The sequence below is a fragment of the Geotrypetes seraphini genome, chromosome 1, assembly GCF_902459505.1.
Source record: "Geotrypetes seraphini chromosome 1, aGeoSer1.1, whole genome shotgun sequence".
NCBI classification, from domain to species: domain Eukaryota; kingdom Metazoa; phylum Chordata; class Amphibia; order Gymnophiona; family Dermophiidae; genus Geotrypetes; species Geotrypetes seraphini.
The window spans coordinates 116989172-117133350 of NC_047084.1; the positions used below are offsets into that span (position 1 = coordinate 116989172).

General features: G+C 41.5%; 1 protein-coding gene and 1 long non-coding RNA gene across 3 annotated transcripts; both read left to right on the top strand.

The window, feature by feature from the left end:
- Positions 1-24639: 24639 nt before the first annotated feature.
- LOC117352670 (B-cell differentiation antigen CD72-like) lies at positions 24640-74539 on the top strand. 2 transcript variants are annotated; one of them, XR_004537755.1, is made up of 10 exons: positions 24640-24759; positions 24832-24969; positions 26219-26311; positions 32719-33070; positions 38823-38874; positions 48887-49130; positions 58214-58359; positions 64606-64704; positions 71402-71500; positions 74190-74539. XR_004537755.1 is itself a non-coding variant. In XM_033929248.1 (6 exons), exons 1-5 carry the CDS (start codon positions 24675-24677, stop codon positions 38863-38865), a joined length of 711 nt encoding a protein of 236 aa, XP_033785139.1. In that variant the 5' UTR covers positions 24640-24674; the 3' UTR covers positions 38866-38874; positions 48887-49296. The 2 variants fall into 2 exon arrangements, 1 of the variants encoding a protein (XP_033785139.1); XM_033929248.1 differs by lacking the exons at positions 58214-58359; positions 64606-64704; positions 71402-71500; positions 74190-74539 and having other exon boundaries at positions 48887-49296.
- Positions 74540-84942: 10403 nt separating this feature from the next.
- On the top strand, positions 84943-96079 carry LOC117355111. Its single transcript, XR_004538295.1, has 3 exons — positions 84943-85025; positions 87575-87750; positions 95283-96079. It is a non-coding gene; the product is annotated as an uncharacterized LOC117355111 (long non-coding RNA).
- The last annotated feature ends 48100 nt before the right edge of the window (positions 96080-144179 follow it).

Here is a 144179-nt window from a genome sequence, read left to right on the forward strand (position 1 = left end):
CTCCCACTTCATAGGGATAGAAGTAGGGCTTGAGAGATCGTCGCTGGTGATGTCACTGAATACGTAATTCACATTCCTATGGGTTGAGGCTGTGGGGATTTTTTTAGCACACACGAAAAGTGTGAAGATACTACAAGCTCTACAAAGATCATTCTTCCTCCCATCTTATTGTTTGTGTAGCTCCAGAGGGATCCGGTGGCGTAGTAAGGGTGAGCAGTACCCCTCCCCCACCTCTGCCGCGCCTGTGCTCCCTTCCTTTTCCCTGTCCCTTTTTAACTGCTCCAGCATGATCAGCATGCCCACGTCGGTGTTGGCTCGCCCTAGGTGCAGGTCTTATAAGTGACATCAGAGAGAGGGCCGATGCAGGCAAGTGTGCGTCAGGGAAGTTAAAAAAGGTATGGGGGAGGCAAGGGGCTTGTGTGGCAAGGAGAGGAGTGTGGGATGCCACACCCTTTGCATGACGACGCCTGGGGCGGACCGGCCCCTCCCCCCTTACTATGCCACTGGAGGGATCCAACATCTGGGTCCCTACACAGACTGAGTAGAGCTTAGCAGGAGTGGGCAACCCCGGTCCTCGAGGGCCAGAATCCAGTCAGGTTTTCAGGATTTCCCCAATGAATATGCATGAGATCTATGTGCATGCACTGCTTCAATGCATATTCATTGGGGAAATCCTGAAAACCTGACTGGATTCTGGCCCTCGAGGACCGGAGTAGCCCACCCCTGAGTTAGAGGCTTCTTGAGAGAAATGAGAGAATTTAGGTTTGGTGCAACCCAAACTGTGTAGATCAGGGGTCTCCAAAGTCCCTCCTTGAGGGCCGAATCCAGTCGGGTTTTCAGGATTTCCCCAATGAATATGCATGAGATCTATGTGCATGCACTGCTTCAATGCATAGTCATTGGGGAAATCCTGAAAATCCGACTGGATTCGGCCCTCACGGAGGGACTTTGGAGACCCCTGGAGATGTACAGAAGCTTTTGGGATGGTCATGTTCAACTGACTTGTGTGAGAGCATGAGTAGTGACCTGAAATGACTGGGACAGTAGGCATGCCACTTCCTCCCCAAGTCAGAATGAGCAGTGGATGGGTTTGTGTAGAGTTACCATATTTTCAGAGACAAAAGAGAGGACCCCCCCAAAATTAAAATGGTTGTTGCCGTCACTAAAGAAATACTTAATCGTAATAAATACGTATGTGGCTTTTACTTAATGAAACAAAGAATAAGGAGGAACTGGAGAAAAAATACAATAAGAAAAAACTAAAAACCTCCAGTGTAAACGCTGTAGCAAATTCTCAGAATTTAACCACATTAGCCTAAGTCTGCCGATACCTGGACCGAACTCTTGCTTTCCAAGCAGGTCAACAGAACGATTGGCTGGGTAACATCATTAAACACTCCTCATCCTATCTGAGTTTTAGAAAACTAGTAAAAACAAACTTGTTTAACCAATTTGTAACCTAAGAACTCTTAAACCCTTAGCTCTGTATTCTGCTCACATGCATTCGACGACTTTTCATTGTAATTATTTTGCTGATTGTCAACTGCCTCGAACTACTATGGCTTTGGCGGTATATAGGAATAAAATTATTATTATTATTCTGTCTTATGCACCCAGTTCAATTCATTTCAGTAAGTATGCACTTGCTGGGGACGCTGCAATCACTGCTCTGGAGCTTAAATCACTCATTAGCTTAAACGGGAGAGCAATTCATAAATAACCACTTAGCTTTGCTTAGTAGCATACAGGTTTGACTGTGTGATGCAAGCACCATAAAAACTTCCTCTCAGAATTGCCGACGAAGGCCAACGTTTCATGATTTAAAAATCATTTCCTCAGGGCTCTGCAGTGTGCTGACGCTGAGAGTCTTACAGAGTGAAAAGAGAAAATGGCGCCTGTATGCTACTAAGCAAAGCTAAGTGGTTATTTATTAATTGCTCTACCGCTTAAGCTAATGAGTGATTTAAGCTCCAGAGCAGTGATTGCAACGTCCCCAGCAAGTGCATACTTACTGAAATGAATTGAACTGAGTGCCTAGGACATGAAGTGATTAAATTCTGAGCATTTGCTACAGCGTTTACACTGGAGGTTATTAGTTTTTTGTTATTGCATTTTTGCTTAATGAACAGACATCACAGAGACTGACTTATAATACAGAAATACTGTCTACTTTTCAAAAACTTCCAGATTTCAGTCTGACTGAGTTTGAGCCCAAGCAAACTTATCAGAAGAGTGGATATCCCTCAACAGCTTAAGCTGGCTTATGAGATACCTGTGAAAGTCTTTAAAGTTGTGCTACATGAGCAAAATTCCTTTGACAAATTCAATCAGCAGGGAAACGGATCTACCATGCCGTTCGCTCTCTTTAGCGCCCCCATGTGTCCAGATTGACTAATAGGCCAGATCTGGTTTCTCTCATAAAAATTAAAAAACCTGGAGGACAAATCTGAAAGTCCAAAACAAGGACATATCCTCTTAAAAGAGGATGTATGGTGAAGGGACAGACCTGGAAACCCCTCAACCAGGAAAGAGGGGCGTCATCCAAAGGGGTTTGAGGATCCTTCAGAGAGGGAAGAATATCCCCAAAGTAACCCACAGAATGAAACACTGCGATTAAAACCAAAATATGAAAACTGTAAGCAGAAATACTTGGCCAAGTCATTCAGTCAAACTTTCCAAAGTTTCCATAGTTCCATTTTCAGTGAGCTTGCACCTCCAGTCTAACCATACATGTTGTGTCGGTTCCCTGACGCAGATTCGAAACGTGGCACGTCGGAACCAGCTACTTTTTCAAAGTTAAGTGAAGACTCCTTTGATATTTTGCTATCGCTATTAAAATTAAGCATAGCCTTAGCAGCTAGCAACACAACAGTTAAAATCTAAGCCTGGAGCAATTTGTATTGAACACTGCAATGATTGGTTGGTGAGGCGGAATATTATGCCTTCATGTCTCTGAGCAGAGTTCATTGTATAAGAGTATGTATAAAGGTTCATGATTATATTTCATGAAGTGATTTTTTCAAGCAGCGACTTTTTTCATATTCAAATATCTTCCTTCAGACACTCTACTGTATTTACCTAGTGGTTGAGTAAGTTACTCTTCAGTATTTTTTATTTCTTTTAAAAATAAGCAGAGGGACCAGCCACCAATATCGGGAGCCCATCGACCCGTTCCTGCCGGGTGTCTGAGCTCCGCCCCCCCCCTGCAGTCCGCTAGAAGAAAGAACTGCCTGCTTTTCATTCCAAGCAGCGGGATCAGCCATCGCCACTACAGGGAGCCCATCGACTTGATCCTGGGATTAAGAACTGCCCGCCTGCATATGTAATTGCTAGGCATGTGTTACCATTAGAGACATATAGATGGAGCTGCATTAGAGACATATAGATGGAGCTGCCCCGGCAGCTGCATTGGTTGCCGATGGAGGCACGCGTAAAGTTCAAATTCGCCTGTTTCTGCTTTAAAGCATTACACGGACTTGCCCCTAAATACATGACTGACCTTTTCTCCTTCTCTGCCAATAGACACAAGAGAAGCTCACATTCCAACTTCGTTTCTCCCCCAGTGAGAGGTTGCAAACTGAAAAAACACCATGAACACCTTCTCTCACACCAAGCAGCATCAGCAAAGAACTAGAACAATTACTTTCGCCCACTACTTATGAGGAATTTAGGAAACGTCTAAAAACACACCTTTTCCTAAAGCATCTAGACAACTGATCCACTCTTCTCTCTCCCCTCAATAGCGATTAACTTGTCCTATTGTTATTAACTTTCTCCTTAAGAATGAATTTCATATCCTATTTCTCTCTTTCTTCTACCCTATTAAAAAGTCAGTCAATTTGTACCTTTACTTAATCTTTTGTAAACCACATAGAACTTCACGTACTGCGGTATATAAGCTGTTGTTATTATTATTATTATTTAGGGAACCTGAATGTCACCAGCAATTGACAACACAATATCATCGTACTGCAAATGGAGGACTCTCGCTCAGCTTAGAGGGAACAGTTGTGGGCTTGTGGATCTCATGCTGCTTCCTACAGAAATGACTACAGTAGTCCTACATGGATGAAACGGGGAACTAGATTTGGTTCCTTTTCAGTAACTCAGTTGACACACATTTCTCTGCTCGGCCAGTGGAACCATAGTCAGCCTTATTTTAGATAAGAGCACTTCTTCAATTCTTTGTATGGAAGCATTTTTTTATTACACATTCTTTTTTAGGCTCTTATGTACTGCATTTATGTGGCAGATTTTTAAAAATATATAGGGCTTCTTTTACTAAACCAAGGAAGAACTTCTCACCGCAGGCCAGCAAGGTAAATGCTCCGACGTACAGTCAATTCCTAAGAGTGTCGGAGCATTTACCTCACCAACCTGTGGTAAGAAGCTTTTCTGCAGTTTGGTAAAACTCAGTGATAGCCCGTTTTATCTTTAGCTTTCATATGCAGTGACGTCTATTATTCATTTTGATGTCAACATGTAAATTTTCCCGCTTTTATTTGAGAAACCAAAGTTCAGTTGGTTTGATTCTATGGGAACACTACGTTTTGTGAATGACTGTAGAAGTTACTAGGGCAAAGTTTTTGGATTTATTCAATATTTATTCAGTGTTATTTCTTATTAAAAGGGGGAGTTAATTAAGCGGTATATTGGTACCAATAACACTGGACACCAAATTTTTCCAAAAGTTTTGCTTCCTTAAAACAAACTGGTGATTATGATAGACTCCGTCAAAATAAACACAAATATAATTTCCCACTTACTGTATCACATAGGAATTTTGGGAAACACAATGGTATCTTTAAGAACATAAGAATTGCAGCTGCTGGGTCAGTCCATTGGTCCATCGTGTCCACAGTCCGCTCACGCGGCGGCCCTCAGGTCAAAGACCAGTGCCCTAACTGAGACTAATCCTACCTGTGTACTTTCCAGTTTAGCAGGAACTTGTCCAACTTTGTCTTGAATCACTGGATGGTGTTTTCCTCTATAACAGCCTCCGGAAGAGCGTTCCAGTTTTCTACCACTCTCTGAGTGAAGAAGAACTTCCTTACATTTGTATGGAATCCATCCCCTTCAACTTTAGAGAGTGCCCTCTCGTTCTCTCTACCTTGGAGAGGGTGAACAACCTGTCTTTATCTACTAAGTCTATTCCCTTCGTTATCTTGAATGTTTCGATCAAGTCCCCTCTCATTCTCCTCTTTTCAAGGACTATAACATGTTTTAATGTGCAAAGTTTTTGATGGGCTGTGATAGTTTGCCATGGCTAAAAGTATTTTCCTGTGATTTTCGTTTTTACTCAGTGTCCGCTACATCCCGTTGCAGTGTCCAACAATAGCCAGTATTGATGGATTCCAATTGCACTGATATCTTTTTTCCATAGTGGCAATGTCCTGGTGAAACCTTTCGCCATGTTCTTCGCTAACTGCACCAAGATTTATGGGGAAGAAGTCCAAGTGTGAATGTAGAAAGCGCATCATCAATTCCATGTTGCACTTCATGGTTCTGTACGCTCTAAGAAGTTTGTCAACCAGTTGAATATAGTTTGGTACTCTGTAACTGCCAAGAAAATTCTCAACGACATCCTTGAATGCTTTACAGACGATTTTCTCTGGCCGGACTAACAGATCTTCAAATCTCTCGTCATTGATGACGTGTCTGATAGTTACATAAGAACATAAGAGTAGTATAATGGGTACACCTCATGTCAAAATGATTGACAGCTGTCAGAGATAAGGATCGACCAATCAGTGTTCACTTCCGAGTTAAGCCCTGCCCACTCTCTGCCCACTTTTACCCAAACCCCACCTATGCCCTGCCCACCACACCCACTTTTCCTTAGTCCCGCCCAGGCCCCGCCCATACCACATCCCCTCCCATCCATGCTCCGCCCACTCTCTGCCTATGCCCTGCCCCCTCCTATAAGACTGAATGTTGATGGCCCCACCCATGGCCCCACCCCATGCCCCACCCCATGCCAACGGAAATGCACTTTCTGATGACATCACCGGAAATGGGAGTGCCTGCCCTACCGGAAGTGCACATTCTGATGACGTAGGCAGAAATAGGGTAAATGAAGCGCCGGAAATGCGCTTTTCTAACCACGTAGGCGGAAATAGGGTAAATGAAGAGCCGGAAATGCACTTTTCTGATGAGAGGGAAATGCATTTATCTGATGATGTTACTGGAAACAGACTTACTCAAAACCCCTGGAAATGATGTGGTCAGAAAAAAGAAGTGTCTTTATTTTAACAGTTTTTTTAAGTTAAAAGACAGGTTTTAATAGCTCATGGTAAGAGCAATGCACAGGCAGATCACAAAACAAAAGACATTTACAAATTCTTTCCTGTTTTGTTTTGTTTTTTAAAAAAAACAGACCAGTGCAGAAACAACTTAGAAAAGGCTTCCATTACTCGATTATTGTAAGTCAGATCTTTGACATTTCTCTCTTTCTTAATAAACTGGTACTACCATGTTTGTCACTTTTGATTATATCTCCTATTTCATGGTCTTAATCATGTCACCTACTACACTACTACTATCGTTTCAATGCACTACCCCTATCATTCTTAGTGGTTACATGCACCTTATTACTAAATTAACTATGTATAAGCAATGTTTTACTGCCTATCCTTTCTCCTTTCTCGACAGGTACTTTCCAATACTCTTCCTACTGTCTGCTGATGCCAGATTACCAATATGCCTTTTATTATGATGCACTTCACATATATTAATGTATATTTTTATTCTGCGTTCTCCTTTAGGAACACTTATATTGTTGGTCTTGTCTTTGTATTTCTTAAAATCAATAAAAACTTATTGAACTAAAAAAAAAAAAAGAAAAGGCTGCATTTTTTTTTCTTTCCTGGTTTTAACACACTTTCAGTAGGAATTCTGAATTAATGGTTAATGGGCAGCATCCCGGTTGTCATGGTAACAGCTGATAAGCCCCTTGCAGCCCCCTGATAAAGCCAAGGGGGAGAGGGGGAGGTGTGTTTAAACATGTCTGAACATGTCCCAGCCCCCTGGTGTTGTCTTTAACAATCTCAAAAAAAAAACCAACAACTGTTAAAAGACAGAGTTTTAAGACCTTTTTTTTTTTATTTAGAGCTAAGCTGTCAGAGCTGAATGGAACATGAAAGAATCTTTATTGAAGCAAATTTATTATGATCCATATGCGGCAGGAAGCTATGGAGGCATTAACCCTCTACTTCAAGCGGCTAAAAAGAGCGATATTACAGTCCAGAGAAAAGACGTAGTGGACTGGGTCACCGGTCAAAACACATACAATTTACACAGACCGGCTAGAATCCATTTTAAAAGAAATAAAACAATTGTGTCGGAAGTTGACAGACAGTGGCAAAGTGACTTAGTCGACATGTCAGCCTTTGCCCGTTATAACAACGGTTACAAATACATCTTAACGGTAATAGATATCCTGTCAAAATATGCATGGGTCGTTTCTTTAAAAACAAAAAATGGTCATGAAGTCACCGAAGCCTTTGAAACAATATTTAATTTAGGGCGTACACCTGAAAAACTTCAAACAGACAAGGGTAAAGAATTTTTAAATAAGTCTCTGAAGAATTTATTAAAACAAAAAGGTGTTAGCCATTTTGTGACCCATAATGATGTTAAAGCAGCTGTGGTGGAAAGATTTAACAGGACTTTAAAATCCAAAATGTGGAGATATTTTACAGCCCATAATACCTTTACTTACCAAGACGTCCTACAGGCTATAGTGCACAGCTATATAGTTTTCACAGAACGATACATGCGAGGCCTGTAGATGTGACACCCTCAAACTCTTTGCAGATTTGGAAAACAGTCTACGGCAGTAACATCAAATGCGATCCCACCAAGGATCTCTTAATGAAAGGAGACCATGTAAGGCTATCAAAAGTTAAAGAAAAAATTGAGAAAGGTTACGAGCAAACATGGACGGATGAGATATTTATAATAAAAGATGTTTTAAACAGGGGTTAGAGAACAATATACAAGATACAGGATTACGATAGCGAAGCTATACAAGGTTCTTTTTATCCTTGGGGAGGTTATTGGAAACCATGAATCATGACATTAGAAGTGTCTATGAGTCTGAGAGACCGCCGAGAATCATATATGACCCCAATACGCGAAGAATTCATGTAAAATCAGAGGATAAGTCTGTTATTTCTGCAGGGGGTGATTTGGCAACCATTTGGGGGGTAAAGGCTAACGTTAATACAAGGCATTCTCATTTCCCAGCAAATATCGAGGCTGGCTTTAATACCCTCTACGTGTACACTGATATTGTAGAGCACCAGTTAGTAGGTGACCATTTTGTACAACTGTTGCGCTGTGTTCCAGCTCTAGGGTCAGCGGATAGGTTTATCACCCTCACATATGATAAACCGCACTATGTACCTGTGAACAAGCAGCACATCGTGTTCCCTCTAAGCTGAGCAGGAGTCCTCCACCCACAGTCTCACCAATAGAGGGTGCTGTTTTACTGTCACATTTTTCAATTGTGAGGGACAGGCAAGTTCTGCAGGACTCCAGGGAACATACCTGTCCTTAGCGACTGAAAATATTCCACCCCCTAGTGGTAGCAATGCAGCTGGAGGACACCTGCTCAGCTTAGAGGGAACAAATTTTTTATTTTATTCGACACCATCACATTTGAAATAAAGACGGATCAGAACAGGAACGTCTCATTTCGTTACGGGAAGGTGATCCTTAAGCTTCACCTGCGACCCAGGAAGATTGTTGTGTTTTAAAATGTTGGTGTCTAAAGATTACGGAGACCCCCAAAGCATACAAAAATTATTACACAGCACAAGCCGATTATGGACTTTCAGGATATCACGGAGCCCCTGTCATGTACAGTGCCGGTGTAGGTGGCGTTTTTCATAGTCTCTTTAGAAAAGCAATACCGCTTTTGAGAAGGGGTTTTGAAATTATTAAACCACATGTGAAAGGAGCTGCAAAAAAACATAGCTAAAGATGTCATGGACCATGTCGCAACAACCGTTCTAAATAAAATAAACCATTCCGCAGAGCAGGCGGGGTCGGGACTGGCTGTGGTTAGACGGGCTGTTAAAAGAAAGAGGACCCACCCTCAAGAGATTCTGCAAGGACCTCCAAAACCTTTTAAAAGAAAGAAACCCCAAGGTAACAAATCACAGAAGCTATCCGGAGGATCCAAGAAGAGAAGGACCCGTTCTACGAAACGTGATACATTCTAAAAAACCATGGCTTTTGTACACAACGGCTCTGAAGAATGCGTTAAATCAGAACTAGATCTGTTTGCGCTATCCCTGACCCAAACCAGTATCGATAAAAGCATCTATGTGGAAATACCACCATTATCAGCATTATCGGAAACAGCACCTTTGGACTTCTACATAGCGGGGCACGGTGAAGACTACATTGATTTAAACAACACTCTCCTGCATCTGACCTGTAAAATTGTGAAAGAAGACGGTTCAGACATTGACGCAGCCGCCAAAGTAGCCCTGGTAAACTATCCAATTGCATCTATTTTTAGCCAATTGGATGTTACTCTGGGAGACCAGTTGATTAGTCAGAGTAATAACTGTTACCCCTACAGATCCCTCGTAGAGCTGATCCTCAATTACAGTTAAGGAGCCCTCAAATCACAATTCACAAGCAGCCTGTTTTATAAGGATACAGCCAAACATCACGACGTTAGAGATATAGGTGCACTTAATGTAGGTTTTACCGAAAGGACTCACTTTACAGCATCTAGCCACAAGGTGGAGCTGTTGGGACATTTACACAGCGATCTATTTTTTCAAGAAAAGCTACTCATCAACGGCGTAGATCTTAAAATAAAACTGTCTCGTAATAAAAACTCTTTCTGTTTAATGAGCGGTGATGCTGACCAAAATTATAAACTCCTTATCCTAAACGCTGGCCTCTTTGTACAGAGAGTTAAAGTGGCCCCTGGAGTGCGCTTGGGACATGCTGAAGCTCTACTGAAAGCTAACGCCAAGTATGCGATAGACCGTGTGGGGTTGAAGGTGTTTAGCATACCGGCCGGCGCCCATGTGACTAATCAGGAATATCTCTTTTTGGGGCAGTTACCAAAGCTCATCGTGTTGGGCATTGTGGATAACGACGCTTTCAGTGGTAATTATGCTAAAAACCCTTTCAATTTTAAACATTACAATATTAATTTTGCAGCTCTGTATGTGGATGGTGAACAAGTACCCAGAAAACCTCTACAACCCGACTTATTCAAGCGACCGGTAAACACCTGAAAGACAATGCTCTTCTGGTTTTACAAAGGTTATATGCTACTAGCCTTTGACCTATCGCTGAACCAGGAGTGCGCTGACCACTACTCGCTGATCAAAACCGGTAACCTGCGGGCTGAAATACGTTTTGACAGAGCTTTACCTCACACTGTGAACATGATTGCATATGGGGTTTTCGACAACGTGATAGAAGTTAATCATAGAAGGAATGTTCTTTTTGACCATTTTTGAACATGAACACCGTACAGATCTTCCGTGTTTTAAAGAAGGACTCTTGTGTTGCAGAATCTTTTTTAGATGTACTGCCCAGTGACTGGTTAACAGGATTAGAAATACCAAGGAAACCCGTGGGAATTGTCATGAACACATACCCACACAACCTACCGGGTGAACACTGGTTGGCCCTCTATGTGACCGGGGACCGGACAGGAGAATTTTTTGATTCTTACGGACAACCACCGGATAGTTTATTCTTTCCTAACAGCATTATGAACTTTTTCAATAAACACTGTAAGGCCGTATTATATTATAACAGACAGTTACAGCACCCGCTGTCTGAGGCCTGTGGCTATCACTGTGTGTGGTTTTTTTTTTACATCATCGCTGTAAAGGGCAATCTTTTGAAAATATTTTAGAAATGTATTCTGAAGATTTAATGCAAAATGATGAAATGGTACTGAAATTTGTAAAAACCCATTTCATACTCCCCAGGGTTGTATGTCCTACCATGAATGTCATGCTGCTTCTAAATAAAAAAGTAAACCTTAAAATCAGAATGCCTGCAGTCTTTTATTATCATTTTTAAAAAGCATTATTTTATTGGAGATATGTTTTTATACACTCAGCCACCGGTAACTGGGTAATAATTTACGTCTTTTATGAGGCAGGAGTTCTTTGGTCTTGGTAGGTTTCGTATATAGTTCAGGAACCTTCATAGCTGGGCTCTCCTTGAGGCGTAACAGTACCTCTCTGTTGGCTGCGTTACCCACAACCGAGGAAGGCATATTTAATTGAGCTAAGGTTTGCATGAACTCCCCCCAGCCTAGGGGCCTTCTTTGCTCTGAAAGAGCATGGGTCTGCGTAACACTGCGAATGAGGTCGAGCAGGTTAGAACCACTGATAGGTTTTCCTTGGTATACAAATGTACCATTTCCCTCCCAGGATGCAACACTTTTGTTTTTTGACAGTTTGTTAAGCAGGACTTCGGCATTATTCCTATAATAATAATAATAATAATAACTTTATTTTTCTATACCGCCATAGTCAGGCGACTTCTAGGCGGTTAACATAGTAAGAAGGCTGGACATTCAGCAAATTACAAGAGGTCTTAATGCAATACAATAATTCTTCATACAATACAATACAATGAGTCTGAATACAGTACAATACAATACAGTACGATGAGTCTAAATACAATACAATACAATGAGTCTAAATATTTTACAATAATCTAAATGGGAAACTTACGTTCTAATTGGAGTTCTATGGGTTAAGAATACCTGAATACTTTAGTACTAACATATTAATTGGAGCTCTATGGGTAGAGAATACCTAATACGTGAAAGGAACTTCTTGAGAGAAAGAAAGGTGATTACAGGGGGGAAGTTCTAGTGAGGGAGGGGACTGTTTTAGTCAATGAATTTGGCGAAAAGGGCGGTTTTGATAGCGCATGTTGATGCTGTTTAAAACTTCTTGAACCACAGAGTCGGGTGGTATACTATTTTCTGGAGCGGGGGTTGTTGAAGCATCAACCGGTCCCTGTAGATACACATTTAGCTTTTCTTTTTCCATATCCCTTTGTCTGCTCAACACGAGATAGCGTTGTAACACTTCTGAGTAACATTTAACTTTTTCATGGTCGGACATACCAGGGCTCTGCAGTATGTTTTTCATTTCCTTGTCTAACCTAAGTATGGTTGAGGTTCTAATATTTTCTTCCTGGTCTACGGGGTTTCTCAAGCGCTCGAGTTGTTGACTAGGGACCAGGTACATTTTTTCAGCGGTTTGTCAGAAGACCCGTTATCAACGGTAAAGCAAAACTTAACAAGGGCCCTATAAATCCGCCCGATTGTTTCACCAACTGCTTCTTTTTTTTCTTAAGGGTTAATCTTTTATCACACAGTCTTTTTATGGCGTGACGCTTCCCTTTTAAAACCTTTATCTGGTTTTGTGAAAGCGGGATGTTACCTTTCAGGGTGTTGAGAGCGATTTCAGCTATAGCAGCCACCAAATCATCAGAGGCTGTATTAAGGATGGCTTTTCTGTGCTGCGGCGAGGCTTGGACTAAAAGTTTTAAAAGGGGCAGGTTTCTCTTTACATGGCTAGACATGTTACCTGAGACACGCCCCAACATATATGAAGGGATCTGGTTATGTATTCACAGCCTTTTACGGGTTGATTGTGGTTTTACACAATATACCGTTGTCCAGTCTGGCGGGAAAATATCCGTTCTCAATCTGTAAGCCTCAGGCGTTGTGGTATTTAAGCCCACACAGAGATAGCCATATGGCTTTCTGGTGGCATCCTCGAAGGCCTCTAAAAAGAATTGTGATTTTCCAGGGTACATCTGCCTAGCCAGAATGGCTACCTGTAACTTATCTCTAGGATTCTTAAAGAGAACCATGTATTTAGTGTTTAAAGTTATAGTCCGGCTTGTTTTACCCTGGCAGAAAACATTCTGAACTATATATATGATGCTCAGGTTTCTGTGATGTACGTACTTAGTAAAGGCATTCTCTATTTCGCCGCTTTTACAGGCAGAATCCATTAGATCAGGGGTGCCCTATACGTCGATCGCGATTGACCAGTAGCTGAGGAAGGCAACGTGAGTCGATCACGGAGCCCATCCCGGGCTCCATGATAGACTCGTGTTGCCGTCCTGATCTACGGGCCGATCAACCTTCCTCTCCAGTGTTCTCCCTAGGGCCTTTTAGCTGGGCGGTCTGCCCTGCTGTCATCTGCCGCTGTTGAACATTTAAAAATAACCCAAAAAACCGGCTTGGAGATTTCAGCCCATAGCGAACTTATGCTCTGGGCTCTAAAGTGTGCGTACCGACTTCTCTTCTCTTCCCTCCGAAACTGGAAGTTATGTCCGGGGGGAGGGGGGGGGGGAGAATGGAAGCCGGCACACACATGTTGAGAGCCCTGAAGCAAGCGTTCGCTACGGGCTAATGCGGGAGACAGACTAGTGAAGCATTTGTTCTTCTTCCTGCCGAGTCCTGCCTACTTTCTGTTTCCGCGAAGGCAGGACCCGGCAGCATTTCCCCCAATAGGTTGATCACGATCTTGGGCTGATCAGCCTTCCTCTTCCCGACGGCAGAATTGACGTCGGGGAGAGGAATGCTGGTTGGCCGAAGCAGGGAGAGCTTGGGGCCTGCTATTGGGGGCGTTTGGGGCCTGGTCCCCGATGGCAATGGCAGTGGCAATGGCTTGGGGGAGGGCAGAGAGAAAGAAAGAAAAAGGGCAGGCAGGGAGACAGAAGGAAAGAAGAGAAACAGAAAAAAGAAAGGGGGCATGAAGAGAGAAAGAAAGAAAGGTCAGGGAGAGAGGAAGAAAAAGTTGGGGGAGGGAATGAGGTGTGGAGGAGCCTACAGGCTGAAAGAAAGATTGGATGCACAGTCAGAAGAAGAAAGTGTAACCAGAGACTTATGAAATCACCAGACAAGGTAGGAAAAATGATTTTATTTTAAATTTAGTGATCAAAATGTGTCTGAATTTATATCTGCTGTCTATATTTTATACTGTGGTCCCCTTTTACTAAACCGCAACAGAGGTTTTTAGCGCAGGGAGCCTATGAGTGTCGAGAGCAGCGCTGGGCATTCAGCGCAGCTCCCTGCGCTAAAAACTGCTATCGTGGTTTAGTAAAAAGGGAGGGGGGTATATTTGTCTATTTTTGTATGGTTGTTACTGAGGTGATAGTGCATAGAGTCATCTGCTTTGACCTCTTTGAAAAACCCTGGAATAGGAATGATAATTAACATTTTCTCAGCGTACAGTGTGCTTTGTGGGGTTTTTTAAATTTTATTGTTGATAGATCATTTTGACTTGGTCATTTTAAAAGTAGCTCACAAGCCCATAAAGTGTGGGCACCCCTGCATTAGATCATCTGTAATAACCATGTTTACTTTATGGGTTGGAAACATTCGGTCATCGTTAAAAGTATCAGGCAAAATGTCCGTAAAAGTAATAAAAGGGTATTTATTTAACATTTCTTTATACAAAGGCTGCCAACAACTATAACACCAAACAATATTGTCAGGCATGACAGACAATACAGGGCCAGCGTGTTCTAACAGTTTTTTAACAAAGAAGCTCTTGCCTGAATTGGATGGTCCTGCTAATATACAAGAGAAAGGGTGCGACCAGCGGGCATCCACCGTTCTAGTATGTAATGTAATGTAATGTAATGTAATTTATTTCTTATATACCGCTACATCCGTTAGGTTCTAAGCGGTTTACAGAAAATATACATTAAGATTAGAAATAAGAAAGGTACTTGAAAAATCCCCTTACTGTCCCGAAGGCTCACAATCTAACTAAAGTACCTGGAGGGTAATAGAGAAGTGAAAAGTAGAGTTAGAGGAAAAATAAAAATAAAATAAAAAATTCTGGAGAAATTTAAATGATAGAAATAGAACAAAACAAAGACAAAACAATAGATAAGATTAAAGATAAATCATAAGCTGGAAAGAAAAATAAAATAAAACTTTGTCTTCAATCCACGGTTTCAGCGTCAGTGATGAAGTGGAGCAAGTAAGTTTAGGAGGAGCGATTGACGTTTCCAGAAAGGGCTTCTTCAGGGAAGAGATTTGGCAGACAGTCCCAGGATGCCTATGTCTCCTCCCCTGCGATGTTCTCCCATCCATGCATTCCCTCCCAGACACACTGCCCGTGCCCCAGCCGCTCCAAGGAGGCTGCCCCAGATGAGTATCCGTAGGGTAGTGTGCTGAACCCATCCTCGTCCTTCACTCTTTTGTCATACACAACTTGCTGTGTTTTTTTAATCACACCGGTCTCTATAGCCCACCTCTTTTTGTTTCTTATAATACCGGTTTGTTGCACCCCTATCTTTTTCTGGGGTAAACCCTCTGCACCCGGTTTGTAGTCAAAAACTAGATCTTTTAAACTAGTAAAATTGATTTTCTGGCTGTTTTCTACATTTAACGTTATCCCTTTCACTTTCATACAGGTCTTTCCACTTGTCAGTTTGTAACCGTATGTTTTAGGCCCCGCTGATACATACTCAGTTATATGTTCATCTGCAGGTATCTCACTGGTGAGCTCCCCTAAATAATCGCCCAGAGGGGGGTTCCAGTCACCTTCGCGGCTCACAAATATCACAGAATCTGTATCGTGGTACAGACAACGTTCTTGTAGATTGTCTAGAAGTTTGTACAACTCTAAACGCGCATAGGGTGTTGTAAAACAGGCTATGAAAACATTAGTGTTACCGGGCAAAGTAGTGCGGTCTTTTGAGTGCTTCCAAGACACGCAGGCTGTTTCATCATCGATAAAGTCACACGATGAAAACCTCAAATTCAGGGGAAAACAGATATTTAAAGAGATCATCAGGCTCTCTGACAATGCTAACGGTAGGCAGGTTTGTCCTTTGACCAAATTTCCCCCACTGAGAATTTAAGAAAAGTTTTGCTATTTGGCGTTTAGCACGCAAAAGTACACCTTCTTTTCTATAGAAATCAGAGATGTACATGTTTTGTTTTTCTCTATCATTGCACCACCGGGGGTAGTCAGAAGCCTCTTGTTTTTGACGGAGGTGTATTTTGATGTATTCAGAAAAGAGACTGTCAGATTTTTGCTCGAAATGCCAGATTTCATAGATTTCAACAACCACATAACCTTTTGCAATGGCAACATCCATCTCCACCGTGCACCAAGTCCCCACGAAAGCTCTCTCCTCATCCGTAGGGGCACACGTTTCTGGTTGCCGTGCGTACGGCACAAAGGAAACATAAGCTTACCCCCCACCCTGACGGGTAACACCGGGAAAAAGAGCTTTCTTGGAGGATATACTTTTGCTTTTATAAAACCAAAGTAATTTGTGGGTGGACCAAAGTTGTCATAAATGATTTGCGGATGGCCTGTTGGATATTCCTTTGTTTTATTGACAAATGGGTATAGGCTGGTAAAATCGTAATAGTGTATTTTTTCCTCAGGTTTTGTTTTATAGTACAGAGAAACAGCATTTGTTCTACCCCCAAAAAGGGCATCTCGTGGGGCCAAGGATTGCGGTAATGCAGCGCTAGCCAGGAAGTCTGCACAGCCCCTATCATTTTCTTTGACCATCCGCTTCCACTCATGCTCCCACAGACTTACGACCTTGAAGCCCAGGCTTTCCAGGTAGGCTGTCTTTAGCTGCTTTTTGTAATAAAAAGAGCCATAGGTCGTGGCTGCTACAGGATTCTGGTCTTTATCATTATAACAGACCGGACAGCCGTGATAAAAGCAACCATCAAATTCAAAAGCTGTTTCTACCCCATCAATGACAGCGTAACCGTCAAGAAAATAAGACCCCACCTTTCTTTCACCCCCATTCAGAGCATGCATGATCTGTATACAGTGGTGCCTCACACAACGAACTTAATTCGTTCCAGGAGCAAGTTTGTTATGCGAAAAGTTCGTTATGTGAAACGCGTTTTCCCATAACAATACATGTTAAAAAAAATAATTCGTTCTGCAGCATAAAATATGCTAAGATGACATAAAAAAAGATAAATTTGTCAAAATGGTGAAAATGGTAGTCTTGCTGAGGCCAAACTCTTTGACGAGGTCACACTGTTTTACCCCACATTCACTCCTTCTAATTATTTCCTGTTTCATTTCAACAGAAATCACCTTCCTGCTTTTTTTAGAAGCCATGATATACAGTATATAAAAAATATTGAGTTTATCTTAAAAGGACGACTGTATACAGTGAGAGAGGGCAGAGTCTCAGCGGCAAAAACTGGGACTTAACTTTTCTTTTTTTTTTTTTTCTAGCATCGGGGAAGCGGCGAGAGTAGCTCCGCCCCCCCCCCCAACGCATCAGCAGTAGGCGCCGGGCCCCTCCATAAAAGGAGGCGAGCCGACGGTCCGCCACTGCACAGGGAGCCAGGCGAAGGGCTGTGAGAGAGGGCAGTTAAGCGCAGTGAGTAACGCAGCTCGGGCGACTTCGTTGTGTGAAACGAAGTTCGTTGTATGAATCAAGACATGAAGTTCGTTGTGTGAAGCGTTCGCTGTGCGAGGCGTTCGTTATGCGAGGCACCACTGTATTTTGTGCAGCCTCTTGATACAGCAACCATTGAATAGAGGGGGATGAATATCTCTTTTTGTGTCTGTGATAGTTATCCGGGGGGATGAGCGCCACGGTCTTGGGTTCTAAAAACATAAATCTGAACATGGCCATACATACAGAGGCTAGGGTTATATATTGGAAAGGGTCTAAACAATTCATTAGAATTTCTGAAGTACCCTCACGTTCTACAACCACATCTTTCTGTGTCATTTTCATGATTTCTGCTCTGTAGAGAACACATGCCTGTCGCAAAATAGCCACATCCTGTTGACAGCTCTTTTTGCAAATCAAACGTCTTGTGCTGGTTGTCCTTGTACCATTTTAAAAATTCCTCTTTTTCTTCAGGCATCATGTTTCTCACACCATAATGCTCCATATCTGGCATACGCTCCACATAGTCTTGATTTTCCTGAGTATTAAAAAAATGCGGGAAATAACCCTTACAGCCTGGAAAACCTAAGGCCTTTGGAAGTTTGCTAAGTTTCATAGGTAGGAAATTTAGAGAGTCTATGAAACGAATAGCTAAAGGTTTTACTGTGATTTGTAAAAGCTTGCCACCTTGAACCAGCAGATCTGTGTCCATCTTTTCCTTTAACAGTTGGCTAAGAACAAAATACCCGTCATAGCCTTTGGCATTATGGGCTATGAAGGTATAGTCTTTAAATTTTTTGTCACAAAAAACCTGTATAAAAGCAAAAATACACTCAAGACCCTTGAATTCCCATTTTCTTGTTTCGTACAAGTCCTCGGCATATATGTAATTAGGAATGTGCCAGCCTGTTTCCTGCATACATTCGCAATCGTAAATAATATACTTTTCAGATGTTTTGAGTTTATCGATGGGTGTCATAAAACATAAGTGTATGTCATCACCGCTAAGGGTTCACGGCATAGCTTACACATCCTACCCTTACATTTATGTTTTTTCGTTCACATAGGACTCACATTTCAGACACAGTGTTTTAGATAAACACTCCACTTCTTTTTTCTGCGCCATCTGCATATGTCTATCTAAACCAGCGGTCTCAAACACGCGGCCCACGGGCCACATGTGGCTCTCCAGGTTTTATTTGCGGTCCGCAGTCTGGACGCGATCAACAGCATTTCTCTTCCCCTTCCCCTTCCTTTTGGAGCAGCAGCGTGTCTGGCCGGCTCGTTCCGTTCAAAGCCGCGGGTTGGCGGCTCCTCACACTATCCACTCCTGCATCGGAATCCTCTCTGACGTCACAACATCAGAGAGGCTTCAGACGCAGGTGCAGATCTCGCAACGAGCCGCCTCCCGCGGCTTTGAATGGAACGAGCTGGCCAGACACGCTGCTGCTCCACAAGGAAGAGAACGGAAGGGGAGGGGAAAGAGAAATGCTTCTGCTACATAGGAAAGGGGGACCCTAGGGAAATGCTGCTGCTGCTGTACAGGGAAAGGGAGAGGGAGGGAAAGGGGAAGAGAAATGGCTCTCCTGCACAGGAAAGGGGGAAGGGAAATGCTGCTTCTGTTGCTGCTGCACCCAATTGGGGAAAGAGAGGGAAGGAAGGAGAAGGGAGAGGAGAGGAACAAGAGAAGAAGCCAAGTTCATGGGAGGGAGGGAAGGAAAGGAGATATCAGACCATAGAGGGGGAGGGAGAGATGCCAGGGCATGGGGGAATGGAAGGAGACAGATGACAGACCACGGGAAAGGAAGGAAGGAGGGAGGGAGAGAAAGGAAGGAAAGAGATGCTAGACCATGGAAATAGGACGGAAGAAGAGAGAGATAGGAAAGGAAGGTAAGACATGGAAACGTAGATTTTGCAAAGAAAGCAGAAAAATTGAACATTAAGTTAATGCCAAAGATGGATGCAAGGCAGAAAGTGAAGACGGAGAGAAAAACAGTCAAAGGACAAGAAGACCCTGGAAACATAGTTGAAAGCACAGAAAAATAAAGTCACCAGACAACAAAGGTAGGGAAAGTGATTTTATTTTCAATATAGTGATTGAAATGTGCCAGTTTTGAGAAAGAAAAGATATTAAACTTTAAATGTGAGGGCTGCAGAAAAAATAGAGTACTTGGAGGGCCACAGAAAAAATAGTTAATGTCTTATTAAAGAAATTACAATTTTGCACGAGGTAAAACTCTTTATAGTTTATATATCTTTCCTTTTAACTGTTAAAGGAAAGTTTTATAAACTATAAAGAGTTTTACCTCATGCAAAATTGTAATTTCTTTAATATAGAAACATAGAAACATAGAAGATGAGGGCAGAAAAGGGCTACAGCCCATCAAGTCTGCCCACTCTGCTTACCCACCCCCTGTCTATGCCCTAATGACCCAATTTCCTTATCTTGACCCTCGTAGGGATCCCACATGGGTATCCCATTTATTCTTAAAGTCTGGCACGCTGTCTGCCTCGATCACCTGCACTGGAAGCTTGTTCCAATGATCAACCACTCTCTCTGTGAAGAAATACTTTCTGGTGTTGCCATGAAATTTTCCGCCCCTGAGTTTGAGAGGGTGCCCTCTTGTGGCCGAGGGTCCCTTGAGAAAGAAAATATCATCTTCCACTTCGACACATCCCGTGAGGTACTTAAATGTTTCGATCATGTCTCCCCTCTCCCTACATTCCTCAAGAGCGTAGAGCTGCAATTTGTTCAGTCTCTCTTCATACAAGAGACCCTTGAGCACTGAGATCATCCTGGTGGCCGTCCGCTGAACCGATTCAATTCTGCGCACATCTTTACTGTAATGTGGCCTCCAGAATTGCACACAGTACTCCAGATGAGATCTCATCATGGCCCTGTACAACGGCATTATGACTTCAGGCTTTCGGCTGACGAAATTTCTATTGATACAACCCAATATCTGCCTTGCTTTAGATGAAGCCTTCTCTACTTGATTGGCAGTTTTCATGTCTGCACTGATGATTACTCCTAAATCTCATTCTGTTGAAATCCTAGTTAAAATTTCTCCATTCAAGAAGTACGTCCTGCATAGATTTCTGCTTCCGAGGTGCATGACCTTACATTTCTTAGCATTGAAGCCTAGCTGCCAGGTTGAGGACCAACTTTCCAATGTAAGCAGGTCCTGTGCCATATAATTCTGTAAACTGCATTCACTTACTATATTACATAGTTTGGCGTCATCGGTGAATAGTGTTATTTTACCTTGAAGCCCTTGATCAGATCCCCTATGAATATGTTGAAAAGGAGTGGACCCAGGACCGAGCCCTGCGGCACTCCACTGGTCACCTCCGATGTTTTAGAGAGGGTACCATTAACCAGCACCCTCTGAAGTCTGCCACTCAGCCAATCATTGACCCATGCAGTTAGTGTCTCTCCTAACCCCATCGATTCCATCTTGCTTAGCAGCCTGCGGTGTGGGACACTGTCAAAAGCTTTACTGAAGTCCAGGTACACGACGTCCAAAGACTCTCCCAAGTCCAACTTTCTTGTTACCCAGTCAAAGAAGCTGATGAGATTGGATTGGCAGGACCTACCCTTGGTGAATCCATGCTGATTGGGATCCCAAAGATTCCCTTCATTCAAGATCGTGTCCAATTTGCTTTTAATTAGTGTTTCCATGAGTTTGCACACTATTGATGTGAGACTCACCGGTCTATAATTCGCAGCCTCTGCCCTGCAACCCTTTTTATGCAGAGGAACGACATTAGCTAATTTCCAGTCCAGGGGAACTTTCCCCTTACTTAGGGAGAGATTGAATAGCTCAGCCAACGGTTTCGCCAGGACATCGCTCAATTCTCTGAGCACTCTTGGGTGCAAATTGTCTGGTCCCATGGCTTTGTACACCTTGAGTCTTGCGAGTTCACTGTAAACTTCACCTGGTGTGAACTCAAAATTCTGAAACGGGTCTTCTGTGCTTTGTGTTGCCTTCAACTGCGGACCGTGTCCCGGTGCCTCACAGGTGAAGACTGAGCAGAAGTATTCATTCAGTAGTTCAGCTTTATCGGAATCTGCTTCCACGTAAGTTCCGTATAATAAGACATTAACTATTTTTTCTGCGGCCCTCCAAGTACCTACAAATCCAAAATGTGGCCCCGCAAAGGGTTTGAGTTTGAGACCACTGATCTAAACATTCTTTAGAGCGACAACACATCTTGTATTTAGGACACCTCTGCTGTATACCGTCATTGTTCAAACACGTCTGTGTCGAACAAAGACGACACCATAATGTACAGGAGTGGTCGTGACTATAGGGCTTCTGGCAAAAAGTACAGAAATTACGCTCCCCATAGAATTTTTTGACATCGGTTATGCCGTAGAAATGATCGTCATGTAGCAATAAGAAAACCGTTTTTGGATAAACGGGTTGATCTGATGTTTTAAAGCAACACCACGAGTTTGCATAAAACACAACTCTTATATTTATCTTTAAATGTTGTTCTATGGTTGCTACATCATCGAGCATGATTTGTTTATGTACCGACCACCCCAAATCATTAGCTTTTCAGCACCTGTTAACAGTTCAGCATCTGTGAGTTTTACGGGGGACATAAGTGCTGTAAGGCTACCAGCAAAACACAGGTTATTGCCTGTGTTATTCAAATCTATTAAATACATCCTTTTTTCTGCAAAATCTGGCTAAACAGTATAGATTTTAACACCCTACGACCCCCACCACCCTTGTTTCTTATTACAAGTACAACAACACGGAATAAATCACAGACCTGTATTTCTCTGTGACTTTGAAGGAGTTTTGCAACCTGGTCTAAGTGGGCGTGAAGTGGCAGGGCATAGGCGGGGTTTGGGTGGAGAGTGGGTGTGGTATGGGTGGAGAGTGGGTGGGGCTTAACCCAGAAGTGAATGCTGATTGGTCGATTCTTATCTCTGACAGCTGTCAATCATTTTGACGAGGTGTACCCATTATACTACTCATAAGAATTGCCGCTGCTGGGTCAGACCAGTGGTCCATCATGCCCAGCAGTCCACTCACGTGGCGGCCCTTAAGTCAAAGACCAGCACCCTAACTGAAACTAACCCTAACTGCGTACGTTCTGGTTCAGCAGGAACTTGTCTAACTTTGTCTTGAATCCCTGGAGGATGTTTTCCCCTATGACAGACTCGGGAAGAGCATTCCAGTTTTCTACCACTCTCTGGGTGAAAAAGAACTTCCTTACGTTTGTGCAGAATCTATCCCCTTTTAACTTTAGAGACCTGAAGACCGACAAAAATGCCTTCCTTAATCTTGGTGTCATTTATTAATTATTAATTACATTAGGCTGAAGTTATAACAAGAAATTGTAACAATATACTTTTTTGTTAAAACAGTACATGATATGTAATTTTAAATGTGATTTTCATGATCAGCAGCCAAAAATCTGTGAAATACACCCGAAAGTGTTAAAGAAGCAAAAACATTTTTGGCCAGTGCTATTACTGTAATTATATTACATTACATTATGTTCGTATTTATGGATCGCTAATATACCCCAGAAGGAGTTCAATGCGATTTACAATTTAGAAGAGCCTGGCTATGTCCAGGATTGACATTATTTCATTAAAGTTCATGACATTTGGGCTAGAGGGGGGTCTGGGGCTTCCGAACTTTCGGTTCTAAAATGTTGCTTGCTTGATGTGATATCTCGGGGAATGGCTTTCGGATCGCCAGGACTTCACCCCTAAGGCCTTCGAGAAGGCATTTTATGCCCCATGGCATCTCTTATCTTTAGTGCAAGCCCCTCGATCTGCTTTGCCTGCCCTACTTAGGGGTAGCCTATTGTTGTCCTTTTGTCTTGAAACTCTGGACTGGTACACCTTCGGTACTTACCTATTCAGGGTAATTTACAATTTTGCCCGGGTGTGGAGAATGCTAGTTTTTGTAAATTGGCATCATGGGAGACTGGGCTAGATGGATCATTGGTCTGACCCAGTAAGGCTTTATTATGCTCTTATGTCCCCACTCCTAGTGATGTGGGAGTTAGGAGTCCTGAGCCAGCAACTGTACCCAGCTACTTCTGTATGGCAGTACACAGTGTGACAAGGCAGTGGCTGCTGCCAGGAGGATTCTGGGCTGTATAAAGAGAGGCGTAGTCAGTAGAAGGAAGAAGGTGTTGATGCCCCTGTACAGGTCATTGGTGAGGCCCCACTTGGAGTATTGTGTTCAGTTTTGGAGACCGTATCTGGCGAAAGACGTAAGAAGACTTGAGGCGGTCCAGAGGAGGGCGACGAAAATGATAGGAGGCTTGCACCAGAAGACATATGAGGAGAGACTGGAAGCCCTGAATATGTATACCCTAGAGGAAAGGAGAGACAGGGGAGATATGATTCAGACGTTCAAATACTTAAAGGGTAGAACAAAATCTTTTCCAGAGAAAGGAAAATGGTAAAACCAGAGGACATAATTTGAGGTTGAGGGGTGGTAGATTCAGGGGCAATGTTAGGAAATTCTACTTTACGGAGAGGGTGGTGGATGCCTGGAATGCGCTCCCGAGAGAGGTGGTGGAGAGTAAAACTGTGACTGAGTTCAAAGAAGCGTGGGATGAACACAGAAGATTTAGAATCAGAAAATAATATTAAATATTGAACTAGGCCAGTTACTGGGCAGACTTGTACGGTCTGCGTCTATGTATGGCCGTTTGGAGGAGGATGGGCAGGGGAGGGCTTCAATGTCTGGGAGGGTGTAGATGGGCTGGAGTAAGTCTTAACAGAGATTTCGGCAGGTGGAACCCAAGCACAGTACCGGGTAAAGCTTTGGATTCTTGCCCAGAAATAGCTAAGAAGAAAAAAAAAAAATTTAAATTGAATCAGGTTGGGCAGACTAGATGGACCATGCGGGTCTTTATCTGCCGTCATCTACTATGTTACTATGTTACAACCCAGCCACTTAGCTACCGTCTTGGCTTGACAATGATTTAATAGGACCCCCCCCCCCCCAGCCTGCAAATTACAGCCTTTCACAAAGACTAGGTAACTTAGGTGTGCCATGGGTTCAGTTTCCTTTCACCTTCCTGAGACTCTAACAGCCCTACGTTAATGTGGTTTAAAGATTTATGAGCCTGTTTCCTGTTTATTTCATTTCTTTATGCTAATATCCTTGTGACACCAGGCGTTTACTGCTTTTCAGACGACCGAAATTCCCACAGTGGGTACAAGGCAGTGCTGCAGGCCGGTTATATCTGGATTTAGGTCTATTATGGCCAGGGCAGTGATTTATGCCGACCTGAAATTCTTGAAGAAGTCTCTAAGTCGAAAGAAGCCCCCCAGGTCTAACAGAGAAGGTAAAAGATCCTTTGACCCTACACTTAGGGTAATGGATAGATGCTTCTAACACGGGCACTGCTGTCTTCCAGGTTCCACCGCTGCTTCCTCGGAGGTGGGTGAAGAGGGCGATGGAGATGTCACATATGAAAACATACAAATCCCTCAAATTCCAGAGGAAACAGTCAGCCCTGAACCCGCTCAAAGGGATACGAATGAGCAAAAGACAGGTGAGTTTAGTTCTTTGTTAGGATTCTGGTGCTCTGTGTGCGACTATAATTTGTCACACAGCAGAAGTGTTTTGGCATTTTAATACTCTAGAGAGACACAGATCTGACTTATAAATCCTTATGTTACTATCTGAACCTGGGTGAAGCTGAGATCCAGTTCTGGTTTGAAGCTAATGCATTTTGGGGCTTTTCCTGTTAGTTGTCTTCCGAGTCAAGATATCATTTTGGGATTATTTTCTGTGTAGCAGGTTCTATATATACCGTAAATGATGTACAGTAGACTCTCAGGGCAGATAGCGTAGCTGGTTTTAAGAAAGGTTTGGACAATTTCCTGGAGGAAAAGTCCATAGTCTGTTATTGAGAAAGACAGGGGGGAAGCCACTGCTTGCCCTTGATCAGTAGCATGGAATGTTTGGGATTCCAGAATCTTGCTATTCTTTGAGATTCTGTATGGAATGTTGCCACTCCTTGGGGTTCCGGAATCTTTTGTTACTCTTTGGGATTCCAGAATCTTGCTATTCTTTAGGATTCTAAATGGAATTTTACTACTCTCTGGGGTTCCGGAATCTTTTGTTACTGTTTGGGATTCTGGAATCTTGTTACTCACTGGGATTCCAGAATCTTGCTATTCTTTGAGATTCTGTATGGAATGTTGCCACTCCTTGGGGTTCCAGAATCTTTTGTTACTCTTTGGGATTCCAGAATCTTGCTATTCTTTAGGATTCTAAATGGAATTTTGCTACTCTCTGGGGTTCCGGAATCTTTTGTTACTCTTTGGGATTCCAGAATCTTGCTATTCTTTAGGATTATAAATGGAATTTTGCTACTCTCTGGGGTTCCGGAATCTTTTGTTACTGTTTGGGATTCTGGAATCTTGCTTCCTCTTTGAGATTTTGGAATGTTGTACTTTTGTACTTTTAACATCCCCCCACATTTTGAGCTAATCATGGCCTTCGAGAGATGGAAGATGCAGCTTCCTTCCTGCCATTTTCTCATCCGAAGGCATAGGGGGATCTGGGGATGTGGGAGGGGGCCCAGGAATGTTGGGGTGGGGAGGAGGGGCAGAGATGTCAGGGGATGTTGGGAGAGGTCCGGGATGTCAGGGGAAGTCCGTGGATGTCAGGGGGTGTAGGGCTCTGCAGCTCAGCGTATCCTGGCAGGGGCAGTGAGCTCGTGGTCAGGCCTTCCGTGGAACAGAATCTGTGGATTTACTGTCAATACAATGATCTCTTTTTTTCAATATTTTTAGATCTCAAGACCAAATGGATTTCACATGTTACCATCATCCTACTGATTCCTTCTCTCATTTTGCTGTCTTCAACAATAACACTCAGTGTAAAATGTAAGTTGCAGTCCTAGGCCTTTTAACTTCCCTTTTTTTTTAGGATGTTCACAGAACATTTTTTGGTTCATTTTGGTTTATTTATGAACATCCCTTTTTTTTTTTTTTGTTCTCTTCATAAATTTCTTTTATTAAAAATAGGACTTGAGATTCTGCTTTTTCTATGTCTAATCAAACACCAATTAGATAAGATCCTGGATGAGGAGAATCTACGGGATCCCCGACAACATGGATTTACTAAGGGGAGATCCTACCAATCCAACCTGATCAGCTTCTTTGACTGGGTAACGGGGAAGCTGGATATTGGGGAGTCCCTGGACATCGTGTACCTGGATTTTAGCAAAGCATTCGATAGCGTACCACACCGCAGGTTACTGAGCAAGATGAGTTCTATAGGATTAGGTAACACATTGACGAAATGGGTTGGGAGCTGGCTTGGAGGTAGGCTCCAAAGGGTGGTAGTGAACGGCACCCCCTCCAAAATGACGGAGGTGATTAGTGGAGTACCACAGGGCTCAGTCTTGGGCCCAATCCTATTCAACATCTTTATAAGAGACTTGGCAGAAGGGCTTCGAGGTAAAATAACATTATTCGCTGATGACGCCAAACTTAGTAATGTAGTGGGCAAATGCACAACAGACGAAGATTCAGTGCCCGACAACATGATGCACGACCTACTCCTACTGGAGCGATGGTCTAGGACACAGGTGTCAAAGTCGGTCCTCGAGGGCCAGAATCCAGTCGGGTTTTCAGGATTTCCCCAATGAATCTGCATGAGATCTATTTGCATGCACTGCTTTCAATGCATATTCATTGGGGAAATCCAGAAAACCCGACTGGATTCCGGCCCTCGAGGAGGGACTTTGACACCCCTGGTCTAGGACATGGCAACTCAACTTCAATGCCAAAAAATGCAAAGTTATGCACCTGGGCAGCCAGAATCCATGCAAGTCTTATACCCTTAATGGCGAGATCCTAGCAAAAACGGTAGCAGAACGAGACTTGGGGGTAATCGTCAGTGAGGACATGAAGTCTGCCAATCAAGTGGAGCAGGCTTCGTCCAAGGCAAGACAATTCATGGGCTGCATACGAAGGGGTTTCGTCAGTCGTAAGGTGGAAGTCATTATGCCATTGTATAGATCCATGGTGAGGCCCCACCTGGAATACTGTGTGCAATTCTGGAGGCCGCATTATCGCAAGGATGTGCTGAGACTGGAGTCGGTGCAAAGAATGGCCACCCGGATGGTCTCGGGACTCAAGGATCTACCATACGAAAAACGGCTTGACAAATTACAGCTATACTCGCTCGAGGAGCGCAGAGAGAGGGGGGACATGATCGAGACGTTCAAGTATCTTACGGGCCGCATCGAGGCGGAGGAAGATATCTTCTTTTTCAAGGGTCCCACGACAACAAGAGGGCATCCGTTGAAAATCAGGGGCGGGAAACTACGAGGTGACACCAGGAAATTATTTTTCACTGAAAGAGTGGTTGATCGCTGGAATAGTCTTCCACTACAGGTGATTGAGGCCAGCAGCGTGCCTGATTTTAAGGCCAAATGGGATCGGCACATGGGATCTATTCACAGGGCAAAGGTAGGGGAGGGACATTAAGGTGGGCAGACTAGATGGGCCGTGGGCCCTTATCTGCCGTCTATTTCTATGTTTCTATGTTTATGTCATTCAATCAAAGCAGTTCACAAACTCACAGACTCTGGATACTGAGACAGCTGCTCTAACCACTTGGCCCAGGGTTGCCAGATTTCCACTGTAAAAAAAGGAGGACTCCTAGTACTGCCCTGGCTCCGCCCCCAGCCGAACCTCCTGTTTCCCCGAGGTCTGGAGATCCTCTGCACATGCACCAACATCGACGTGATGACATGCACGCATACATATGATGACATTGCGTTGACGCATGCGCAGAGGACCTCCAGACATGGCCCCGAGCTCAGGGGACATCCGAAATCCAAACAAACAGCCAGGTGTTGGAAATCCCTTCGGGCACCCGGACAGTCCTCTAAAAAGAGGACATGTCTGGGGTTTCCTAGGTGGCTGGTAACCCTAACTTGACCACTCCTCTCATATGTTAAAAAGACCTATCTAGCCCAGCAACTGGTTTCAAAGAGTAATAAGAATCATCATAAGTTTATTTTGATATCCCGCAATACCACAAACAGTTCAGAGTGGTTTACAGAGGAAGAGACTGCAAACAGACAGCGATATGACAGAAAAAAGTTTCGAGATTACATTAGCATGTTAAGGTTAATCAGATTTATCTGGAAGTGTTTTAAAAATACATCAAGGCAGACTTGGAGTCAGAGAAATTTATCAAAGAGAGAAGTTTTAATTGACTTCCTAAAAGGTTGGTAAGAAAGAGCGTTTGAGATAAAGTTGGTTAAACATTTATTCCATTTGCCTGCTTGGAATGATAGTGTTCTATTGAGGAATCTCTTGTAGATACAGCCCTTCAAGGATGGGATAGCGAACAAGTAGGCACTACGTCTATAAGTTGTGTCTGGAAAGTCGAAATGATGAGACAGATAGATTGGGGATGAACCTGTTATGGTTTTGAAGCAAAGGCAAGAAAACTTAAAAATGACCTTTGCTTCCACTGTCACCAATGAATGCACATCCCTACTTTCTTTTATCCTTGTGGAAGTAGAAGAAAGTCTGGTTGGCTATGGAGCTTATTTTCAAAAAAGAAGAATGTCTAAGAAGTGGCAGAAAGGAGCAGATGGAGGTTTTTCTCACCAAATCCTTCCAATTCGCTATTTTCTAGACAGATTTCTAGACTCTTCATCCACAGTTTGTCTAAATCTCAAGGGAGCGCGCTAAAGGCTTAGTTTGGGTGGGACTAGGGCAGGCTTATGACCTGGATGTTTTACACAAACTAATAGGGAGAAAACTACTTATATTCTGTGATGAGAAAAATACAAATCACTAATTTATCACAGCTCTCAATTAAATCTATAAATAAACTTAATATGAAGTGCTCAGACCAACTACTCTTTGATTCAGTGATCTCACCGAACTGGGGTATATATAGGGACCATCATACCACTTCATTTTCCCTATCCCGCTCCCCGCCAAAAATGCATTTATATAAAAATGTAAATGTCACTTATCTCATTAAGTTGACTGGATGGCAGGGGCGGTCAAAACGTAGAACCCCAGCGGTGTTGAAGTAAAGTGCAAACTGGTGCAAACTGGTGCATAAATGAATACTATTGCAATGCCTTGCTCCCCGACTTGAGTTTCATACTCTTCATCAGGAAAGCAGGGAAGGGAAAAGTACTACTGGACAGGGGGGAATTAAAAGTAAGGGACAAAGGCTACTGCTGGACAGGGGGGGGGCAGAAAAAGGAAGAGAGGCCTCCTGCTGGACAGGGGGAGCAGGAAAGAGGTGCTGCTGGACAGGGGGGGAGTTAAAACAAAGGGAGAAGGGCTGCTGCTGGATAAGGGGACCAGTGAAGGGGTGGTGGTGGACACAGGGGAAGAAAAAGGAAGGGAGAATGGACAGGGGGAGCAGGCAAGGGGTGGTGGTGGACAACTGAGAAAAAAGAAAGACAGAAAGAAAGAAATACAGAAACAGGCTAAGGAGAGAAAGAGAAATAAATAAATATAGACACACAAACACATATTCTAGCACCCGTTAATGTAACGGGCTTAAACATAGACTAGTAACCAATATTTATTAGATACACTTTTAGTTAAAACTTTAAAGACTAATATAGGAAATTGTATCTGAAGAATAGAAGTCCTTCACACACATAGCAAAGTATAAACAGCAGCTTGCAGAGTACATATTTTTCCTTCAAAGAACAAAATATTTTGGTTTAATGTATGGAACAAGACGTTGGGGTCATAACGATGGTTCCATGAAAGTGGGCTAAAAGTCACACTAACACATTTGCTTTTCTTCCAGTAGTTGTTTAGATCAGTGGTTCCCAACCCTGTCCTGGAGGACCACCAGGCCAATCGGGTTTTCAGGCTAGCCCTAATGAATATGCATGGAGCAGATTTGCATGCCTGTCACTTCCATTTTATGCAAATCTCTCTCATGCATATTCATTAGGGCTAGCCTGAAAACCCGAATGGCCTAGTGGTCCTCCAGGACAGGGTTGGGAATCACTGGTTTAGATGGTTTAGAGAGAAAAACACATCTGTTTATAAGAATGAGATACAGTATTTGCAATAGAATAAAACATGTCTGCACGGTCAGCGTGACCTCAGTAAACCAATAGCATGTTGTCCACTTCCTTCTATTACTGACAAGAGGTGAGACAAATAACATGTCACTGTAGCTAAGGAAATTACTAACAAAATAAAATTAAGAGCAGACCATGTGATTTCAACGGAAACCAATAGAATATTGTTGAAATCTGCAATTTGTTGATGGATTGTAATTGGACAATGCACCAACTACGTATGTTTAATAATGAATTAATTCCTGTCATCATTTCCAATAAAATGATGAGACTCTTGACTGTGAGCTTACCAATTTTAGTAAGCAAATTCTCCTCAAAGCTTTGACTATTTGTAAACCACCCTTGTGTGAGATTTCTTTCTCTGGTCTCCCCTGAAATAGAACTAAGAACTGAGGACTATATAGAAGTATTAGGAGGTAGGTAGGTATCCTGTGTATATGGCTATTTCAACCAAACAGCTGGATCGTTGGTCTGACTCAGTAACGCTATTCTTATGTTCTCATGTTTTTATCACTGTGATGATGTCATACTCACGTGTGCATGTGTGTGACCACATTGTGTCAAAGTCCGTGCATGCGCAAAGGCTTCCACGTGCGAGCTTCAAGCTCAGGGAGGTTTATGTGGGAGCGTGGCTGGGGGAATGAATTGGGCGGAGCCAGAGGCGAAATGGGGCGGGGCTGGCGAGTATCACATTGCACAGTTTCTTTTGTTGAGGGTACAGATAGCGATGCTCCTTTGCAGGACCTCAGAGGTCTCAATGGTGCATAAAAGGCTAGCTTGTTCTTTAAGTATTCTGGCCCATTTTGTCTGAACACCTTGAAAATCAGAGTTTTAAATTTAGCTCTGGAAGGTGCAGTTTTGTGCAGGAAGGGTGTGATGTGGTCACGCCTCTTGCAGAACAGTCTGATAACATAGATATGACGCCTGACTGGCAAAGAAAATATGGATTTTAAGTTCCTGACTCTGATTGGGTGGTAGATAGTGCAAAGAAGGTGCTGTTTTGTCTACAGCTAGGTAGTGCTGGAAAATACTGAGAACACGGGTGGCTGTTCAATGACGAGCACAGTGAAGGCAGAGGAGAGGAGTGAAAGAGAAAACGGAAGAGGGAACATCTGTGCAGCAATCATTTTTGGACTGTTATACTTAGAACCTAACTTTGCAACCCGTGGCTCGACCTAAGGTCCTCCAGACATAATCCACTTGTTCTGTGCCTAAGATGTCCTTGGTAGGAGAATTGTCTAAGGAATGATCTCTCAAGGGAGATAACATTTCCCCATCACTGTCCCTGGAAGACCAAGCTGCAGCCGTTAGAAATCCCTAGTTTTGTGATGTTGCTTATTTGTTGCATTTTAATATCACTATCCACTTAATATCATGCGCTGTCACGCAAATCTCCAATGCACTCTTACAACACAGTTCTTAGAGATTTAACCAGGATCTCAAGTGCTCACAGCCATAGTATTGAAATAATTTTCAAAATCAATGGCCGATACTGTGAGCTATCATTGATCCCCTTTTTTTATATGATTATTTATGTCTGTATTACGTGCATTTTACTTATCTATTGGCTTATTTTAATATTTCTCATAAATTAAGTATAAATATATGAATATAAAAATTTTTTCTTTTTTGCTAATCCATATAGTGTAAATTCACTTAGAGAAGAAAAATGGAGGAAAATAAAATAAAATAAAAAGTGAGGATAAAATATTGAGGAGAAACAAACGACAGGCGAAAGAAAAAAAGAATAAAGAGAAAGAACAAAACAAAAAAGCTAAGTGAATTTACACTATATGGATTAGCAAAAAAGAAAAAATTTTTATATTCATATATTTATACTTAATTTATGAGAAATATTAAAATAAGTCAATAGATAAGTAAAATGCACGTAATACAGACATAAATAATAATATAAAAAAAGGGGATCAATGATAGCTCACGGTATCGGCCATTGATTTTGAAAATTATTTCAATACTATGGCTGTGAGCACTTGAGATCCTGGTTAAATCTCTAAGAACTGTATTGTAAGAGTGCATTGGAGATTTGCGTGACAGCGCATGATATTAAGTGGATAGTGAGTTTCACAATAGTTATTTGAGTGGAGAAGCATTTTAATATCAAACAACCAAGACTAAAAGATTGTCTGTATTGACTGTCTCATTCCTCTGGATATAGAGCTCACCATGTCCCATGACTTGTAGACTTGCAGGTATCTCAACATCTGATGAATTCAACGAAACGCCTGTGGCTGTCATCTCAGGAACATGAGGCCCTGGTCAACAACTTCAGCCTGACCCTCAACACACAGGAGGAAACGCTGGTGAACATCTCGGAGAAACTGAAGGAAACGGAGCTGCAATTACAGCAAGCCAGAAGTGCACAAAAAACAGTGCAGGAAGAGTTAAACGACAAAACCAAATCCCTGGAGACTATGGGACAAAGGCTGAAAAACTATGAAAGCGAGAGGGAAAAATGGCAGAAAACAGAATCCGATCTAAGAGCTGCTGTTGTAAGATGGAATCAAACAAAGACGTGTGTGTTGAATGCATGCAGGTAATGTTCACTTTTAAAAAGACAAGTCAGAAAATGTGGGCGTGTTGCATCAGTGAGGATATCACATGTTAATTCTAAGATGGACATAAAAATGGGATAAATTAAGAGTAGTTGTAGAGATTTTTCACATGTGATACTATATATTTCATTATTGTACTTGAACCTTTGGCACTTCAGAGGTCCCGTCTTAAAAAGGCTCTAGAGCATCTTTGTATAATTTCTTGTAGCATAGTAGATGACAGCAAATAAAGACCTGAATGGTCCTTCCAGGCTACCCAACAGTCATATAAGACTTGCCGCTGCTGGGTCATCGTGCCCAGCAGTCCGCTCATGTGGCAGCCCTTAGGTCAAAGACCATTGCCCTATTCTAGTCTAGCCTTATCTGCATATATTCTGTTCCAGCAGGAACTTATCCAACCTTTTCTTGAATCCCTGAAGGGTGTTTTCCCCTATAACAGCCTTCAGAAGAGCGTTCCAGTTTTCTACCACTCTCTGGGTGAAGAAGAACTTCCTTACATTTGTACGGAATCTATTCATTTTTAACTTTAGCAAGTGACCTCTGGTTCTTTCCACCTTGGAGAGGATAAACAATCTGTCTTTCTCTACTAAGTCTACTCCCTTCAATATCTTGAATGTTTCAATCATGTCCCCTCTCAGTCTCCTCTTTTCAAGGGAGAAGAGGCCCAGTTTCTTTAGCTTCTCAATGTATGGCAACTCCTCCAGTCTCTTAACCATTTTTGTTGCTCTTCTCTGGACCATTTTGAGTAGTATTATGTCCTTTTTCATGTACGGCGACCAGTGTTGAACACAGTATTCCAGATGGGAGCGTACCATGGCCCAGTTTAATGGCATGATAACCTTTTCAGATCAGTTTGTGATCCCCTTCTTAATCATTCCTAGCATTGTTTGCCCTTTCTGCTGCCGCCATACATTGCGCAGACAGTTTCACTGACTTGTCTACAAGTACTCCCAAGTCTCTTTCCTGGGGGCTCTCTCCGAGTATAGCACTGGACATCCTGTATTTGTGCATACGATTTTTGTTACTAACATGCATCACCTTACACTTATCCACATTGAACCTCATTTGCCTTTTCGCGGCCCATTCCTCCAGTGTGTTTATGTCTCATTGTAGGTCTTCACAATCCTTCTGTGCCCTCACTACTCTGAATAACTTTGTATCATCCGCATATTTAATCACTTCACTCGTCGTGCCAATTTCTAGATCATTTATAAATATGTTGAAGAGCACAGGCCCGAGCACCGAACCCTGCAGCACTCTACTCGTGATGCTTTTCCAGTCCGAATATGGTCCATTTATCCCCACTCTCTGTCTCCTATCCGCCAACCAGTTTTTAATCCATATGAGTATATCACTCTCAATTCCATGGCTCGCAATTTTTCAAAGTAGACGTTCATATGGTACCTTGTCGAACGCCTTCTGAAAGTCTAGATATACAATGTCAACCAGGTCACCCTTGTCTATCTGTCCATTTACTCCCTTGAAGAAGTGCAGCAAGTTCGTCAAGCAAGTTCTGGTTTTTATACCCTCCATTTTCTAAGTTGGGATTCTCTGGATTTATCCCATATAGTTTTGAATGTGGTCAACATTTCAGGAGGCCATTCCATACATCAACCACCTTCCCTGTGAAAAAGAATTTCCTCACATTACTCCCAAGTCTATCACCCCAGGGCCTCAATTCATGTCCATTGGAGCAGGGACTGTCAAAATTTTTGGCGTGCATATTAGTAACATAGAATTCCTGCTCCTAGCACTGCATAGGTCTGCTGGCTTGCTAAGGGGCTAGGGGCAGGAATTCTACATTACCAATGTGCACGCCAAAAATTTTGATGTAGGCTAGAATTTGTCCCTGAATGTTGTTTTGGTTGGTCCTCATACTCGGAGTCATTTGTGGGTTTATCTCATTCATCTCCATTGAAGTCTATGGAACAAGCAGTAATGCGAATGTTGGATTTGACATCCATCTTCTATGAAATCTGCCTAAACTGAACAAAAAAGGTACAAAGGGGCTGATTCTGGTAATGGCGCTATAAGTTAGGTGGCAGAAGGTGTCCTACTGCCGCCTAACTTAATTGGTTTAATTGGCTTTATCTGTGAGATAATTGACTGTTGTCTAAAACCAATTATAACTTTGCCTACAAAAAGAGCACTGGAATAACATCTACGGAGGCAACTAATAGTGCCTATGGTCAAAGTAAGTGTGGTTTTGACTGGAAATGACCATGAGTGACGCTAGGCGCCTCTGTAGATGAGATTCGTGTCAAACATAGGTGCCTTCAAAACCGTGGCCTACGTTACTGGCACCTATATATGACAGTAGTCGTGGTTATGGAAGTGGTGCCTCTCCGTGATTGACATGTGGATGGCACTGTTTTTGTAGACAGGCGCCAATGTGGGTGCTGTTTCCAGAATCCATCCCAAAGTGTAGTATGTAATAGTAATACAATTAAATCTATTGAGGACAACTGTGTTTTCATATTTAAAAACTTGTCTCCTTTCTGTCAAATATTTAAAATAATTTCTCCGGATTAGCACCTGTTATCCGAATTAATGCTGATAACCTGGGCCAAGCACTGATTCGGTGGCTTTATCTGGATAATGCTTCACCCTGGTACTATCTGGATACAGAGCCAACATTAGGGGATGACAAACAGGGCAGCTGCCTTGGGCCCCACAGCAACAGGAGGCCCCACGGTCTGAATTTATGTCCATCTCCCTCGCTTCCCCGCACCTTCCTGATATTCTTTCCACATCTAAATGTTGCTTTTCAGAGGGGCTCTGACGTGGCAGCCATTCTCACAAGCTACCTGTGGCTGCCCCAAAGCTTTCGCTCTGCCGCAATCTTCCCTGCTGGAAACAGGAAGTTGTGTCAGAGGCAGCAGATTGCGGCAGAGGGAAAGCTTTAGGGCAGCCACTGGCACCTTGTGAGAATGGCTACCATGTCGGGGACCCTCTAGTTGAAAGAAGATTGGGAAGGTGAGTGGAAGTGAGGGTGATGGACTGAAGGGAAAGAAATGTCTGGGCCTTCTGGCGTCTGGGCCTCCTGGAGCTATTTTAAGTTACCCCATGGGTGGGGAGGGATAAGCGAGATGGGAAAACACAGGCCAGAGGTGGGGGTGGGGAGGGACTAGAAAGACAAATTTTGAAAGGGTGGGAGAGAGAGAGGGAGAGATGTATGATGGACAATGGGAGGAAGGGATTACAAGAGCTTAGACAGCTCTCATATTTAGAGCAGGGTGTGGACTGTGGGGGTCAACACATTCCTCCTCTACCCCCCTTCCAGCAGGTGGTAGATGCATTTTTTTTCTCTCCCATCTCCTGTTTCTCTTCTTTCCACCTCCCCACTGTCTGGCGTATCTTTCCCTTTCTGCATGGTCTGATGTTGTGTAGATAGAAAGCTTCCAGGTTGGCAAGAGAAGAAGCCATACCATGGGGAGAATGAGGGAGGGAGGGGGGCTGGAAAGAACAGCAGGAGCAATGTTGGACCATGAGGGGGAGGGAAGAAAGAGGAGGTGTGATGATGGATCATAGGGGGAAGGACAGGAGGGAAGAGAGATGGGATAGGAAGATAGTGAAGGAAAAAGGGCAGGGAGATGTCAGGCCATGAGAGAGAGAGAGAGGGAGAGGAGATGCTGAGCTACAAGAATGGAGGGAGGGGATATACTGGAAATTGTGGAATCATGTGGGAAAGATCAAGGGGTGGAGGTGGGAAGGAGATGAATGAGAGGAGGAGAGTGAGTACAGAAGTAGAAATGTGGTAATGAGGAGTAGATGAAAGATAGATGGTTATAAGAGACTGGGGAAGGTGTGAGATGGGAAATGGGAGAACTACAGCATGAGAAATGGAGATAGGATGTTGGTTGGTAGCTGAAAAGTAAAAGGAAGGAACGGGTGACATTTGAGTGGATGGAAATGTAGAACAGAAAAAAGAGAAGAGCAAACAAGGAAAGATAATATATTAAAGACAGGTGTAGTGAGGGAATGAAAGAAGACAGGAGAGGAGGAAAGACATATGGACAGCAGCCACTGGAAAGGGAATAATCAGAAGACACAGGAAAGCAGAAGAGAGAAAAATAAAATGTCCAGACAACAAAGCTAGAAAAAAGTGTTTTATTTTAAATTTATTACCTGGAATATGTTATCTTTGGGATATAAGACATGGGGGAAGCCTCTGCCTGGATCGGTAGCATGGAATGTTGCTATTCTTTGGGTTTTGGCTGGGTACTGGTGACCTGGATTGGCCACCGTGGGAACAGGCTGCTGGTTCCTCCCCATATTGGCTAAGGCTCTTAACATTTGCATCTCCTCTTCCTATAGGCTAAGGCTCTTTACACCTGCATTGTGAAGTCATAGAGCTTTCTTTTCATAGAAACACGAGGGCAGATAAAGGCCAAATGGCCCATCCGCAGCATCCACTATCTCCTCCTCTCCCTATTGGCTAAGGCTCTTAATATTTGCATCTCTTCTTCCTATTGGCTAAGGCTCTTTACACCTGCATTGTGAGGTCATAGAACTTTATGGTTATAGGAACATGATGGCAGATAAAGGCCAAATGGCCCATCCAGAGCATCCACTATCTCCTCCTCTCCCTATTGGCTAAGGCTCTTAACATTTGCATCTCCTCTTCCTATAGGCTAAGGCTCTTTACACCTGCATTGTGAGGTCATAGAGCTTTATGGTTATAGAAACATGATGGCAGATAAAGGCCAAATGGCCCATCCAGAGCATCCACTATCTCCTCCTCTCCCTATTGGCTAAGGCTCTTAACATTTGCATCTCCTCTTCCTATAGGCTAAGGCTCTTTACACCTGCATTATGAGGTCATAGAAACATAGAACATGATGGCAGATAAAGAGCAAATGGCCCATCCGCAGCATCCACTATCTCCTCCTCTCCATATTGGCTAAGGCTCCTAACATTTGCATCTCCTCTTCCTATAGGCTAAGGCTCTTTACACCTGCATTGTGAGGTCATAGAGTTTTATGGTTATAGAAATAGAAACATGATGGCAGATAAAGGCCAAATGGCCCATCCACAGCATCCACTATCTCCTCCTCTCCCGATTGGCTAAGGCTCTTAACATTTGCATCTCCTCTTCCTATAGGCTAAGGCTCTTTACACCTGCATTGTGAGGTCATAGAGTTTTATGGTTATAGAAATAGAAACATGATGGCAGATAAAGGCCAAATGGCCCATCCACAGCATCCACTATCTCCTCCTCTCCCGATTGGCTAAGGCTCTTAACATTTGCATCTCCTCTTCCTATAGGCTAAGGCTCTTTACACCTGCATTGTGAGGTCATAGAGCTTTATGGTTATAGAAATAGAAACATGATGGCAGATAAAGGCCAAATGGCCCATCCACAGCATCCACTATCTCCTCCTCTCCCGATTGGCTAAGGCTCTTAACATTTGCATCTCCTCTTCCTATAGACTAAGGCTTTCCACATACATTGTGAGGTCATAGAGCTTTATGGTTATAGAAATAGAAACATGGTTGCAGATAAAGGCCAAATGGCCCATCTAGAGCATCCACTATCTCCTCCTCTCCCTAACACTTCCTTATGTTGGTGAATTTAGTGACAATGTCCTGTTTTTAAATGTTTTTCTTTCACTGTCAAACCTAACTTTTAATGATTCTCTTTTATTACCAAAGGTTTATTTTGCCTCTGCTGTATACGGCATAATATTTAATAAAAATAATTGACACATAAATGTGTTTTTCTTTCCGTAGTAAAATGATAAGTTGGTTTGGCGCTTGTAAATGTGTTCCATGAGAGATTTAGGTAAGTCCACCATCTTAAGCTTATACTGAGTGTCACATATGTCTGGGTTCAGAGGCATTAAGAAAAAAAAGTGCTTCAGATTGTCAGATAATTTTAACAACGACAAAGATATAGACGTAAGAGTGCGGGTTGGATTTTATAACGGGACGATGACACTTATCTGTATCTGTTGCATACATAAATGTCGATGCTCCCCCTAAACTCTAATCATAAGGGGGGAGGGGAAGGGGTGTTGACATGGGCAGTGCATGGCAGGGCATGTGCCAGGTTGCACCTGAGCATTCACTTTACAGAATACTGTAAGTTACCCACGTTCTTAACATAAGAACATAAGAATTGTCGCTGCTGGGTCAGACCAGTGGTCCATCATGCCCAGCAGTCCGCTCATGCGGTGGCCCTCTGGTCAAAGACCAGCACCCTAACCGAGACTATCCCTACCAGCTCACGTTCTGGTTCAGCAGGAACTTGTCTAACTTTGTCTTGAATCCCTGGAGGGTGTTTTCCCCTATAACAGCCTCCAGAAGAGCGTTCAGCTTTCTACCACTCTCTGGGTGAAGAAGATCTTCCTTACATTCCCCTTTCAACTTTAGAGAGTGCCCTCTCGTTCTCCCTACCTTGGAGAGGGTGAACAATCTGTCTTTATCTACTAAGTCTATCCCCCTTCAGTACCTTGAATGTTTCTATCATGTCCCCTCTCAATCTCCTCTGTTCGAGGGAGAAGAGGCCCAGTTTCTCTAATCTTTCGCTGTACGGCAGCTCCTCCAACCCCTTAACCATCTTAGTCGCTCTTCTCTGGACCCTTTTGAGTAGTACCGTGTCCTTCTTCATTTACGGTGACAAGTGCTGGACGCAATACTCCAGGTGAGGATGCCTTCTGAAAATTCAGATATACAATGCCCACCAGATCGCCCTTGTCTATCTGTGTGTTTACTCCCTCAAAGAAGTGCAGCAAGTTCGTCAAACACGATGTGCCTTTGTTAAAAACCTGCTGACTGGGCCTCATCAGCCCGTGTCCGTCAAGGTGATCAATGATGCTATCCTTTATCAGTGACTCTAACATCTTTCCCGTTACCGAGGTCAGACTCACAGGTCTTTAGTTTCCCGGATCTCCCCTCGAACCTTTCTTGAAGACCGGCGTAACATTCGCCACCTTCCAGTCTTCCGGAATCTTTCCCAATTTGATCGACAGATTGGCTATTAGTTGAAGTAGTTCAGCTATGGTCCCTTTCAGTTCCTTGATGACCCTTGGATGGATGCCATCCGGTCCCGGGGATTTATCGCTCTTAAGCCTATCAATCTGCCTAAACACCTCCTTTAGACTGACCGTCAATCCTGTCAGCTTTCCGTCTTCATTTCCAGCATATAGCCTGATGGGTTCCGGTATCCTGTGTACATCTTCATTAAATAGAGAAGCAAAAAATGTGTTCAGTTTGTCGGCAATTGCTTTGTCCTCTTTTAGCGCTCCCTTTATTCCATGGTCATCCAATGGTCCCACCACTTCCTACGCAGGTCGTTTCCCCTTAATATATTGAAAGAACGGCTTGAAGTTCTTCGCCTCCTTGGCTATTTTTTCCTCGTCTCTTTTGGCCCCTTTTACCACCTTATGGCACCTGCGTTGATGTTGTTTGTGCTTGTTCCAGTTTTCGTCCGTTTTTGACCTTTCCATTTCATAAATGAAGTTTTCTTGTCTCTGATCGCTTCCTTCACCTCTACAATGAGCCGTGCTGGTTCTTTGTGCTTTTTCCTTTTAAATCCCTTGTTGATACGCAGTATATATATAGATTTTGCGCCTCGGTGACTGTGTCCTTAAAAAGGGACCAAGCTTGCTCTAGCATTTTTACAGTGTTTATCCTCTTCTTAATCTTCTTCCCTACCATGAGTCTCATCCCTTCGTAATTCCCTTTTCGGAAGTTCAGTGCCGTGGTTGTCGTTTTGGATCGATGTTTCTCCCCTGGGTCTAGATCAAAGCAGATCATATTGTGATCGCTGCTTCCCAGCGTCCCTTCTACTTCTACATCTTGTGCCGGTCCTCGCAGGCCATTTAGAATTAAATCCAGAATTGCATTTCCTCTCATATTTTCCTTGACAAGTTGTTCTAGGAAGCAATCGCTTACAGCATCCAAGAACTTGGTCTCCCTAACACAGCCGGAGGTGCCTAGGTTCCAGTCTATTCCCATATAGTTGAAGTCACCCATGATAACTGTGTTGCCTCCCTTGCAGTTGTGTTTAATCTCGTCTGTCATTTCTCCGTCAATTTCTTTGGACTGTCCTGTGGGTCGATAGTAGATGCCGATCTTCGTTTCCAGGCCATTTGTTCCTGGAATTTTGACCCATAGAGATTGTAAATTATCCATCAGTTGTGGTGTGTTCTCTCCAGTAGATTCAATTTCCTCTTTGACGTATATGGCAATGCCCCCACCTTTTTGAGCCACTCTGTCTCTGCGGTATAGTTTGTACTCCGGTAGCAGTGTCCCAGACATTTTCCTCAGTCCACCATGTTTCCGTGATGCCTATGATGTCAATGTTATCTTTTTGTGCCATGGCAACTAATTCACCCATCTTATTTCTAAGGCTCCTTGCGTTCGTGTACATACACTTGAGTTTGCGGCCTGTTCCTTTCTTGCATTTCCTTCCCTCTTGTGTCCTTTTCGATCTGTCTTGCCTGTAATCCGGTGAGTCTTTCCCTCTATCTTCTTGCACGGTATCCTCCTGGTATACTGGTTCCCGAACCATCGACTCTCTCTCTCGGTCAACTGTCGGCTTTCCCCTTCTTCCTAGTTTAAAAACTTGTCCACTTCTCTCTTGATGTTGCTTGCAAGTAGCCTCATTCCATCTCTGCTGAGGTGGAGTCCATCCTTCTTGTAGAGCTTGCTCTTCTCCCAGAACGTCATCCAGTTGCGCACAAAGTGGAATCCTTCTTCCTCACACCAGCGCCGCATCCATGCGTTGTCTGCTTGCAGCTCCATCTGCCTCTTCTCATCTGCCCTGGGTACCGGCAGGATCTCCGAGAATGCTATCTTCTGTGTTCTGGTCTTCAGCTTCCTTCCTAGCATCCAGAACTGGTCCTTCAGTACTTCCTTGTTGTAGTTCCTGTTGCTTTTCGGTGCTCACAGTTAGACCTATGGCTGTATAAATGGGGGCTCTTAGATACTGGATTACACGAATATTCTCCAACAAACGCTATTATGGAATAGGTTCACCAAGTAGCAGGTTGTGTAAAAGGGAAGTGCCCACTTATAGAATTAATGCCTAAAGACCAAATCCTATTTATGGCTCAAAAAACAAGCATGTACTAAGCGGCTGATTGTATAAGAACATAAGAATTGCCGCTACTGGGTCAGACCAGTGGTACATCATGCCCAGAAGTCTGCTCACATGGCAGCCCTTAGGTCAAAGACCAGTGCCCTGAGTCTAGCCTTACCTGCGTACGTTCTGGTTCAGCAGAAACTTGTCTAACTTTGTCTTGAATCCCTGGAGAGTGTTTATCCTATAATAGCCTCCAGAAGAGCATTCCAGTTTTCCACCACTCTCTGGGTGAAGAAGAACTTCCTTACGTTTGTACGGAATCTATCCCCCTTCAACTTTAGAGAGTGCCCTCTCATTCTCCCTACCTTGGAGAGGGTGAACAACCTGTCTTTATCTACTAAGTCTATTCCCTTCACTATCTTGAATGTTTTGATCATGTCCCCTCTCAATCTCCTCTTTTCGAGGGAGAAGAGGCCCAGTTTCTCTAATCTCTCACTGTACAGCAACTCCTCCAGCCCCTTAACCATTTTAGTCATTCTTCTCTGGACCCTTTCGAGTAGTACCTTGTCCTTCTTCATGTACGGTGACCAGTGCTGGATGCGGTATTCCAGGTGAGGGCATACCATGGCCCGGTACAGCGGCATGATAACCCTCTCTGATCTGTTCGTGATCCCCTTCTTAATCATTCCTAGCATTCTGTTCGCCCTTTTCGCCACCACCATGCATTGCGCGGATGGCTTCATCGACTTCTCGACCAGTACTCCCAAGTCTCTTTCCTGGGGGGGGTCTCCAAGTACCGCCCCGGACATCATGTATTTGTGTATAAGATTTTTGTTACCGACATGCATCACCTTTATTAATTTCCAGGTACTTTAGTTAGATTGTGAGCCTTCGGGACAGTAAGGGAATTTTTTAAGTACCTTCTTACTTCTCATTTATAATCTTAATGTATATTTTCTTCAAACCGCTTAGAACCTAACGGATGTAGCGGTATATAAGAAATAAATTACATTACATTACATTACATTATATTACCTTACACTTATCCATGTTGAACTTCATTTGTCATGTCGGGGCCCATTTCTCGAGCGTGTTTATATCATGTTGCAGATCTTCGCAATCCTCCTGCATCTTCACTACTCTGAATAACTTAGTATCATCTGCAAATTTAATCACCTCACTCGTCGTACCAATTTCCAGATATTTTATAAATATGTTGAAGAGCACGGGTCCAAGCACCGAACCCTGCGGCACTCCACTGGTGACGCTCTTCCAGTCCGAGTATTGTCCATTTATCCCACTCTGTTTCCTATCCGCCAGCTTGTTTCTAATCCACGTGAGTATTTCACCCTCGATTCCATGGCTCACAATTTTTCAAAGTTGTTGTTCATGCGGAACCTTGTCGAACGCCTTCTGATAATCCAGATATACAATGTCAACCGGGTCACCCTTGTCTATCTGGCTGTTTACTCCCTCTAAGAAGTGTAGCAAGTTCGTCAAGCAAGATATTCCTTTGCTGAAGCCATGCTGGCTGTTCCTCATCAGATCATGTTCTTCAAGGTGCTCAATGATGCAGTCCTTTATCAGTGCCTCTACCATCTTTCCCGGTACCGAGGTCTGACTCACCGGCCTGTAGTTTCCTGGATCACCACTCGAACCTTTCTTGAAGATCGGCGTAACATTCACCACCTTCCAGTCTTCCAGAATCCTTCCCGATTTGATCGACAGGTTGCCTATTAGTTGAAGCAGTTCCACTATAGCCCCTTTAAGTTCTTTGATTACCCTCGGATGGATGCCATCCGGTCCCGCGGATTTATCATTTTTAAGCCTATCAATATGCCTACATACCTCTTCTAGATTGACTATCAACCCTGTCAGTTTCCCATCTTCGTTTCCCGCGTATAACCTGTCGGCTTCCGGTATGTTGTGTATATCCTCTTCGGTGAACATAGACACAAAAAATGTATTCAGTTTGTCTGCGATGGCTTTGTCCTCCTTTGTTCCATGGTCATCCAATGGCCCCACTGTTTCCTTCGCGGGTCGTTTTCTCTTAGTATATCAAAAGAACGACTTGCAGTTTTTTGCCTCCTTGGCTATTTTTTCTTCGTAGTCCCTTTTGGCCCCTCTCACCACCTTATGGCACCTGCTTTGATGCTGTTTGTGCTTTTCCCAGTTTTTGTCTGTTTTTGACCTTTTCCATTCCTTAAACAAAGTCTTCTTGTCTCTGATTGCTTCCTTCACCGCTACAGTGAGCCATGCCGGTTCCTTGTTCTTTTTCCTCTTGGATCCCTTGTTGACACGTGGTATATATAGATTTTGCGCATCGGTGACTGTGTCCTTAAAAAGGGACCAAGCTTGCTCTAGTGTTTTTACAGTACTTATCCTCTTCTTAATCTTCTTCCCCACCATGAGTCTCATCCCTTCATAATTTCCTTTTTGGAAGTTCAGCACTGTAGCCATCGTTCTGGATTGATGTTTTGCCCCTGTGTCCAGGTTGAAGCGGATCATATTGTGATCACTGGTACCCAGCGTCCCTTCTACTTCTACACTCTGCGCTGGTCCTCATAGTCCATTTAGAATTAAGTCCAGAATTGCATTTCCTCTCATATTTTCCTTGACAAGTTGTTCCAGGAAGCAATCGCCTACAGCATCCAAGAACTTGGTCTCCCTACCGCAGCCGAAGGTTCCTAGGTTCCAGTCTATCCCCGGATAGTTGAAGTTGCCCATGATAAGTGCATTGCCTCCCTTGCAGTTGCGTTGAACCTCTTCCGTCATTTGTCCATTAATTTCTTCGGACTGCCCTGGAGGTTGGTAGTAGATGCCGATCTTCGTTTCTGCTCCATTTGTTCCCGGCATTTGCATTAGGCATCTAAGTCAGCCAGCACCTAAATAAGTTTTTGGAGAATTGTGGTTAGTGTCGCCTAAGTCGCACTCTGCCCATAGGAACGCCCATACATGCCATGCAATAGGTGCCTATCGCCCAGTTTTTTCTTTGTTTTTAGCAATTATTGAGCCTATTTTGACAATTAAGTTAGGCACCCTTTAAAGACACAGACCCTAAGTGCTAAACAATGCTCTGAATTGAGTGTCATTTATAAAATAGCGCTTAGCCTAACTTTTTAGGCATGAGGATTTGCGCCAATTGAACCCTGGTGTAAATCCCAGGCATATTATGTAACCGTGTATGCAAATTGCTGGAACACTCACGACCTGCGCATTTCCCTCCCGTGACCTCACCCCCTTTTCAAATCTTTGCACTAGAATTTATGGGTGCATCTTTATAGAATGGGCTGTACAGGAGGAGTGCGTAAATTGTAATTGCCAATTAGAGGTCTGTTAAAGTGATAATTGCATGATAAAAAAAACAATTAAAAATGAAGTGCTGCTAGGCACCCTCCGGTACTGGCACCTGAGTCCATAGCATCTAGTAGCCATGCTGAAGCCTGGAAGTGGGCGTATCTAGGGGCGGTGCTAGATACGATTCTACGCCCCCATGTCATGCCCCGCCTCCCCTCAACCTGTTCTCGTCCTTGGGACTGCATCGGAAGGGCATCTGCGCATGCGTGGATGCCCTCCCGAGGTGGAAGCTTTTCAAAACATGGACAAAGTGCAGTTTTGAAAAGCCATCCCGACGCCTGGACATGTCCTTAAAAGACAGGACATTTCCGGGAAAATTGGAGCGCCTGGTGCCAGAAAGGTAGACCAGTAAAGCCTTGGCCTACATTGGCAGCACCTAAGCTCTATGCTAGCTGTCATTCCGTATACGGCGCCTTCCATGATTGACACGTGGCAACTGCTGATTTCCTAGGCGCCTGCCGTGCCAGGCACCGCTTAGAGAATCAACCCCAAAAAATCCAACAGTAAAAAAGAAAATAAGAAAAATAAACCTACGAAGAGTGGGTGATCGTTAGACCAGATGTTTCCATGAATGGATGTGTTTTCTCTCCTTCAGTCATCAGCATTGACCACCAGTTATATGTAAAACCAAGAATCCTCCATTCATTGCTCTCATATGCTATATAATTAACAGGAACAAGCACCGTGTCAGCACTTTTGTGATGGCCCATATCATAGCTAGGGTTACCAGATGTATGGGAAAACCAGGACATGTCCTCTTTTTAGGGGATTGCCCAGGCTCCCGGATGGACTTTCCAAAACCCGGCATTTGTCTTGGTTATGGAAAGCCTCAACGAGCTCCGGCCATATCTGGAGGGCCTCCGAGCATGCGCCGGTTGACGTCACACATCCACGCACCCCAGGCCCTCCATACGCTGCTGGAGCTCGTCCGGAAGAAGAGAGGAGGCTTTGTGGGGGGTGGAGCTGGATGTGGAAAGGGGCGGGGTCATGTGTCTGGGGTTTCCCGGAGAAAAATATGGTAACCCTAATCATAGTGGCATATCAGATTTTAAATATACAATATCTGTCTGTTCTACTCCAGTCCATATTTTATGGGGAAGATATCCTAGACTTCTATAAAATGCTAACTGCAGTGGAAAGGGTAGGTGTGAACCACTTGTTCACTCTTTCCAAAAATACTAGCACTAGTGAGCATGTGGTAGAGCTACTAAGTAGTGGCTTTAAAACAAACCAGAGAAAATATTTTTCACACAACGTGTAATTAAACTCTGGAATTTGTTGCCGGAGAATGTGGTGAAATCAGTTAGCTTAGCGGGATTTAAAAAAGGTTTGGATCATTTCCTAAAAGAGAAGTCCATAGGCCATTCTTGAGAAGGCTTGGGGAAATCCATTGCTTGTTCATAGGATAAGCAGCATAAATTCTGTTTTATGATTTGGGATCTACCTAGTTATTTGGGACATGGGTTGGCCACTATTAGACCTTCGGTCTACCCCAGTAGGCAACTCTTATGTTCTTATGACATTTAGTGATACAGTATGTGCAGACATCTGCTAGCACTTTTGTTTTCTTGAAACCTGCACACATGCTAACTGCCTTTGATCTAGAACCTGATTCATACACATGCTATAACTATATCCTGCCCTATCCCTGCGTTCAGGTTTAGAGTGGGTTACATAAAACAAGGGTGGTTTGAAAGATTTGGTAAAAAAAAAAAAAAGCAAGTTACACAACGTAGTTTCCATCGAGGGCTATACAATTAGTCAAAGAGTTTCCGGTTTTTATTGTATTGTAGGAAAAATAGCTTGTGGGAAAAACCTGGAAACTCACAGGCCTACGTGTACAGCCCTCGACGGAGACTACGTCGATTAACTGGCTTTTTTTTACCAACTTTTTCAAACCAGCCTTGTATAGGTGAGAATAAGTACATCCTAATAGATCTAGACAAATTAATTTAGTTTTAGAAAGTCATCACAAAGCCACGTGTTCAGTTTCTTTTGAAAGATTTCATATGTTGAATTCTGACATATTTTTCGTTTCAGAGTCAGACTTCGTCACAGTAACGCTTTTATTGATGGAAAGGATAATAATAATCTTTTGTGATTATGATTTCTAATCTGCCTACCTAATAACCTAATCAAATCAGGAAACACCCCCAAAACCTACTCTACCCACCTGCCAATAGCCCTTATGGCTGCAGGTGGCACCTCTATGGCAGTAGGGTAGGGTTTTGGTTTTTTTTGGAGCGCTCACATTTTCCACCATAAATGTAGTGGTTAGAGTGGCTTATGGGCCTGGGACCTCCTCTCTATGGTTCACTAGCCCACCCCCAGGCTACTTAAGCCACCTTGTATGCAGCTCTATTTTCCTATACATTACATTACATTTGTGATTTCTATTTCGCCTGTGCCTTGCGGTTCAGGTGCTGATGTTCTGGAGATAAGTATGTACATTTGTATTCTGATCTTTCTGGATGTGAGGAAGTCCATGAGTGTGTGTGTGTGTGTGGGGGGGTCTTACCTCATGGCACAGGCAGGAGCGAAGGAAGCTCGCTCCTGCTGTGGTTCACCGCTGGACTATCAAAAATTCTAAAGATATGCAGGGGAGACAGGAAGGAGTTAAAAATTCTTAGAATCAGCTGTGACAGGAGGCGGGAGGGATCCCTGGTGTCCTGGCCCACCATGGATTTAAAAGGTACACCGGGGAGGGGGAAGGAGGTAAAAGTTATTAGAGTTGGCTGGGACAGAAGATGTCTCTTGTCCCGGCCCATCACTGGACCATCAGGTCTCACGGCAGGCCCGGTAGAGGCCTACGATTGGTTCACAAGGGGACGGGGCCCAAAAATCTCAGTTTATATTCGAGTATATACAGTACTTCAGATTTTAACCATATCTTATTTACATGACATAGAACATATTCAGATTTGTGGAGGCATGTTCTGATAAGGTTGAATTGTTACCCTAGTCTTTATAGACCACCTCATTCCCCTCCCCCCCCAGCGGATTACTCAATGGCTGAAGGACCCGAATCCAAGTTGAAACTAATCGAAGAATCTATGACTGTCCATAAACTTTGTAATTGTTTAAGGGCAATCATCTCAAAGACTTTTGCCAAGAAAGACAAAGAAGAAGTCGGTCTAAAATGATCTGTATTCGAACGATCCAGAGAGGGCACTTTCAATAAGGCTGAACTATAGTTTGCTTTAAAGGGATAGGAACAACAGTTCTTTGAAATGATTTATTCCCAAAGATAGACATAACAGGGACAATATCATTACTAATGGATTCCATTACAGAAGATGAACAATAATTTAACACATTAGTAGAATTATTCTCTTACTTGCAATGGGATCATATGCTTATAATTAAATCATCCTTAGCCTTGATAGATTTGTGTATCTTCTCTTTACAGCTTTAACAGATGACAGCTTCAGTTTTGCCGAGGTGCCATGCCGTAGCGTAGAAGAACTCCCAATGATGGACGTTGTCCATTGGTTGTTAATGAAGACCACAGGATAAGTCACGCAATGTCACCAGTCTATATGAAGGATCTCCACATTTATTATCAACGCTTGAACTGGAAGCGGCATGTGTCAGAGTATGATGGGAGCCAGCTTTAAACTGAAAGACTCCCAGAGGAACCTGAAATGCGAAAGGTGTGCTGCTTACGCACCATCTGTATTCAGGTTATCCCAAATAAATAAATAAATATCTACCTATCTTCTCTCAAACATTCTGGAGGACCAGGTGGTACCTAATATCTACCTAATTTCAGGACTTATGCAGTAAAGCAGACCATGCTGCATGACCCACATGTATTAGCACTGGTAATAATAATAATAACAGCTTATATAGAAACATAGAAGATGACGGCAGAAAAGGGCTCCAGCCCATCAAGTCTGCCCACTCTGCTTACCCACCCCCTGTCTATGCCCTAATGACCCAATTTCCTTATCTTGACCCTCGTAGGGATCCCACATGGGCATCCCATTTATTCTTAAAGTCTGGCACGCTGTCTGCCTCGATCACCTGCACTGGAAGCTTGTTCCAATGATCAACCACTCTCTCTGTGAAGAAATACTTTCTGGTGTCGCCATGAAATTTTCCGCCCCTGAGTTTGAGCGGGTGCCCTCTTGTGGCCGAGGGTATACCGCAATACCATGAAGTTCTATGCGGTTTACAGAAGATTAAGCAAAGGTAACAAATCGAATTGACTTTAAGAGGAGAGGAAGAAAGAGAATTAATAGGACAGGAAATTCATTGTTGAGGAGAGAGAGATCAAAAGGACAAGTTAATCGCTCTAGAGGGGAGAGAGAAGAGAGGATCAGTTGTCTAGATACTTTAGGAACAGGTGGGTTTTCAGACGTTTCCTAAATTCCTCATAAGTAGTGGGCGAAAGCAATTGTTCTAGGTCTTTACCCCATGATGCTGCTTGGTGCGAGAGAAGATGTTCCTGGTGTTTTTTCAGTTTACAACCTCGAACTAGGGGGGGGGGGAAACGATCTTAGCACCCCAAAGGTGGCATTCATTTATAGCGTGGCTATTTAAATTCAGTATGCAAGTTCATTTAAAGGGAGCATGCTACTTATTACAAAAGGATGGTAAATTTAGTATCAAGAAAGGAAAGGAAAATGCTACAATGCTCTATGGTATGGCTGCACCTTGAATACTGTGTGTAATTCTGGTAGCTGTATCTCAAAAGAGATAGAGCGGAATTAGAAACGGTACAGAGAAGGGCAACGAAAATGATGAAAGGGATGGGACGACTCATCATCTGTGAGGAAAGGTTAAAGCAGTTAATCCCTCCGGTGGTCATGTAGTCACTAGTTAGACTTTCTGAGCTAGACCTGTTTTCCGTCAACATTGTCTTGGGAAAGGTTCGATTATTACCACAGAGACTGCTTGTGTCCAGTTTTACTATTAATTTTGTATTAAAGTGGGAATTAAAAGTGAATCCTCACGGTAGTCAGTCCAGGTCACTAGTACCTGGCAAAACTCCCAAAAGTAGCTACATTCCTTGGTACCCCCATGTCTGTCTCAATAGTAGACTAAGGACTTTTCCTCCAGGAACTTGTCCAAACCTTTTTTAAAACCAGCTACGCTATCCGCTCTTACCATATCCTCTGGCAACACGTTCCAGAGCTTAACTATTATCTGAGGGGAAAAACTTTCTTCCTGTTTGTTTTAAAAGTGTTTCCCTGGAACTTCATCGAGTAGCTGTTAGTGTTTGAAATTTTTGATTGAGTAAATTATGAGCCAGTGAAATGTTAGTTTCTACCTGACAAGACGAGACCCGGAAACCTGCTACAAGCACGAAAGCTCTACTTGTCTGTCACTTATTACACATCATATAATCCACCTTGCCTCTTGCAGCATAAATTGATCGGTCTCATATTATGGACAATGAACTATTTTAGATATCTCTATATATAAAATCAGAGGTATGTGTGTATGTGCCGCGATCACGCAAAAACGGCTTGACCGATTTGAACGAAACTTGGTATGCAGATCCCTCACTACCTGGGGTGATATGTTCTGGGGGTCTCGCGGCCCACCTGCACACGTGGGCGGAGCTACAAACAGAAAATCAGATTTCACCCATTCAAGTCAATGGAAAAAATGTAAAAAGCTGTGGGATCTCCAGTTATTTTACTTAGCAACCTTGACCCACCAAAACTTTGCAATGGCACAAGGCTTTGTGTAAAGAGGTTACTGGCCAATGTAATTGAAGCGACTATCTTAACCGGAAAGGGACAAGGTGAAACCGTATTTATCCCGCAGATACCACTTATTCCAACAGATCTTCCTTTTCAGCTTAAGAGATTGCAAATTCCAGTGAGACTTGCATTCTCTATCACAATCAACAAATCACAGGGACAGACTATTACATACTGTGGAGTGGATTTAAGATCCCCCTGTTTTTCCCATGGACAACTCTATGTTGCTTGATCAAGGGTGGGTTCACCCAAGAATTTATATGTTCTTGCTCCTGGAGGTGAAACTAAAATTGTTGTTTATAATCAAGTTTTGTGTTAGTTGTATTGTATTCATTTTGTCAAATATTTCACATTATAATTTGAATATTGTACTTTTTATAGAGCTGTAAAAAAATAATTTCATTCACCACTATAAAGTATCTTTATTTCAATCCATTTACTGTGTTATTGCTATAATTAAATACCCGTGCAACGCCGGGTATTATACACTGATCGTATGGATTTGGGGCGTTTTAGAATCTCTGTGGTTTATGGTGCACCCACTTCAGTATGTGCAAGCAGATAGGGTGGTTTATTTGTCACAATTGTATTTTGAGGGGGCTTTTATGATGTGTGGAAGAGCATCCTTTCTGCAAAAAGAATGAAATAAAATAACCTGATATTGCTTTCAATGTCTCTCCTTGCAGCTTCATTTCATGTCATCAATTTTTGGAGACTATTTCTTTGATTGTCAGTATCGTTCAAGTATTTAAATAAGGCAAATGTGACCGAGCAGGGATTGTTTATTCTGTGCCTCTGGACGTTTCTATCCGTTTAAAAGAATATTTGTTGCTGCTTCATCCATCGTTCCAGGTGGGGCTCCAAATACATGCAAGAAAACATTGACCGAGACCCGAACCTAAAACAGAGAAAATGAAACCACAAACTCTGAAGGCTTTCTGCTCTTTGATTTCTTGATTATCTTGTCTCTCAGTGTCCGTTCACCCAGGGTACATAAGGGTCTGGTCGAAGGGTCAGCAGTGGCATCGCTCTCTCACAGTCTGGTGGAGGCTGAACTGAGGTGCCTTTGAGGCGGTACTGACTAGGGATCACTCCGGCCCCTTTAATTTACATATTTCTTTCTTTTGTCCTGGCAACTCGCTTTACGCTTTCTTAACTAAGGGCAGCTTGAAGAGGTTGCAGTTGATCCAAAATACAGCAGCCAAATTGATTTATAGGAAAAAGAAGTACGATTTGTGTCTCCTTTGTTGAGGGCTTTTCAGTGGTTGCCAGTTCATAAGAAAATAGGAATAGCTTTACTGGGTCAGAACAACGGTCCATCAAGCCCAGTAGCCTGTTCTCATGGTGGCCAACCCAGGTCACTAGTACCTGGCCAAAACCCAAGGAGTAGCAACATTCCATTCAGAATCCTAAAGAATAGCAAAGTTCCAGAATCCCAAAGAGTAACAAAAGATTCTGGAACCCCAAAGAGTAGCAACATTCCATTCAGAATTGTAAAGAATAGCAAGATTCCGGAATCCCAAAGAGTAACAAAAGATTATGGAATCCCAAAGAGTAGCAACATTCCATGCTACTGATCCAGGGCAAGCAGTGGCTTTCTCAATAACAGATTTTGGGCTTTTCCTCCAGGAACTTGTCCAAACCTTTCATAAAACCAGTTATGCTATCGTTTTTGAATTCAATTCAGGTGTGCTACCAAAGTGTTCACAAATTTGAATGGAGTATTTCTGCCGTTGGTCCCTATTTCTCTTAATTCTTTACGAACTATATGACCAAGGACCTCTCAACTGTATAAAGTTTCTTTCTCTTCAATTGTTCATTGGTTATGTCTTTCGCTCCTTTGAATACATCGTTACTTCTATTCGGAACGACCAACCAGTTGAGATCAGATCTACTTTTTCTCTTTATGTCTTCACAAAATATCTGAAGACTTTTCTCGTTCAAAAAATTGTTACATAAATAATTCTATTTGAAGGAACTATTACAACCTCTTATTGTGTAAACCGAGTCGAGCCTTTGTGGTCTGGAGGATGATCTGGTATATATACTGAAAGATTGGATTGGATTTGGATTTATATCCCATCCTGCCAGAAGAGCTCAGAACGGGTTACAAGTTTGCATACATAATAAGATCATGACACGGAGTCTAAGGATGGGGAAAGATGTAGAGGATGGGGATGTTGATGGAATAGTGATATATTTGGAGGGGACAGTGCTTTCTTTCACTCTGGCGTCAGGTTTAGTTAGCTAGGCACACTCTCCAGAGCATAAGAGCTGTTTTGCTGGGAAAGACCGAAGGTCCATCAAGCCCAGTTTCCTGTTTCCAACAGGGGCCAACCCAGGTCCCAAGTACTTAGCTAGATCCTAAGTAGTAAAACAGATTTTATGCTGCTTATCCTAGGAATAAGAAGCAGTGAATTTCCCCAAGCCGTCTCAATGGCCTATAGACTTCTCTTTTAGAAAATGATCCAAACCTTTTTTATACCCTGCTATGCTAATGAATTCCAGAGTTTAATTACACATTGTGTGAAGAAATATTTTGTCTGGTTTGTTATACATCTACTACTTAGTTGCTTCATTGCATGCCCCCTAGTCCTAGTATTTGTGGAAATAGTAAACAAGTGAATCACATCTACCCTTTCCACTCCACTCAGTATTTTATAGACCCCTGAAGCCATCTCTTCTCCAAGCTGAAAAGCCCTTTCCTCATAGGGGAAGCGTCCAAACTTTTTATCATGTTCATCGCCCTTCTCTGTACCTTTTTTAATTCCACTAATCTTTTTTGAGATACGGCGACCAGAACTGCACTCAACATTCAATTTGCGCTCATACCATAGTAGAGCAATACTAAGGGCGCCGAGCTCTACGAATGTGGAGATGATGCGGTATACAAACCTAAGGATTAGATTAGATTAGGTTTTAGTGGGTGCTGTTACAAACATTGAGCCCTAAACCCCTTCTCTACAAAAAAAACTACGCAAATGAAAGGGAGGAAAACAATGATTCCTTGTACATCCCGTGCGATTGGCGAAAGAGCAGGATCCTCTAGCCCCGCAGAGAGCTTTTTCTGCAATAAGTGCATTGAAGAATCATCTGAAGTAGAAAGTGCAGGTATTGGGGACACACTCTGAAGAAAGTGTCGCTCGTTCAGGACCCGTAAGTTGAGTAGGATTGAAACGTCTTTATGAGTATAATATTAACTGGTGCAGAAAAGTGTTGTTATTTTTATGACATGTAGGCGGAAGTATGATCACCCCCAGCAGTACTTGCCTCTTACGAGCTTTTTCCCATGACAGCCAGACACCTCTAGAGTGAAATGCCAAAGAGAATTGTTTTAATGATGGAGGTGGCCACCAGGGTCACGGCACAGGATTTCACAGTAGGTTCCTCTTTCCTCTTGTAAACAGTTGAAAAATAAATACTTTCACCTGGGAGGGGGGTGACCCGGATTGCCAGGTGCAGCCTCATACGCAGATAAGGCTAAGAATCAGCAACCTCCCCCCCCCCCCCCTCGGGGGTAGTGCTCCAGGTCTGTGAACCGGGAAGTGAAAGTCAGTTGTTGTGGGGAGGGAGGGAAGGGAGAAAGGGGACAGAGTGGAGCCGCAATTAGCAGTGAGAGCGATGGGAAATTGATGCAGCAGCGTTTTTATATTTTAATTATATTTTCATTGCGGTAGACAAAAAAGCCTTCAATAAATTTGTACGATCTTCACTTAGCAGTTGTGATAAATCCTCGATAACATTGAAAACCAGGACTGCTATTCCTAGTAACAATTATTGGCAATTATTAGATGAATTTTCTGACATGCCCAGGGCAGGACTAATTCGTTGAGGGCCCCAAGGCACTCAAGTACACTGGGACCCCTGCCCCGCTCCACCCCAGCATGCGCCCAGGTGGAAACAGGAAGCTGCGTCAGAGGGAAGCTTTGGGCAAGAAGCAGCACTTGCACAATTACAGTTCCCGTTGCCTTTCTTACCCGCGTTGCTTGCTTGTCTTTCTTTCCGTCGATGGGGGGGGGGGGGGGCTGCGTTGCCGATTGGGGTGGGGCCCACATTATTGATCTGGGGGGCCCATGTTGCCAATCGATGCTGGAGGGACCCATTGCCGTTTGGAAAAAACAATGTTGATGCCCTCCTTCATCGGACCCCCCTGACATTTTCGGGCCCTAGGCACGTACCTACTTGGCCTATTGGTTATTCCTGCCCTGTATTTCCCTATATAACAATCCAGAGTGACCGGAGAGTCCAAGAGGGACCAGAGTGTCGAACAATGACCATGAGGACCCAGCCTACACTCTCGGGTAGGCAGTGAACAACCAGAGTGACCGTGAGAACTCAGCCTACACTCTAAGAGTAGGCGGCGAAGACCGTCACAATATCACACAAATCTAAAAACATGTTCTTTAAAATCCCTACCAGGTGTCCAAAGAAACTCAGAGTAATAGTACAAGTCACCCAAAATAAAGTGAACGTTAGATTTCGGCAGTTGGAACCCAAGCACAGTACCGGGTAAAGCTTTGGATTCTCGCCCAGAAATAGCTAAGAAGAAAAAAAAAAAATAATAATAATTTAAATTGAATCAGGTTGGGCAGACTGGATGGACCATTCGGGTCTTTATCTGCCGTCATCTACTATATGTTACTATGTTAATGGTCAGCTGCTATCTTTGATATATTACTTCAGACTGGATGCATAATTCAATAACAATATGATAACTTTATGTAGCATGCTTAAGTCCTTGTAACATACAGTACAAAGACTCTAGACAAAATTCTGTTTAACAATATCTTGCCTATAACCTGCCTAGAACTCTAATTAATGAGGTTTCGGCGGGATATAACATAATATAAGCATGCTAATAAAAAACTGTGAGTAGTAGGATGGAGGAAGATGGTTTACAAAAAGGTTTGGTCAAATTCCTGGAGGAAAAGTCCATAGTCTGCTGTTGAGACCGACATGGGACGGTAGCATGGAATGCTGCTACTATTTGGGGTTTTGCCAGATACTTGTGGCTTGGATTGGCCTCCGTGAAGTCGGGGCTGACCCAGTAAGGCTATTCTTAGGTTCTTAAGTTCAGTGTGCCCCGACGAGACGCTGGTAAGGGAGGGCTGACTGCTTATAGGACGTGCCTCTCGTGGCACGACTCATCTCCTTGCTGACACCTCTCCGCCTCTCCCCACACCTCCTCTCCATCAGGATCCCCCACCGAAGTGACAGATTCAGGGTCGCAGCCAGTGGCCCCAAATCCTTTTTCTACCCAGTTTTAGGGCTCCTTTTACTAAGCGGCGATAGCATTGAGCTGGCATCAGTTCTATCCGCGTCGCGCGGGTTTAGCACATGCTAAAAATGCTATCGCAGCTTAGTCAAAGGAGACAGAGGCCTGAATTTAAACTATGGGCACAAAGGTTAGAAAAGTGTTGACATTTTTAGTCCAATTTCTGTGCCAGCGAGGCTGGATCAAAGGAGGGAATGGCTGGTAGGTTCTCCTTCTCCTCCAAAATTAATGTGGTTGTACTGAAAGGACAGGGGGAGGCGGAAGGGATTTGATTCCATAGTCTGGAAATGATCTTTCGCGTTGCTTCTCTGGGGTCGGATTGGAAGGTGAATAGAGAGTAACACCATCTCCCCTTCTTCCTGTGACTGACTCTCCCAGAGGACATTGATTTATTGTCTACGTTTCTGTTCTGAACTATCCAAAGTTCTGGGCAATTATATCAGGAGTTTAACCCTTTCGGCACTGTTCCAAGTTTCCAAGTTTATTAGTTTTTAATATCCCGATCATAAAACAAATATCTGACCGGTTAACAATAAAAATTTTAATATAGATTTGAAAGAAATAGTGGGGGTGTGTATGAATAATTAGGGTAAACATATATGACACTTACAGACAAACTAGATAGTGAGGGTAAGTTGGGAGGAGTAGAAAAGTTACATAATTGTTAGAGGAAAATGAGATAGAGGGATGGGAAAAAAACATGAAGGATAAGGGTGCATGGAAAAAGTGATGCATACTGAAAAAAGTAGGTTTCTTAGGGTAACTGATAAATTAAGATTTGTCGAAGGCATCTTGAAATAGATAAGTTTTAACCCTTTCAGGACCATAAGGATCGTAGGCCAATTTTTGTGGTTTTGACGACATTTTTATGGTAAAAAGGGCTTGCAGATGCCAAAAAAAATGATTTTTTTTGTGAAATATCATTATTTTTTTTTAAAAAAAATCACACTTCTGGCTTATGGACAGTGTGGCAAGTGAATCTTCTCGTCAATCTGGCAACGACGCTAATGAATGAATGTCGGAACCAGTTTGTTTACATAAAGGCAGTATCCTATGGAATCCGTACATATCAAATTTAGAACTGTAGACTATCCCAATCAAAATTGATAGGATTTTAAAGTTAGGGGACAAATATGTCCCTTGGTCCTGAAAGGGTTAATGCAGAACTTAAAACAAAGGAAATGAACTTAATGCTTGGACAGAATCTATTTATTTATTTTTCTGTACTGCGAGGAGCTGAGAACAGCTTACATGAATTTATTCAGGTACCCAAGCATTTTCCCTGTCTGTCCTGGGGGGCTCACAATCCATCTAAAGTGCCTGGGGCAATGGGGGATTGTGACTTGCCCAGGGTCACAAGGAGCAGCGGGGGTTTGAACCCTCAACCTCAGAGTGCTGAGGCTGGAGCTTGAATCACTGCACCGCACAATCTGTGGCCCTGTGGCATGGCCACCCGGTGGCCCAGCTCCCCTTACCCCACAACCTGTGCAGTACGGTGTGTCTCTCCCTATCCTCCTCCCTGTGGTCCATCGTCTCGTTCGCTTTCCCCCCACCCCACACGCCGCCGCTGTGGTTCTCCCGTGTCGGCTCTCGAGGTAGCTTCATCTCTTGCCGGCCCCAGAAGCTTTCTTCCAGTTGCACCCTGCAGAGAGGAAACTTCCGGGTCTGGTAAGAAATGTCGCTGATTTGCATAATATTTTAATGTATAAGAAACAACCACCAATTTGCCGTTGCATGCTGTCAACAGGTCCTTTTAGGCAACCACGTGGAACACCCCAGAACAACGGGGTTTAGCACATATCATTGTTTGGAGCGGGGGTGGAAATCTGCACAGAATCAAAACTCTTCTGCTGAGGCATCATGACTGCCAGCTGGTGAACAGATCAGAGTCGGGTAAGTCACAGTGAACCAAAGCCACATGTCTCCATTTGTAAACAGATGCCCTGGGCCACTATGTTGCACTAATCCAGTGGTTCCCAATCCTGACCTGGAGGACCACCAGGCCAGTCGGGTTTTTGGGATCGCCCTAATGAATATGCATGGAGCAGATGTGCATGCCTCCATTATATGCAAGTCTCTCTCATGCATATTCATTAGGGCGATCCCAAAAACCCAACTGGCCTGGTGATCCTCCAGGGATAGGGTTGGGAACCACTGCACTAATCCGCCTCTGATCAGTCTTTCATAGGTGGTGGACAGTGGCGTAGCGAAGGTGAGAGGCGCCAGAGGCGGTGGTGCCTGTCCCCGACCGCCCTCTGCCTGCTCCTTGCCCATTCCCACATGCCGCTTCCGTTCCCCTATACCTCTGTAACATTCCTGACGTGAGCAGCAACCCCCAAGCTGCTGTTGCGCCAGCATTGGCTCTTCCACTCAGGTCACTTCCTAGGTGCAGGTTCAGGAAGTGACATCAGAGGAAGAGCTGGTTGGAGGATGCTGCTCGTGCTAGGAACGTTACAGAGGCACGGGGGAAGGGAAGCGGTGTGCATGTGTAACAGTGGGGGAGAGGGGGGACTCAGAGGAGCACGGGTGCCTGCGCCTTCACCAAGAGGGCCACCGGGGTGGATAGCCCCCCCCTTACTATGCCACTGGTGGTGGATATGAGAGGGCTGGGAAAGCTAAGCCGTCGCAAATAAATTTCCCTGAATTATCAGCAATAGTGAGGATAGATAAAAAAACAAATTGTTGGCTTATCCACCTCGCGTTCTGCTGCAGGAGAACCCAGTAAGCTCCTGCGGGAGGGAAAGAGCAGTTGGCCTTACTTGACCCTGGCAGACTTAAGAACATAAGAGCAGCCATACTGGGTCCGACCAATGGTCCATCAAGCCCAGTAGCCCATTTTCACGGTGGCCAATCCAGGTCACTGGTACCTGGTCAAAACCCAAGGAGTAGCAACATGCCATACAGAATCTCAAAGAATAGCAAGATTCTGGAACCCCAATGAGAGCAACATTCCAGAGCTGAGATTGTGATGTCATAATGCCTCATTCCACAGAGCCAACCTCATCAGTGATGTTACAATGGATTGATTGTCCTATACTTGGCACACATAAGAACATAAGAATAGCCTTACCAAGTCAGACCAATGATTCATCAAGCCTAGTAGCCCATTCTCATGGTGGCCAATCCAGGTCCCTAGAACCTGGCCAAAACCCAAGGAGTAGCAACATTCCAACATCTCAAAGAATAGCAAGATTCCGGAACCCCAATGAGAGCAACATTCCAGGTGGAACAGTAGCAACATTCCATGCTACCGATCCAGGGCAAGCAGTGGCTTCCCCCATGTCTTTCTCAATAACAGACTATGGACTTTTCCTCCAGGAACTTGTCCAAACCTTTTTTAAAACCAGCTACATTAACTGCTCTTACCATATCCTCTGGCAATGCGTTCCAGAACTTAACTATTCTCTGAATAAAAAAAAAATTTCCTCCTATTGGTTTTAAAAGGATTTCCCTGAAACTTCATCGAGTGTCCCCTAGTCTTTGTAATTTTTGACAGAGTGAAAAATCGATCCACTTGTACCCGTTCTACTCCACTCAGGATTTTGTAGACTTCAATCCTATCTCCCCTCAGCCGTCTCTTTGCCAAGCTGAAGAGCCCTGACCGTTTCAGTCTTTCCTCATACGAGAGGAATTCCTTGATCCCTGCACAGGTTTGCAGATGTGAGAATGCCTGAACTGGCAGAGAGGAGCCCACAGCACCCCTGACCCTAGAAGACTTAATTGCATTTTACTGTCGTTCTCTGGCTGCTCAGCTCTTCCCTTCTCCTCCATCCCCCGTGGACTGAGGGGCAACCAGTGAGAGACTGATGTGCTGGAGGAGGCAGCGACTTTGCTTTTGCACCGTTAGAAAAGAGGAAGAGGAAAGGAAATCAGCCTTTGGTTTGACACTTTAATGGGTTTTGGAGGTTGTTGGTTTTTTTTTTGCTTTTACTGGTATTAGCTTAGCCAGCTGGAGTCCCTCAACTGTGGCTAGACTAGAGCCTGGTAATAATAACTTTATTTTTGTATAATAACTTTATTTTTGTATACCGCCATATCCCGAAGAGTTCTAGGCGGTTCACATTAGTTAGACAGAGATTACAAGTGGTTACATATCAAATTGGTAAGGTTCTCCGTGGCTCCATTTCTCTCTTGGTGAGGGGGGGGGGGGGCAAAATAAAGTGGTTGAGTACAATGTAAGTGATAGAACAGGTTGATAAGAAAAGGCAAGACTGGAAGGAAGACGGGGGGGGAGGTTACAGCAGAGGCTAAGGGGGTCTCCTATTGCATTCAGCTCGGTGGCATTTCAGTATCATTTCTAACGTTTCCAACTTTTGTTTAAAATATATTTTTATTGAAAATTTTCATTAAAATACAAAATATCAAATGATTAACAAGTTCTAAGCCCTTCTTGGGCTATTTGAACCAACAAATTATAACATACGATAATACTCCTCCATATCCCTCCCCCTTCCCCCCTCCCGCACTATCCCTCCACCCCCCGCCCACTCTTAGACCCTAAATCGTCTTTCTGGTATAGTCGTATTGATTTCATTTTAAGCCAACATAGATTTCTTTACTAGAGACTTGTAAGATCAAATCCAATTGAACCCATAAATCGTTGGTAGAATCATACCATCCGTGGTGTTTACCTGCTAATTGTTCCAATGCCTTCAATGCAATCCATTCCATTCGTCAGTCTTGTATAGCGGGGCCTACATTTCCAAGTTTTATTTGGATTTGATAAACCGCTTAACTGCCAGGCACCAGCCCAGGAATTTTTGTCGATCCTTTCTCGCGTTATCCATTCCCTTCAGAGCGTCAACTCCGTTCCTACTCTTAATGTCACCTGCAGGATTGATTGGGCTCTGGGCGGGGATGGGGTGACTTTCAGAGCCCCACTCTCATTCATTCCAGACCGTTAGAGTGAAATGGTGTGATGGCCGTGTTAGTCCACTTCCCAAGGTCATATAAAGAAAGAAAACAAAACCCAAAGTAAATAAGGTGATGCCTTTTTTATTGGACTAACTGAAGTCATCGTAAAATGCAGGAATTAATCCAATAAAAAGGCATCTCCTTATTTCCTTTGTTAAACCTATACAGAAAACATTTGTATATTGAAAGTGCTTTTGTTTGATTCGTTTCTGTTGAAATTCACTGTATTGCACTGTTAATAATTGAAAACTAATAAAGATTTACAAAAAAAAAAAACCCAACAAAACAACAAACCCTACACAGAAAACATGTCGTAATAATTGTTGCTATTTAAATCCTAAAGTCCAGGATTTAAATAGAAACTGAGCTCTTTAATAATAACTAATAATAATAACTTTATTTTTCTATACCGCCATAGTCAAACTGACTTCTAGGCGGTTCGCATAGAAAGAAGGCTGGACAATCAGCGAATTACAAAATGCAAGACGATGTTACATAGTAAATTGGATAAGCGTGAATATATGAGAGAAGAAAGATGGGGTAGAAAGGGGAAAGAATACCTGAGCGAGGTCATGTGATTAAACAAGGAATTTGTCAAATAGAGCGGTTTTAATTGATTTTCGGAATGTGTTGTAGGTCTGTCTGGCTTTATTTATGTGGTTTCCCAGCCAGGATTGCTGTCTGTTTGCTTGGAACATGAAGGTTCTGTCCAGGAAGGATTTGTATTTGCAGCCTGTGATTTTTGGGTATGCAAAGATGTTTTTGTTTCCGGTTGTACGTGTGGGGTTGTGTAGGGTGAAGTGAGTTTGCAGGTGGGAAGGTGCCAGGCCCCAGACTTGTTTGTAGCAGATGCAAGCGAAAACGCATCTCTCTTCCCCCCTCCCTTCTGTGTCCCAAGTTCATGCCCCCGCCCAAGGGGTACCTGTGTTCTGGCTGCCTCAAAGACATCCAAGTAGGCCTCCTCCTTCTTCTTTCCAGCCGCACTTCTTTCTTCACAAAGCCACAGGCTGGTGTGATGGGCAAAAGGTGTGCAGCCAGGCTGCTTAGAGAGAACATTGCTTTATTCCTTTTAACTTTTTATCTAATCAACTTTCACTCTCTTTCTCTCATCCCCTAGCTTTCACATTTCTCATCCCCCTATTCTCTTTTATCTGCTTCCCATTACCACATTTCTACCCTCGTATATTCGTTATTCTGCTCACTCATCTCCTTGACACCTCTCCCTCATGGATCCACCATTTCTAGAATCTCCCCTCCTTGACACTTACTCCATCCCTTGTAACCCGGCATTTCTTTCCTCTCTTTCTTTCTTTCTCTCTCCCTTCAACAAGTCCAACATCTCTCTTTCCTGCCCTTCCACTCCCTCCTCCCAAGTCTTGACATCTCTCTCCCCTCCCCCTTCCAGCCCCCAGTCCATATCCCTCTGCCTTTCCCTGTCCATATCTCCTCTCCCTCCTCTGCTCTCCCGGAGTCATCCATCTCTCCCTCTCCCCGTTTTGCCCCACCTACATCCATTTCTCCCTCCCCCCACCATCTCTCCTTCTCCCTGACCCCTTCTGCCTTCCCCATGTCCATATCTCCCTCTCTTTCTCCCTCTTCCAAATTCATCTGTCATTGCCCCTCTCTACCATCTCTCTCTGTCCTTCTACCCCCAAGTCCATCTCTCCATGTCCCTCACATATCTGATATCTTTCCCTCCCTCCCTTACTCCATTCCTCACAGCTCTCCCTCCTTCCCTCATTTGAGTCCATCATCTCTCCTTTCCCCCATTCCCTCCCTACCTTCTACTCCTCCCCTGACTCTGAAATGTCTCAGGTGGAGCCTTATTTCTAGAGCACTCTGGTGAAAGAGGCACCTTGCTACCGGCCAGCATGCCCACTGGTCGGCTTTCTATGCCGCGTCCCTTAACTGATTTCTACTCTTTCACCTTCTCCTGCTGCATGTCTGCCTTAAATGTCTTGTAAAAGCACAGTACCACCCTGCCGCCGGCCCCGATGTCTTTCTTTCCACTGTGGCCTGCCCTCTCTGATAACTTCCTGTTTCCGCTAGGGTTGGCCGCAGTGGAGAGAAGATGCTGGGGCCGGCGGCAGGGCAGCACTGTGCTTTTATAAGACATTTAAGGTAGACACGTGGCGGGAGGAGTAGATGTTGGCGAAGGGACATGGCAGAGAGAGCCGATCAGCAGGCACACCGGCTGGTTTGGTAGCAAGATGCCACTCTCAGCTAGAGAATAACACGGGGACAAATTTGTCCCCATCGCTGAAGGAACTCAATTTTCCCATCCCGTCCCCGCGGGTTTTGTCTCTGTCCCTGCCCCATTCCTGTAAGCTCTGCCTTAACCATAGAAGCCTCAAACACTTATGATTTTAAATGTTTGAGGCTTGTGCAGATAAGGACAGAGCTTGCAGGAATGGGGCAGGGACAGGAAAAGAACTCGCAGGGATAGGGCGGGAAAATGAGTTCCTGTAGGGACAGAGAAAAATTTGTCCCCGGGTCATTCTCTACTTCCACGCAAGATCCTTGTCTGGCCCTGTTACAATACGACCAGCAATTTTGGGGATGCCCTTAAGTGTACTTGATTACTATTCAATGAATTGTAAACCCCTTTGGGTGAATCTCTTCATGAAAGAAGGTAGTAAATAGAGCAGGAATGCCTTTTTCTGCGTTTTCTCTGCTCTTTGGAAAATGATGTCTTTTCAGGCCGCAATTATCCCTGTCCTGACTTAAAACCCTCTGGTCTGCTCACATTCATCTGATCTCTGTTTAATCTAGAGAGCTTAATCGGGGGCTGATCAGTGGTTTTGTTGGGATGGAACACCCCCCTCTTTCACACAGAAAACACAAAGCAGTCTGAAATCATCAGACTTGCCGGACACGTGTCTTCATTTCTGTTTCACTAAATGCATCTGCTGTCTGGGACTTTTGCAAAAAAAAAAAAAACACCCCTAAAATTGATAAATGACGGCAGACTTCCTTTTGTTTGATAAAACTGCTTCAAGTTCCTCTTTCTTCATTGAGGTGAGGTTGTGTTTAGAAGCAGTACATGCTGGAAATGGCTGATGTGACTTACGTTGATCTGCAATTCGTGTCCTATGCTAAGGAACCCAAAAGCCCTGCGCCTCAGCAGGCAGGTAAAGGGTTTCCCTCTCCTTTCCCCTTCAACAGATGAAGACATGCTAGCCATTCCAAAGGTATTTCCTGCTAACACTGCTCTTCTGTCTCCAGGCTCTGAACAGGCGGATGAGGAGGATGATGGAGAGATTACGTATGAAAATGTACGGGGACCACAGAAATCTGAATTAACGGCTGGAACTAGGAAAGAAAGTAAGGTTCTTCATTCATCCCATAATGATATGTGATAAGGAGCATCCACCCGACATTCAGAATTATTTAACTGGCCAAGAATGACTCTTGGCTAGATAATTTGCACATTCTACATAGACTGAAAATATTAAGAACATAAAAACATAAGACTGGCCTTACTGGGTCAGGCCAATGGTCCATCAAGCCCAGTAGCCCGTTCTCACGGTGGCCAATCCAGGTCCCTAGTACGTGGCCAAAACCCAAAGAGTAGCAACATTCCATGCTACCGATCCAGGGCAAGCAGTGGCTTCCTCCATGTCTTTCTCAATAACAGACTATGGACTTTTCCTCCAGGAACTTGTCCAAACCTTTCTTAAAACCAGCTATGCTATCCGTTCTTACCACAACCTCTAGCAATGTGTTCTAGAGCTTAACTATTCTCTGAGTGAAAAAAAGTTTCCTCCTATTGGTTTTAAAATGATTTCCCTGTAACTTCATCGAGTGTCCCCTAGTCTTTGTCATTTTTGACGGAGTGAAAAATCGATCCACTTGTACCCGTTCTACTCCACTCAGGATTTTGTAGACTTCAATCTCATCTCCCCTCAGCCGTCTCTTTTCCAAGCTGAAGAGCCCTAACCGTTTTAGTCTTTCCTCATACGAGAGGAGTTCTATCCCCTTTACCATCTTGGTCGCTCTTCTTTGAACCTTTTCTAGTGCCGCTATATACAAAACACTATATGCAAAACTATATTTAATCTTTAATTTGAAGAAGACAGACCATGTGACACCTTATTACCGAAGGTTACACCGGCTTCCTGTTGAGGCTACAATGACCTTTAAATTTGGATGTATATTTCATAAGGTGTCACATGGCCTTGCACCCAGTTATCTTGTGGAGCATTGTATATTTGCCAATTCAAGATGCTTGCTGCATACTTCTCCTCTATCTGCTTGCCCATCTGTAAAAGGTTTTTTTTATATACGAGACATCTTCTTTGACTACTGTCATTTCAAGCTGCAAGTTGGGACGCTCTCTTTCGTCAGTTAATAGCCAGCTCGACCTCTTGTTTGCATTTTAGGAAGTTAGTGAAATCTTATTTGTTTGTGAAGTTTTTGGACTGATAAAGACCAGTGCTCTGGAGAGAAAAGAGCCACAGGTGTTTTAACTGGAGATTGGAATGTGACTGTCTTGGAAACAAAGGGTCTGCAGAGAGAGAAGAGAAAAGACCAATAAGGACAAAGCTAATCAACAGGTAGCGGGGAGAGGGTATACCTTAGCTCAGTGATTCCCAACCCTGTCCTGGAGGAACACCAGGCCAATCGGGTTTTCAGGCTAGCCCTAATGAATATGCATGAGAGAGATTTGCATATGATGGAAGTGATAGGCATGCAAATTTGCTTCATGCATATTCATTAGGGCTAGCCTGAAAACCCAATTGGCCTGGTGTTCCTCCAGGACAGGGTTGGGAACCACTGCCTTAGCTGACCCATCAGGGCAAAGGCTGTAGCAGTGAGACAAAGGATTGAAGCTCAGTTGAGAGAAAGGGAGGAAGTCTTGCAGGAGAAAGACCACTAGAAACAAAGCTTATACAGATAAGCAGGAGTGGCTGCAGTTTGCACGAGACTACATTTCACACAATGCTTTGCTCACGTACTAAAGCAGGAAATGATTGCAGCATTTCAGTTCTATGAAATGAGAATTACAGTAACACAGAAACATGATGGCAGATAAAGGCCAAATGGCCATCCGCAGTAAACATTATCTCTTCCTCTCTCTGAGAGATCCCACCTGCCTATCCCAGGCCCTTTTAAATTCAGACACAGTCTCTGTTTCCACCACCTCTTCTGGGAGACTGTTCCATGCATCTACCACCCTTTCTGTAAAAAACCATTTCCTTAGAAACATAGAAAAATGACGGCAGAAAAGGGCCAAAGCCCATCAAGTCTGCCCACTCTAGTGACCCTTCTCCTTGATTTTGCTCACCGCCCCCTCCCTGCCTTTACATCATTAGAGATCCCACATGAATATCCCATTTATTTTTGAAATCTGCCACGCTGTTGGCCTCAATCACCTGCCGTGGGAGTTCATTCCAATGATCGACCACCCTCTCGGTGAAGAAATACTTTCTGGAGTCACCATGAAATTTCCCTCCCCTGATTTTCAGCGGATGCCCTCTGGTGGACGAAGGTCCCATAAGACGGAAGATATCCTCTTCCACCTCGATACGACCCGTGATATATTTAAATATCTCAATCATGTCCCCTCTCTCTCTTCGTTTTTCAAGTGAGTACAGCTGCAATTTATTCAGCCTTACTTCATATGGAAGATCCTTGAACCCTGAGACCATCCTGGTGGATATCCGCTGAACTGACTCAATTCTCAGCACATCTTTCCGGTAATGTGGTCTCCAGAATTGAACACAATATTCCAAATGAGGTCTCACCATGGACCTGTACAGTGGCATTATGACCTCTGGCATCCTGCTGATAAAACCTCTACGGATACAACCCATCATTTGCCTTGCCTTGGAGGAAGCCTTTTCCACTTGATTGGCAGTTTTCATGTCATCACTAATGATTACTCCTAAATCCCGTTCTTCCGTGGTCCTAACTAAGGTCTCACCATTTTACGTGTAAGTCCTGCACAGATTTCTTTTACCCAGGTGCATCACTTTGCATTTTTTAGCATTGAAGTTGAGCTGCCAAGTCGATGACCATTGTTCCAATAGTAGTAGGTCCTGCGTCATACTGTCAGGCATAGTGCTTTTACCTACTATGTTGCACAGTTTGGCGTCATCGGCGAACAATGATATTTTTCCTCTGAGCCCTTGGGTCATATCACTTATGAATATGTTGAATAGGATTGGACCCAAGACCGAGCCTTGTGGCACTCCACTGGTCACATCCGATGTTTTGGATGGGGTACCATTTACCATCACCCTCTGAAGTCTACCGCTCAGCCAATCCTTAACCCATGCAGCTAGTGTTTCCCCTAATCCCAGCAATTTCAGCTTGTTCAATAACCTGTGGTGTGGGACACTATCAAAAGCTTTGCTGAAGTCCAAATACACTACGTCCAGGGACTCCCCGGCATCTAGTTGTCTTGTTACCCAGTCAAAGAAGCTAATCAGATTTGATTGGCAGGACCTGCCCTTGGTAAATCCATGTTGATGGGGATCACGTAGATCTTCCTCATCCAGGATTGTATCAAGTTTCTGTTTGATCAGTGTTTCCATGAGTTTGCATACTATGGATGTGAGACTCACCGGTCTGTAATTCGCCGTCTCTGTCCTGCAGCCCTTTTTGTGGAGTGGAATAACGTTAGCTGTTTTCCAGTCCAAGGGGTCTCTTCCCGTACTTAGGGAGAGATTGAAGAGCACAGATAATGATTCCGCCAGGACTTCCCTCAACTCTCTGAGCACCCTGGGGTGTAGGTTGTCTGGTCCTTAGATTACTCCTGAGCCTATCGTCTCTTAACTTCATCCTATGCCCTCTCATTGCAGAGTTTCTTTTCAAATTAAAGAGACTTGACTCATTTGCATGTACATTATGTAGGTATTTAAACGTCTCTATCATATCTCTCCTCTCCCGCCTTTCCTCCAAAGTATACAGATTGAGATCTTTAAGTCTGTCCCCATACGTCTTATGATAAAGACCACATACCATTTTAGTAGCCTTCCTCTGGACCGACTCCATCCTTTTTATAACTTTTTTAAGGTGCAGCCTCCAGAATTGTACACAATATTCTAAATGAGGTCTCACCAGAGTCTTATACAGGGGCATCAATACCTCCTTTTTCCTACTGGCCATGCCTTTCCCAATGCAACCTGGCATCCTAACTTTCACCGTCACCTTTTCAACCTGTTTGGCCACTTTAAGATCATCACATGCAATCACACCCAAGTCCCGCTTTTCTATCGTGCACATAAGTTCTTCACCCCTAATCTGTACCATTCCCTCGGGTTTTTGCAGCCCAAATGCATGACCTTGCATTTCTTAGCATTAAATTGTAGCTGCCAAATTTCAGACCATTATTCAAGCTTCGCTAAGTCTTTTTTCACGTTATTCACATCATCCGGCATGTCTACTCTATTGCAGATTTGGGTATCATCCACAAAAAGGGAAATCTTACCTGACAACCCTTCAGCAATATCATTTATAAAAATGTTAAAAAGAACAAGCCCAAGAACAGAACTGTGAGGTACACCATGATAACATCCCACTCCTCAGAGTGATTTCCATTGATCACTACCCTCTGTCGTCTTCCACTCAACCAGTTCTTGACCCATCCCGTCACTTTGGGACCCATCCCGAGGGCACTCAGTTTATTTATTAGACGTCTGTGTGGAACACTGTCAAAGGCTTTGCTAAAAACTAAATACACCACATCTTGCGTACAACCTCTATCCAATTCTCTGGTCTCCCAGTCAAAGAAATTGACCAAATTTGTCTGACAAGACCTACCTCTAGTGAATCCATGTTGCCTCTGGTCCTCTAATCCACAGGATTTCACAAACATGTCCATTCTCTGTTTTAAAAGCGTTTCCATTAATTTGCTTACCACAGAAGTCAGACTTGCTGGCCTGTAATTCCTTACTTCTGCTTTTGTGGAGAGGGACTACATCTGCCCTTCTCCAGTCCTCCGGTACGACTCCTGACTCTAGAAACTCAGTGAAAAGGTCAGTCAGTGGAGCTACCAGAACTTCCCTAAGTTCCTTCAGCACTTTAGGATGTACACCATCCGGCCCCATAGCTTTGTCTACCTTTATTTTAGCTAACTCCTCATGAACACAACCCTCTGAAAATCAATCAGGGTCTATTACTCCTCCATCCCTATTCACGTTTGTCTTCTGCGGTCCCGCTCCTGGCACTTCACCTGTGAACACAGAATAGAAATATATGTTAAATAATTCAGTCTTTTCTTTATCAGCTTCTACATATTCCTCCCTTTCACCTTTGAGTCTCACAATGACACTTTTGCAATTCTTCCTATCACTAATATATCTAAAAAAGTCTTATCTCCCCGTTTTACCATGTCAGCTATTTTTTTCTTCCATTTGCATCTTTGCTTTCCTGACTACACAACCAGCCTCTCTTAGCTTTTCCAGATATTTCTGCCTGTCTTCCTCTTTCTGCAATCTTTTGTAGTTTAAGAAAGCTAACCTCTTATTCCTTACCTTCTCAGCTACTACTTTTGAGAAGCAAAGGGGCCTTCTTTTCCTCTTACTTTTACTTACTTGCCTCAGAAAAAGGTTTGTCGCCCTTACAATCGCTCCTTTCAGTTTTGCCCACTGCATTTCCACTCCTTCTAGACATTCCCACCCAGACAACAATTCCTTGACGTAATCCCCCATTCTGAACAAAGTTAGTTTTTTTAAAGTCTAGAACCTTTGCTTTTGAATGAGCTCTCTCTATACCCATCTTAATATTAAACCGTACAATGCAGTGATCACTGGATGCTAGATGATCACCCACTGTAATATCAGAAACACTTTCCCCTTTTGTAAGCACCCCCATCCCGTGTAGGTTCCCTTACCAACTGCTGGAACGGTTCTTGTAGGACCTCCCTACTTCTAGAAGACCCTGCAATAAGGATACCTCAATCAACATCCGGTATGTTAAAATCACCTATTAGAAAGAACTATACTAAAACTAGTATAAAGCTTCCGGGGGCAGAATACCTACAACTGAAAATGTGCATGTTTAAAGGAGTTGTGGTCTTTATAGGATTAGGACAGGCCAAACAACAAACACACAAAAAAAGCACATTCCACATTTCAAAAGGAGAATGCACATCAATGCTGAAAAAAGATTAATCTCAGAATTTCCACCTGCAACCTGAAATGTCTACGTTTCGGAAAGGTCCTCATTTTATTTACATCTTTATGTATTGATTAAACTGGATATATTGCCCTTCTAAAAGGCAAAGCAGAATGGTGTAGGGATGATACTTTTCAAAACGCTAATTTTTTTTTCTTTATTTATTTATCAATTTTACATGTATCAAAATCGAACATTTTGTACAGAAAGATTGTTTGTTAACATAACATTAAAAGGAGAAGAATATACAAAATAAATTTTACTTCAAACAATCTCAAGTCCACATTTCGATCCAAGAATTTTATGAGTGAACATTAAACATAGAAATAGACGGCAGATAAGGGCCACGGCCCATCCAGTCTGCCCACCCTAATGACCCTCCCCTATCTTTCCTCTGTGAATAGATGCATAAGCCAAAACAAGGTATCTATGACCAGTTTGAGGAGCTTAACTCTAATTAACTAATCCGATGTTCCTTCCTTTTCCAGACGTTTCAGCGTCAGGAAGGTTGTAAGTTGGGCCGGTTCAAAAAAGACATATTTATTATCTCGATACCTTACAATACATTTACATGGGAAGCGTAGGAAAAAAAATACCACCCAAGTGAGTGACTCCTGGTTTCAATAAAAGAAATTGTCATCTGCGGTTTTGAGTTTCTTTACTAACATCTGGGAAAACTTGAATTTTCAAACCTAGAAACTCCTTATCTTTATTTTTGAAGAACATTTTAATATCCAATCTTTTTCTGGCAATAATGCCACAGATAATAGAAGAGTACTTCCAAAATTGCTGTCCTGCTTCAAAACGCTATTTTGTCCCCAGAAAGTCAGTAGGTTGGAAAAATTAATAAGGTGCGATTGACTCTCGTAACTAACTGAGCTTCGCTTCTGCTTTCCAGGGTTCTCAGTCCTCAGAACCTGGGCACCGCACATTATACTCATTCTGCTGGTGGCCTGCATCAGTTTACTGGGGGCGACCATAGCGCTGGAAATAAAACGTGAGTACCAAAACTCCCTTTTTGTATACACTATCATTCTGTCCTTATGTTAAATAGGAAAATAAACAGGCATTAATTAGCTGATAGCAATATTTGAACACAATGGACTTTTCCTCCAAGAACTTGATCAAACTTTGATTCCATCCTCTGGAAAGAGACTCTACAGGTTAATAATGCCTGCCCGTGCGAAGAAATATTAATCACAGGGAAGTTTTCTCCTCTTTTATATTGCACTGATTATAATTCACTTTGGGAATAATTATAAAGATTTTGTATCATCTAAATATTTTGGGGCAAGTGATTTGCTGATTGATAGTTCTAATTCCAATTTGCAATGTCTGCTTTACCCTCTCCTGTTTTTTGTTGTTCGAGAGGTGAAACAATTGTCCCCTATTTACCCTTCCACCCCACTCATGATTTTATAAAGTTCTATCCTATTCCCTTCTCAGTCTTTTCTTTAGCCTGAAGACCCCAAACTTGATTAGTTTCTCTTCCTAAGGAACATTTTCCACCTCGTTTATCATGTTTGTTGCTTCCTAGATCCTTTTTGAAATGGGGTGACAATGGTGACCTATAAAGAGGCCTAATGGTATCAGTTCTGTTTTCCGTCCCATTATTTCCACAATGACTTTTAAGCCCAGACTCTGAATGACTCTTAAGCCCAGAGCACAGCATTGTGCGTCTGTAATTGGGATTATTTTTTTCCCTATGTGATCCATTTCACTTGTCTATATTAAATTTTCATATATTTAGATGCCCAGGCTCCTAGTTTCAAAAGATTCTTTTGCAAATGGGGTATGCAATGAAGCTGCTAAGAAGTAAATTTAAAACAAATTGGACAAAATATTTCTTCATTCAGTGTGTAATTGAACTCTGGAATTCATTACCAGAACATGTGGTAAAAGCAGTTAGCTTAGCAGGGTTAAAAAAAAAAAAAAAAAAAGTTTGAACAAGTTTCTACAAGAAAAGTCCATAAGCCATTATTATGATGCAATTGGGAAAATCCATTTCTTATTCCTAGGATAAGCAGCATCAAATCTGTTTTACTCTTTTGGGATCTTGCCAGGTACTTGTGACCTGGATTGGCCACTGTTGGAAAGAGAATACTGGGCTTGATGGACCATCAATCTATTCCAGTACCAACATGCTTATTTTCTTATGTAAGGAGGATAGGAACTGGGACGTGTATACTGCCTTTTTATAGTTATATACATACAAGTACTTCAAGCATTTTCCCTATCTGTCCCAGTGGACAAATATCTTTCTAATATACTTAGGGCAGTGGAGGATTATGTATATATAGAGATTATAAAAATTCAGGATTATAATTCAGTAGTGAGTACATAACGTTATTCTCCCACATTGCTTTAAAAATTAAGAACTGGGTCAGATAAAGGGTCCATAAGACCCAGTATCCTGCTGGGATATAACTGAGTAGTTAGGAATGCAGAAAATAAAGGGAGATAAGAGATAAGAGAGAAAGATCAATACTTCATAGACAGATTTAATGAGGGAATGCAAGAAGAGAGGAGAAAGGACAAATGAACAGATGGCACTGGAAAGAGTTAGGAGAACCCAGACAGGAAAGCAGAAGAGAGAAACTGAGACCAACATGATTGGAAAAATTCCCAAATAGGAAAAGTTCTCAGCCCAACCAAGAAGAGAATGACATGGTTATGGTTCAATCAATGATCTGAAAACAATGTCAAATCAGAATTTCGTTTCTGCAAATTGGCACTTAAGGAAATAAGCTATAGTGGCAAAATAACACTCAGAATTTAGGAAGTTGTTTGGTTGAACACAACTTTTCAACACCCCCTCGTAAGGGTCACATATGCAGTGTATCACATAGAAGAGCATTATCCTCAGTTGAGTTTCTGTCTGAAAAAAGTTTGCTCTAATGCAGAAATCTTTATTTTGAGCTTAGGAAACAAGCAGTCCACAACCTCTCTCTCTCTCTCCCTCTCCCCCTCCCCCTCTTTCTCTCTCACTCCCCCTCGATCTCTCTCTCTCTCTCTCTCTCTCTCTCTCTCTCTCTCCCCCCTCTTTCTCTCCCCCCTCTTTCTCTCTCCCCTCTCTCCCTCCCTCTCTATCTCTATCTCTCTCCTCCCTCTCTATCTCTCTCTCTTCCCCTACCTCTCTCTCTTTCCCTCTCCCTCCCTCCCCCCTTTCTCTCTCTCCCTCCCCCTTTCTCTCTCTCCCCCTCTTTCCCTCCCTCTCTAACTCTCTCTCTCTCTCCCTACCTCCCTCCCCTTCTCTCTCTCTCCTTCCACACCCCTCTAGAACATGCACGCTACTTTTACCCAAATCTCAACATCCTCCTTGCAGTGTCTTCAACATCCATCGTTGTAGTAATTCGGAAATCCAACTATATTTCTTCAGCCTCTTGTTTCAAATACATGCAGTAAACTACTTGTTCACTTATTTGGATGTTTGGCAAGTTTATCCCCCCCCCCCTTTTTACAAAATTGCGGAAGTGGTTTTTAGCACAGACCGGTGTGCTGAATGCTCTGCGCTGCTCCAGCGCTCATAGGAACTCTGTGATTTTGTAGAAGGGGGAGGGGTTAGCTAGCTGTTTAATAATGCCTGAAACACACAACAGTGTAATAAAACAGTATGAAAATTGTCATTATTGAGTTTGGAATAGACTTGGAAAGGATTGTTCTAACGGGTGTCATTTGAATTTCAGTTATGCAGGTTTCCCGGCAAATGTCTCAAGATTATGAAATCCTGAAGAGCAATTTCTCTGACAACGTCAGAGTCGGGGAGAACAAGCTCCGCAAGACAGAATTCAAATTAATGGAATCCAGAAACAGTCTGAACCAAACTCAGCAAAAACTGGAAGATCTGTTAATGACGTCAGAGCAGGAATTAAACAATACTGTGGAGGAACGGGAAAGATTGAATTCAACAATAAAAATGATGCAAAAAGAGCTTGACAAATGGGCATTAATAGGTATTTTTCTTTTATTAGGTATTTATATGTTGCCTATCCAAGATGGTAAAGGGGATGGAACGCCTCTCATATGAAGAAAGACTTAAAAGGTTAGGGCTCTTCAGCTTGGAAAAGAGACGGCTGAGGGGTGATAGGATTGAAGTTTACAAAATCCTGAGTGGAGTAGAACGGGTACAAGTGGATCGATTTTTCACTCTGTCAAAAATTACAAAGACTAGGGGACACTGGATGAAGTTACAGGGAAATACTCTTAAAACCAATAGGAGGAATTTTTTTCACTCAGGGAATAGTTGCCAGAGGTTGTGGTAAGAGCGGCTAGTGTAGCTGGTTTTAAGAAAGATTTGGACAAGTTTCTGGAGGAAAAGTCCGTAGTCTGTTATTGAGAAAGACATGGGGAAGCCACTGCTTGCCCTGGATCGGTAGCATGGAATGTTGCTAATCCTTCGGTTTTTACCAGATAATAGTGCAGGGGTGCACAACTCCGGCACTCGAGGGCTGAATCCAGTCGGATTTTCAGGATTTCCCCCATGAATTTGCATGAGTTCCTATTTGCCTGCACTGCTTCCATTGTATGCATATTGATCTCATGCATATTCATTGGGGAAATTCTGAAAACCTGGCCTGGCGAGGGCCAAAGTTGTGCACCCTTGTATTAGTGATATAACATAACATAATAGCAAATTTCTAGATCGCAAAACCTTTAGTTCAATGCGGTTAACAAGATTATACTATGAAAAAATACAGAGATAATGTGATGCACAGAAATTTAGCTAGAGACCTGGATTGGCCGCCGTGAGAATGAGCCACTGGGCTTGATGGACCATTGGTCTGACCCAGTAAGGTTATTCTTATGTTCTTATAACGAAATAAAGAAATGCAAATAAGATGGAATCATTTTATTGGACTAACTTCATATATTTATTGATTAGCTTTTGAAGGCAATATCTTGTTCTTCAGATAAGAAATGTTTTGTATTATCTCAACATAGGAGAAATTCTTTCACATCTTGGCCTGCCCAAGAGAAATCTTGCATCTGCATTCTGTATTAATTGAACTCAAAGAGCAATCGGTTCAGCGGACGGCCACCAGGATGATCTCGGGGCTCAAGGGTCTCTCGTACGAAGAGAGACTGAACAAATTGCAGCTCTACACTCTCGAGGAATGTAGGGAGAGGGGAGACATGATCAAAACATTTAATAATAATAATAATAACTTTATTCTTGTATACCGCCTATACCCAGTGAGTTCTAGGCGGTTCACATTAATTAGACATGGTAACATGCAGTTAAGTATTAACTGAACAGATTTACATTAATTAAACATAGTTACTTGTATAGTTACATGTGGTACACATTATTTAAACATAGTTACATGCAGTTAAGTATTAATTAAACAGTTTTACGTAGAGTTAAGTGTTCAATTAAATAGGGATGCGGGCAACGAAGTAGATAGAATTGGGGAGAAGGATAGAATGGATCGGGGGGTGGGGTGGGGCGAGATAAAAAAGGGGGGTGGGGCGGGGTTCTTTGGGGAGGGGGCACTTAAGTGTCGTGGCGTTGGAAGAGGTGTGTTTTGAGTAGTTTTCTAAAGCTGAGGTAGGTTGGAGCCTCGAGGATCGATTGGGCTATCCATGGGTTTAGCTTGGCGGCCTGGAAGGCGATGGTTTTGCCGAATAATTTATTGGAGTGGCAGAGTTTTAGGGAGAGGAAAGCAAATAGCTGGATTCTGCAGGGAGTTCTTGTTTCTGTGATTCAGGATGAAGTGTGGGTTGATGTAGTTTGGGGCTAGGCCGAATACTGTTTTGTAGCAAAAACAGGCGAATTTAAATAGGACTCTGGATTCCAGTGGTAGCCAATGAAGTTTGTGGTAGAAAGGGGTAACATGTTCCCATTTTTTCAGGCCGAATATGAGGCGGACAGTGGTGTTCTGGATCATTCTGAGTCTTCTGATAGTTTTCTTCGTGGAGCTCAGGTAAATGATATTACAGTAGTCCAGTATGCTGAGAATGGAGGATTGCACTAGGAGGCGGAATGATGTGTCGTCAAAATATTTTTTTATGGTGCGTAGTTTCCAGAGCGCCGAGATGCTTTTCCTAACTGTAATGTCGGTGTGCTTCTCCAGGGTTAGGTGTTTGTCTAGTGTGACTCCTAGTATTTTTAGGGTTTGTTCGAGGGGAAAGGTCGATCCTTTTACTTGAATTGTGGTGTCTATGATTTTGTCTTTGAGGCTAGCTAGGAAAAATTTTGTTTTGTCGGGGTTTAGTTTTAGTCTGTAGGATTGCATCCAAAGTTCTGTCTGATTGAGTGTATTTGAAAGGGAGGTGAGGAATACTGGAGTGAAACTGGATAGCGGGATGACTATTGTGATGTCATCAGTGTATATGAAGAATTTGAGCTTGAGGCTACCCAGGGAGGCGAGGTAGACATTAAACAGGGTAGGGGACAGGGGGGAGCCCTGCGGAACCCCACAGGAGTTGTCCCAGCTGTATGAAAAGGAGTCATTCTTAAATACTCGGTGTGATCTGTTTCTTAGGAATCCCTGGAACCAGTTAAGGACCTGGCCGGAGATGCCGATGAATGCAAGGCAGTCTAAGAGAATGTTGTGGTCGACTAAGTCAAAAGCACTGCTCAGGTCGAGTTGCACGATCAATGCGCTGGAGCCCTGGCTAAAGAGTGTGTGTAAGTTGTCTAGTAGAGAGGCTATGATGGTTTCGGTACTGTGGTCGGAGCGGAAACCTGATTGATTGTCATTTAGGATGTTGAATTTTTCCAGATATGTGGTTAGCTCGGTATTTACTACCCCTTCAGTTATTTTGGTGAATAGTGGGATACTTGCTATTGGTCTGTGATTAGACGGTGAATTGGGTGATTCTTTCGTGTTTTTTATGATTGGGGTTATCGAAATGTGGCCCTGTTCTGCTGGAAAGCTCCCTGTGGATAGAAGGCATATTTGCTTTGAAGTGGATCGGAGCAGTTTTCATGATGTGTGGGGAGCAGGTATCCAGTCTGCAGAAGGAGTTGGTGTATTTGTTAAAGTATTTGTTGAAGGTGTGCCAGTCGATGGCTGTGAATTGATTCCAGCTTAGGTCCGTTCTGGACCCTGGGTCTCGTGTAGTCCTGTCTGTATCTGGGAGGATTGGGAAGTCCCCGTGGGGGTTGAGGGGGGGGAGTTAATGATGATCTTAGTTTCTGTATTTTAGAGTTGAAGAACTCTGCTAGGGTGTTAGCGGTTAATGAAGATTCATCATCACGGTTTTCAGTGAGTGTCTCTAGGTTGTAGAGGTCGTTGACCAGTTTAAAGAGGTTGCTACTGTTGATTGTGACATTTCCAATTTTGTGGGCATAGAAATTTTTTCGTTTTTCCGAGGTGAGGTTTTTGTAGTTTTTTAGTTTGAGTCTCCATGCTACTCTGTGCTCCTGGGTCCAAAATTTAATCCAAATTCTTTCTAATTTTCTAAGGTCTTTCTTTAACAGTAGTAGCTCTGAATCAAACCATCCCTCCTGATTTGGAGTTCTGATTCTACGAGTTTTTATGGGGGCATTTAAGTACCTCACGGGACGTGTCGAAGTGGAAGATGATATTTTCTTTCTCAAGGGACCCTCGGCCACAAGAGGGCACCCGCTCAAACTCAGGGGCGGAAAATTTCATGGCGACTTGATTCATGGCGGCTGTTTGATCGCGGGTCATTTAATCACAGCCGTGCTGAAATAGCTGTGATGAATTGTCCCAGGACCTACACTGGGATCAGATGCCCCGACTAAATGCCACCCTCCAAATGATTCTTGTTGAACGCCATCCGGGTTAATGCTCGGCCGCCTCTAGATTCAAAATTCAGCCTGTCGCATTCCCACTCACCCATGTCTAACCTCCAATCATATCTAACAGAGGCTAAAGGTACAGGACAGGGAAGAGAGGGGGAGGGAAGAATTGGGGCAGTTGAGGGAACATCGGCCCCCTCCCCAAATGCTGTGGCAAGAGGGGGAGGGAAGAATTTTGGGGAAGTTGAGGGCGCATTGCCCCCTCCAAATGCTGAATCCTTATGTGCACTCGCTTCGTGGAATGGGGCAATTCATGGCATCCATTCAGTAATATAGTAACATAGTAAATGACGGCAGATAAAGCCCCGAGTGGTCCATCCAGTCTGCCCAACCATACGTGCTCCATAAATTGATTTAGTTTAAATGGTCCTTTTCCTTAGATATTTCTGGGCCAGAAACCCAGAGCTCTGCCCGGTGGTGTGCATAGGTTCCATCTACTGGAGTCTCCGTCAAAGCTCACTCCAGCCCATCTTAGCCATCAAAACCCTCCCCAGCCCGTCTTCAACTGAACGTCCATATACGGGACACAGGCCGAACAAGCCTTAGTTCCTTCAATGTAGACCCTCAGTGCTGAAATGGCCATGATGAGTCATTCCAAGGCCCCTCTCCACATGGTCTGATGCTTTCCATTCGACAAGGAGATAGAAAAGACTCTCCCTCAAAATCTGGGGCTTTAAGGGACCCACCTCTATTCTGTATATTCCAATTGGGGACCCAGCTGGAACAATCCTAGGATTTCTGTTTTTACGCTGCTTCCAATGCAGTTCTGCCCCTGACAGTGAAGGAAAACTCTTAAAAACATTTTTATTTAATGATGCTTTTATTAATTAAACAATCAAGCCAATGTACACTTTTACAAAATAATTTTTTTTTTTTTTTTTTTACTTTCTTCCCCCTTCCTTGCGTTTTTACCCCCTTTATGTTTTTCTGACTAAGATAATTGTAACTTTTTTTCCCTTTTATATCATGTTTGTCACTAAGCCACATGTATAAAGAAACCTTATAAATATCCTGACTTTTTACTTGTGTCTTAATAATATTTGTTTTCTAAAATGCTGTTTTAAAATTGTTTTAAAATTGTCTGTTTCCCCATAAGTTGTTTTTAAATTGTTCATCGCTTAGAATGTTTTATATAGGCGATTTATCAAATAATAAACTTGAACTTGAACTTGAAAGTGACAATTCATCTTCAACTGCAAGAGCTCGGTAACGTCTGCACCACACAGACAGTTCGATTTTCTGGGTATGAATGTTGTGCTGCTAATTACTTCCTCCAAGATCTTTCCTATGACGTTTTATTGTTATTTCACTATTTCCCTCTAGAGTGCTGCCCCAAAACATGGGAACTGATCCACGGGAACTGTTTTTTCTTTTCTACATCTAAGAATAATTGGGATGACAGTAAAAAAGACTGTGACACAAAAAAATCTGAACTTCTTATCTTCAAGAACGAAGATTCTCTTGTCCAGGTACAATGATGCACATTTATTCTCTGTGGTAATTCATTGTGGTTGATAAGCTCATTAAAATGTGGCTGATGGTTCCCAGTGAAATCATTTTTGGAATAATAATAATAATAACTTTATTCTTGTATACCGCATTACCATGGAAGTTCTATGCGGTTAACAGATGAAGAGACTGTACATTTACAGCGAAGTTACAATTTCGTTGATGTTATATTTACAATTTTAGATGATACATATTCGGTCAAGTTACCTTTACATTCTAGACAATAAATATACGGTGAAGTTATTTTGGCAGCTAGGATATATGTTCAGAGTGGTTACATTTGCTATAAGCTCGATAATGCAGCGTTATAGATGTCGGTGTTACATGAGGCGGTAAAGGTCTAGGGAAGAGGGGTCAGAAGAGGAGGGAGGGGGGAGGAGGAGGGAGGATAAATCAGAGGAATTTGTCAAAAAGGTAGGTTTTAGTTAACTTCCTGATAGTGGGGGGAATTGGAGATGAGAGTAGAGAGGCATTTGTTCCATTTGCCCGCTTGGAATGCTAGTGATCGGTCAAGGAATTTTTTGTAGAGGCAGCCCTTCAGGGAGGGAAAGGAGAACAGGTAGGTATTTCGAGTACAAGAGGGGCCAGTAATTTCAAGGTGCTCAGATAGGTAGATTGGTGAAGGGCCTGCTAAGGTTTTGAAGCAGAGGCAAGCGAATTTAAAGGTGATTCTTGCTTCTACCGGCAGCCAGTGGAGTTTGGTGTAATAGGGGGTAACGTGGTCGTATTTTTTGAGGCCGAAGATGATGCGGACGGCAGCATTTTGTACTATTCTTAGACGTTTGATGGTGTTTTTATAGGCTCCTAGGTATATGATATTACAGTAGTCCAATATGCTTAAGATCAATGATTGGACCAGTAAGCGGAAGGAGAGGTGGTCAAAGTGGTGTTTGATGGTGCGAAGTTTCCAGAGGGTGCAGAAGCATTTTTTGACCTGGGCACTGGTATGGTCTTCGAAGGTTAAGCATCTATCTAGGATGACTCCGAGTATTTTTATGGAGGTGTTGATAGGATAATCCAAGGCCGGTCAGTTTCATGGAGGTGTTTGTTATTTTGTGGTTTGGGCTAGCCAGGAAGATTTTGGTTTTTTCAGAGTTCAATTTTAATTTAAATTGTGAGGTCCATAGTTCTAACTTGGTGAGGATGGAGGATGTGAGTTGTTCTGTTTGTTGGGTGAGTGAAGTTAGGGGGATGATGATGGTGATGTCATCGGCGTAAATGAATGAGTTAAGGTTTAAGTCGGCTAGTGTCCGTGCAAGAGGTGCCATGTAGATGTTAAAGAGGGAGGGGGATAGTGGGGAGCCTTGTGGGACTCCGCAGGAATTACGCCATTGATGGGAGAAGGTTCCATTGCTGTGGACCTGATAGGTACGGTTAGTTAGGAAGCATGAGAACCAGTGTAGCACTTGGCCGGAAATGCCAATGGAGTCCAGGCAGCGGAGCATGATATCGTGGTCGACCAGATAGAAAGCGCTGCTTAGGTCGAATTGGAGTACTAGGGCGCTTTTGCCCAGTGAGAATAATTGGAGGAGGTAATTGGTTAGGGCGGCTAAGACCGTTTCCGTGCTGTGGTTTGAGCGGAAGCCGGATTGGGAATCGTGAAGGATGTTGAACTTTTCTAGGTAGTTCATGAGGTCATGGTTAATGAGGCCTTCCAAGAGTTTTTAGAAGAGTGGTATGTTGGCGATGGGTCTATAGTTGGTGGCGGAGGAGATGGGTTCTTTGTTGTTTTTGAGGCGGGGGGATACGAGAATGTGGCCAAGTTCAGTTGGGAAGAGACCAGTGGACAGGCATAGTGAGACCCAATTGAAGAGTTCGGTTTTGAATTGGGGGGGGGGGGCGGATTTAATAATGGTGGGTGGGCAGTTGTCTAATAGGCAGTTGGAGTTGGCGTATTTTGAGAAGAGTTTGAGGAAAAGGTTCCAGTCTGGGTTTTCGAATGAGCTCCAGGTCATGTCGGCCCTTGAACCTGTTGTGTCTGCTGCTGGAAGGTTAAATATTGTCTCTGTGTTGGGAGTAGTAAGTGACGATTTTAAGGTCTGGATTTTATTGGCAAAGTAGTCAGCTAGGATTATTGCGGGGGGCGGGAGTTCTGAGCTAGGGCGTTTGTGAGAATCGGTGTCTAGAAGGGAGTTGACTAATCTAAAGAGTGCTTTACTGGCGGATTTGGTTTCTCTCTTGTTTAATTCTATATTTTTAAATGCTCAATTTAAAGAAAAATGCTTACTGAACAATATTCAGCTCCTGGCAGTCGGGGGTTTTTAAGCTGCAGACTGCTATAGGCTAAATTAAGCCCAGCCTTGAAAATCCAGAAGTTATCCGAACACTGGTTGATATTACATTACATTACAGATTTCTATTCCGCCATTACCTTTCGGCTCAAAGCGGATTACAAAAAGAGTTATGGAAGAAGGGTTACAACGTTAGATCAGAGAAGGTTTCCAAGAGAGGGAAAATTAGGATCTGGAGTTAGGGAGGGGATGGTAAGAGGGGGGGTTAAGCTTTATCATGGTATTAAGCTTTATTAAGGGATTTCTTGAAGAGTATAGTTTTTATGTCCTTTCTGAACATCTTGTAGTCTGGGGTTGGAGACTTGGTTGTCTATCTTCGCTGCCTGAGTGGCCAGTAGTCCGTTGTATAGTTTTTTCCATTTTACTTCTTTGATTGGGGGGTAAGTGAATGGGGGGGGTGTTTTTCTATGCCTGGTAGAGGTGGTTTGGATGAGGCGGTCGTTTAGGTAGGTTGGGCTGTCTCCATTTATATGCCACCCCCCCTTCCACTAAGCCACGGTAGAGGTTTCTACCGTGGCCCAGATCGGCGTCAGAGCATGTAGCGCCCTGGCTTGCAGTAGAAACCTCTACTGTGGCTTCGTAAAAGAGGATCAGAGTTAGCTTAAAGTTAGGACAGCCTTTTTCCCTTCCTAACTTTATCCACTTACGTAACTGGTTAGTGGATTGACTATTACCACTAACTGGTTAAGTGCCAGACAGTGCTGTGGCTTCTTGCATATGCATTGCTATCCAGGCAGTCCCAGTTCCCTCCAAGCTGATCGGGAGTCCTGCCAGTGGGGGGCGCTGTGTGAGGGACTTCAGAGAGCCTACCTGTCCCTAGTGATAGAAAATACAGTATTGAAGCCCCCAGCTCTCCCCATGCTGTAACTCCCCTCCGCCCGGAAGTACACCCCCCCATTCCCACCCAAAGTACAGGAGATGGTGGGAGCAGGAGCGTAAGCTGCTATGAGTGGTCACAGCAGCCATTTTGAACAGCTGCCACTAGACAGGAGTGAAGGGGCTGCGCTTTTTCCCCACTGACCCCCACTGGACCACCAGGGACAAAGCTAGGCCCAGAGAGACTTACCTATACATTGGGTGGGTTTGGGAGGTTATTTAGGGTGGAGGTTCCAGCACAGGGGCAAAGGGCATGTTTGGAGTGAGAGAGCAAGGGAGTTGGGGGGGGGGGATTGGTTTTTATGTTTAAAAAAACAACAAAATAACTTATGCAGCTGGTCCGATATTCAGACGGGGCCATATAACTCTTAAGTGGCCTTGGCTGAATATTGGCCAGGTGATCAAGCCACCTAACATTATCCAGAAATATTCAGTTCTGGTTCCCAGACATGGCCTGGCACGGTGTATTGCTGGATAATTTAGCCGGTGGTGATCTGTGTATAAAAACACGCTGACTGCTGTCAATTGAATATTGGAGTCTAGAACTCTGAATGTCCCAGTGGAGATGATTGAAGTCTACAAAATCCTGAGTGGAGTAGAACGGGTACAAGTGGATCGATTTTTTCACTCTGTCAAAAATGACAAAGACTAGGGGACACTCGATCAAGTTACAGGGAAATACTTTTAAAAGCAATAGGAGGAAAATATTTTTCACTCAGAGAATACTTAAGCTCTGGAACGTGTTGCCAGAGGATGTGGTAAGAGCGGGTAGCGTAGCTGGTTTTAAGAAAGGTTTGGACAAGTTCCTGGAGGAAAAGTCCATAGTCTGTTATTGAGAAAGACATGGGGGAAGCCACTGCTTGCCCTGGATCGGTAGCATGGAATGTTGCTACTCTTTGGGTTTTGGCCAGGTACTAGGGACATGGATTGGCCACCCTGAGAATGGGTTACTGAGCTTGATGAACCATTGGTCTGACCCAGTAAGGCTATTCTTATGTTCTGGAACTCGTAAGAACGGATAGTGTAGCTGGTTTTAAGAAAGGTTTGGACAAGTTCCTGGAGGAAAAGTCAGTAGTCTGTTATTGAGAAAGACATGGGGGAAGCCACTGCTTGCCCTGGATCAGAGCATGGAATGTTGCTACTCTTTGGGTTTTGGCCAGGTACTAGTGACCTGGATTGGCCACCATGAGAACGGGCTACTGGGCTTGATGGGCCATTGGTGTGACCCAGTATGCCTACTCTTATGTTCTTATTAATTCTGTGCTATAGTGTTACATTGTTTTGATTCCTGTTTAAAACAAACAGTTGTGTGCTAATTTGACACTTTTTGGTGGCATTATCTGTATTGAGCTACTGAAAACTGATGGACACCAGGGTTTTCAAAGGTATTTTTACTGTCTGTTACTTAAATGTATATTTGGTTCATAATCATTTGCGCGCGGGACTTCGGCGCACTGACATTTCAGCGCAGACAAATCGGCGCAAGACTCCAGTGCACCGCCTATAAAGTTACTTTTAAAGAGCTCCAACGCAGGGTGTGAGTGGGGAACCCCCCAGTTTACTTCATACTCTTCGTGCTGCTGTTGGGGGGGGGGGGGTTGGGGGGTTGGAACCCTCCATTATAGAATAAACTTAACTTTTTCCCGATTTTTTAGGAAAAAATTAAGTTTTCTTTATAATGGGGGGGGAGGTGCCCCCCTACAGCCCCCCCCAACAGCAGCATGAAGAGTATGAAGTAAATTGGGGGAGTTCCCCCCACACATACCCCGTTGGAGCTCTTTAAAAGTAACTTTTTAGGCAGCGCACTGGGGTCTTGCGCCGATTTATTTGCGCTGAAATGTTCGTGCACCGAAGTCTCGTGCTTTTGTCCCATCACCGTATATTCAGCTCTGTGTGATTTGTCTTTGGATACTGTATAATTTTCATAACAATGGTATGAACAGAAGGGTGATAACAGGTGATGTGTAAATGCTTTTATGCTATTATGTCTTTCAGAATCTTATAAAAGAGAAATTTGGAAAATATTGGTCCCCTGTTTGGAGAGATATATATGGATGGCATGATGGCTCAAAAATGTAAGCCCCAAGTGCTTTGAAAATGAGTCTCTTAACCTGTTAGCACTGAACCCAAAACCGGCTACCTTGGGAGCATTTCAGAACATAATAATAATAATCACTTTATTCTTTTATACCGCCATAACCAAAAGTTCTAAGCGGTTTACATTAAAAAGAGCTGGACAATCAGCGAAAAACAATAATACAGTAAAAAATACAAATATTTGTAAAATAGAATTTCAATAATATAGCTCACTAAGTAATAAACTTATTTATTATTATAAATATGAGAGCAATATAGTGGTTACCTGTGATATTAGATAAGAGGTGGGCCGGAATCCAGTTGGGTTTTCAGGATTTCCCCCAATGAATATGCATGAGATCTATTTGCATGCACTGCTTTCAATGCATATTCATTGGGGAAATCCTGAAAACCTGACTGGATTCCGGCCCTTGAGGACCGGAGTTGTCTACCCCTGTATTAGAGAATACTTGAGAATAGTAAAAGGTTTATATGTGGTCAGATCTGTTCAACATGTTCCTTTTTTATATACACAATTAGAGGGGCAAAATTAAAAAAAACGTCTAAGTCCCCTTTTGGCCTAAGTCCCTAAACGTTCAACCCAGAAGCAGGGAAAGTATCCATAACCAAAACATACGTCCATGTTTTGATTATGGCCTTCCTCTGCCTAAACGCCCAATCTCCACTACGTCTAAAAGTACCCCCACAGCACGTCTTCACTTTTTAACCATAATGAAAAAAAAACACAAAACGTCCAACAGAAGGGCTTTTAGGCGAAGGAGGAGCCAGTCCTTCGCCTAAAAGCTGGATTCTGTAACCGGTGTCTGTCAAAAACAACACCGGTTACAGAATCCTCCCCCCCCCCAACAACGATCCAGGCAGGAGGGTGCCCAAGCCCTCCTGCCATGTCAAACCACGACCCCCCCCCCTCCCGACGATATCGGGGCAAGAGGGAGTCCAAGCCCTCTTGCCCCGTTGAAGCTGCGATCCCCCCCTCCCGATAACATCGAGGCAAGAGGGAGCCCAAGCCCTCTTGCCCCAGGCACCCGCGGCACCCCCGACTCGTTCGGGCCAGGAGGGAGCCCAAGCCCTCCTGGCCCAGGCGACCCCCTTACCCCCACCCCCACTATAGTACGGGAAGGAGGGATCCTAGGCCCTCCTGCCCTCGACGCACCCCCATCCCCCCCAACGTCCGCCCCCCCAAGAACCCCCAATCGGCCCCCCCAGCAGACCCGCAGGAGGGGCCTAAGGCTCCTGGGCCTATTCTGATTGGCCCAGGCGCCTTAGGCCCCACCAGGAGGCGGGGCTTTGGTGCCCCTGGGCCAATCCAGCCCCATTCTTCGTTGAGCTGCATGCCGGACGGACGGGTTTGGCACCCGTCTGTCCGGCCAACCTAAAATAGGTACGGGGAAGGGGGGGTCGTGGGGTCGGCCGGGGGGGTCGCGGGTCGGCTGGGGGGGCGATCTTGGGGGGGCGGATGTTGGGGGGATGGGGGTGTGTCGAGGGCAGGAGGGCCTGGGATCCCTCCTGCCCGTACTGTAGTGGGGGTGGGGGTAGGGGGGTCGCCTGGGCCAGGAGGGCTTGGGCTCCCTCCTGGCCCGAACGAGTCGGGGGTGCCACGGGTGCTTGGGGCAAGAGGGCTTGGGCTCCCTCTTGCCCCGATGTTATCGGGGGGGGAGGGGTCGCGGCTTCCGCAGGGCAAGAAGGCTTAGGCTCCCTCTTGCCCCGATGTTGTGTTTCGGGGGGAGTGATTCATCGCGGCAGGAGAGATGCCTCATCTCCCCTACTGCGATGCCATAACTCCTCTACCCGAACTGCTGCGGGTCGCGGCAGTTCAGGTAGAAGAGTGATGGCATCGCGGTAGGGGAGATGAGGCATCTCTCCTGCTGCGATGGTTAGGTTGCTGGGCCGCTGAACTGATGGCGCCAACGGCCATCAGCTCAGCGGCCCATTTTTCGGCACTTAGACCTGGTTTTATTTCGTCTAAGTGAAAAAGGTCTAAGTGCCGACTAAACTGTATTGGTTATACCTGTTGTACGGCTAGGTGTAGGTCGGCCCACTTCCCGCCCACTGCCCGCCCTTTCCCCTCCTCTAAACACACCTCTTTTCTCTCTGTGCGTTTAGAGGCAGGGGAAAGGCCTAAGTTGGTTTTAGATACGTCTAAAAACCAGCTTTGGTTATGGGTACTTGGACGATCAGGCTTTTTGATCGTCCAAGTAGCCACTTAGGACACTTTTTAGACTTTTTTTTTTTTTATTATGAACTCCTTTGTGTTCATCCCTCGCTTCTTTGAACTCAGTCACAGTTTTCCTCTCTACCACCTCTCTTGGGTAAAGTAGAATTTCCTAACATTGCCTTTGAATCTACCACCCCTCAACCTCAAATTATGTCCTCTGAAGTGGGGTCTGTGTGCCAGTGACCCTTGGGGCTAGAAAGAGCATCTGTGTAGTCCAAAGACAGCAGCCATTGTCGCTGACAGGGGATGTTTTATCAGGTGGTGGCTAGTATCTGAACATGTGTTATCTGAACTTCTCCTTTGTTATTTCAGAAATATATATTATACCACTCATGACGATAGTGTTAAAGTTGGTGGTATGTATAGTACAAAGCGCTACTGGATTTGCAAGAAACAGAAGCTACAGGTCCAAACCCATTTTGCAGATGACGTTATGGAATCCATAGACTGCACTAGGATCAAATCTCTGGCAGCTGCATAAACTCAGTGTGAGTGCCTGTGCCTTAATCATGGAAAACAGTTTTTAAAGGCTTTATTTAGTTCACATTTGCAGCTTCCTGAACCAAAAAAAAAAGAAAGAAAAATAGACCTGGGTTAATGAAAAGCACTTACGTCACAGAGCATTTGCCAGGGATGCCAGATCCATGTATTCAACAACGGCCGTATACATAGAAAAATCTCCAAGTTTAAGAAAGCCTTTTGCAAAATAATTGGGGCGTTGTGAGCATTTCCCATATAGAAACTCTTTGCAAAATGAGGGTTTTAGCAAAATAGCATCCAGACATTTTTTTTTTCTAGCAGAAAAGGTACCGCTGTTCACAAACCGGGCCAAGAGCGGGGTGATCACTGAGGCCCCCTGCAACCTGCCTTAAAATCCACTGAGAGCTCTTTAATAATACTTGGACCATGGGTCGTTTTTCTCAAGCAATGGAAAAGGTGCTGACACTCAATATCCTTGAGTACCCACTCAAAAAGGAAAAAAAAAAATCTGAGTAGCGCTGATGACACTGATGGAGTTTTGGTAATCCCTGGTTAATGAGTTTGTCAACCAGGAATACTCAGAGCGTGAAACAAAGAAGATGAAAGATCTATCATATGAAGCTGATAATTCATCACTGATTACACTGTTTGGTGCCTTGGGTTTTTTGACCTATTCCTGGGGTTATTTGGGGTGCAGATTCAGAAAATTGCATTGGATAGACTGCATCAGCTCTAGTTTCTTAGATATGGTTGAATTTATTAATTTTTTTATCGCTTTCTTTTTTGAATGGGGAATTTATACATTTTTTTTTTTGTAAATAATGACCTTTGTTTCACTATTCATCTACACTTCTCCCTCCGTATTCCCGGTTTCAGAATCGCAGTTTTGATTATTCACGGTTTTTAGCTTGCTGGCTCCTCCCCCCAAATGATAATAATAACTTTATTATTATTGTATACCGCCATACCCGGAAGAGTTCTAGGCGGTTCACATCAATTAAACAAGGTTACAAGTGGTTTACATCAATTGAGCAGGGTTACAAGTGGTTCAATATCAAAGTGATCAAAGTTGCCGGGGGGGGGGGTGAGGGAAGGATGTAGAGGGGAGAGATGTCAGCTTGCATAGAGAAATCATGGATTCCAAGTGTTTACAGAGAAAATCGCCGATACCAAACACTTTCTTCACCGTATTTTGCCTCTCTTTCAGGAACAGGCCAGGTCTCCCACCATGTTATTCACCGTTTCACTATATTCACGATGGTTTTTAATAGAAAACAGCGGATAACATGATTTTAACCCCTAAGTCTAACATTTCGACTCTTTCAGATTTGCATATTACACCAGTACCCTGGTCTGACCATCACCTCATTACAATCAAATGCTCCTCTAAGCACACTTCAAAGCACCCTCAAGAACAAAAAAAAGATATCTCTTATCGTAACTACTCTAACTTAGAATTATCAAATATAACTTCATCATTTAACATACAAACATCAAACACAAATTCTAACGCAATGGAAACCCATCTTACTAACTGGAATTTAGCTATTTAATCTTTATTGGATAAAGAAGCACCTATAATTTCTAAATGAGTTCCCCACGCAAATTACTAAACCCTTGGTTCTCAGAAGAGCTCGTCTTTCTAAAAAAACAACTAAGATCACTCGAGAGGATCAACTTACATTTTTACAAAGAACATGCTCACTTTTATAAGACCAAAATTAATCTTGCAAAAAAAAAAACAAAACTACTACTCTAATAAAATCTTAAAGACAAAAAATTATTCGATACTGTTCTCTATTATTAAATCAATTGCCCCCAATACTCAAAGATCAGACACTAACTTAACAAATAGTCTAACTGCCCAGGAGCTTCCCAACAATTTTTGTAAAAAAAAATCAAAGATATTCGGAATACATTTATTCCGGTTATATCCAATGCGCAGATACATACTTCTAATGACTATCAACTACCACTTGCAAAATGCTTCTCGTTCAACCTCCCCACATTAGATGATATAAAACATCTTTTTCTAAGAGTTAATTTAAAAGGCACTCATGATGAGATCATTCCTCCAGTAATTTTAAAAAATTTTTTTCGTATGTTTTGGCTCTCACATCCATAACCTTATTCAAAATAGTTTAGAACTGGGTCTATTACCATCAGCATGGAAAGAGGCCTCCATTACTCCAATAATAAAAGATCACAAAGCCAGTTTTGAGAATGCCTCCAATTACCGGCCCATAGCTAAAATTCCTAACTGAAAGACTGGTATTTGAACAATTATCAGATTTTGTGGAAACAACTAATGTCCTACATCCAAATCAAACAGGTTTTAGGAAAAATCACTCTACGGAATCACTCTACTAACCACAAACATACTTTACCACTTAGATCACCATAATTCTGTTGTTCTTTTTTCTCTTGACCTATCAGCAGCATTCGACACCATTGACCACGTATTACTTCTTGACAGATTGAAATCAATAGGAATTGGTGGTCAAGTTCTCGAATGGTTTAACTCTTTTCTCTCTGATCGTTCATCTAATGTTACCTTTAAAAACACAATTTCAAAACCTTATATTTCTAATTATGGTATCCCCCAAGGACCCATATTATCCCCTCTTTTATTCAATATCTTTCTTTCTCCATTACTATGCCTATGTCGATCTATAGGCTTCACTACCTTCACTTATGCTGATGATGTTCAATTGCTTCATCCACTTAACCCAGACAATAAAGATGAAATAGCTGAAATTAATAGAAAACCAGTAGATATTAAACAATGGCTTAGCTCTAATATGTTAGCTTTAAACATACAGAAATCCAAAACACTATTTTTCCCTTGGAAAAAAGACATAAGTCTAAGTGTTCCATTTATTTTAGACAATGTTCATCTAAAATCAGTAAAATCCCTAAAAATATTAGGTATCATTATAGATGATAGGTTATCTTTCCACGAACATATAACTAACATTGTCAGATCTTGTTTTTATAGGCTGCATATGATCCTTTCAATTGCTAAATTTTTAGAACCAAAATCACTCAATATATTGATCCACTTGTTAATTATTTCGAAACTTGATTATTGTAACTCTTTACTAATAAATGTTATCCAAAAAGAAAAGAGGAGACTGCAGATAGTTCAAAATACCGCCATCAAATTAATACACAACTCTAAAAAATTTGACCATGTCACGCCACTTCTGATTGAATCTCATTGGCTTCCCGTCGCTCATCGTATTACTTTTAAAATTTTACTTCTAGTTTTTAAAACATTGTCCTCAAACGAACCTCAATTCATTAATAAGTAACTTATTCCACACAGTACATCACGTTCTTTAAGGTCCACTAATCGAAAACTTTTAACAGTTCCATCGCTAAAAGTTATCGGAACTTGTCGTCTTGATATTTTTTCTATAATGGCTCCACAATTATGGAACACTTTACCTCAGTATATAAGAGAGGAAAATGATCTAAAACTTTTTAAAGGCATTCTGAAGAGTTTCCTTTTTAAAGACACTTTTAACTTATAATCATATTTTAATTTATAATTATATATATATATTTTTTTTTTTTTAAATCACCCTACCTACTGTTTTTACCATTTATGTTTTCTTTTATATATACAATTGTAGTTCTGCCCTTGCTTCCCTTATGTATCTGTTAGTTTGTATGTTAGTATGTCAAACCTATTTAATCTATATATATAAAATCGGAGGTATGTATGTGTGTATGTGCCGCGATCACGCAAAAACGGCTTGACCGATTTGAACGAAACTTGGTATGCAGATCCCTCACTACCTGGGGTGATATGTTCTGGGGGTCTCGCGGCCCACCTGCACACGTGGGCGGAGCTACAAACGGAAAATCTGATTTCACCCATTCAAGTCAATGGAAAAAATGTAAAAAGCTGTGGGATCTCCAGTTATTTTACTTAGCAACCTTGACCCACCAAAACTTTGCAATGGCACAAGGCTTTGTGTAAAGAGGTTACTGGCCAATGTAATTGAAGCGACTATCTTAACTGGAAAGGGACAAGGTGAAACCGTATTTATCCCGCGGATACCACTTATTCCAACACATCTTCCTTTTCAGTTTAAGAGATTGCAAATTCCAGTGAGACTTGCATTCTCTATCACAATCAACAAATCACAGGGACAGACTATTACATACTGTGGAGTGGATTTAAGATCCCCCTGTTTTTCCCATGGACAACTCTATGTTGCTTGCTCAAGGGTGGGTTCACCCAAGAATTTATATGTTCTTGCTCCTGGAGGTGAAACTAAAAATGTTGTTTATAATCAAGTTTTGTGTTAGTTGTATTGTATTCATTTTGTCAAATATTTCACATTATAATTTGAATATTGTACTTTTTATAAAGCTGTAAAAAAATAATTTCATTCACCACTATAAAGTATCTTTATTTGAATCCATTTACAGTGTTATTGCTATAATTAAATACCCGTGCAACGCCGGGGCATCAGCTAGTCTATTATAATTAACCTACACCTTTTTCTTTTTTGTAAATCGCTTAGCAAATTAAATTAAGCGATTCAATAAGTTAAAAATAAACTTCAAAACTTGAACTTGAAAAAGTTATTCGCGGGTCTGTTAATCCCCTATCACACAGCGAATACGGAGGGAGAAGTATACTTCCTTTCCCATAATACACACTGGCATAAAAATGTAAAAATCAAATGACAAAATTATGTGCAAAAAATTTAGATGGTAAACAAGGTTTCCTTAGACTACATAAATTTGTATTTCAAAGGTTTCTCAACAGGATCTGTTTGAAATAGTTGCACATAGATTTAAATTATAACATTGCATTACGTTTCTAGTTTGCAAAACCTTGCGGATCCATGCAGTTCACAAAGAGTAAGAAACCGGACAACCCAGCGACCTAGACAGAAATCATAAAGCCCGTACAAATAGAGACGACTTTAATAACTTTCTGAAATATGCAACTCCTTATCCCAACTAGATTCCTGATAAGCACACAGGCGCTGGAAAAAGTTCTTATGCGTATCTCGAGCGGGAGGAAAAACAAACAGAGCTGTAGTACGAGTTTTTCAACTTTGTCTTCTGTTACCTGGTTTGTGTATTTGCAGTCGAGTTAGCAGATATCGTGAGAGTGTTTACATATTTCCAAAGTACTTTTACATCCAAAACATTGGATCGTCAGATGTCCACAGATCATAAATGACCCACATTTCATAACATCAATGAGTGAAATTGAATCATGTACCTGGTCTTCATTTGTTCTTGTTGTGAAAAACTTTCTTGGCAACAAGAAGGCCGTCTGTTCCCTCTAAGCTGAGCAGGTGTCCTCCAGCTGCATTGCTACCACTAGGGGGTGGAATATTTTCAGTCGCTAAAGACAGGTATGTTCCCTGGAGTCCTGCAGAACTTGCCTGTCCCTCACAATTGAAAAATGTGACAGTAAAACAGCACCCTCTATTGGTGAGACTGTGGGTGGAGGACTCCTGCTCAGCTTAGAGGGAACAGTGCGACAACTACACACAATTAGTAGAGGAAAAGCTCTTTCATTTCAACAAACTTGGCTGTAACATGAGTGTTAAATTTCATTACCTGCACAGTCACTTAGATTGCTTTCCAAAGAACGTTGGTGATTTAAGCGAAAAGCAAGGTGAAAGATTTCTCCAAGACATAAAAACAAAGGAAGCCTGAACCCAAGGAAGATGGGATGCACACATGATGGCTATTATACAGGATTGTCCTTCAGATCCCACTCTCGGAAGTCTTACAAAAGGAGCTTCTTGTGTGTCGAATGACTAGACAATCTGTATGATAAACTTGTGCTTTTGGTATGAAAAGGTTGTAGATTTTCATATTATACACTTTTCTTTTAATTTTTAATGTTTCCTTTATGCTTAAAATATATTGTGACCGGGCCCGTCCCCGAGTAAGTGGGAAACTGCGGCACGGACCACAAGTAAGATTTTTGATACGCCTTTTATAGGGCAGTGGAAGGAAGACTCGGATACCGGATTCTTTAGAATATAGTATCAGGTTTATTAATGTCCCAAAGTTCAAAGAAAATAAAACAGCAGAAGAAAAAACATAAAACATTCACTTCAGTTGGTTACAGTGCTTAGAGGGCCTCTCCCCCATTATACTCTTACAGTCCAGGTTCTATTAAGGAGCAAGATTGCACTTCCTTATCACAAGTAAAATCCCAGCAAACGTATAAGTCAGTTAATGCTTTCCTTGGCTCGTAGCCCCAGCCGGGCTTGATGGCTCTCACTCTGGACTTCACCTTTTACGAGCCTAGCTAGCTGAGCACGGCTTGCGTCCAGCCTTCTCCTTCTTAGCTCTCTGCATTTGTTTAACACATTATTAGCACCTTGTTAACTCTGCCCGCACTGCTCGTGCTGTCGGGTATACAAACAATAGGAGACCGTTCTTCAGGAGTTTAACTTAGGACAGGCAAACATCATATTCTCCAAGGTCCATGCCCTCTTCACTTATCTCATTACTTAGCACGCTGTCCATTTCCCATTCACACTCCCGGGAACTCTGGCTTGAAGTTTCTTCACTTCTTTCTGTTTGTGCTTCCCCTCCCCCTCTCTGTACGTCTGCAAAACTATCTGCAGCTTTTCTCTGGGGAGGCTTTCCCAGCCCTGCTCTTTGGGACTTGAGTTGCCAGTCACAATACCTCTCCAGGGCAGTAACACCTTTCCCTAGGTGTGGGCTTCTTGCCCTACGTTCCTGCTGGGCTTGAGGCACCCTCTGTGACCTGGAACCCACGTGAGTAGTTTGGCTTCTCAACCACTCCTTCTGGTTCTCCTCTCTCCTCACTCTCGTTTCTTCTCTCGGTTCCTCCCTTCTCCTTTCTCCAGTAAATTGATCTTTCCTATAAGGCCAACCCCGGGGTCTGACTCCACCCCCTTCTAAATTAGCCTCAGGTTTCTCCCTGACTTCAGAAAAGGAGTGATAGGGGAAATCAGTGGTCTGCAGAGCCTTTCTTAATTGGCTCTTCAGCTGTGCTGGAACCTGCCTGGGCTTGCCTTCTTTTGCCTGAGCCAGCTGTCCTGACTCCATGTCTGGTTTTATCCAGCCTTGTGCTGCATTCTGGGGAGTTTCAGTAGTAGTTTTCACCGTGACAGGAGCTTCCCTGTCACAATATTAATTTAAGCATTACATTCAAATATCCAGATTTTTTTAATGAGTGAGAAGAGTGAAGAGTGGTATATGGCACATGTTCTGTATCTCAAAATCTAGAGCTGATACAAGAAAACGGTTGCCATTTTTGGATTCAGCAGGTCAAATATACCCAGAAATAGGTCTAACATTTGAGGCACCAAAATGAGTGTTGGCCAGTGTTATTAAATGAGCTTAAACTAGAATAGTTGGATCAAACCCAATCCTTGCCTTTCCTAACACTGGGGATGCTCTAGTACAAAGCCTGAATCTATAGGTTCCCATATGTACAATGCTCATTATGAAGGCGTAGATTCTTGAATGCATGAACATAAAGACCTGCAGTTGAACCTACCTTTTGCATTTATTTCAGGCTCCCAGCAGAGTCAGCCACAGGAACAGCAGCAGGAATCAGAAGTACAGAGAGATGCCACAAAGACAGGATTAATCTTTACATGGCGCTCACAAGATCTTTAAAGGCCATGTAAGCATGACATGAATTTGCACAGGGGTACAAGTAGCAGAAAGGCCCCTCCCAGTGCATCCAATCATGCATTTTCAGGCAACTTAGATTGTGATCCCTGTATATACTGTCTATGTAAACCACTTTGGTCTTGTATATCAAATCCATGGCCTTTCAACATCTCATTATTTCTTAATATTCATTGGGTCAGAATTTTGCCCATTATGGTAGGTAACATAAGAACATCTTAGGCATAATTAACTTCTGTTACAAGGTTTTAATGTGTTGATTTCCCAGTAATTAGACCTCTAAGGGGATGATTTTATCAACCTTTTTCCTCTGGGTTTATGAAATTTCCCCAGGTTATGTGTGTATAAAGTAGGCACAGAGAAAGTTTGTACCTACTGTACAAGAACTTGGGCTGGGCGTGAGTAGATTCATAGAGTATCTGCATCCATTTGCAGCTGCTCCTGAACACGTGTAAATATACATGGATGCATTTGACCTGTGATGCCTTTTGACTATGACATGGTTCCACATACTAATGTTACTGATAAATAAACCGAGTGCGGGCCCTAAACTGACTGGTTAAGTGGAAGGAGAGTGTGGTGCAGTGGTTAGAGGTATGGACTCGGCACCCTGAGGTTGTGGGTTCAAACCCTACGCTGATTGTGAGCCCACCAGGACAGATAGGGAAAATGCTCAAAGTACCTGTATGTAAACCATTTTGAGTGTGGTTTTAAAACTACAAAAAGGTGGTGTCCCAATCCCTTTCCCTGATATCATCATATCTGGCAAAAACCCAAAGTTTAGCAACATTACAGAGCTGAGGTTGCGATGTCATAATGCCTCATTCCACCAATAAGAGCCAACCTCATCAGTGATGTCACAATGGATTTATTGTTCTATACTTGGCTCATTTCTGATATTGTATTGGAGGAGAGTGTGGTGCAGTGGTTAAAGCTCCAGCCTTAGCACCCTGAGGTTGTGGGTTCAAACCCCACACTGGTCCTTGTGACCCTGGGCAAGCCACTTAATCCTCCACTAACCCGGTACATTAGAGAGCCCACCAAGACAGATAGGGAAAATGCTTGAATGACCTGTATGTGAACTGCTTTGAATGTGGTTGTGTAACTGCAAAAAAGCGATATACAAGTCCCTCCCTATTTCTTAATATGATAGTGGCAAATGGAGTTCTCGCCGAGAAAGTTATCAGTGGTGTGCCACAGGGGTCAGTCTTTAGGCTGACTCTTAACATCTTTGAGTGATAAGAGTTTGGTAAGGTTTGCCTCTCTGCGGATGAACTTAAACTCTGTTACAGGGTGATTTCATGAGATGTACTGGAACAGATTTATAGACCTCAATATGTATACTGTGGAGGAAAGCGCAACAAAGATTTTAGTTTCACAAATAGTGGTATACTTATTAGAAGATCTAAAATACTATCACTAAACCACTGTCCATCCCAAAAAGAATGATACCAAATCCCTATTATAACACACCACAGTGTGGTAATGGTGGGAAAAAGCCTCATAGCTGGAGTGTAGCACCATCTGGTGTCAGTATATGGTAATTCATATTACTCCCAATATAATCGCTGGCAAAAACCACCAATTCATTAAATCTTATTCTTTTGGGGAGGGGGGAATGATTGTTTTCAGAATGTTGGTATATTTAAAGTGCTTTTCCTGATTCGTTTATGTTTAAAATTTTTGCAATGCACTGTTAATATCTGAAAATTAATAAAGATTTTTTTTTAAAAAAAGGATTTAAACAGACTAGAAGCTTTTTAAAATAAATAAATTTATAAGAATTAAACTTTGGTATGCTAATATATTTATGTATCAGACAGTAGTAAATCTACAGGAGGAAGCAGAAACCAAACAAACCACCATAACCTCCTAGAGATTTTTGCTCTTTTCTCAGCAACTGGTTGGAATGTCAAATGTGAAATTGTATAGCTTTAAATGTTGTTACTATCTACGCTTATGTGTCGAGTGGAATGAGATGATCTTTAAAGACAACGAAGTGTCAGACTTTTAGTGTGACCACCCAGGATTTTTGCCCATTAAAAATGTTTCCTCTGTTGGTCTTTCTACTGTGGCTGCCTCCTTTCCTATCATTGACTTCCTTCTATGCCCTACTGATGCCTAATTCACATTCTCTTTGAGTAGGCGTCTACACCACTTGCGTCTCCTACTGTGGCTATATCTAGTTGTTGTATTCTTTCTATGCTAACTTTGTGCTATTTGTCAATCCATTTATGGTTTACTGTTGGTCAATCCACTTGGAACTGGCTTTGGTTTTTGTTCTGCAGATATTGGACTTATGTTCTATTTTATCGTTCTTTGATATGTCCCTGTTATCCTTGTTCTGAAAACTTTAAAAAAATATTGAATTAAAAGAAAAATGTTTCCACTGTAAAACTACTAGTATTTAAAACCCCCAAACCAACAAAAAAAATCACCGGGTTTGGCTGTCATGTGTTTCGGTGGCAAGAGACAACTAAAATTGAAAGCGAGAAAGCGAAAGTTGACTCTGTATTTTACATTGGCTTCTTCCTAATGTTATCGAGGATGGCAATCAACTGTTGCCCAATGGATTCATCTTCCAGCACGATGTTGCGCAGGATTTTATTGCAACGGACCAGTGGTCTTCAAATTTACTGGGCCTCAACCCCTTGGATTTCTGGGGAACAATGTTGGAGGCCTTTCACACGTTCCACCCAAAGCTACAAATAACTGACAAACTCAAGGAAGCGCTGCAGATAATCTGGGACAGCCGGAACAGGAACCAATCGACAAGGCTGTTAAGATCTTCCCAAAGCAACTGAAGGCCTGTGTTAAAGCTGGGGGTGGACACTTTGAGCATTCACAGAAACTGAAAAATTCCTACACATTGTTAACTGTATCGTTTGAATCGGTGGCATAGCGAGGGTGAGCGTCACCCCTCCTCCGCCCCCTAGCTGTGTGCGCGCCTCTTCCTTATACTTTGTAAACTTCGGCGCAAGCAGCCACCTGAACTTACTGCCCGTGTCGGCTTTGGCGCTCTCTCTGATGTCATTTCTAGGCACGGGTTGTGGAAGTGACATCAGAGAGCGCATTGAAGCCGACGCGGGCAGCAACTTGAAGTAAAAAATGTATGGGGGAAGGGAAGTGGCACGCGCACATGACAGGGGGAGGTGGGGGAAGGGGGCAGAGAGGAGGGGGGCGCCGGCACCCCAAGGACGATGGCTCCCAGGGTGGACCACCCCCTTGCCCACAACCTTATTATGCCACTGGTTTGAATTATGCTATTTTCCCATGTTTTAGCTCAAACATTTTTAACACACAAAAATCGCTAGATACTAATGCATTTACCTGACCAGCCAGCGCTAAAACCCTATTTGTAGAGGCCTTTCCTCGAAAGATTTATTAACGATCTAAAAGGTTTGAGATGACTATTTGTTGTCTGCTGTTGTATTGGTTTATTCATGATTATGTACAGTATGTATATTGCAAACTGCTTAGGTTTAAGCTGGTTAGAAATCTATAAATAAAATGCTCTACCACAGCTTGATAAAAGGTGGCCTAAATGCTTAATAGTAATATGTAAGTATGATGACGAAGCAAGTGGAATTTCTCATCAAAATTCAAAACGGTTGCTAAGAAAACTGTAAAAATCTGTAGGTTACTTTTTTACTTTGCCCTGTTTGGTCATAAAAATTCCTTATATGTGACTTTAGACTCTTCCCAGGATGCACAGGACAGGAGCAGGTCATCTATTTGAAGAGAAGGGGCCCAGAGGCACGAGTGATTGGGCATCCCTCCTGCCTGCTTTGTCAGGAGGTATGTGGAAGGGTCTTGAGAGGAGGAGATAGTGTAGAGTAGGAGTCAGGTCCATGGGCCCACTGGACCACTAATCGGTTTAGTTTGGAGGGGTCTTCTGGACTACTAGGGACTCTTTTAATTGGGAAGGGTCCCCTGGACATGTGCACAAAGGCTATGCCTACCACACACTTCTTGTGGGCATGCCCCAAGACCATTCTGACCCCTTCACCGACCATAGAAACATAGAAACATAGAAAAAAGTGGCAGAAAAGGGCTATAGCCCACCAAGTCTGCCCATTCCAAGTATCCCTCCCCCCTGAGTTTACTCCCTTAAAGATCCCACGTGAGTATCCCATTTTCTCTTAAAATCCGTCACGCTGCTGGCCTTTATCACCTGGAATGGGAGTCTGTTCCAATGATCCACCACTCTCTCGGTGAAGAAGTACTTCCTGGAGTCGCCATGAAACTTCCCTCCCCTGACTTTCAGCGGATGCCCTCTGGTGGTCGAGGGTCCCATGAGCCAGAAGACATCATCTTCTGACTCGATGTGTCCCGTGATGTACTTATACGTTTCAATCATATCTCCCCGTTCTCTTCTTTCCTCAAGTGAGTACAGCCGCAATTTCTTTAGTCTTTCTTCATACATGAGATCCTTGAGCCCCAAGACCATCCTGGTGGCCGTTCGCTGTACCGACTCGATCCTCAGCACGTCCTTTCGGTAGTGCGCAATACTAACAGTGTTCATACAATTTGTTGGTGTTAAGCACTGTTTTGCATTTTTCCGGCACTGTAGAGGAAGAGTGCAGAGTTATGTACATCTCCTCCTCCACCCCACCTCCCCCCTCCCCCAGTAGGAATCAGTAGAAAGAGAGAGCAGTTGAGAGTACGGTACTTGACTTCCATGATAGACGCGCAGGTTTGTAGGAGTGAGGATGCCTGGAATCTGTGGGACCTTTGAATAATCAAGGAGCAAAAGGGGTGCTCAGGAAGGATAAAGCCATAGCAGAAAGACTGAATGAATTCTTTGCTTCAGTCTTTACGGAAGAAGATGTAAGAGATCTACCTGAACCGGAAATGGCTTTCAAGGGTGACGATGCGGAGGAACTGAAAGAAATCTCGGTGAATCTGGAAGATGTACTAAGCCAAATCGACAAGTTAAAAAGTGATAAATCGCCAGGACCGGATGGTATACATCCCAGGGTACTAAAAGAATTAAAACATGAAATTGCTGACCTGCTGTTAGTGATCTGTAACCTGTCGCTAAAATCGTCTGTAGTACCTGAAGATTGGAGGCTGGCCAATGTTATGCCGATTTTTATAAAGGGCTCCAGGGGAGATCCGGGAAATTATAGACTGGAAAGCCTCACTTCAGTGTCACGCCAAATGGTAGAAACGATTATAAAAAATAAAATTGTGAAACACAAACACGGGACTCCTTTTAGTAAGGTGCGTTAGGGCCTTAACGCGCGGAATAGTGCGTGCTAGACCTTAATGCCAGCATTGAGCTGGTGTTATTGTAGAAGCGTAGTGCGTGGTAAAAACGCTAGCGCACCTTAGTAAAAGGAGCCCATGATTTAATGAGACGGAGTCAGCATGGGTTCAGCCGAAGGAGATTTTGTCTCACCAATTTGCTGGACTTGTTCAGAAAGCTTTTGATAAAGTTCCTCACGAGAGGCTCCAGAGAAAATAAAAGAGTCATGAGTTGTGGATTAGGAATTGGTTATTGGATAGAAAATAGATGCTGGGAATTATTTAAAAAAGGGATGGTTAACAAGACTAAGAATATTACAATGTCCCTGTATTGCTTCCATGGTGCGATTGGTAAGGCCCGACTTTAGTGCAGGAAGAGGCGGTCGGATGATTTCCTTCACTTGCCGGCACTCCGGCTGCTCTCTCTTGCCTCTCCAGCTGTCCTCTCCTGGTCGGCGGTTCGCGGTCGGAAAATACCACGAATGACCGGGACCGCGAACCACCGACCGCGAATGACCGGGGGAAACACTGTATATATCATATATACACTTTATATCATTTTAGGTACTATACTATCAACTTTGTGCTGCATTTGTACTGATTATTTTATCATTCCTATAAAATCTTTCTTCAGTGACCTGTTGATGTGGTTTTGGGATGGATTCACTAAGCAAACCTCTGTGCCAATCCGATTCCGATCCGGGCATGCAAATGAGGGGAACGGCATGCAAAGTAGGCAGGGAAGCGATTCACTAAAGACATTTTTGAAACTGACTGGGCTGGCCAATCAACGCACGAAGCGACTGCCGGGGACCAGTCACAAATGTCCTTGGGCCTGAAATCCCCGCCCTGCAGCCCATCTCTGCCGCTCTGCTCTCTGCCCCTTTCAGCCGAGCCCTGCTCTTGCCGCCCCTACTCTCCTGCTCTCTGCCGCCCTTCCCCGCAGTGCAAGCCCATGGTTTTAAATAAGGGCTGCACTGCGGGGAAAGGCGGCAGAGAGCAGGAGAGTGAAAAATGACCTGCTTTTAAACGCCGGGGATCGCCGTTCCAAAGCAGGAGAGTCAGGGCCAGTAAACCCCCCCAACCCAGCAAAAACGAACACCAAATGCATGTGCAGACCATTTACAGGGAAAGCAGATGGTCTGCGCATGCGTCAGAATCGCACACTAGCGTTTCTCTGATCGCCCTCATTTTAATTATTGTTTTGTGAATTGGTCAGGCTTGCACGGATTGGCGCGGAGAGTCAGGTAAGTGAATCTAGCCCTTAAACTCCAAAATATGTATTACTTCTAATCGTCAAATACCCTCTATTTTCTTCCTCACTTTTTCATTATGTAACCTGTGGCTACATATAAATATATTTTATAGCTGTCCTGGGATTGTAAAGATTAATTGAAATTATTTCCCTTATATTTATCAATTTAAGGTGTAGAAGGGAGGGGGGACTTTTGTTATTATATGTTTTATATGATAATGGAATATATGGGTGGGAGGGATGGGGAAGGGATAAGAATTTATGAAATGTACCAATGATTGTTTGTAAGTGATGTATTTATTGTTAATGTGAATGAATATATTTAACACTTATTGTAATTTTGAAAATGAATAAAGAATATTTAAAAAAAAGAAAAGACCTGACAGTTTTTTTTTTTTTTTAAAGACTTAACTTTCTATTATCCAGCAAAGGTAAGGTGCAAATATTCCTAGAGAATGTCTATGCATGAAAGTGATTGGCTGGAACAAAGCAGGAAGTTGGCTGAGGAGTGGCAGTTGAGAGAGTGACGGTTATGAACCAGGAAACAAGAAGCTGTTGGCTGAGTCTGAGTAAAGGGAGTGAAAAGGAGAATGCATGGTTTTTAAGAAAACTGATCACTGGCAAACTAGGCCGTGTGCCTGTAGCGTGAGTGTGACGGTGTCACGTCAAAAGCACGTTGGGACAAATGCGCGCGCAGACAACTGAGAACGCGGAGCTGCGCGCCGAAGAAAAAGAGTGTTTTTAGGGGCTCCGACGGGGGGTTTTGTTGGGGAACCCCCCCACTTTACTTTATACAGATCGCGCCGCGTTGTGGGGGCGTTGTGGGGGGCTTCGGGGGTTGTAAACCCCCACATTTTACTGAAAACTTCACTTTTTCCCTAAAAACAGGGAAACAGTTAAGTTTCCAGTATAATGAGGGGGGTTACAACCCCCCAACCCCCCCACAACGCTGCCTCGATCTGTATTAAGTAAAGTGGGGGGGTTCCCCAACAAAACCCCCCGTCGGAGCCCCTAAAAACACTCTTTTTCTTCGGCGCGCGCTTCCGTCTTGCGCTCAGTTGTTGGCGCGCGCCTTTGTCTTCCACGGTTTTGTCTATGAACCGAGTGGGACACTTTGGGGGGGGGGGGGGTTCTTGAAACTCACTAGCAAAATAACTCAGATGAGCCATAATATTCCTGTGCTAACGCTATTCTCTGTGGATGCCTTCTTGTCCTGTAAATCAGTGTTCCTCAACCGCCGGTCTGTGGACCGGTGCCAGTCGGCAGAAATTTTCTGCCGGTCCACAGGGCCGGCACCTCCATCGGGCCCAAGACAGTGTTCTGCAGCGAAGGTCCACGGTGCGATTAACACGGCGTTTTTGGGGTGGCTCCCTGAGTGCTGCAGTGCACAAAGCGGTGGGAAAAGGCTCCTACCCATGGCCTGCGCCTGACAAGTTTCAAGTTTATTATGGTATTTGATATAATCGCAGTATCCAAATCCAATGCGATTTACAAAATTAAAAGTACGGTAGGTAAAATTAAAAATTAAAAAATTAAAAATTTTCAACAAACAGAGGATAAAAGACAATTATGGCATAAAAACACTAAAGAAAATGAGGGAAGAAGAGGAAAAAAATGGATTAAATACAATATAAAAATAAATGAAAGGGTGGGTAAGGAAACAGAAAGTTAGGGGAAAGTACCATCTTAATCTCTACTTAAACAGTGTTCCTGGTCCAGATAAGTTCAAAGAAAGAAATAATGAGATTAAGAAAGATCAGTTAAAGGCATCCCTGAACAGCCAGCTTTTTAGTAAGCCTTTGAATTTAGTAAGCAATTTTTCTTCTCTTAAACTGAGAGGAAGAGAGTTCCACATTTGGGGAGCTGTGACCGAAAAGATCATATCCCTCTTTGAGTAAATAATTTTTAGTGAGGGAATTACCAGCAAGGAAGCCTTCTCTCTGATGTTGCAACGTCAGAGGGAAGGCTTCCAGATGAGGCGCGGGACACTTCCCACAGCTTTGTGCAATGCAGCACTCAGGGAGCCACCCCGAAGACACTGCATTGATCGCACTGTGGACAAGCCTGAAGCTAACACCAGGGGGCAGGCCAGAAGGCAAGGCACATGGAGGGAGAGAGACAACAATGGTAGGGGGAAATGCTTTTATTTTTTTATTTAGTGATTTTCTATCTGCCCTAATTGTCTGTCCTAACTGTCTGTTCAGGAAGAAATGCATTTCTTTCTTTTCCTCTGGGCTTGTTCTGCTTGCAGAGTCTGTTTGTGAATATTAGTACTTTGAGTTTTTGGTCCTGCATTTGCATGGGGTTATCTGTTTTCTGGTAGGAATGAATGTTGAAAAGCATACAGTGTGCTTTGTGTATTTTAATTTTGTGGTTAACCATTATGTGTTATTAATACAATTATATTGTGTGTGTGTATATATGAAAAATGAATGGAAAAAATGGTGTTATAATTAGTACTATTATGGGGGCGGGGTCTGGGGCGGAGACTGGGTGGAGATGGGCACAACTTAACCCAGTGTTCTTCAACTGCCACTAGTACCTGGCCAAAACCCAAGGAGTAGCAATATTCCATGCTACCAATACAGGGCATGCAATTGCTTCCCCCATGACTTTCTCAATAACAGACTATAGACTTTTCCTCCAGGAACGTGTCCAAACCTTTCTTAAACCAGCTCATACCAAATCCTCTGGCAACGCATTCCAGAGTTTAACTATTCTCTGAGTGAAAAATAATTTCCTCCTATTGGTTTTAAAAGTATTTCCCTATAACTTCGAATGTCCCTTAGTCTTTGTAATTTTTGACGGAGTGAAAAATTAATCCACCTGTACACATTCTACTCCACTCAGGATTTTGTGGACTTCAGTCATATCTTCCCTCAACCACCTCTTTTCCAAGCTGAAGGACCCTAACCATTTTAGTCTTTCCTCATACGAGAGGAGTTCCATCCCCTTTATCATCTTGGTCGCTCTTCTTTGAACCTTTTGTAGTGCTGCTATATCTTTCTTGAGATAAGGAGACCAGAATTGAACGCAATACTCCAGATGAGGTCACACCGTAGACTGATACGGTGGCATTATAGCATTGTTAGTCTTGTTAACCATCCCTTTTAAAATAATTCCTAGCATCCTATTTGCTTTTTTAGCCGCTGCCGCACATTGGGTGGAAGATTTCATCATATTGTCTACGATGACACCCAGATCCTTTTCTTGGGCGCTAACCCCCAAGATGCACCCTAGCAACCGGTAACTGTGATTCAGGTTATTCTTCCCAGTGGCGTACCTAGCATATGTGACACCCGTGGCCTATCATTTTTTTGACCCCCCCCCCATCTGTTTGAAAAACATGATTTTTAGTAACAATCCACATGTCACAACTAGGAGTACTTAGGAAAAGGCAGCATCATACATATGCAGTGAGCAGTACAACATCAATACACCCATTGTAAAACTAAACAAGCCAGACTAGTACAGATCAATCCTGCAGTCAATCCTAACAGAAAACCATGTCTTTTGAACACACAGAACACAGAAAACACCTTCGCCTAGTAAGGAATATGTAATCACAAACTAACCCCTCCCCCTTTTACAAAACCGTAGTGTGGTTTTTAGCCACGGTGGTAATAGCTCAGACGCACATAGAATTCTGAGCAGCAAAGCTCTTTACTGCCACGGCTGGCGCTAAAAACCACTCTACAGTTTTGTAAAAGGGGATAAAATAGAAATATGTAGACAAAGGTTAAATTGAACCACCAAGAAGCTGGACTCTGCATACAATGCAACACCACAGAAACAGCGATCCATCTCCCCTAAAGCAAAAACAATTAATAAATAGAATTTTTTTCTACCTTGTTTTCTCTGGTTTCTGCTTTCCTCATCTTCTTGTCACACTCTTCCTTTCATCCACTGTCTACCCTCTCTCTTCCCCTTCTATATGGCATCTTCTTTCTTTCTATTCCCCTTCCGGAAACTTTATGCCTCCCCCTTCCATATCTCCCTTCATCCCCCATTGGTCTGGCATCCATCTTCTTCCCTTCCCTCCTCCAATGGTCTGGCATCTCTCTCCTCTCCTCTCCTTCCCTCTACCACACCCCCATGGTCTGGCATTTCACTCTCTCCTCTCCCTTCCCCCCACTTCCATCAGCATCTGCACCCTTTCTTTCTCTCCAACCCAATTCCATGCAGTATCTTTCCCCCTTATGTCTCTCTCCCCTTTCCCTACACACAATTCCATTAGCATCTGCCCCCTTTCTCTCCTTCCACCACCCTCCTATGCTCCTTTCTCTCTCCATCCAAATCAGCAAGGTCCCACGATGACTGCTTCTGCTGCCTCTGCTACAAGAAAAGGTAAGTGAAGTCAGAGGGGGTGGGCTGGCAAACGCAGGGAGTTGCGGCAAGGTCCCATGATGACTGCGGCTGCTGGTCCACCCCCGCCGATGTCACTTACATCTTCTGGAGCAGAGGCGGTAGATGCAGGCATCACGGGACCTTCCTGCACTTCAGCGCGGCTGCCGATTCTGCTTCAGAATAAGTACGGCAGCCGCGCTGAGGTGCTGTTTAGGGCAGCGCCTGAGGTTCTGGACCCGGTCGTTTTCTCTGCTCTTTGGAAAATGATGTCTTTTCAGGCCGCAATTATTCCTATCCTGACTTAAAACCCTCTAGTCTGCTCACATTCATCTGATCTCTGTTTAATCTGAAGAGCTTAATCGGGGGGTGATCAGTGGTTGGTTGGGATGGAACACCCCCCCTCTTTCACACAGAAAACACAAAACAGTCTGAAATCATCAGACTTGCTGGACATGTGTCTTAATTTCTGTTTCACTAAATGCATCTGCTATCTGGGACTTTTGAAAATAAAAACCCAACCTAAAATTGATAAATGACGGCAGACTTCCTTTTGTGTGATAAAACTGCATCAAATTCCTCTTTCTTAGGACATTGAGGTGAGGTTGTGTTTAGAAGCAGTACATGCTGGAAATGGCTGATGTGACTTACGTTGATCTGCAATCCGTGTCCTATGCTAAGGAATCCAAAAGCCCTGTGCCTCAGCAGGCAGGTAAAGGGTTTCCCTCTCCTTTCCCCTTCAACAGATGAAGACATGCTAGCCATTCCGAAGGTATTTCCTGCTAACACTGCTCTTCTGTCTCCAGGTTCTGAACAGACGGATGAGGATGGAGAGATTACGCATGCAAAGGTACAGGGACCACAGAAATCCGAATTAACGGCTGGAACTAGGAAAGAAAGTAAGGTTCTTCATTCATCCCATAATGATATGAGACAAGGAGCATCCACCCGACATTCAGAATTATTTAACTGGCCAAGAATAACTCTTGGCCAGATAAACTGTACATTCTATAAAGACTGAAAACATTAAGAACATAAGTATAGCCCTACTGGGTCAGACCCGTTCTCACGGTGGCCCATCCAGGTCTCTAGTACCTGGCCAAAACCCAAGAAGTAGCAACATTCCAGCATCTCAAAGAATAGCAAGATTCCGGAACGCCAAAGAATAACAAAAGATTCCGGAACCCCAAAGAGTAGCAACATTCCATGCTATTGATCCAGGGCAAGCAATGGCTTTCCCCATGTCTTTCTCAATAGCAGACTATGGACTTTTCCTCCAGTAAATTGTCTAAACCTTTCTTGAAACCAGCCATGCTATCCGCTCTTACCACAACCTCTTATTGGCACTTGTGATTTTAGAGCGGTTGTGCAGGACCTTATTTTGTCCAAATTAGACTATCTGTAAAAGATTGTTTATATAAGAGATATTTTCATTGACTACAACTCTCCCACCGTATTCGCGGGGGTTAGGTGCAGAGCCAGCTCGCCAATTGCAAAAAATCGAGAATAAGTTTTTCAGCCAGCTCTGACCCAACCCCACCTTCTTCCTGCGTCCCCAGATGTTACCTGGTGGTCTAGCAGTGACGCGGGGCAGGAGCGATCGTCCTATGCTTCTGCCCCGTGCAAAGCCGTCATCAAAATGGCTGCCGTGAGTTCCTGTTGTAGTCTCGAAACTACAACAGGAACTCATGGCAGCCATTTTGATGGCGGCTCTGCACAGGGCAGGAGCATAGGAAAATCACTCCTGCCCCGCATCACCGCTAGACCACCAGGTAAGATCCGGGAGACTCGAACAGCCTAAAAATAGAAGAAAAATAGAGGAAAACTTAGACAAAAAAAAATCGTGAATCTCCGAATCCGTTGATACTGCGGATGCAGAAGGAGAAATGTACTGTCATTTCAAGCTACAAATTGAGACACTCTTTCGTCAGTTAATAGCCAGCTCGACCTCTTATTTGCATTTCAGGAAGTTAGTGAAATCTTATTTGTTTGTGAAATTTTTGGACTGATCCGTCCTTTTTTATTTTGTTAACTGCATTGAACTGCAAGGCATTGTGGGATACAAATGGACAGTGGTCTCCGTTCCGTGAAAAATGCTGCACTTCCTTACTGCATTCAATAACTGACCAAGACAAGTCCGATGTGTGTTTTGTACCCTGTGGTGGGGAATCATTTCTGCAGAACAGGACAACTTGGAGAAGACCATTGCTTATCCCTGTTGGTAGGGAGCAGGGAATCGAATGCTTGTGACTTGGATACTGGGCTAGATGGATGTTTGGTCTGAACCAGTACTGCAGTTCTTCTGTTCTTAGGAATGCAGCAGTTTTTTTTGCTTTTTTTAAAATTCTTTATTCATATTTATGAGACAAAAGAGCCAGATATCATCATGTAATAATAAACTTTTAATGATTATGACTGGAGTTGCCATCCAACATATTACTAATAATTGGAAAGATCATAGTAAACTTAATTTTAATTTTTGGTGGAACTCAGTATGTCACATATATAATAATAATAATAACTTTATTTTTCTATACCGCAATACCACAAATCAGTTCAGAGCGGTTTACAGGATAAGAGACTGTACATTTACAGCAAAGTTACAGCTTAGTTATAGCGAAGTTACATCGAGGTTACAGCATATCGAAAAACAGTTCAGAGCGATTTATACAATGTAGGTGCAGAGAATTAGTTAACAATTATATGGTATAAACCAGTGACAATTACAAAATGATCCAATAATTGTTGCATGGGGGGAGGGGAAGGGTAGGGAGGGAGGCAAGGGATTATTAGTTTGGTCGGGGGTTAGAGGAATTTATCAAAGAGGTATGTTTTTAGAGATTTCCTGAAGGATTGATAAGTTGGGGCAAGAGAGATGAGAGTGGACAGGCAGTCATTCCATTTGCCAGCTTGGAAAGAGAGGGTTTTGTCGAAGAATCTTTTGTGGATGCATCCTTTTGGGGAGGGGTAGGCAAACAGGTGTGCATTGCGTGTACGGTTAGAGCCTGGGAAGGTGAAGTGGCGTGAAAGATATATCGGATGGATATATAGAATGGAAAGATCATTAGTGGTACAGAATGGAAATTATAAAAATTTTATTAAAATATGGGAGCCATTAACATCTTTTTGTCATGACTGAATGCCATTTTTCTATTAATTATACACCATTTCGTAGGGGGTGGGGGGAGGGTTTCAAGTGTATGATCTTATAATGATTAAGGGGCTTTGAGGGAAGGTGGGGGGAGGGTTACATTTGTACTTATAAGTTATAATAAGATGTTCAAGTGCTCAAATTAATTGTGTTTATTATGAATTTTTGTACACTTGATGAAAGTTTAAAAATGAATAAAGAATTTTTAAAAAAAAAATTCTTTATTCATTTTTACCCTCCCTTTATTTTGTTAGTTTCACATTAAAATAACATCTATTATGATAAATTATTTATAATTTATGATAAAGAGAATAAAAACCTTACCCCCTCCCACTCTCCCTCCTTTAACCATTATCTTATTATGGGAAAAATGAAATCAATCATTACAAAAATCTGTTAAAATCCTTTTGAACTTATCAATATATCCTTTTTGTGTTGCAAATGTACACTCCATCTTATATATATGGCAAACTGAATTCCACCAAAAGTTATAGTTTAATCTGTCACAATTTTTCCAGTTATGTGTAATTTGTTGAACTGCTACTCCAGTCAATATAAATAAAATAATAATTGATAGAATCATTAAATTTTATATGATGTGTAAAATCATAATAAGGATAATATAAGATATGTTTTATATAAAGTATATTATAGAGATATCAAGTGTATTGTTAAGATAATTATATGAACATTTATGACACTTGTTATATGAAAAAATCAATAAAAACATTTAAAACATATTCATTTTTACATATTACAACAAGTGTATAAGAAAAATCATTCGAACTTATAAATATACACTTGATTAGCTTTCATATATCATTAAAAATATAACTTTTCAGCCAATACCTATATTCTATAATATTTTGAATATTAACAATTGATATCAAGTTAGAAAACCCTCCCAACCCCTCCCTCCCCTTACAAAAGTTCCATTCCCAATACATCAAAAACAGTTAAATACTCTTATATATTATACAAAACAGTTCATTTATCTTCTGACGATGGCAACAGCAGCAGCGAGTAGATCTTCCTGCTATAGCACTTCTCACGCTGACAAAAGACAAGGAACTGGATGTCACCAACAAGGCTCTTGTTTCGCCGAACAACGCCTGCGTCAGGGCAATCACATTCTCTCCTGCTCCGTCCACACCCGTCAGAATGGCGCTGGAATTTATACTTCCGGGTTCATAGGGGTCACTGTCAAAAAACTTTATTTACTGGAACAAACGATCTCACCATCAGTAGAAGGCACACCATTCTACTTTCTGATTAAGTCCATTAGGCCAGATAGTTTTCAAAAAGAAAATAGACCGCTGTTCACTTTGATATAACAATCTTTTGATATAACATCCCCACGACGAGCTGTAAGGGGAATATGATGTAATACAAAGCACCTAAATTCCTCAAAAGAGTGATTATTTTCAACACAATGTCGTGTGAGTAGATCTACCTGTCTTTTGTGTGAAATGTTAGAACGATGTTCAAACAGTCTGGTTTTAAGACTGCGTGCAGTATGTCCTATGGAGCACAGATCGCAAGGGCAGAGTATTGCATACACTACTCCAATGCTTTCACAAGTAACCAACTGGGTCATCCTGATGCATTTTCTTCCGGGTATGCAGATTAGGTCTCCCTCATTTAATAAAGAAAAAGCAGTGCACTGTTTACACGGAAAAAGTCCAACCCTCCCTCTTTCCATCTTTGTCCAAACATCCGCAGGGCACAGCAAGTCTTTCAAATTTCTATTCCGAGCGAAGGCAATTCTACAATCCAAACCCTGACAGTTTTGCTTAGCATGCAGCATGTGATTCCGGCATATCACAGCGGCTTGGGAGAAAAATTAAATCTTTATGGCCCATGCTGCAAACTAGCAGGAAGATCTACTCGCTGCTGTTACCATCGTCAGAAGATAAGTGAACTGTTTTGTTCTTTTTCTGGCTCCCTGTGCACAGTGGTGGCTTTGGTCTCGTTTTGAAAAGTTACATTTTGAAAAGTGTGGAGTTTTTTGCCTATGATACAGAGCAGGACTGGCTTAAGATCTCATTGGGTTGCTGTCCGTATACTGTTGATAAGTTGAGGCTTTTTCTCCATCTATTATAAATGTACTTTCATGGGGTATCTCCACCACTAGGCTAATAACAATTTTTTGCTGATTATATTTAAACATCTCTGTCATATCTCCTCTCTCTCGCCTTTCCTCCAAAGTATACAGATTGAGATCTTTAAGTCTGTCCTATACGCCTTAGGATGAAGATCATATACCATTTTAGTAACCTTCCTCTGGACCGACTCCATCCTTTTTATATCTTTTTGAAGATGCGGCATCCAGATTTGTACACAATATTCTAAATGAGGTCTCACCAAAGTCTTATAAAGGGGCATCAATACCTCCTTTTTCCTATGGGCCGTACCTCTCCCTGTGCAACCTAGAATCCTTCTAGCTTTCGCCGTCACCTTTTCAACCTGTTTGGCCACCTTAAGATCATCACCTACAATCACACCCAAGTCCCGCTCTTCTGTCATGCACATAAGTTTTTCACCCCCTAAACTGCACCGTTCCCTCGAGTTTTTGCAGCCCAAATACATGACCTTGCATTTCTTAGCGTTAAATTTTAGCTGCCAAATTTTAGACCATTCTTCAAGCTTTGCCAGGTCTTTCTTCATGTTATTCGCACCATCTACTCTATTGCAGATTTTGGTATCATCAGCAAAAAGGTGAATCATACCTTATAGCCCTTCAGCTGTATCGCTTATAAAAATGTTAAATAGAACAGGCCCAAGAACCAGTGGCGTACCTAGGGTATGTGGCACCCGGGGCCCATCATTTTTTGACACCCCCCCCCCCCCAATGTAAAAAAATATTTTTTTGTAATGACCATGAAACGGAATAAATGGTCAGAATAGAAACAGGCAGTGAAAATTTTCTTATATTCCAAACATAACATAACATAAATTATGTCTGAATTGTCATGACATCAGAAGTACATATGGAGTAGTTGCAGGTGATGCTTGGGACAGTTCTGATTGTGTTAGTTCGGTTTTATGTGTTTTTTGAATAGAAGGGTTTTTATTTCTTTTTGAAGGTTTTGCAGTCTGTGGTCGATGTCAATTGGTTGTAGAGTTGGGGGTCGAGTGTTAGGAGGTTGTCGAACAGTTTTTTTCTTTTGACGTTTTTGGTTGGAGGGTGTGTGAATGGTGCGTGAGTTCTCCTATGTCTGTTTGAAGTGGATTGAATTATTTAGCTGAAGAAATTAGTTACCCCCTCATCCCACACACATTAATTCTCTTCCATTTTTGTTCCCATTATAAAAAACACTGATAAGTTCCCAGAAAAAAAATACATTAAAATAAGAAGTGAAAACAAAGGCCCCTACAGATGAGAACATAACATAAGAATAGCCTAACTGGATCAGACCAATGGTCCATCATGCCCAGTAGCCCATTCTCATGGTAGCCAATCCAGGACACTAATACCTGGTCAAAACCCAAAGAGTAGCAACATTCCATGCTACAGATCCAGGGCAAGCAGACACTTCCCCCATGTCTTAATAACAGATTATGGACTTTTCCTCCAGGAATTTGTCCAAATCTTTCTTAAAACCAGCTACACTATCTGCTTTTACCATAACTTCTGGCCACTTCATTTTTAAGTTTAGATCTTTCTTTTCAAACAGAGACCTTGCTAGATGTCAAATACAGCACAAGGTAACTTCACATGGACTTAGCTGTGCAGGAAATGTGAATCTCCTCATACGCCCACCATATAGTGCAAAAATGTGCAAAGGTCTGTTTTTTTCTTTCGATCACTACATAGCCTAATGCCACACAAGCAGCGCTGTTACAAACATATTCTGTACGTCAATGCTAAGGATAACAAAGTTTCCTTCCTTGGACCAGAAGGAGATACTGATAAACCACTGGAAGAGATCCCAAAACAACACCCAAAGACCCACTCAGTGTGTGAACCAGTTGAGTGGAGTGGACTAACTGGGGGGTGGAAATGGGCCCGGAGTTTGCTCAGCAGAATTTCCCAGACCACCTCTTCCTCTCAACACATTGACACGCTGCCACCAGCACCACTAGGAACACCTCACTGGATAGGCCAGCTATGCTATAAACTTTAAAAAACACATTATTATATTTTCTTATAAAGTACATATTTTAACTGAACTCTCTGACATCCTCAGCCTTTGCATTCACAAAAATAGAAGGAAGAAAAGTTCCCATTTCCTGCTGTCTCATGTCCCCGGCCTATACAATATTTTTTTTCTGCAGACCCTTCAAAAGTCTGACCAAATCCTCATTTCACTTGCATTATAAAGTACTGAGGATGCCATCTCTCCCCAATCCCAGGTCCTAAAGTCTAAGACAGTAGCGCAAACTAATGCTGCCAGATTCAGGAAAAAAAATTTCGATTCGATTCAGCCTATTGGTTTTTCAATTCGATTTTCCTGCCCAGTTGGGTGATTTTTTTCAAAACTCCTGGTGGGTTTTATAGCTTTTTCACCCCCTTTGGCTTCTCCTAACCACACTGGCGCTGTGGTGTAAATAAAATAAAGAAACAAAAAGGACTTTTCCTCTCTCTGTTAAATCCTAGCTCACGTTTGCAGTCCAACACCAGCTCTGGCAGGATACACATTTCAAATCTGACATATTATAATCACAAAACAGAAAATAAAATTAATTTTTCTACCTTTTGTTGTCTGGTTATATTTCAAATCTTGTTGGTCCAAGGCTCTGGTTTTCTTCTGATAGCTTGCTTGCCAGGGTCTCCTTCTTTCTTCTTTCTGCGTGCTAACCATCCATCTGCCAACTCTGTCCTCCCTTTCCATTTCCATTCCCTCCCCAGGAAGTCTGGTATCTTTCCTTTTTTTCATCCCCCTCCACAGATCCACCTTTTCTTAACTACCCTTTCATCCGGCATCTCTCCCTCCTTCCCCACCACCCCAGAGTCCACCATCTCTCCCTTTCTTTTCCCAATTACCCTCCTATCCAGTATCTCTATCCCTCCTCCACACCATCCCTTGTGTCCAATTTCTCTCCCTTTCTGTTCCTTCCCTCCCTAAATCCCATGGTCCATCATCTCTCTCCCTCTCCTCTATTTTCAGACACATTATTTCTTCCTCCCCCCCAAAGTTTGGCATATGCACGTCTCTTTGAACACCCCCTTCCCTCCATGTACTTCTAAACCAGGGTCCCCCCCAAAGGCCTGTCCCCACTTAAAGGTCTGCCTGTCCCCCCTTAAAGGCCTGCACCCCCCTTGAAGGCCTGTCCCACCCCCTTGTAGGCCTATCCCCCCCTTGAAGGCCTGTCCCCCTTGAAGGTCTGTACCCCCCCGAAGGCCTGCACCCCCCCGAAGGCCTGTCCCCCCCTTGAAGGTCTGCACACCCCCCCGAAGGCCTGTCCCCCTTGAAGGCCTGCCTGCCTGCCTGCCTTTCACCCCCCTTCCCCTTGAAAGCCTGCCTGCCTGCCCGCCCGCCCCACCCCGAAGGACCGCTTGCCCCCTGGCCTCCCCGCACCACCTATGAAGCAGCACTGACGTCAGAGGAGGGGCGGGACCGCGGCGCAGGAAGCAGCGCCCAAGCAGTTCAGGGATCGCTGACGTCGCGATCCTGCTGCGGGCTGCTTCACAGGTGGTGCAGGAAGGTCAGTGGGGCGAGCGGTCCTTCGGGGGTGGGGGGGACTGAACGGCAAGGCCGGGAGCACCCCCTCAGGGCTGGCACCCGGGGCGGACCGCCCCTCCCGCCCCCCCTTGGTACGCCACTGCCAAGAACAGAACCTTGAGGCACACCACTGGGAACATCCCTTTCCTAAGAGCAATCTCCATTCATCACTACCCTCTGTCACCTTCCACTCAACCAGTTCTTGACCCAGCCCATCACTTTGGGACCCATCCCAAGGGCACTCAGTTTATTTATTAGACATCTGTGTGCTTAATCTCAATGCTCCAAATGTCTCTAAGACCATTCTTTGGTTTTTTATTCATGAATCCAGATATCAATTTATACCACTGTGAGGCCTGGTGTCCCAAGAAATCCGCCTGAAAGCATAAGAATTCCAGACTATACTGATTGTTGAGATTTTTCCATTCAGGGAACCCCTCCTGAATAGCCTGCTTCAGTTGCAACCATTTAAAACTTTGTGATTTATTAAGACCATATTTATCTTGTAACTGTGAAAAATCAAGCAGTTTAAAATGAATCAAGAATTGGAAAAAAAAAGACATCTGTGTGGAACATTGTCAAAGGCTTTGCTAAAATCTAAATACACCACATAAAGCAAACACCCTCTGTCCAATTCACTGGTCACCCAGCCAAAGAAATTGATCAGCTTTGTCTCAAGACCTATCTCTAGTGAATCCAAGTTGCCTACGGTCCTGTAATCCACAGTATTCCAGAAACTTGACCATTCTCTATTTGCTTACCACAGAAGTCAGACTTACCAGCCTATCATTCCCTACTTCTTCCTTACTTCCACTCTTCTTCAGTCCTCCGGTACTACTCCCGACTCTAGAGACTCATTGAAAAGGTCAGTCAGCAGAGCTATCAGAACTTCCCTAAGTTCCTTCAGCACCCTTGGATATACACCATCCGACTCCATTGCTTTGTCTACCTTTATTTTAGCTAACTCCTCACAAACACAACCCTCTGAAAATCGATCAGGGTCTATTACTCCTCCATCCCTATTCACGCTTGTCTTCTTTGGTCCCGTTCCTGGTGCTTCAGCCGTGAACACAGAAAAGAAATATTTGTTAAGCAATTCGGCCTTTTCTTTATCAGCTTCAACATATTCCTCCCCTTCACCTTTGAGTCTCACAATGCCACTTTTGCACTTCTTCCTATTACTAATATTTCTAAAAAATGTGAGGTGGTCATTGGCTGCGCCATTTAAGGCTTTGAATAGTAGACACTAGAATTTGAATAGTATGCGTGCTTGCATTGGGAGCCAGTGTGTATCTAGGTATGAAGTGGTGATGTGATCATATTTGCTTAGTGAGTAGATCAGTCTGAGGGCTGTGTTTTGTACTGTCTGTAATTGTTTTTATCGTGCCCATGGGGCATGGCAAGTCAGTGGCGTACCTAGGGTATGTGGCACCCGGGGCCCATCATTTGTTGACATCCCCCCCATGTAAAAAAAATATTTTTTGTAATAACCATGAAAAATAAATGATCATAATAGAAACAGGCACTGAAAATTTTCTTTTATTGAACCTCATATATGTAATAATTATTCCAAACATAACATAAATTATGTCTAAATTGTCATGACATCAGAAGTACATATGGAGTAGTTGCAGGTGATGCTTTGGACAGTTCTGATTGTGTTAGTTCGGTTTTATGTGTTTTTTGAATAGAAGGGTTTTTATTTCTTTTTGTAGGTTTTGCAGTCTGTGGTCGATGTCAATTGGTTGTAGAGTTGGGGGTCGAGTGTTGCAGCTCGAATGGCTAGGAGGTTGTCGAACAGTTTTTTTCTTTTGACGTTTTTGGTTGGAGGGTGTTTGAATGGTGCGTGAGTTCTCCTATGTCTGTTTGAGGTGGATTGAATTATTTAGCTGAAGAAATTAGTTACCCCCTCATCCCACACACATTAATTCTCTTCCATTTTTGTTCCCATTATAAAAAACACTGATAAGTTCCCAGAAAAAAAATACATTAAAATAAGAAGTGAAAACAAAGGCCCCTACAGATGAGAACATAACATAAGAATAGCCTAACTGGGTCAGACCAATGGTCCATCATGCCCAGTAGCCCATTCTCATGGTAACCAATCCAGGTCACTAGTACTGATCAAAATCCAAAGAGTAGCAACATTCCATGCCACCGATGTATCAATAAGTTAACTGAAATTCCTAAAGAACAGTCTCTGTGTCAATCCCTATGGCTGAACTCCAAGATACAAATAAGCGGCTCTAAAGTTGCCTGGAAGGATTGGATGCGAGTAGGCATAAGAACATTAGAGGATGTCATTTTAAATGGAAAATTGCTTGATTTTTCACGGTTGCAACAATCTTTTGGTATTTCAACATTTCAATTTTATCATTGGTTGCAATTGAAGCTGGCTATTCAGAAAGGGTTATAAAAAATTACTATAGCTTCCAGTTCCTCTGTTTTCAGGCAGATATGCTTGGGCATCAAGCCGCCAGGTGGTATAAATTAATATATGAACTCGTGAATAAGAAACCCAAAAACGCTCTTAGAGACATTTGGAGCGATGAGATTAAGCAGTAGATTTCTGCATCTCAGTGGCCACGGATTTGGTCTTGGAGGATGAGGTGAACAGCGTCAGCATCTATGAAACAAACTTGGTTCTTTTTGGACCCCAGTTAGGTTGAATAAGTTTGGTAATTCTAGGTCTAATAGATGCTGGCACTGTCATCTAGACATAGGAACATTAGATCATTTACTGTTTTATTGCCCTAAGATACAGATTTTTTGGAAATCGATTTGGGGACATATTAATAATATTTTAGAATCTGCGATTCCAGGGGGGGCGTGGCTTGGACACGCAAGCAAATGGTCGGGTGATAGACGGGCTCCGTGTCAAACAAGCTCTTATTTCAAAATAAAAAGCTCCAATACCGATATTTAACTGAAAAAAGCTGTGGATCATAAGAAAATGGCATCGGGTAAACAAAATAAAAACGATGCAGGAACCGGAGGATCAGGTACAAGCAGTAATAAACGATCAAAGCCGGAACCAGGGACACCTTCAAAAGTACCGTTGCCTTTGGAAGGAGATCAAGATATGATGGCAGAAATAAAACAGATCAAAGATATTGTACTAGAAATCAAAAAACAACTTCAAAAGGCAATTGATGATGTTGCCACGCTTACAAAAAGAGTTGATCTAATTGATAACAAAATAACACACTTAGAAGAAAAATCGGAAGAGGTACATGCTGAAGTTATGCAAAACAAAAAAGCCTGGAAAGAAATGGAAATAATAAAAAGAGATCTGGAAGACTGTTTGAATAGAGAAAAAAGAAATAATTTAAGGATCATTGGGATGCCGGAAGGAGTGGAAAAAAATGATCCCATTACTTTCTTAGAACAATTCCTTCCAAAGATACTGCCTTTAAAATCCAAAGTGCCTCTTGAAATCGAAAGAGCGCACAGAATACCGGGACAAAAAACAATCACACAAAAAGGTCCAAGAACTTTAATATTTAAACTATTACGATATCAACATGTTGTTGAAATATGTCAACTGGCTAAAGAAAATAAAAATCTAAGATGTCAGGACGCACGTATACATATCGTACCAGACTTCGCCAGAGAAACTGCCCTCAAAAGAAAACAACTACTTGATTTAAGACCTCAATTACGAGCACTGGGGGCTAGATATGGACTTCTCTACCCGGCGGTTATGAAAGTAACTTTGGGAAATAAAACACAGAACTTTACTGATTACAAAAAATTAGCTGAATATATTGAACAATGTGAACAGCCAATGACTTCTTAAATAGATAAAATTGGAAATATTTCAACATTTCAATAAGATTGTTCTGATATCAAATGCTTTTACTTTGAGTCTAGTTTATTTTGTTTTATTTTATTCTAAGTTAATTTTTACGGTAAAAGAATTCTGAAAATATATAAAGTGAATTCGCCGTTTCGAATGCTGGAATTTTCAATTTACTTTAAATAATAACGATGATTATTTTCGCGAGCATGGAATGGCTCGGCGTGCCATTGAAGACGTCAAAAGCTGAGTGACGTGAAGAAAAGACTTACCTTGGAGATTCTGCATGTATGAGAGATTGGAAATTGGAATGCGACAGTTTTTTGGAAGATTTCCCCTCAGCGCCATTGCTTCTCTGCTCTCAAAAGGAAAAGACAATATGCTAGGAGTGCTGTAGTCGATGAATCAATGCTGAAAGACTGCGCAAAGACAGGAAGTCTTATCTTTTTAGTAAATGATTGCACCGGAAGTAAAGAAGATTGGTTGCTTTCACGTCACGTCACGTCTACGGAGAAAGAGAAAGGAACTCGAAAAGGAAGTTATAAAGAAAGCGCTAATATTACTAGAAGAAATGGATGGAACGGATGAAAAGACTTTTTAAATGTGAAAATATATAGAATAAAATAAACTGATATATAGGGGAAAATAATATTTTATTTTTAAAGAAATATAATAGTTGCAAGATTTAGGAAGTATATTTTAACCCATCTTCTTACTGATATAGGTCAATTGATATATTTCTCTAAGGCTTTGTATGACTGATTTGGAAATACAAGTAAGTATGATAATAGAAATGGGTTATGAAAATTTTTATTTATGTTTTATTTTAAAATATTTTCTTATTATCTAATTTCAGAATTTTTGGAACAATTGTTTTTATGAATGGAATTGAAAATGCATGTGGTGACTGATTTAAGTTAATTTAAAAATTCTTATATCTATAAAATATATAGAGAGTGACTGATTTAAGAATATAAGTAAATATGATTGTGAGAATGGATGGAAAAGAAAGCAAACATATAGAAATATTTAATTCTATTGATACTACGTTATGTTATAAATATGGAGTAATAGATACAAATTATAATTTTTTAGCTTGTGATGGAGTAATGTCATACCTGATCTAATTTGCGTTTCCAAGTGTTCGTAGATGTATGGGGAGGGGAGGGAGGGAATGGGTGGGCTTTAAAGTAGCAGGGTTTGGGTGAAGTAAGCAATTTTTTGATTTATATTATATATGGGAAAATGGAATATATAAAGAATATTGAAGATTGGGATGATACATTACAAATTATATTAATGTATAATGGATCTTAAGATAATATCTTTAAACGTTAATGGTCTCAATCACCCGATTAAAAGAAAAAAGGCATTATTATTTTTAAAAAGACAGAACGCTGATATATGTTGCATACAAGAGACCCATCTGTTAAATAATGAATCTATAAAGCTAAAAGGTGATTGGGTCAAACAATGTTACTTTTCTTCAGCAATAGGAAAAAAAGCTGGTGTTGCTATATTAATAAATAAAAAATGTACTGCTTCATTTAAATTTAAGGCAGCTGATCCTCTTGAAAGATGGATATATGACGCTCTTCAATATATATGCCCCTAATTCGAATCAGAATGAATTTTTTAAGACTCTGCAACAATTGATTCTTCCACTGGCTACTTCAAATTTAGTAGTAGCAGGGGATTTCAATGCTGTTATGGATCCACTGATGGATAAAAGTCCGAGAAGATTTATAAAATCGTTAGGCCTTGATAATTTGGTACAATCTTGTGATTTAAAAGATATTTGGCGTATTCTTCATTTTGATGGTCGGGAATTTTCGTTTTGCTCACAGGTTCATAATTCTTTTTCTAGAATAGATTACATTTTTGTTTCTAATCAATTAGTACATCAAGCCACACAGGCTGTCATTGATCCAATTATACTATCTGATCATGCCGGAGTGTGGATTGAAATTAAAATAATAGATCAGAATGGAAATAGACCTATATGGAGATTAAATAATACATTGCTCACAGATACTGATTTTTGTGAAAATCTTTTAGAAAAAATAAAAGATTATTTTCAAATTAATGATACAGAAGAAATTTCAATAGAGACTTTGTGGGATGCTTTTAAAGCATATATTAGAGGACAAATTATTTCTTATTCAGCATTGCAAATAAAAAAAGAAAAAAAACAATTTACAGAATTGGAAAAAGTGGTGAAGTCTCTAGAATCAAAATTAATTGAAAAATGGGATTATTTGACACAACAAGAACTTTTAAAAACTAAAGGTAAATATAATGAAATTTCTTCAAAAATTATTAGAAAAGATTTATTTGTACAGCAAGTTTTGTATTATGGAAATTCGAATAAGGCAGGAAGAATGCTAGCAAATTATCTTAAAGCGAAAAAAAGAAAAAACAAAAATAATTGCTATTCAAAATGAGAATGGTGAAATTTTATCTCAAATTGATCCCATTATAAAACAATTTTTAAAATATTATAAAGATTTGTATTCTTCTGAGCCTTATTCGAAAAAGGAAAAGGATGGTTTAGATTTTTTAAAGTTAATAAAAGGACCAAAAATTCCTGAACATATAAAACGAAGTTTAGAAGAACCAATATCCTTAAAAGAATTAGATACAGCTTTGAAATCCCTTAGGGTTGGATCCGCTCCAGGTGGAGATGGTTATACAGTGGAGTTTTATAAATCATTTCAAAACATTATAATGCCCTATTTATTAAAGCTATATCAGACACAACTAAATAAAGGTTGTATTACAGGTACTATGGCTGAATCAATAACTATAGTTTTACCTAAGCCAAATAAAGATCCCACTTTGGTTTCAAATTATAGACCAATTTCTTTAATAAATGTGGATGGAAAAATTTTAACTAAGGCATTAGCATTAAGATTGGCTAAAGCTCTCCCTTTCATTATAGATATGCATCAGACAGGTTTCGTAGCTCAAAGACACTCATCTCATAATACTAGACTGGCACATCACATGTTATATTTGACAAAATCCATTAATGACCCAGCATTCTCTATTTCATTAGATGCTGAAAAAGCTTTTGATAGAGTGGAATGGATCTTCATGTTTCAGGCAATGGAATGGTTTGGAATAGGATCCGGATTTATACAAATAATAAAAGCATTGTATAGCTCCCCTGCTGCTAGATTATATATCAATAACAATTTTTCAGAAAGATTTATTCTACAAAGGGGGGTTAGACAAGGATGCCCACTATCTCCTTTGCTTTTTGATATCATTTTAGAACCCTTATTATTAGCTATAGAACAGGTAAGGGAGATACAGGGTATTCCGCATTCAGATAGAGAATATAAATTATCAGCATATGCGGATGATATTTTACTTTATTTGAGAAATCCGGAAACAACTATTCCAAATTTGCTTGAATTAATTGAAAAATTTGGAAAATTTTCAGGTTATAAAATAAACTGGAATAAATCAGAAGTGCTTCCACTCAATGTACATTGTACAAAAAGTTTATTTGACTCATTTTCTTTTATTTGGAAAGAAGAAGGATTAAAATACTTAGGAATTTGGATTACAAAAACTGTGGATGAGACTATGAAAATTAATGAAAAAAATTTATTACAAAAAGTGTCAGAAATGTGTGAACAATGGAATCCTTTATGCATATCTTGGTGGGGGAGAATACAAACTGTAAAAATGATGATATTACCAGTAGTTTGTTACCAAATGGGTATGATACCAATTTTTTTTCAGGGGTCATTTTACAAAAAATTGGATAAGATGTTAACAAAATTTATTTGGCTTGGAAAAAACCCCAGAATTGCTCTAGTATCTTTACAAAGACCAATTGCGGAGGGAGGGGTAAATTTTCCAAATTTTTATAGGTACCATCAAGCCTATATTATGCGTCAAGGTATGTATTGGATCCTCCCAGAGCCCATTGAAAATATACCAGATTGGTTCTGGTTAGAATGGAGACTAATGTTTCCTTTACGTCTAAGTCATGTTATCAGTATTCAAATGCCAAGGCTATATAAGGAACACAAAATATTTGTTGATACTTGGAAAACTATAAGATATATAAGTAACCTAACTCCTATTCCAATAACTAAATCAACGACTCAAACAATATGGCTCAATCCAAAGATCAAAGTTGGCGGTTTTAAAATTATCTGGAAACATTGGATGATAGCTGGAATTCGGATTTTAGAGGATGTAATGAATAAAGGTAAACTGCTTGAGTTTTCACAATTGCAAAATAAATTTGGTTTGAATAAATCACAATATTTCAGATGGATGCAATTGAAGCAGGCCATTCAGACAGGGTTCCCTGAATGGAAAAATCTTAATAACTCTCATAGTATGGAATTCTTATGTTTTCAGATAGATTCCATGGGTCACCAGGCCGCAATGTGGTATAAATTGATATCTGGATTCGTACATAAAAAGAAAAAAAATGGTCTTAGAGATATTTGGAGCACTGAGATTAAGCATCAGATTAATGCATCTCAATGGCCACGACTTTGGTCTTGGAGGTTAAGATGTACATTGTCAGCTTCTATGAGACAAACTTGGTTTTTTATTTTACATAGAGCTTTATGGACCCCTACACGTTTACATAGAATTGATAGCTCCAAGTCTAATAGATGCTGGCATTGTCATCTTGAAGCAGGGGCATTAGATCATCTTTTATTCTATTGTCCATTCATATTAATATTTTGGAAATCAATTTGGCCTCAAATTAATAGGATGTTAGAAAATCCGGTAGCCTTGACATATGATACGATTTTGTTTGGTACTGCAATGAGAGCTCGAAGTCAAATTTCATCAAATAACAATAAAATTTTATTTATATTGACTGGAATAGCAGTACAGCAAATTACACATAATTGGAAAAATTATGACAGATTGAACTATAATTTTTGGTGGAATTCAGTTTGCCATATATATAAGATGGAGCGTACATTTGCAACACAAAAAGGATATATGGATAAGTTCAAGAAGATTTGGGGACCATTAACAGATTTTTGCAATGACTGATTTTCATTTTTCCCATATTAAGATAAAGGTTAAAGGAGGGAGGGTGGGAGGGGGTAAAGAATTTATTCTCTTTATTATACATTATAAAAATATATCATAATAGATGTTATTCTTATGTGACAATAACAAAATGGAGGGAGGGAAGAAGATTCATAATTAAATAATAATTGATAAAATCATTACAGTTTATACGATATATAAAATCATAGTAAAGATAAAATAAGATATGTTTTATATAAAGTACATTATAGATATATCAAGGCCCAGATTCTCAAAAAGTGCGTCCCGATTTTAGGCAGCTGTAGGCGTCTTACAGCTGTCTAATCAGCCAATCGGGATGCACGTTTTAAAAAAAAAAATGCTCCCCAGGCAGGCCTGAAGGCACCTCCGGGAGCCTAGGGAGACCCGCAAGACGCCTAAGGGCCTTAGGCGAACCTAGGTGGCCCTACGCGTCTCCCTAGTAGAGAAAGAAACCTTAAAAATGTAGGCCAGCAAAATGCTGGTCTACATTGTAAGTAGACGCAGCTGCTATACTTATCGCGGCAAGGGATCTCTCTGCCGCTATAAGTATAGCGGGCCGCGGCCTGTCCGATCGGATGCCCCCCCCCCGACATTACCGATCTCCCTCCCACCCCGACATTACCGATGCTGGCAGGAGAGTGCCCGAAGACGGCACATCCCCCCCCTCCTGCCCGAAGACGGCACATCCCCCCCCTCCTGCCCGAAGACGGCACATCCCCCCCCTCCTGCCCGAAGACTGAACACCACCCCCCGGCGCTAACAACCCCCAAACTAACCTGTTCTTCAGGCCAGACGGTTCTTTCCCGTCTAGCCGGTAAGCCCGCCTCGTCGAAATGAGGCGGGCTCGCCCCTTCCCGGCCCATCCCGCCGAAGCCTAAGGCCTGATTGGCCCAGGCTCTAGAAGCCTGGACCAATCAGGCCTTAGGCATAGCGGGTCCGCCCATCCCCACTAAGTCTAAGGTCTGATTGGCCAAGTGGGGATGGGCGGACCCGCTATGCCTAAGACTCTTTTTAATTATGGCAAGTATAGCTGTACAATTGATTACACGCAACTGGAAAAACTGGGATCTTATGTCTAATGTATAAGCTTGAAAAAATGAACGCTGATTTGATAGGGAATACTAAAAATTTTAAATTAATATGGGGCCCATTGATGTCTTATGTAGAATTATTATAGTTGAGATTTCTGTTGTCAGATTAATTACACATCGGGGGGGGGGGAATATAAGGTTTTAAATGAATTTTATTACTGTTGGTATTGGGAGGGAAGGATGGTATTTTTGAGGTTTGATAAACAATTTCTGAATGTTTATAAATGTGTAATTTATGGTTAAAAGACAGATATAGTGTATTTTTAAACCTATGAAAAATTTTATAGATACTTTATTGGTAATGATTAGATAGGGGGGGAAGGGTAATGATATGTTTGAATCTTGTAAAAATTTTAAGTGATGTTTAAAGTGTAAAATGTTTATTTATTCTGTTTTCACTTAATGAAAATGTTTAAAATGAATAAAGATTATTAAAAAAACCTAAAACAACTAATATACGGTACTACTTTATCCTAAAGCAAAAAATGAAAAAGAAATAAATAAATAGAAATTTTTTTTCTACCTTTGTTGTCTGGTTTCTGCTTTCCTCATCTTCTCATTCAATTCCTTCCATCCACTGTCTACCTTTTCTCTGCATCTTCCATTTGCTCTGCTACTGTGTCTCTTCCTTTAACCCCCCCCCCCCAAAATTGGTCTGGCACCCATCTTCTTCCCTCCGTTCCCCCCATAGTCTGGCATCTCTGTTTTCTTCCCTTCCAGCATCTTCTCCCCACTCTCTGTTCCCCATTTCCCTTCAGCATCTTCTCACCACTCTCTCTTCCACATTTCCCTTCAGCGTCTTCTCCCCATTCTCTCTTCCACATTTCCCTTCTGCTTCCATTCCTCCACACCCCTTCAGCGTCTGTTCCGTTCCTTTCCACCACCACCCTTCCCTCTCATCACCCCCCTTCAGTATCTGTTCCTTTCCATCACCCTTCAGCACCCCTTGCATGGTCCGAACATCTCCCTCCCTCCCCCTTACCTTTGTGATGCATTAGTGTAATTTGTGCAAGCCGCTGGAGCCTGCCTGAAGTCGCATGCATCTGCGGGTGGAAGCTTCTCCTCTGACGCAACCGGAAGTTGCGTCAGAGGAGAAGTTTCCGCCCGCACATGCACGTGACTTCAGGCAGGCTCCGGCGACTTGCACAAATTACACTAACACGTCACGAAGGTAAGGGGGAGGGAGATAGATAGATGCGGCCGGTAGGTAGGAAGGAGGGAGGGGGCTGCAGGCGATCGGTGACCGTGTGTATTCCCTCCCTAACTGTGGAGACAAGGGTGGGCAGACTAGATGGGCCATTTGGCCTTTATCTGCCATCATGTTTCTATGTTTTCTATGCTTGCCCCATGAAAAACAGACAAATTGACTGACATGTTTAACCCTTTATTGTTTTTCCAACTTCTGTAGGGTTGAAAAAATTAATAAGGTGCGATTGAATCTCGTAACTAACTGAGCTTCGCTTCTGCTTTCCAGGGTTCTCAGTCCTCAGAACCTGGGCACCGCACATTATACTCATTCTGCTGGTGGCCTGCATCAGTTTACTGGGGGCGACCATAGCACTGGGAATAAAACGTGAGTACCAAAACTCCCTTTTTGTATACACTATCATTCTGTCCTTATGTTAAATAGGAAAACAAACAGGCATTAATTAGCTGATAGCAATATTTGAACACAATGGACTTTTCCTCCAAGAACTTGATCAAACCTTGATTCCATCCTCTGGAAAGAGATTCTATAGGTTAATAAAGCCTGCCCGTGTGAAGAAATATTAATCACAGGGAAGTTTTCTGCATTGATTGCTGGGAAACTGTTCTGTAATGGTTTTAAATTCCAAGTTCCTTTTCTCCTCTTTTATATTACACTGATTATAAGGAGAAAAGGTCAGTTATATATTTAGGGGCTAAACTGAATAGTACCTTAAAGCAGAAACATCCAAACTTAAACTTCACACGTGCCTCCATCGGCAGCCAATGCAGAAGTCGGTAGGAAGATGTTACATGATCGAACTTCTTCAACCCAAAAATTAGCTTGACCGCCACATTTTGCACCTGTTGTAATCGCTGCATATTCTTCTGGGAAATTGCCAGACAGGCAATATTACAGTAGTCAAGTTGGCTCAGTATAAGGGAATGAACCAGAATTCTGAATGATGAAGCATCAAAATATAATCTGATGGGCAGAAGCTTCCAGAGAGTAAAGAAACCCTTTCTAACCAAAGAGTCCACCTGGTCTTTCATGATTAGGCCCTGGTCCAATATTATACTCAAAACAAGCTAACAGAAAGAAAATTAGCAGGTAAGAACCTTATTTCTCCTTTTCCATATATACACACACACAATAGAATCTTATTAATAATACATAATGGTTAACCACAAAATTAAACTATTCTAAGCACACTGTATGTTTCTCAACATTCATTCCTACCAGAACACCTGGCCTTGTTCACACATGCAGAACACACATAACCCCTTGCAAATGCAGGACCAGAAACTAAAGTGCTAATATTTACAAACAAAACCCTAAGATGCAAAACTCTGCATGCAGTACAACCCCCACAGTAATAGAACAAATGCATTTCTTCCTGAAAAGTGAAAATATAGACAGCAGATGTAATTTCTCAAAACTTGACACAATTCAATCACTAAATTGAAAATAAAATAATAATAATAATAATGATGAAGGGTGGGGGTTATGCAGTATGTGATTTGATTGAGTTCATTGTTGTTGTGGGGAGGGATGGGAGGAGGGAGGGAGGGGGTATTTATGTACTTAAGACATTATTGGATAGGATTTTCAAGTGATTTATTTGAATTATTTGTTATATTATTGTATACTTGTAAGATTTGAAAATGAATAAAGATTTGGAAAAAATAAAAGAAAATAAAATAATTTTCCCTACCTTTGTTGCCTGGTAATTTTGGTTTTCAAACCATATTTCCCAGTCTCTGGCTGCACGTCCTTCTGTCTGTGCTCTTAACTGTGTATCCAGGGCCACCTTATCCATTTGCTGTTTTTCTCTCCTTCACTTTCTGCCATACATCCGTCATTAGCATTAACTTTTAATATTCAGCTTTCTTCTATTTTTCTGCTTTTTTCTCAAAATCTACTTTTCCATGCCTTCCCTTCCCATCTATCCCATGTGTACCATCCCCTCCCTCTTTATTCTCCCCTACTCCCATCTATCCATAAGAACCATTGCTCCTTATCTCTTCCCTGTCGCACCCATTGCTGTGCACCATCTCCTCCCTCTGTCTCCCCTTCCCCTCCATCCCTATGCACCTTCTAATCACTCTCCCATGGTCAGACATCACTGTCTTCCCCCTTCCCCCCTCATATGGTCTGGCATCTTTCTCCTCTCCTTCCCATAGCCTGGAATCTCTGTCTCCTTCCCTCCCTCTTCTGAGGTCTAACATCTCTCTTCTCTCCTTTCTGCAGTCTGGCATCTCTCTCTTCCCTCCTTCCCTTCCATACTGTGGTCTGGCATCTCTCCTCCCTCCCAATGTAACATTTCTCCCTTCCTCTTCTCCACCACTATCATGTCCAACAATTCTCCCTCTTTCTTCCTTTCCCTATACACATCATCTCTCTTTCCCTCTCACGCCACACATTTATGTCCAACAATTCTCTGTTCCTTTTCCCTCCCGCACCGGCAGCATTTTTTTTCTCCCTTCCCACTACTCCACCTGTGCAGCATCTCTCTTTTCTACCTTTCCTAACCATCCCTCAGCCCATGCATTTATCCTTCCCAACTCTCTCCCAGTATGTGCAATATCTATCTTTCCCAACCCCCTGAGCATCTGTCCTCCCTGCCTTCCCAACTCCCTACCTCCTGCACCTAGCCTCTCCCTCCCCCATCAAACTCTGCATCCAGTCCCCTCCCCTCCCTGACTCTGCACCCAGCTACCCCCCTCCCCTCCCAAACTCTGCACAACCACCCCTCCCTCACGAGAATTCACGGGAACCAGTCAAAGAAGCCACTGAGCACCGAGCAAGATCGTCAAAGCGCTCTCCCGCTCAGTGGCAGAAGAAACCAGCCGTGACCAACCGGGTTAGCAGTGGACATGTTGAGTACCATGCAACATTTACATGGTAAAGAGACAAGCAACATTGTATCAGAAAAACCTAGGCCTCCCAAGCCCAAAGCCCCAGATAAAAAAAGGAAGACATATTTTTGATTTCTTACTCAGCTGGTCATCCTTCATTCCTCTCTACACTTCTGACCCCAAACTGCCCATCCAGTATGCTTAGATCGTCTCAACAAAACTTATTTAAACCTACTCTGTTTTCTGTCTTTCAACCAGTTCTTAGTCCATAATAGGACTTATCCTAGGACAAGCAGGCAGCAAATTCTCACATGTGGGTGATGTCATCCACGAAGCCCGGTACAGATAGTATGAAAAGTGTCACTTTAAGTTTTAAGAAACTTTGTGCATGCATGAGTGCCTTCCCCTGATGTAGGCTCGCAGTACATTAGTTCTTCATTGTGCACAGAGCGAAGAAGTGTTCTAGACTTCATCTGGTATGCGTGCCTTCGACTCGCTTTTCTTCTCAGCTTTTAGCCATTAACTTTGTTCATTTCAATGAGTATTTCTAGTTTTGTTTGTTTAAAAAAATTCTTTTTTTCTTTTTTTTTTTTTTTTTTCCCCATTATTTTTTATTTTCAAATTTTACATAAAGTGTACAAAATATTAAAATACAATTGATAAATACATAGTATCACTTTTATATCTAATACATTATATATCTAAATTTGATTTTCCCCCTCACCCTCCCCCCACCCTTTTATTACTTTAATATAATATTTTAAATTTTCAAATTTTACAGAAAATATACAACATGTTAGAATACAATTGATGAATATTCAATAACATTTTTTTATCTAATACATTATGTTCTAAATAAATTTTATCCCCTCTCCCTCCCCCCACCCTTCTATTACTTTTCATTCATACATTACATATTGTATAATATATTATAACATATTATGTAGAAATTATTTTCCTTACCCCCCCTCTATGTGTGTCATAAAAAAGATCCTGAAAAGAAGAAAAGAAGAAGAAAAATCCTACTATTTATTCATTACAGTATTTTGTCAATGGCCCCCATATTTTTATAAATTTAGTATATGTCCCCCTTTGTATTGCTATTGTTCTTTCCATTTTAAATATATGACATATTGTATTCCACCAAAATGTATAATTTAGGTTGTTATAATTCTTCCAGTTGTTAGTTATATGCTGAATGGCAACTCCTGTCATAATTAATAAAAGCTTATTATTTTCTGGTGAAATTTGGCTTTTTTTTCTCATCATCATTCCAAATAATATTGTATCATATGATATTGCAATATGATTTTCCATCAATTTATTAATTTGTGGCCAAATTGAATTCCAAAAAATTTTAATATAGGGACAATGATACAATAAATGATCTAATGTCCCTGGTTCTAGATTACAGTGCCAGCATTTATTGGACTTAGAACTGTCTAATTTTTGCAAACGTGTAGGGGTCCAAAAAGCTCTATGTAATAAAAAGAACCAAGTTTGTCTCATAGATGCTGACACTGTACATCCTATTCTCCAAGACCAAATTAGTGGCCATTGAGATGCATTAATCTGATGTCCAATCTCAATGCTCCAAATATCTCTTAGACCATTTTTTGGTTTTTTATTCAAATATCCAGATATTAATTTATACCACAATGCGGCTTGATGTCCTAGGAAGTCTGCTTGAAAACATAAGAACTTTAAACTATATTGATTATTTAATGTTTTCCATTCAGGGAACCCAACCTGAATGGCCTGCTTCAATTGCAACCATTTAAAACTTTGTGTTTTATTAAGACCAAATCTATGTTGCAATTGTGAAAAATCCAGCAGTTTACCTTCTGAAATAACATCGTCTAGAGATCTAATGCCTGCAGTAATCCAGTTCTTCCAAAGGATTTGAGCTCCGCCTATTTTGATCTTGGAGTTTATCCATATAGATTGATTAGTTGATTTGTTTATTGGGATAGGTGTTAATTTATCAATAAACCTCAAAGTTTTCCAAGTATCCATTAATATTTTATTTTCTCTGTATCTTCTAGGTATGTTAATACTTGGCAGATGAACTAAATTTAGGGGAAACATAAGGCGCCATTCTAAATATAACCAATCCGGTGCATTATCCATAAGTTCTGGGAGGATCCAATACATACCCTGACGTAGAATATAGGCTTGATGGTACCTATAGAAATTTGGAAAATTTACCCCTCCCTCCTTAATTGATTTTTGCAAAGTTACTAAAGCTATTCTAGGTGTTTTACCAAGCCAAAGAAATTTTATTAAAATGCTATTGAGCTTTTTATAAAAGGACCCCTGAAAATAAATAGGTATCATACTCATTTGGTAGCAAACTACAGGTAACATCATCATTTTAATAGTTTGAACTCTTCCCCACCAAGAAATATGTAATGGGTTCCATTGTTCACATAACTCCGTAACTTTTTTTAATACATATTTTTCATTCTCTTTTACAGTATCTTCAATTGTATTTTTAACTTGAATGCCAAGATATTTAAATCCTTCTTCTTTCCATATGAATGGAAAAGTATCAAATAATCCTTTTACACAATGAACATTCAAGGGTATAATTTCAGATTTATTCCAATTAATTTTATAGCCTGAAAATTTACCAAACTTATCAATTAATTCCAATAAAGAAGATAAGGTAGATTCTGGATTTCTCAAATAAAGTAAAATATCATCAGCATAAGCCGAAATTTTATATTCCATATCTGAATATGGAATGCCTTGTATCTCCCTCGTTTGCTGTATTGCTAACAATAAGGGTTCTAATACAACATCAAATAACAAAGGAGATAAAGGACAACCTTGTCTAACTCCCCTCTGCAATTGAAAACCATCAGATATCTTATTATTAATATTTAGTCTTGCAATCGGGAAGCTATACAATGTTTTTACCATTTGTATAAATCCAGAACCTATACCAAACCATTCTAAAGCCTGATATATAAAATTCCATTCTACCCTATCAAATGCTTTTTCAGCATCTAATGAAACTGTAAAATCCGGTTCATCCATTTTTTTTGATAAGTTTAACATGTGAAACAATAATCTAGAGTTATTAGAGGAATGTCTTTTAGCAACGAAACCCGTTTGATGCATATCTATAATATGTGGGAGAGCTTTGGCTAATCTCAAAGCCAAAATTTTCGCCAAAAGTTTATTATCAACATTTATCAAAGATATAGGCCTGTAGTTTGAAACCAAAGTAGGATCTTTATTTGGCTTAGGCAAAACAATTATTATTGATTCAGCAATAGTACCTTTAATATTACCTTTTATAAGTTGTGTCTGATATAAATTTAGTAAATGTGGGGAAAGGATATTTTGAAATGTTTTATAAAATTCTACTGTATAACCATCACCACCTGGAGCGGATCCAACTCTAAGAGATCTCAATGCTGTTTCTAATTCTTTTAATGATATAGGTTCATCTAAACTCCGTTTTATATGATCAGGAACCTTAGGTCCATTAATTAAATCTAAAAAAATTTTCCCATCTTTTTGTCTCTCCAAATAAGGCTCGGAAGAATACAGGTCCTTATAAAATTTTAAAAATTGTTTTAATATTATATTTGTTTGATTTGTTATTATACCATTATCATCTTTTATTCCATTAATATTAGTTCTTCTTTTTTTTTCTTTAAGATAATTTGCCAATAATCTCCCCGCCTTATTAGAATTTCCATAATACATTGTTTGCTTGGAAAACAAATCTCTTCTTATCATTTTTGAAGTTAATTCATTATATTTACCTTTTGCTTTCAAAAGAGCTTGCAAAACTTCATATTCCCATTTACTTACCAATTTAGCTTCTAATATTTTTATTTCTTTTTCTAATTCTATATATTGTATTTTAATCTGTTTCCTAATAAAAGCTGAATATGATATAATATTACCCCTCATAGTTGCTTTAAATGCTTCCCATACATTCTCTATAGATGTATCCTCCACTAAATTTATTTGAAAGAAATCGTTAATTTGTGTTTTAAAATTTTCCAAAAATTTGTCATCCACAAGCAATGCATTATCAAATCTCCAAAGAGGTCTACCATTCTCTAATTGATCTAATTGTAATTCTATCCATACTCCCGCATGATCCGAAATGATAATAGGATCTATGGAAGCTTTAATCACCTGTTGCACTTTATTTGTTGAAACAAAAATATAATCTATTCTTGAAAATGATTTATGAACCTGTGAACAAAATGAAAATTCCTGATCATTAAAATGAAGAATACGCCATATATCTTTCAAATCACATGATTGAACCAAATTATCTAAACCTAAAGATTTTATACTTTTACCTGGTTTTTTATCCAATAATGGATCCATTACAGCATTAAAATCTCCAGCCACCACTAAATTAGAAGCAGCCAGTGGTAATAACATATTCTGTAACTTTTAAAAAAATTCTGATTGATTCGAATTAGGGGCATATATATTAAACAACGTCAGGGTATCATTTCCCATACCTATATCAATATGTATCCATCTTCCATGTGGATCTGAATTTTTTACCTTAATCTTGGCCATACATTTTTTATTTATAAGAATTGCTACCCCTGCTTTTTTACCCTCTGCTGGAGCAAAAAAACATTCCTTTACCCACCCACCCGATAGTTTCTGTGATTCCTTTATATTAAGATGGGTCTCCTGCAGACAGTAAATATCCGCATTTTGCTTTTTTAAAAATGTTAATACTTTTTTTCTTTTAATTACGTGATTTAGGCCATTGACATTAATAGAATATATTTTAAAAGACATTATACATTATAATACTTCTCATTATAATCTTTTTCCCCTCTTCTTTCATATTTATAATCCAAAAAATGTTTTTCATGACACACATATTTATCCCTAAAGTATCTAATCCCTTGTTTATTTTTTCCTTAATCATTCTAGTAAATACTCTCCTTTTCCCTCCCTTTCCCACCCAATACAATGGCTGCTTAAGGATACACATTGGAACTGTAATCCGAACATTCTCCTCCCACCTTGGCAATCAATATTCAATATTCAATCAAATTCCCCTTCTATCTATCTATATTAACCTTTAATTTCTTTAGTCATTTTTTCATAACTTTTCATTAATGTATCTAAGGATACACATTGGAACTGTAATCCAAACATTCTCCTCCCCTCTAGGCAATCAATATTCAATCAAATTCCCCTTCTATCTATCTATATTGACCTTTAATATCTTTAGTCATATTTTCATAACATTTCATTAATGTATCTTTATTCATTTAACAGTTTTTTAATTTATATTTCCTTAGTATTATTATTTACATCATAAAATTTTATCTTAAACATATATTTAGTATGTTATAAATATTTTCCTATATCTTGCTCTTTCTCTCTTATATATTTTATTGTCTTTTCTTTATATCATTTTTTTTTTCCTTTCTTCAGATGTTTCAATAATTCATTCTTTTATAATTTTTCATAAAGTCATCAAAACCCATCTTAATGTTTTATGTTAAAATATCATAGGTTCTGGTTTAGAAAGAAAAGCTTTTAGTTTTTCTGGATCCTCGAAATACAAGGATTTCTCTCCAGATGATACTCTCATTTTTGCCGGATAATATAGACCATATTTAAAACCTTTTTCTTTTAGTTGAGGTCTCATTTCTTTTTTTTTTTTTTTTCCATTATTTTTTATTTTCAAATTTTACATAAAGTGTACAAAATATTAAAATACAATTGATAAATACATAGTATCACTTTTATATCTAATACATTATATATCTAAATTTGATTTTCCCCCTCACCCTCCCCCCACCCTTTTATTACTTTAATATATAATATTTTTAATTTTCAAATTTTATAGAAAGTGTACAACATGTTAGAATACAATTGATGAATATTCAATAACATTTTTATATCTAATACAATATATTCTAAATAAATTTTATCCCCTCTCCCTCCCCCCACCCTTCTATTACTTTTCATTCATACATTGCATATTGTATAATATATTATGTAGAAATTATTTTCTTTACCCCCCCTCTATGTGTGTCATAAAAAAGATCCCTAAAAGAAGAAAAGAAGAAGAAAAATCCTACTATTTATTCATTACAGTATTTTGCCAATGGCCCCCATATTTTTATAAATTTAGTATATGTCCCCCTTTGTATTGCTATTGTTCTTTCCATTTTGAATATATGACATATTGTATTCCACCAAAATGTATAATTTAGGTTGTTGTAATTCTTCCAGTTATTAGTTATATGCTGAATGGCAACCCCTGTCATAATTAATAAAAGCTTGTTATTTTCTGGTGAAATTTGACTTTTTTTCCTCATCATCATTCCAAATAATATTGTGTCATATGATATTGCAATATGATTTTCCATCAATTTATTAATTTGTGGCCAAATTGAATTCCAAAAAGTTTTAATATAGGGACAATGATACAATAAATGATCTAATGTCCCTGGTTCTAGATTACAGTGCCAGCATTTATTGGACTTAGAACTGTCTAATTTTTGCAAATGTGTAGGGGTCCAAAAAGCTCTATGTAATAAGAAGAACCAAGTTTGTCTCATAGATGCTGACACTGTACATCCCATTCTCCAAGACCAAATTAGTGGCCATTGAGATGCATTAATCTGATGTCCAATCTCAATGCTCCAAATGTCTCTTAGACCATTTTTTGGTTTTTTATTCAAATATCCAGATATTAATTTATACCACAATGCGGCTTGATGTCCTAGGAAGTCTGCTTGAAAACATAAGAACTTTAAACTATATTGATTATTTAATGTTTTCCATTCAGGGAACCCAACCTGAATGGCCTGCTTCAATTGCAACCATTTAAAACTTTGTGTTTTATTAAGACCAAATCTATGTTGCAATTGTGAAAAATCCAGCAGTTTACCTTCTGAAATAACATCGTCTAGAGATCTAATGCCTGCAATAATCCAGTTCTTCCAAAGGATTTGAGCTCCGCCAATTTTGATCTTGGAGTTTATCCATATAGATTGATTAGTTGATTTGTTTATTGGGATAGGTGTTAATTTATCAATAAATCTCAACGTTTTCCAAGTATCCATTAATATTTTATTTTCTCTGTATCTTCTAGGTATGTTAATACTTGGCAGATGAACTAAATTTAGGGGAAACATAAGGCGCCATTCCAAATATAACCAATCCGGTGCATTATCCATAAGTTCTGGGAGGATCCAATACATACCCTGACGTAGAATATAGGCTTGATGGTACCTATAGAAATTTGGAAAATTTACCCCTCCCTCCTTAATTGATTTTTGCAAAGTTACTAAAGCTATTCTAGGTGTTTTACCAAGCCAAAGAAATTTTGTTAAAATGCTATTAAGCTTTTTATAAAAGGACCCCTGAAAATACATAGGTATCATACTCATTTGGTAGCAAACTACAGGTAATATCATCATTTTAATAGTTTGAACTCTTCCCCACCAAGAAATATGTAATGGGTTCCATTGTTCACATAACTCCGTAACTTTTTTTAATACATATTTTTCATTCTCTTTTACAGTATCTTCAATTGTATTTTTAACTTGAATGCCAAGATATTTAAATCCTTCTTCTTTCCATATGAATGGAAAAGTATCAAATAATCTTTTTACACAATGAACATTCAAGGGTATAATTTCAGATTTATTCCAATTAATTTTATAACCTGAGAATTTACCAAACTTATCAATTAATTTCAATAAAGAAGATAAGGTTGACTCTGGATTTCTCAAATAAAGTAAAATATCATCAGCATAAGCCGAAATTTTATATTCCATATCTGAATATGGAATACCTTGTATCTCCCTCGTTTGCTGTATTGCTAACAATAAGGGTTCTAATACAACATTAAATAACAAAGGAGATAAAGGACAGCCTTGTCTAACTCCCCTCTGCAATTGAAAACCATCAGATATCTTATTATTAATATTTAGTCTTGCAATCGGGAAGCTATACAATGTTTTTACCATTTGTATAAATCCAGAACCTATACCAAACCATTCTAAAGCCTGATACATAAAATTCCATTCTACCCTATCAAATGCTTTTTCAGCATCTAATGAAACTGTAAAAGCCGGTTCATCCATTTTTTTTGATAAGTTTAGCATGTGAAATAATAGTCTAGAGTTATTAGAAGAATGTCTTTTAGCAACGAAACCCGTTTGATGCATGTCTATAATATGTGGGAGAGCTTTGGCTAATCTCAAAGCCAAAATTTTCGCCAAAAGTTTATTATCAACATTTATCAAAGATATAGGCCTGTAGTCTGAAACCAAAGTAGGATCTTTATTTGGCTTAGGCAAAACAATTATTATTGATTCAGCCATAGTACCTTTAATATTACCTTTTATAAGTTGTGTCTGATATAAATTTAGTAAATGTGGGGAAAGGATATTTTGAAATGTTTTATAAAATTCTACTGTATAACCATCACCACCTGGAGCGGATCCAACTCTAAGAGATCTCAATGCTGTTTCTAATTCTTTTAATGATATAGGTTCATCTAAACTCCGTTTTATATGATCAGGAACCTTAGGTCCATTAATTAAATCTAAAAAATTTTTTCCATCTTTTTGTCTCTCCAAATAAGGCTCGGAAGAATACAGGTCCTTATAAAATTTTAAAAATTGTTTTAATATTATATTTGTTTGATTTGTTATTATCCCATTATCGTCTTTTATTCCATTAATATTAGTTCTTCTTTTTTTTGCTTTAAGATAATTTGCCAATAATCTCCCCGCCTTATTAGAATTTCCATAATACACTGTTTGTTTGGAAAACAAATCTCTTCTTATCATTTTTGAAGTTAATTCATTATATTTACCTTTTGCTTTCAAAAGAGCTTGCAAAACTTCATATTCCCATTTATTTACCAATTTAGCTTCTAATATTTTTATTTCTTTTTCTAATTCTATATATTGTATTTTAATCTGTTTCCTAATAAAAGCTGAATATGATATAATATTACCCCTCATAGTTGCTTTAAATGCATCCCATAAGTTCTCTATAGATGTATCCTCCACTAAATTTATTTGAAAGAAATCGTTAATTTGTGTTTTAAAATTTTCCAAAAATTTGTCATCCACAAGCAATGCATTATCAAATCTCCAAAGAGGTCTACCATTCTCTAATTGATCTAATTGTAATTCTATCCATACTCCCGCATGATCCGAAATAATAATAGGATCTATGGAAGCTTTAATCACCTGTTGCACTTTATTTGTTGAAACAAAAATATAATCTATTCTTGAAAATGATTTATGAACCTGTGAACAAAATGAAAATTCCTGATCATTAAAATGAAGAATACGCCATATATCTTTCAAATCACATGATTGAACCAAATTATCTAAACCTAAAGATTTTATACTTTTACCTGGTTTTTTATCCAATAATGGATCCATTACAGCATTAAAATCTCCAGCCACCACTAAATTAGAAGCAGCCAGTGGTAACAACATATTCTGTAATTTTTTAAAAAATTCTGATTAATTCGAATTAGGGGCATATATATTGAACAACGTCAGGGTATCATTTCCCATACCTATATCAATATGTATCCATCTTCCATGTGGATCTGAATTTTTTACCTTAATCTTGGCCATACATTTTTTATTTATAAGAATTGCTACCCCTGCTTTTTTACCCTCTGCTGGAGCAAAAAAACATTCTTTTACTCACCCTCCCGATAGTTTCTGTGATTCCTTTATACTAAGATAGGTCTCCTGTAGACAGTAAATATCCGCATTTTGCTTTTTTAGAAATGTTAATACTTTTTTCCTTTTGATTACGTGATTCAGGCCATTGACATTAATAGAATATATCTTAAAAGACATTATACATTTTAATACTTCTCATTATAATCTTTTTCTCCTCTTCTTTCATACTTTGAATCCAAAAAATGTTTTTCATGACACACATATTTACCCCTAAAGTATCTAATCCCTTGTTTATTTTTTCCTTAATCATTCTAGTAAATACTCTCCTTTTCCCACCCAATACAATGGCTGCTTAAGGATACACATTGGAACTGTAATCCAAACATTCTCCTCCCCTCTAGGCATTTAATATTCAATCAAATTCCCCTTCTATCTATTTATATTAACCTTTAATATCTTTAGTCATATTTTCATATCATTTCATTAATGTATCTTTATCCATTTAACAGTTTTTAATTTATATTTCCTTGGTATTATTATTTACATCTTAAAATTTCATCTTAAACATATATTTAGTATGTTATTAATGTTTTTCCTATGTCTTGCTCTTTCTTTCTTATAAATTTTTATTGTCTTTTCTTTGTATCATTTTTTTCTTTCTTCAGATATTTCAATATTTCATACTTTTATAATTATTTCATAAAGTCATCAAAACCCATCTTAAAATTTTATATTAAAATATCATAGGTTCTGGTTTAGAAAGAAAAGCTTTCAGTTTTTCTGGATCCTCGAAATATAAGGATTTATCTCCAGATGATACTCTCATTTTCGCCGGATAATATAGACCATATTTAAAACCTTTTTCTTTTAGTTGAGGTCTCATGTCTAATAGTCTCTTTCTTTTATTTGCTGTGTTTTTGGCAAAGTCTGGTAGGAACCATATTCTAGATCCTTTATAATTTAGATTTTTGTCTTTCTTTGCAGCATTTAATATTTATAATGCTTGTTGGTATCTAAGCATTTTGAAAATTATTGGTCTTGGTCTGCCTTTATTTTCTGTATTTTTAATTGGGATCCTATGCGCCCTTTCTATTTCTAGAGGTTGTTTCAAGTCCAGTTGTATTATTTTTGGAATTAAATTTTCTAGAAAAAGAATAGTATTTTTTCCCTCTAAGTTTTCTTGTATTCCAAAAAGTTTAATGTTTTTCCTTCTTCCTCTATTCTCATAGTCTTCCAGTTGATCTTTCAATTTGTTTAATTCCAGACTATCATTTTTGCATCTGTTTGTTTCGCTTTCTATGACCTCCATTTTAGATTCTAGTTCAGTTGTTCTTTTGTTATTACTTTCCATTTGTCTGTGAATGTTTAATATTTCTTCTTTCATTTCAGACATATTGGTTACTGTTTCTTTAAGCATTTGCTTAATTTGTCTTAGTTCTTCCATAACTTCTGCTTTACTCAATATGTCAGGTTCTTCAGCAGGAAGTGGGATCTTGCTTGGTGTTATTTGATCTTGTTTTTGTCTTTTTGCTGACGTGCCAGCCTCATTTTTGCTTTGTCTGATGCTTGCCATGTTGTTTTTTCTTTCTTTACAGTTGTTAGAAACCACAAAAGACTCTTTCAGTCTCAATTCTCAATATTTTGTCTTTGCTATATCAGTTTAGAAGAAAAATTGATGAGAGAATATCAAATTTCTCTTGTTCTCTTTTCAAAGGTTTTGTTTCAGATTTGGCAGGATCAAATTCTCTGCAACCTCTTCCTGCTATTTCATTACTCTAGTTTTGAGTAATTTATTAATCTTTATCTTTCAGATCATCAACAACTTTTTATTCTCCTCTCTCTGGATTTATTTCGGTTCAATATTGGCAAGAAAGGCTATTTCAAACCTTCATATTTTAAAGATTGACAGATATATGTTTACTACCAATATCAGTCCAAAATGGGAAAATCGCAATCTTCAAACTTTTTCAAACTCGTCTGTCACCTTTTTCAGCACAGAGAAAATGGCGCTTCTCTTCCTTGTTCCTTCTCTCTCAGGCTTAACTACATTCATGACAGGAAGAGAGTTATATCTGTCACAAGTTTATTGTCTATAGAAATCGGCTATAAGGGGGTAAATCCACCTTAATTTGTTATAGCCTGTCTTTAATCTCTTACTGTTTTAGCTTTCAGGGTTTTATTTCAGCGTCTGCAGGAGAGAGTTGCTTCAAACTGTCACAAGAAATCAACTGACATCGGTTTCACTTTAAAATCAATCAATCTCCAACTTATTCTGCTGTCATTTTCTCTTTCTAAATGTCTTATTTCTATTCACTATATGACAGGATTATTTTAAAGCGGCATTGAAACTTTCTCTTTCTTCCGTTGGTCAATTTAATTCTTTATTAGCCTGCTTTCACTGCCTCTCTGTATCAGCACTGAGACAAGCCGGTAGAAGAAGCAATTACCCTCCCCCAGCCTTTCTTCTCTTCAGTGTTGGCGGTTTTTCAATTTATATCTTCTGATATATCTCACCGCACTATCTCTGAGAAAGCTGTCAATCCAAATTTTCAACAGCCTTTTTTCACTCACCCTGTTGCCGATTTTATCTCTCCCCTTGTTCTCTTCCTTCAGGATTTTCTTTTTTTTTTCGGCAGGCACTAGTCTTTATTCACATCAATCTTGAACCAACTGTCAGTTTCCTGTCACCAGTGCCTCTCCGTTCCAGCGCCCCGATGTCTCTTCGTGTCAGCGCTAAAAACCGGCAAACTTTTTTTAAACTTCCCTCTTACAGTCTCTGTCACAGTTTCGGAGGAGGGCAATGTCCAATTCGTCAGTTCTCCTTCCTTTAATTCCGTCTAGCTTTAACCCGATATCTCGTCGTCTCAGCGCTGAGGGAGAGAAAAACCGGCAAATCACTTTGGTTTCTTTTACTCAGTTTCTATCCTCGTTTCGTCAAGAGGATGTTAAATCTGATTTATCAAAAGTTTAAGCTTCAAGTATAATTGTTTTCTATTGAAATAAATAATAATGGGATATTTTTATTTTATGTCAGTTGCCCAGTTGGAGAGGAGCGTCGCGATCACACATCCATTCTGTGTTCGCGTTAAGCCACGCCCCCTTGAGGTCTCATTTCTAATAGTCTCTTTCTTTTATTTGCTGTGTTTTTAGCAAAGTCCGGCAAAAACCATAATCTGGATCCTTTATAATTTAGATTTTTGTCTTTCTTTGCAGCATTTAGTATTTCTAATGCTTGTTGGTATCTTAGCATTTTGAAAATTAGTGGTCTTGGCCTGCCTTTGTTTTCTATATTTTTAACTGGGATCCTATGCGCCTTTTCTATTTCTAGTGGTTGTTTCAAGTCTAGTTGTAATATTTTTGGAATTAAATTTTCTAGAAAAAGTATTGCATTTTTTCCTTCTAAATTTTCTTGTAATCCAAAAAGTTTAATGTTTTTCCTTCTTCCTCGGTTCTCATAGTCTTCCAGTTGATCTTTCAATTTATTTAATTCCAGACTATCATTTTTGCATCTGCTTGTTTCACTTTCTATGACCTCCATTTTAGATTCTAATTCAGTTGTTCTTTTGTTATTACTTTCCATTTGTCTGTGAATGTTTAATATTTCTTCCTTCATTTCAGACATATTGGTTACAGTTTCCTTAAGCATTTGTTTAATTTGTCTTAATTCTTCCATAACTTCTGCTTTACTCAATATGTCAGGTTCTTCAGTAGGAAGTGGGATCTTGCTTGGTGTTATTTGATCCTGTTTTTGTCTTTTTGCTGACGTGCCAGCCTCATTTTTGTTTTGTCTGCTACTTGCCATGCTGTTGTTTCTTTTTTCGTAGATTTTATTTCTTCACAGTTGTTAGAAATCTTAAAATCTCTTTCAGTCACAATTCTTAGTAATCTGTCTTTGATATCTTATTACTCCAGCTATATGAAAAAAAGGTGAGGTATCAAGTTTCTCTAGCTCTTCTTTCTAAGGTTTTATTTCAGGACCAAATTCTCCTTTCAGTGATTTTCAAAATATTGTATACATTTATCAGCTTTCTACTTATATTTTTTTCTGTCACGACGGGCTCCAACCTCTTTGGGTATTTTTTCGTTTGTCATGTGAGAATTTTAATGGGCTTTTTAGCCTTTCGGTTTCTTTTTCTTTTGATTAAGCTAAAAACATTGAGTTTAATCTTGCCAACACTATATTCTCATCCATGTTGAAACCATTGACGGGTTTTAAAAAGTGCAGTCTGTGCCAATGACCTATCTCTGACTGACCTGCATAGCTAGCGTTTGCAGTGTTTAGGGTCCAGAGAAGTGCGACTAAGATGGTTAAGGGGCTGGATGAGGTGCCGTACAGCGAAAGATTAGAGAAACTGGGCCTCTTCTCCCTCGAACAGAGGAGATTGAGAGGGACATGATCGAAACATTCAAGGTACTGAAGGGGATAGACTTAGTAGATAAGGGCAGGTTGTTCACCCTCTCCAAGGTAGAGAGAACGAGAGGGCACTCTCTAAAGTTAAAATGGATAGATTCCGTACAAACGTAAGGAAGTTCTTCTTCACCCAGAGAATGACAGAAAACTGGAACGCTCTTCCGGAGTCTGTCATAGGGGAAAACACCCTCCAGGGATTCAAGACAAAGTTAGACAGGTTTTCAGGTTTTTATTCATATTTGATGGATCGCTTATTCGATTTACTAAGCGATTAACAATTTCATAAAAACGGGTTACAATAAATAAATAACAGACACAAGTCTTGGGACAAACAATATTAAGAAGTACATGGAACGTGAGGATAAAGGGGGTAAAGTTACATGTTTATGGCTTATAGAGAGAGAGAAAAAAGGGATGAAACAATAGGTCAGGGTAAGAAATTTGAGCCCTAATATTTGTATCTAAAAGGGGGTTAAAAGTTAAATATAAAAATTCAGTGTTAAATGTTAAATGCGTCTTTAAAAAGACAGCTTTTTAAAAGTTTCTTAAATTGACTGAGGTCTTTTTCTTCTCTAATGTAATGGGGTAGGGCATTCCACAATTGGGCAAGTTCCTGCTGAACCGGAATGTATGCAGTTAGGGCTAGTCTCAGTTAGGGCGCTGGTCTTTGACTGCTGGGCACGATGGACCACTGGTCTGACCCAGCAGCGGCAATTCTTATGTTCTTAATCTTCATAGTATCATCAGTGACACGGCAGAGAGACTCACCAGCAGGAGAAAGCCACAAAGCAGCCTGTTTAGAGTGCTGCGGCTGCCAACGCTGCTGGAGGGAGGTTTGTCACTCGGTCGGTCATCTCGCATAGGAGGGTCGGCGGGGTTTTGCATGGGATGGAGAGATAGGAGAGTCATCAGGGCCTGCAGGGATGATGCTGCCGCTGCCGAATCCAGGCTGCGATCTCCTGCCCTGTTGTCCCCACTCACAGCTTCGGGATGCCGTCTCTGAAAACGGGACATTTCGGCATCCCG

Bases quoted from the DNA above. Each gene is read 5' to 3' on its own strand.
- LOC117352670 (XM_033929248.1), top strand. From the start codon at position 24,675: ATGGCCAGGGCAGTGATTTATGCCGACCTGAAATTCTTGAAGAAGTCT. The intron at 24,970-26,218 runs GTGAGTTTAGTT...CAATATTTTTAG, and splicing joins TACGAATGAGCAAAAGACAG to ATCTCAAGACCAAATGGATT. The intron at 26,312-32,718 runs GTAAGTTGCAGT...CATGACTTGTAG, and splicing joins AATAACACTCAGTGTAAAAT to ACTTGCAGGTATCTCAACAT.